The sequence below is a fragment of the Diabrotica undecimpunctata genome, chromosome 7, assembly GCF_040954645.1.
Source record: "Diabrotica undecimpunctata isolate CICGRU chromosome 7, icDiaUnde3, whole genome shotgun sequence".
NCBI lineage: Eukaryota > Metazoa > Arthropoda > Insecta > Coleoptera > Chrysomelidae > Diabrotica > Diabrotica undecimpunctata.
In genome coordinates, this window is record NC_092809.1 from 13,118,308 (window position 1) to 13,224,697 (window position 106,390).

Genomic DNA, 106,390 nt, shown 5'->3' on the forward strand with positions numbered 1-106,390 from the left:
CTTTTATTTGGTCAGGGTTGTTTAGGATATCTCATACTTCACTTTTGAGTTTGTATTGTAATCTTCTGGCGAAATGTTGATGGCATTCAGCGAGAATATGTTTGATTGTCAAATATGATTGGCAGCTTTAACAGGAGGGACGGATGCTAGAGGACATTAGGTAGCCGTGTGTGAGTTTTGAATGTCCTATCCGAAGTCGTCTTATCACAATGAGATCTCGTCTTGAGAGGGCTGAGTAGTCAAATGTAGGCTGACTGGTTATTGACGGTTGTATTTCGTGTAAGATCGAACGGTTAGAGTTAACTTAACCTTTCTCTTCAATTTGGTAATTTCAGAATTAATGTAGACCAAATAGTCTACGCACAATAACGTTATAGATACAATTTTTTCCGAATAAACAATTTCAATTTTGCAATAACTATTAAGTTACTCTTCTTGAAATTTTTAAAGCTGCATATTTGTGATATTGTCCTTATTTACACGCGAATTCGCTTAGAAAAGTTATTAATAATTTTCAAAAAATCGAGTCTTGAAGCTATTTTTGCAATAATTTAGCAACAAATTAACAAAATTACTTTACAAACTCTCCTTTTAAAGAATGTTCTGTTTTTTTAGTAAAATTGTGTCACTTTTCCATATAATTTACCTGTCTTCATCTTTAGAATTTAAAATCAAATAGCGATCGTACATTGTTTTTCTTATAAGTAAAAAAATAATGTTTATTCTTTTGCATATTTTGTTTATTACATAATATTGTTATCACCAAATTTATCAAATGCAGTTGTTAGATACCTGGATCAACGAGTGTCATAGGAAAATCGTTAGTTCTGTGGTCTGAGACAAGAATCGGGATCTTAATGCACCATAAATATGAACACAACATGAAAAACAGATTATATTATTGACACAATTCTTAAAGTTTCCCACTCGTCAGATCAATATATTTATAAACACCAGATCTCACAAAACCAATAAGAAAAACAAATAGATAATATTACAAAAAACCGTTCAGAGGTTTCCTTATTTCAATTTGTTTTCATTTTTTAGCGTTCTCATAAACATTGCATCTATTGTTGATCTGAAGTACGTAACTCCAAATATACATAAATTCAAATATAATAATTTGATTAAATGCTGTGTTCCATATTTATTATTTCACACCTGTAGTAAGGACTGGCCTGTTTTTCTTGTAGAGGGGGTCCGCCGTATTTGATGTATTCCAACGTGTGTATGGCCGCAAACTATCTGAGACGACTTTCTCTTACCTTTACCTCGCTTAGTAGGATTATTGCAATCTGTTCTTTCCATTGTAGATCGCACTATTCTAAATTACGGGAATTAATTTGGAAAACTTTCGCGAAATCGATCGATTGCTACTTACGATTATTAACTTTCTGTAGGAAATGTGAGGATAATTCAAAAAGTGCGCTTACTTGACAGTTCTTTGTGGTAGGTAATGCAATCATGAACAGCTGATGAAGTGTAAAAAAAGTTTTCAAAATAATGAAGCACATTTGGATTTTTTTGGCGGTGGTGTTTGCGGTTTACCAATCAGGTATGTTGACATTTTTTTGAATGAATAAAAAAAATTCGGATAAAAACGCTAGGTATAAAAATAAGTAAAAATATATTTAACATGTAGTAAATATACGTTAAATACTATAATTTAGTATTTTTTCTTGTATTATTACCATATTTTTAAAAGAACTTAGATAGAAGTCAGAACTTTTTGTGTATAATGGTATATTATTTAAATAATTTAAAAATGTATCCAAAAGGATTACAAATCCTCCCAGCGTTTTCGTTTTTAAATATCAAAATTCACCATAATTTTCATGTAAGATAAGGGTTTCTACATTTCTTTACGTAGCTAGTTTCAACTACTTTTAATGTAAGTATTTTTTACATATTTTGTAATTTAACAGTCAAAATTTTACCTTATGTTTCTTTTCATTTCAAAGTGGAAATATACTTTCAGGTTTTTTCACTGATGATGGTCCGACCATACTGAAAACATTTTGAAGATTTATAATGCTTCTGGATAAATTTTTAAATTATTTTAGGCTAGTTTTGCTTTTTGAATCTTCACTTAAATATTTATCTTTTCGGTCTTTATCATTCTGTTAATTTCTTTTGAGTCTGTGATGATTGATGTGCCTTTTAGCCTCACCTTCAATAAACATGCGCTATTCATTTGTTCTACACAACCAAGGCATACGTTTATCTATAATTATTAATAAATATATCTACAGATATCTACAGATCGTAGGTCTCTCACATTTGCCTTCATGATTATCAATTTAGAACTATTGGAGAAATTTTTACTTGTTCTTGTCATGTTTTCTGTATATTGGCGGTTTTCGTCTGTTACGCTCATTCTCTCTGTTCTGAACCCTTATTAAATTTGTTCTTTATTGTCTCTATGTAGATTCCTATCCATATTTTATTATTATCCAGATTTAGCCATACGGCTCACACTGCCTCTAAGGGGAAAGTTAACTCAACCCAGATACCTACGGTATCAAAAGGATTGAGCTCTGGTGGGACTCTTTCCATGTTATCGAGCCCTAGGTGACGGAGCATCTGCCAAAAATTTTCTTACGCATCTAGATGTTGAGAGCAGTACTGCTTTTTGCATTGTCTTATAGAAATGTTCATTAAGACCCAGCTATTTTATGTTCTCTAAGATGCTCTTCGGAATAACTCCTCCAGTAAAGAGAAAAACAGGTATCGTCTGAGTACTTTCCATTGTCTCCTTATTTGTATTTCTAGATCTCTGTACTTAACGATTTTTTCGTTGTATTTTGCCGATTATTTTTGTTATGTATCGCCACATCTATTAATGTTGTCTATCTAGTAAATTTGTTAACTAGTATGAGATCCGGTCTATTATGTGCCACTGGTTGCTCTGTGCAGCATTTTTTTTGTAGCTTTATCAAAAATGCTGCACACGCTCTATAAAGTATCATAAACAATTGGTCTTAAAATTAACATCTCAAAGACAAAATTTATGACCAACCTTGTAGTCAGCGGTAAAATTCTGATTGAGAGCCATAGCATCGATCAAGTAATAGCTTACAAATATCTAGGGCATGAGATTCGCTTAGGCCGAGATAATCAGACAACTGAAATACAAAGAAGGATAGGTCTCACACGGGCTGCCTTTGGTAGATTGAATAACATTTTCAAGTCTGTTATCCCAGTTTGTTTAAAAAGAAAGGTTTTTAACCAGTGCGTTTTACCGGTTCTTACATATGGTGCAGAAACACTGACTCTGACAAAAAGAACAATAGATAAAATAAGAGTTACACAACGCGCTATGGAAAGATCAATATTAGGTATTACCATCAGAGATAAGTACCAAACCTAGAAATAAGAAGAAGAACAGGAGTCACAGATGCAGTTGAAAATATAGCCATGGCTAAATGGGCTTGGGCCGGACATGTTGCCAGATTAACGGATGATAGATGGACCAGAAAGATTCTGGAATGGCGACCAAGGCAAGAGGCATATCGAAGCAGAGGACGACCGCCGACTAGATGGACGGATGATATCAAACGCATCACCACAAACTGGATGCAAGAAGCACGAGATAGAAATAGGTGGAAAATTTTACGGGAGGCCTACGTTCAGCAGTGGACAAATATAGGCTAATTGATGATGGTTGCTCTGTGAGTACAGTGTGGTCCCAGTAAAGTTTATAGTTGTCGTTTTCAAGCATTCTGTCAGGGACGTATTGATAATAAGGGAGATGGTAGGTTTGCAGAAGTTCCAGGTTTCTAGCTAGGTCTTGGTGAAGAATCTTTACTACTGATTCATGGCATTCTGTGTAATCAGTTCCGACAAACGCCTGGCACCCCCCGTTAGATGTTGGATGGTTTCTTGGGCTTAACATTCATATCGGCATCTGTCGTTTTGGACCTGAGGGTCTTTGATAATAACTTTGGAATAACCTGATCCTGAATGGCAAGTAGGTATCCCTTAGTCTCGAAAAACATCTTTCCTGATATCAACCAATAGTTCGACGGTGTATTGTCGATATATTCTTGGCTGATCTCATTTAGATGTTGCCCATGTAGAGGTTTACTCATCCAGGTGCGCATTTTTTCTTGCTTAGTAAGGTGGATTATGCGCATTTCTTGTTCCCTCAGTTTGAGCGGTGTTGTGCCATCTACAGCGTAAATTGCGCGATGTAAAGTAGATGCCTCAGCCTGCGCCTATATGAGAAGTGTTCTTACTGTACGCTGAAGTCTTTCTATATCCGATACTGACCACTTAATAATACCAAATTAGAAGCTAAGTAGCTTAATGCCTTAAACAGATTTTTACTATTAAGATATGACCGATTTAGCTGTCTTACTCTTCGCACAAACTCAGAAGTTAGTTCGGTTTTCATTTGTTTATGGTCAATTTTCCGCGCTTGCTTTACTCCGAGATATTTGTATATATCATTTTCACTCATTGTCTCAATGTTTTGGTCCTCTTGCATATCGAAACCTTTGGATTGAACCTTTCCTCTGACTATATTTAGAACATGGCACTTTTCATATTTCCAATGTTTCCAAATTTTTTATCATCTGATACAGGTGGTTCTGACTGAAAGCTATTAATTTCAAATCATTCATATACAACAGATGATTATGCTTCGCCACTACAGTATTTTAATTTTTGATGCTAAAACCTGAGTCAGTTGAGTTCAGTAACTGGGATAGGGGTTCATCGTTACACATAACCACAGCGGACTCAAGGTGTCCCCTTGGAAAAGTCCCCGGTTATTTGGTATAATTGTAGTTTCGATATTGTTTTTACCAGATATTTGTTGGTGAAATTTACTCTTCAACTGCGTCAGTTTATGTTTTAGAAAGGTCGCTATATCATCATTAACTTTATATATTTTCAAAATATCTATAAACCATTCATGCGGCACTGAATCAAAGGCCTTTTTGTAGTCAACGAAGGCAGTAAAACGGCTCATTTTTTATTACTATACTATTAGTATACTGTATTACTATTCTTATTATAATATAAAGTATGTATTACTATTTTTTAGTACTAGAGCCTAGAGCCTTATAATAATGACTACGAACATCTTAAACTAAAACCATTGCCCTTGCACCGTCCATCGCTGTTAAAACCATTATATTACATTACAATTAAATTAAAAATAAAACACTTTTACACTATTTTTACACTTATTTTGACACTTAATAGGTGTGGTTTTTAAAATGATCACGACAATAACTGCATTTCTTGGTATTTATCAGACGTAAATTTCTGAAAAAAAAATAAAAATTCATGTTGTTTATATGAAATGTCATAATAAATGTCAAAATAATGTACTTAAATTAATAACAAGATTTTTTTTAAATCTGTTTATGCCACATAAATTCCTTAACTAAGTCGTTATAGAGGTGATATATACAATGGATCGAATTTTTGAATCTGAGTGTAAATAAAATAGAATTTAAGTAATTGTTAAATAAAAATGACAATTAATTTTTTTCACTATGACGTTTTATGAGCGAATTGGGACGACCAAGACTAGAGTTTCGAATCGGTGATATATTTCTATGTACCATGATATATGAAAACCCCAATACAAGCAATTTTTTCACTAATATATTATTGTTTGTGATATATTACCTAATTTTCGGTTGTTGGTTTGTCTACAGTCCAGTTTCACATAATTCCAGATTAGAAATTCCGATATTTATAATTGGAATGACTGGTTAAAGTACCTATTGTTACTACTGCTAGAACCAAGCTGAAATTTATTACGATCTGAGTATGTAATCTGAGGGTCAGTTATCTGTAATAAAATTTCTTAGTGTAGGAATTTTGATAGATGCCGTTCTTGCTATTTCGGTGCACTTGTTAATCTCTATGGTTTTATTATGATTTTATTCTAGCGTTATTCCTAAATATTGATAATTATTTACTCGTTCCAGATATACGTATACCCAAGAAAAATAAAGCCAATATATGCTCACAGTTCAGATTAATGGCCTGTTGAGCCATTTTCTGAAAATTTTACTCAAAATTGTACATCAACAAATTTACAGAGAATAAGAAAGAAACCTGAGCGACAATCAATTTGGATTTCGTATGGGGCTTGGTACAAGGGAGGCATTATTTGGCCTCCAGATATTACTACAAAAATGCCTATTTTACTGCCCTGAAAAGACGTGTTTCTCTGTTTTATAGACTACGAAAAAGCGTTTGATCGAGTAAAACACACAGAACTCATAGAAACCCTAACACAACATGTATAGACCATAACATATTTTTTAATAAGTAGCACTTCATAAGATCAAATGGCGTCGATCAAAATAGACAGTCGTCTGACAGCAGAATTGCCAATAAAAAGAGGAGTTCGTCAGGGCTGTGTACTTTCTCCACTGTTATTCAATATATATTCCGAAAAGATCTTTCAAAATGCCCTCGAAAATATTGAAGAAGGAATAAAAATCAACGGAGAATACGTAAACAACTTAAGATACGCAGACGACACCGTCATTATTGCGGACAGTGCTGAGGGTTTACAACGACTTTTGAATGTCATAACCAGAGAGGGAGATAGCTTGGAACTAAATATAAACACAAATAAAATAAAAGTAATGACTGTTACACGTGCACCAAATGTCGAATGTGTATTTGTATCTATAACAAACATATAGAACCAGTACAAAGATTCATGTATCTTGGTTGCTGGATAACAAACGATCTAGACCACGAGAATATAGAATATGCTAGGTCCGCATTTCAACAAATGAAAAATTCCTAATAAACTCTACGTTATCGTTGGATATCCGATACCAATTTGAAAAACTTTTATTTACTCCATATTGCTATACGGAGTGGAAACATGGACTCTCGGAATTACAAGTATGAGGCGTATAGAAGCCTTTGAGATGTGGGTTTTTCGAAGGATGCTGAAGATCTCTTGGACAGAGCACGTGATCAACAACGAGGTGCTAAGAAGAATGGGTACTGAGAGAGAACTCCTAAATATTGTAAAAAACAGAAAAACGAGTTATCTAGGACATATTTACAGAGGAGAAAAATACAAATTCCTACGACTTATAATGGAAGGGAAAGTGGAAGGAAGAAGACGTCCAGGAATAAGAAAATGCTCCTGGTTGAAGAATGTAAGAGACTGGACAGGCATGGACACACATTCGATACTAAGAACAGCTCAAGATAGAGAGCAATTTGCTGTAGTTATAGCCAACCTTCAGTAACGGAGAAGGAACCTTAAGAAGAAGATAATATGTATAACCTAACTTCAAACAGCGATTTCGAATATATACCGACGAAACATAAATTGTCTTACGGAAAACCCAGAACCTCAGAGAAGGTCCAAATATCATCAGATAGTGGCGTAAATAGACTTTTGCCTAGGCAAAAACACAGTCCCGGCTCAAATGGCATACACAGGAAAATCCTACAGACCAATATTATTATTGAAGACCCCAGGAAAGATCAGGATATTTTGAGTTTATATTGTTATATGAAATATTTGCTACATAAAAATTTCGGAAGATCAAAGAACTATTTTTCAAATGGGCGCTGGGTAATCACAACAAGCACATGGACTTTTTAGCAAAACATGTAACGAAAAAACAAAAAAAAGTAGAGACTATCAGACATACAAATTCTCGGCGTCAGTTTACAATGAAATATTTTTTAACAGTTGGAGAATCGAGTTTTAAAGTTTGCAAACCATTTTTTTTAACACCCTTGATATTAGTGACATTTGGGTACGAACTGTCATGGCCAAACTTGAAAAAAATTAATTTGGAATAGGAAGTCCAGACAATAGAGGCAAATTTACTATTAAAGATTCCAAAGTAGAAAGAAATAGAAAATTTATAACACTACACTCGCAAGGACTGAAAACGTCAATACCTACAAGTTGATATCCAGTCTTGATCTCAAATATATAGATTGCACATTGACTGGACCAAAGATAAAAAATTTCTATTGCCTCTTGCAGACAGTATAGATATGTTTTTAAACATGACTTTAACATAGGATTCTTTTTATCTAAAAAAGATCAATGTGACAAATTTTTATTGGCAGATAGTAACAAAGCAGAAGAATTAGAGACAGAAAAAAGAAAACATCAAGAAAATAAAGAAGCTGTACGAAAATTAAAAGAAAACGACAAGCAGCATGCAAAAGAGGACAAATCATTCAACGTGACTTCTTACGATTTACAGATTTTAGTAACCCCCTACAAAGATGTCAGTATTTTTTATTATAAATTAAAATATAGCGCTTACAATTTAACCCTATTTGACATAGGTAATAATAAAGGTCATTGTTACATCTGGCATGAAACAATTGCAAATCGGGGAGCGAACGAAGTTGTACTGGATTATATATAAAACACAAAATTCAAGATGGAGTTAATACCCTTTGTATTCTACACAGACAATTGCGCCAGACAAAATCGAAATCGTTTTGTTTATGCAATGTATGTATATGCTGCGGAAAAATATAAAGTTTCTATAATCCACCGTTTTTTAGAAAATGGGCATACCCAAAATAAAGCAGACAGTGCACACGCTTTAATAGAGCGACAAAAAAAGGTGTAAAGTCGTATATACTCCTGACCAATGGATTATGCTTATTAAGATGCCAAAGGTCACTGGAGAACCTCATAACGTAATAGAAGTTAACCAAGATATTGTTTATGATTTGAAAAAGTTAGTAACAAATGAGATAGAAATTGGAAGACTGATGAAATCGGAAAGTGCGTTAGATGGAATGACGTACCTAAGGGAAATAGAAATCTCTAGTGAAGAAACTCTGAAAATAAAAATAAAATATGACTTTATTTATTTATATGACTTTAAAGAAGCTTTTAATATGTACACCTAAAAATTTAGTCAAATCCTATAAAAACTTAATTCCCATTAAAAAAAATATGATCACTTGCAATACCTATGCAAGCACGGAGTTCCTGAAATTTATCACAACTTTTATAAAAATCTTCCCTATTAAACACTTATCCAAGAAGATGTAGATGGTGAAGGAAACTGATTACATATAATATCTTTACATTGTAATGTACACATTTCTTTTCCAGAAATTTTTTTTGTGTTTTTAAACAATAGTTTTTTTTACCTTGAAATCGAAGTAATGAATAACCATTGTCAAATTTATCTTTGTCTTCTTTTGTGTATCTTTAGATACGATGTTAGTGACTTCAGAAATAGCAAGCAGGTGCATCGTATCTTCACATACGATATTAAGTAATTTAAAAAAGAGAAACTGTTATATTGTATCTCTTGATAAGATATTAGCTACTTCAAAATAAGTAAATACTTACATAGTATGTTTTTTTTAAGTTAAAATTTACAAATATTTAAGTATTTTTTCAATTTCATAATTAATATACGTATAGCGACGAATCTTCTTTTAGCTCTAGCCAAAATTTACGTTTAAATCGATAAAAACTTTTTTATCAATGAAAAAACAAAAAAACTTTGAATTCGTTTTCTGAAAAGTTGTGATTATAGAGTTACGATGTTCTTATTTGCGAGCGTCGAATTGTGTCAATATCCCTCAGTTAAAATTATAATCATCTAAATACAAAACTACCAATAAATTTTGTGACATATTTTATACGATATTATTTGTTTATCGTCGTTTTCTATTGAAGATATACTTGATTAGATTTTGGGTTTTTTCATCTCATAGAATTAGCAACGAGCTATAATTGAATTTGGAAATTTCTCAATTTACGTTTCAGCACTTATAGAAAAATTTAAAAGGTATTTTCCGATTATAAAACCATAATAATATATAACTAACTATATAATTCGTAAATAAAAATGACCTGTTACATTAAATAGATAAATATAAAACCGCTAATGAAAAATTCCAACACTTGTGACAGTTTAAGTATGTACGTGCCTGTATTAATGTCTGCATATATTTAGGGATATCCGTGTCCGGGATGATTATAATAGATTTGAAATAATTGCATGTTACATTTTATGTATTTTAAGTGTTAGTCATATACGAATATAATTATATCTAACTAAATTTCATACGCTTCATTAGTATCGTTGAGAGTATTTTGAAATAAAATATTTGGTATAAGGAGCGTTTTTCTAGCTGGGTCGGTTTGCCTATTGGTCAAAGAAGAAGAGGAAGACCCAGGACAAGATTCCTAGATAACATAGATCAAGATATGAGAAATATGGAAATACGTGCTTGGCGGAGGAAGGCGATGGATAGGGACGACTGGAAAAAAATGCTTGGGGAGGCTAGGACCCACACAGGGTTGTAAAGCCAAAATGATGATGATGATGATATTTGGTATAAAAGAGTTAACAAATGTTACCAAAGTGAAAAAAAGGGCCGCACTAAGGAAAATTATACAGGGTGAGTTTTTAGTGCTACATCGGTCGATAATTCCATTGTGGTTCAAGATACCCAAAAAACTTATTTAAAAAAAATGTAGGCAATAATATTCTCCATACTTGGAAAATATGTGTAATTCTACAGGGTGATTAATAACTATGTGGTATAGCAAACATACAATTTTTTAAATGGGACACCCTATATATTTTTTCGTGTTTATATTCCTCTCATAATTCTTGTTCTTATAATATTGCGCTTTGTATTACTACACAGAGTATTTAACAAGTTATGACCATTTTTATTTCGAAATCCCTATGAGATCAACACCATGTATATAAAGAAGTAACGCATAAACAATAATTTATTTTATAAGTATAATAAAGTAAACAATATATTGTAGTTTTTAAATTAAGTTTAATTGAAATTATTGACTAAAATTTGTATACAGGGTGAACTACAAAACGAAATTACGATTTTCTCAATTTTTTAAAAGGCTCACCCTGTATTAAGTAACTAAAAAATTATATAAACCATAATAATATGTAATGAATGTAACAATTAATGTAATATTAAGGAAATAAGTCTAAAGGATATGTTCAAAATGTCCACCTTTAACGTCAATACAAGTTTGTAACCGATATTCAAATGACCGAGCCACATTTCTTAACATTTGTAAATCAATTTTACTAAAATCTTCGATTATTCTATTTTTCATATCATCTGGCTTCTGGTATACAAAGTCTTTTATATAGCCCCACATGAAAAAATCAATTTTGAAGAATTCCAGTGATCGCAGTGGCCAAACAGTTGGTCCTCTTCTGCCTATCTACCTCTCAGGAAAGTTTTGACATTTATGTGACATTCGACGCAGGACGTGAAATTTCACGTTCTGCGTCGAATGACACGTCCTACGTCGACGTTCTCTTAGGCACTCTACGGAAAAGAGGAAGAAGAATGTTCGAACGTTGACATGGCTTCTGTGTGTCACCAATGCTTTCATTTGACACCCCATACGTTAAGGCCAATAGCCACGAAGATACGTTTTAGCGCCCATTTGGCAACGCCGCCATCTTTGGTTTTTGTCTCCCCGTCTCCTCCCCGTTCCAACGAGCCCTCGTACGTCACGATCGGACCAATAGAAACGAAGATACCTAATAATGCCCTTTCGGCATGCTCCGATGCGCACGGCACATACTGCGTTCAACCCCATTTTTCATTCCCTTTCCAACGAGCCCTCGTACGTCATCCTACGTTAAGCCGTTTGGCACTTACGACCGAGGGTTGCGATTTTAAGGGTTGCGATTTAGGGGTTGCGCTCAAAGACCTGTAGCCTATCTACTGAAGTTTGATTGTCTGAATGTCATGTTGACGTGAAATTTCACGAGTGCTGATGTGAGGATCTTCAGTAGTAGATATCAGTACATCATATTCCTTTTCTTCACTTAGAACAGTTTTGGTTTTCTCATTTTTTTCATATACAACTGACCCAGTGCGAACAAAACGATGCATTAATTTTTCAAAAGCTCTTGCGTTTGGCTTCTTTCGTTCAGGATATCGCTCGTGATATATTCTGAATGCAAGCAATTTCTTGAACTTTCTGCTAATACCCAGATCAAATCTGTTAACTCTTCGTTTTTAGATTTTAGAGTATCATAAATACAATATTTTAAAAAATATATATAGGGTGATCCATTTAAACACATTGAGAAACTCGTAATTTTGTTTTATAGTCACCCTATATACAAATTTTTGTCAATGATTTCAATTAAACTTAATAAACCACAATATATTGTTTAGGTTTAGGTTCGCAGGTCATTACTTTTGTATTACCTACCTGAGTATAAATACGTACAAAAAATTTGACCAAAATAACTCCCCCCCTCCATTGAGTGGTAAGTTTACCTTACCTGTGTAGCCACCTGGACCGATAAAATTTTCTAATTCTAATATCATTTTGTGTAAAAAATTTAATAAGACACCTTAAACTTATACAACTTCATTAATTTGTGTATTATCGAGCTACCTTTTTACAATAATTATTTTTTAACACAAATTAGCATTAAGCACATTTTTAAGGACTTTACAACTTGTGTTATGCGATATCTTTACACGCTAGTTACCATCTACGTTAAAAGAATAAATTATTTCTATAAATTCCGGCTTCCTGTTACACAAAAATTGCTTTTATTATAATCCTTGTATATTGGTTATTACTCATAATATTGTATACATAAAAATAAAATTTAAAAGCAATTAATGTTTTTAATTAAAATCAAAAATACCTTTTTTGTGATAATTATATCAACAAAGAACTCTCGAGGCGGAAGCTGAGAACTGTAGTAATTAAAAAATAATCAGATTAATAAATTCATATAGGTGGCACACATTTTTTCTTCACTTGAGTTAATGATTTGTTACTTCATCTCTTTTATGACAAGCAATTCATCAAGTATCATTACGGAATAAGTGTAATAAAGTGTGGGCTTTTTAGAATTGTTAAGTAATTATAAGTGTTACAAAGATGAGTAAGATTTATAAAAGTTTGTTTGTAATTGAATAGGACTTGTGTACCCGGATATAGATTCAGTATTCTGTCTACCATTCTCAAGACATACAGAAGGGACGACAGTGACAAGTATAGAGGCATAGTTGTGGCAAATTCAGTCGGTAGAATATACGGAAAAGTGATTAAAGGTAGAATAAAAATTAATACAAAGTTATAGAAGCCGAAGAATAGGCCGTGCAGGTAAGTCAACTATTACCATTTATTCTGCCTTACACAGATTATTGAAAAGAAAATTGTCGTTAACCAGGAAGTACATTTACTGTATGTTGACTTGAGAAGAGACTAAGCGCGAACATTTCTGACTGCGGAATTGTGATTGGAGGGTGGAGCGGACGATATTTTCTTTATGAAAGGTCTCTATGTCGAAGGTAATCGGATGCCGTCATTCCTTTGAGACAATTTGACATTTTTTCAATTTCTATGGCTTCTCAGATAATTCTTGGTTTATAGAAGCGGATAGGGCTATAGTTCTGGAGTTTTTAAAATCAATATTGTGACCTGTATGAAGATGGTGTTGACCTATATCTGAAATTGAATCGGAATTGCTAACGGAATGGAATGTTTATAAATCCTTTTTTGGATTGTACAATTTGTTTGAAAAAAAAAAGAATATCTGTTGGTACCGAAGACCATCTAGCCTTCATCGACCTAGAAAAGGCGTATGATACAGTTTCAAGACTTTAATTTTGGCAAGCTTTACAACAACTCGGCATTAGTCCATATCTTTTAGGAATAATCACAGAAGTATACAGGGATAACACTACTTACCTAAAAATTGGAAATAGACTATCAGAGCCAATAAAAATAACTAAAGGACTAAGACAAGGATGCAGTATGTCACTCTTACTGTTTAATTTATATATTGAGGCAGCCCTCCAACATTGGAAAAACCACTGTCAGGGAATGGGAATCCCCATAGGAAATGACGTACTGTTCTCCCTGAACTTTACGGATGACCAAGTCGTCCTAGCTCAAGATTCTTATGATCTAGAATTTATGATAAAGCGTCTATACAGAGAATATGTAAAATGGGGGTTACAAAGTCAGCATGAAGAAAACGGAATATTTAGTTATCAATTCAGATGCAAGTTTTGAAGTGTTGATAGAGAAGGACGTGGAAATCAAACAAGTGGAAAAATTTAAATATTTGGGTGCATTCATTGATAAGAACGGCTTGGGAGAAACCGAAATTAAACATCGAATTAATCAGGGACGTAAAATTGTAGGATGTCTGAACTCCTTATGGTGGGATGGCAACATTTCCAAAAGGAACAAAAACAGAATAGGGCAAACCATGGTTGAATCAGTTCCTTGTTATGAGTCTGAAGTAAGGACAATTAATGCAGACCTGAAGAGAAGATTGTTCGCAGTTGAAATGGATTATTTGAGAAGAAGAGCTAGAACATTAAGGCTGAAAAGGAAGACCAACGAACCTATAAAAAATAACATGAATGCTACAGAAACGGTCATTGACAGAATAGAAAGAAAAGGTTTAAAATGGTTTGGACACCTACTGAGAATGCCTGACGAACGTTGGCCCCAAAAATTTCACAGATGACATGGAAGCCCCCTAAAAGAAGAAAAAGAGGTTAACCTCCACCTTCATGGAATGAAGGAATTAGAAGAGCGATGGAATCGAGAGGTTTGGAGGAGGAGCATGCCTTGGACCGGGAGGATTGGCGGAGGAGAGCGGAAGTTTTTTTTGGGTAGTAAATATTGTCTTTATTCCTCTTGATTTGAGAATTTTGTTGATTTTGTCAGTGACACCTTTGATGTAAAGAAGAAAAGAGCTTTAAAGAGCTCGGCGGGTCTACTTGACAAGGCGTACAATCTACTACAAAGGTAACAATCTTCTACAAAGGCGTATTGATCTGGAGACAAGGGTATTAATGACTGAATTCATTTGTGAAGGTGGATGACGGGAGTTGGCATGCAAGTAACGATTGGTACGGGTGGGTTTTGGATAAACAGAGTGATGAAAACCTTAAGATTGTTTTTTTTACGATAACGTCGAGAAACGGTAGAGATTAATCAGTTTCCACCTCCATCGTGAACTGGATGCTAGGATGTATTCAATTCAGATGGGTTTGAAAGATCACCAAAGCATCCCTGCAATGGGGCCGAATGACGAATCTATCGTCAACATATCGTAGCCAACGTGTGGATTTGAGCATTGATGTGGATAGTGCTCGTGTCTCGAAATCTTCAATAAAGATATTGGCAATTACTAAAGACAGTGGGAAGCCCATTGGGGCACCATTTATTTGTCTGTGGAATTGATTAAGGAAGATGAAATAAGTGTTGGACATACAATGTTTAATGAAAGATAAGTGGTCTCGCTGGATATTGTATTTAGTTTTAAAAATGTTAAGAGTTTCGTATTTAGCAATTTTTGTAAAGAGTAAAATGATATCGAAATGAAATATCTGACTGTGAGATATGATATTGTTTAAGAAGTTCGATAAAATGAAAAGAATTTTTGACGAATAATGAAGCATTTTTTTCGAGAGGTTGTACAGTTTTGCCGCGCCAACCCCCGCGCTAATCACCACTCCAATCTTCACCCAAACCACTTCACCATCGATGGTTTAAATGACCCGTCCGCTGTTCCAATAGCAGTAGTGCATTGATAAGTGATCAGTGTAGTAGTGTCTGGGGGCTCGCCGGGGCCAATAGACTTTTGAAGCCCTTAAGAAGACATCAGAGAGGATATCGAAAGCTCTGCGCAGTGATAAGCCTCTGTGATAACCCTTTATAATATTTCTTGATACATTGTATTATTTTATTGTAAAATGAACAGAAAAAAAGTTATAAGGCTGAAAAAAAAATTTGTTCAAAGATTTTTAGTTATTTTTGTTTATAACTTTTATTTTCAATTTTACGATAAAAGTAATCAAAATAAAGTAAAAAATTTAATTTTCTACAAATAATGTTTTATAAAATTTTCTGTAGGGTTGCTAATTTACGTGGACAACGGTGGCGATCCCACAAACTTGAACTTAAGTATAAACCCCCCACACATCAAAAAAATAAAATTGCGTCCTCTTAAAAATGTAATCTTAATCTCAATTTCACTTTTCAATCGACTATTACGGATATAATGCCAATAATATATTTTTATTTTATAAAAATAAATACTGACAAGACGCAATAATTATGCTCAAGCAACTAACAAAAGCATACCAAATTTATTTTTTTCATGTACTGTCTCCACTAATAATTGACGTTAGTGATCATAACATCAAACTTTCAAACTCGATACTGAATTTGGGTATTACATTAGGAATTCTAATTTTAATATTCTCTAATATTTTTAATTGTGAAACATGATAAACGGTCAGTTTTTTCAACACTAACCTTAATATAAAAATGGAATGAATACTTTTCTATACAAGATCGTTGCCTCTACCACTCCTTACAAAAAGTTATTTTGTATTTAGATTACGTTGAAAGATAAATGTGTCGGTTATCATGAGACTGGTGATGTAGAAAACTGTTGAATTTAAAATTTTTTATTATTAAAAACAGGTACTATAAACTTGTCGATTACTGCTTTATTGATCTATTTCTTTAATCAGTTAGGTATTAGAAATTCTAATTTTATTGTCATAAAAATTTAGCTGCTGTGTATTTTAAAATCTAATGTAAGGCTATTCCCGTTCAGACAAAATTATTTTATATCATGTGTATGGTATTATTAAATAATATCAGTGCTAATTTGGAACTTTGTCTGTCTTCCATCTTGGATAGTTTTTGTTCTGTTACTTATATTAAGTTTTTTACAATACTGTTCTTTGAACATTTGTACCCTCTAGATGATTGATTGGAGGTTACACAAAGAACGGTACTAGGCTCGGGCTTCAGTCTGGTAGAGGTATCTTGGTCGGGGTTCTTGTTACAGCTCAAATATCACGGATCAATTAAAGAAATACTTACAACACAAAGATAAGAAGTTAGAAGAGAAGATAAGAGATAAGAGAAGAAAAGTTATTTGGGCACCACCCTATTTTTAGAGGAACAGGGAAACCTTAAGGCACATAGAAAAGGATGACGAGAAAGGTAAGGTACAGCTAGAGAACTCACGCGAGAATAAAGTAAACCGTGAGAGAAAAGGTATCGGAATTATGCGGTACACTCCTAATATTTCGACACATATACTCAAAATATACGATCAAACAAATAATAATATAATTCAATAAAAAATGCCTGGAAGAGAAACACAAAAATATAAATTCAAATTATATAAAAAAATATAAAAGAAATAAAAAGCAAATAGTTCTTTAAAAAAATTATATTTAGGTATATTTGAAAGTAAATGTACTTTACCAAATTTTATTGAACAGTTAAATGGCATGATTATTGCGTAACTGATTATTAATTACAAACAAAAAATATCTCTTTGAAAAATAGCTATAAATAATTTAGTATCCTCAAGAATTAGAAAAAGGCAAGGAACATTATAATTATATCTACGTCAATATTTGGCAAGCAAGTGAACTTTATGCCTTGAGGATACCTAAACATGAAGTTACTAGGTTTTTGATCGTGATCACTTCAAATCTAAGAATAGAATTTATCAGAAATATAATCTACATATAAAATAAATTGTACGTTATTTATACGTATATATTATCCTGTATTTTTATACTCAGTCAAACTAAACCTCCATAAATAAGAAGGTACACTGAACTGGAGTCATAAATCAACTCCTAAAGATTTCGTTATCACAGTTTAGTCAATAAAACTTATACTCACGAAACAGGTGTATTCAGTTAATGGTATTACGCCCTCAATAAGGCACTTGACTTCGTTCCGTACAACAGGTAGTTGGGATGACACGCCCACAATAAATTGCGGTCTTCCTAACGTAATCCCTTAGATTGTCTTAGGCCGACGAAAAGAGGCAGCTAGACCGGAGTAGTACAGGTAGTTGAGATAAAATGAAGATGACTGATGATCGAGGTGAACGAACGTAGCGGTGAATGTTTGAATAGTGTACACGTATTAACGGTGTAAACTATGAACGGTGTAGAATATGAACGGTGTAGAATATGAATCGGTGTAAAATCTGAACGGTGTAGAATCTGAACGTCGTAGAATCTGAACGGCAAACAGAAGTGACTTCAATTGGAAGACGTCTGTTTGACAAAAGAGAAAATAATTAATATAAGACACACTGTGTAAAGATAAATAAGGGTGAATTGAAAATCCACCTACCGCCGATTGTCGAAGATAAGACCGCTTGCCACAGGAACCAACTTGGAAATGAACATCGGATTGTGAACTTAGAAGGGCTTAGACAAGCGAAGGTTGAAAATAGGGAGGGGATATTGGCTGAAGGATGCCACGCGAAATTGACATTAAATAGCCGGGCTACTGGGGTTCATTTTCATAGCTTTTACCAATGGAAAGTAAACTTTCTACGAAAAACAACTCTTCTGTTTTTCTGAGAAGGTAGCTCGGAGATTTCACAATAGGTCATTTTTCCTTTGTTATTAGGAAAGATTTTTATGTACCAAAACAAGATAAAAAGAAGAAGGAGCATTTGGCGAAGTTATTTCTTTGTTAAAAAAAAGGCGTAACGAATCGCTCGGTAGTGTCGGTTATTTGAGGAAGATATGCAGGCATGGGCGGCGTGAAAATAATTTACTAAAGGGAATAATTTAAAGAAATTATGAACATGCTTCACATTTTATATAATATCTTTTACAAAACTGACTTCTGTTTTTTCTAACTTAAAACTGAACGTTCATAAATTAAGCTATTTATCTCACTTCCAACTTACTATGCTGCATATCTTGTGTAGAATAAACTGATGATGTGTATAAATTAATTCACGGAACGTCTTCAATAAAAGGATGAAGTAGCTGATATCCTCTTTTAATTCTCCAATATTTGACCGAGAACCCTCCACTATCATAGTGAACTACATATTTGAAAGATTGTATATTTGCTATGCCACGTAATTATTAATTACCCTGTAGAATTCCACATTCCATTCCACATATTTTGAAGAATATAATTGCCTACATTTTTTCCTTTGGATATTATATACCATAATGGAATTATCGACCGAAGCCGCACTAAAAACTCACCCTGTATAGATTATATTCACAAAGTTTCAAAAGTTAAGCATTATCCCTCGTATTTACGATTTTTACACTTACATAAATCCGTATCCTTATCACATGTTTAATAGGCCTTGTTCATATAAAATACACCATTTTTGGTTTTTATATTATTTAAATACCCATTTAATTGATCTGGTTTTGCCAAGGTGTAAACATTTGAACAATTTAATCTGGTAAAATTTGCGAAAACGTGATTTATAATAAATCATAGCCTATTTCGTTTTTATCAGTATCTTTAAGTGCGATCTATGTCCATTTTCTGTTAGGTTTCTTTTTGTAAAATGTTTTTCATAAGTTTTTCTCCTCTTGTATTTCTTGTGTCGAATCCGAAATTTCCAATCTTATTTTCAGTATCTTCAAGCTTTCTTCCAATTTTATCGTTAAAATTTCTTTTTTTTTTAAGGTCTTCGTAAAACGTATTAATTTCATCATCAGGTGCTTTTTAAGTTAGAGCGCAAACCTGCACAATCTTTCTTCTGGTTCGTGAATTTAGTTTTAATATCCTGTATGTAACTAGATCTAAAATTATATTTATTTAAAAATTTGAACTTTTTTCGAACAAATGTAGCCTCTAAGAACATAAAAGAAATCCATGACCTCATAAACAATTCGCTTTTAACAAAAAAAAATAAATAATGTTCAATTACGTATTCTATTAATTTTAATGAGTTTAAATGTGAAGACCACACGGAAGAAAGGCGAAATGTCAATTTTTGATTATTTTTTGTTCAGAGCAGCAATATGTAGGTTTTTAGTAGTAGTTTTATGTGAGTCGTTCAAACATGGGAAAAAGACGAATCCTCATAGCTTAAAACACGTTATAAAATTCTTCGTACAGGGAAGAAAGGCGAATGGTCCTCGCGTAAATCCGAGAAAGGTGGAATGTCAGTGCTTGTCGGGACGTCGGGGGAGTACACGCCGCATTTTGTTTACTAAAAACGTTTAGTTTTCGATTAGCCTTCATTAAATAAAGTGCGTGTTATTGTGTTCTAAAATGACGGATAGTGAAAGAGATGATACGTGTCGCGAAAAAAACACTAGAAAAAGGAAAATTACAGGTCGAATAAATGAAGTAATGAAGCGGTTAAGACAACAGAGCCATGAAACAGGTGACGATTGTCAATGTAAGAGACTTAAGTGTTTCAAAACAGTAGATCAACAAAATCGATCAAACATTATAAACAATTTTAACCGTATGGGGCGTGATGAACAAAATATTTACTTGGCAGGCCTAATAACGTTAATGCCCGTAAAGCAAAGAAGAGCCCGAGATGAAGCTACATCAAGATTGCATGATGCAACGTATTCTTTTAGAGTTAGAATAACGACTGACGATAAAACTACTGACGTCCCAGTTTGTTTTAAAGCTTTTCTAAGCCTTCATGGCATTGGTCGGAAGAGGCTTGAAAATATTCAAAAAAGTTTAAAAGCTACTGGTAGTGCACCAATTGACAAACTCGGAAAAAATCCAAAAAAACACGCATTAACAAAACAACAGCTAGATGAAGTTATTGAACACATAAAGCGTTTTAAAGGAAGAGAAAGCCATTATAGTAAAAATAAAACTAAGAAAATGTACCTTCCGGATGACTTAAATATTAAGAAAATGTACACTATGTACAAATCCGATAAGGGCGCTCCTTTGTCTTACGAAACATATCGACAAATCTTTAATAAGCATTTTAACATTAGCTTCGGCTATCCGCGGAGTGATACGTGTAGTGCTTGCGATCATTTCTTGGCTGAACTTAAGGTCCTTCACAATAAACAGAATGAAACAATTGATGCCTCTGAAAAACAAAAGATAGAAGTTGAGATAAAACGAATAACTTTGTCAAATAACCTACACAAATCCAAAGCCGAAGCATTTTATGAAATAAAGAGAAGGGCAAGGAAAGCAGCAATGCAGAATGTTAACTGTGAAGCAGTATCTATGGATTTTGAAAAAAATTTATCCACTCCAAATATTCCGACCAACGACGTCTACTATAAGAGACAACTGACGCTTCACTCCTTTGATATTCATGTATTGTCAACAGGAAATGCTACATTTTATTGTTTTCCAGAAACCATAGGAGGCAAAGGTTCAAACGAAGTAGTGTCATTTCTGCACCATTTTATCTTTGTTCAGCTTGATCTGTCATTTCGTCATCTCCACATATTCTGTGATTCATGTGGCGGCCAAAATAAAAACTTCACTGTTTTCCGTTATCTTCACTATGTAGTTAATACTGCAAAAAGGTTGGACTCAATCAAAGTAACCTTCCCAATACGAGGTCATTCTTACATGGAGTGCGATCGAGATATGGGTGTGATAAACCAAAAAATTATGGCTGAACTTCCTGAGGATTGGTACACGGAAATTAGATCATGTCGAGTAAAACCAAATCCGTTCGATGTCGTAGAGGTCGATCAATCACTTATAAGAAACTGGTTACTATTCTTGGACAAAATTTACGTAACTAAACCAACATATAAATCAAGACCAATCAGAGAACTCGAAATATTGAAAGATCATCCACGCCTTTTCAAACACCGAGATTCCTATAATGGACAATGGGAGACGTCAATTATACGCAAACCATTTACAAATTCCGATGAGGTGCAACTACCCGAGAGCCAGTTTATTTTGCCACCAAAATTATATACAGGTGAGTTTGTTTTAAAAATTCCCTTCCTTTTCTCTTTTTTCATAGAGATGTTTTTTAGAGCTAAGGAAAATTTCTAAGGAAAAATTTAACGATCTGGTCCACTTGAGTCAGTTTTGCACATCTGAAAGGGCTAGATCGTTCTATAGAGGCTTACCTTACAACAAAAACAACAAAAACGTAAACAAAATGAGGAGAAAATAATAAAAGCTAGACAAATGAAGATCAGAAAAAAAATTGTTGTCATATATTTCGCTTTTTTCCCGTGTTTGTAGTGACTTGTGTTTACATAAAGCAATGTTCCTAAGTTTTGTGTTTTATTTTAAATTCCGTTGATTAAATAATACGTTACAAAATAAGTATGAAGACTACTTAAATAAAGAAGTACGCAAAATATTTAATTGTATGATGATGTTTAGGGTTTGAAAGTTAAAAATTCAATTTTCTCGAATTAACCTCTTTGTGACATTTCGCCTTTCTTCCGTGTGGTCTTCATGTAGTTCGATTTATAAAGAAATTTAAACGACCATTAGGAATAAATTTAATTAAAAGAGAGTTGAATAAAAAATTTAAATTTTACAAGTATTATACATATGACGAAATTTTATGTATATAATAAACATATTAATTTTATTCTTTAATTAGTAGATGCAGCAGATGTACAAAATTGTTTGTTAATTTTACCTTCAACCGCATCGAATCCTACAAGTTAAAGTTGAAGTTGAGAAAGAAATAGTTTAAAAATAGATTAAGTAAATATGCATAAGGGAGATTATACAAATTTTGAAAACATAAGGCTGAAGATTAGGTTTTACATTTTTTTTGAGAAATCAATAAAAAGCAGATAATTAATTGTCCTTCGCTGTTAGGCAGGATCAATGGGATTATTAAATAATCAATTTTACTAATACTTATTTATGAAATGATAAATTGATTGATAAATAGAACGTTCCAATTGTTATCAACTATAACACATGAATATAACAGTATTCAGAAAAGTATTTCAGGATTAAGCAAAATAATATTAATTCTGATATGAGCAAAATCTATGCAGGTTTATCAAAGGGAAGTGTATTAGGATCAGTCTCATACGAGTATTTCATGTATATGATTGACCTGTCGATCCTGTCATGTACATATATTATTGACCTGTCTATGACCTGTCTGGTGACCTGATTATGTTTGCAAATTAAGCAACATCTTTCTTCTTTTTTTATTTTGATTTTATCTTTGTTTCAGACCAACTACTAAGTAAAACAGAAAAACAAAGGTATGATGGATGGTTCAATAACTTAGCGCATCCCGAATGGGGGTCTGTAGGTAAGTTGTTTGTAAAAACAATTTGTATACACACACACACACACACACACTCGCTCACAAACACACACATATATACATATATATATATATATATATATATATATATATATATATATATATATATATATATATATATATATATATATATATATACATAACGAGCTGTAATGCCACTGATGCTGATGATGATGATATATATATATATATATATATATATATATATATATATATATATATATATATATATATATATATATATATATATATATATATATATGTATATATATCATCATCATCAGCATCAGTGGCATTACAGCTCGTTATGAGCAAAAGCCTTCTTCAGAACAATCTTCCATTCGCCCCTGTCTCTGGCAACTCTTCTCCATGCTTTAACTCCGATGGATTTTAGATCATCCTCTAGAGGATATATATATATATATATATATATATATATATATATATATATATATATATATATCCATCTTATTGATTGTAACGAACGTGCTCAAAGATATTTTAAATTTTAACATGCATTTTATTAAATGTACAGTGTTATCAACAATAATATTATTTTAGTATTAATTTTATTTATGTGTATAATCTTTCAATTTCTGTAAGTATTGTAAATCCAAGTGTACGTCAGTGTTTTGAAATGTTTGTTTTTTACAGTTACTCCCGATGAAGCCATCAAATAAATGGCGAAATATTGAGATTTAGAAAAAACAAAGATTTTTATTTAATAGACCACATACCCGATATTTCCAACATATTTATATATATATATATATATATATATATATATATATATATATATATATATATATATACGATTCATGTTTTTTAAGTAAGTACCGTTTTGCGATTCCGCCGCCGGAGCGCTACGGTCGGCGTTCCGCGCATGAGCGCTGGTTACCTACATCTCTTGTCTACGCACTGACACCATTACAGTCTGATTCTTCATTGTATACTTGTTTACTCCAGTGTTTAAGATGCCTCCAACAATCGTGAGTCACGCTGATTGTGAAGTACGGGCTGTTATACGATTTCTTAGTGCTAAAGGCGTAAAACCGATCAATATTCATCGTGAGATCGTTGAAGTTTACGGACAAAACATTATGAGTGATGGAATGGTAAGGAAATGGGTGAGAGCATTTAAAGATGGCCGCACAAATGTGCATGATGAAGAACGGAGTGGGCGTCCTTCGGTCGTTAATGAAAATTTGGTGCAGAAAGTGGACGAAAAGGTGAGAGAAAACAGACGCTTTACAATTTCATCATTGTCCGACTGCTTTCCTCAGTATTCTCGTAGTGTTTTGTATCGCATTGTTACCGAGAACTTGAATTACCGGAAATTATGTTCACGTTGGGTTCCAAAAATGTTGACGGATTTGCACAAAACCCAACGTTTAGGCAGTGCATTGACTTTCCTTGAGCGGTACCACAGTGAAGGTGAAGATTTTTTAGACCAAATTGTTACTGGTGACGAAACGTGGGTGGCCTACGTCACACCAGAATTGAACAACAATCCATGGAATGGCGACATTCATCATCACCCAAAAGAGTGAAGTTTAAGCAAACAATTTCTGCCCGGAAAATCATGTGAACAGTTTTTTGGGACAGAAAAGGAGTATTGCTAGTGGAGTTTCTGCCTCGTAATGAGACAATCAATGCAGCGTCTTATTGTGAGACATTGAAAAATCTGCGTCGTGCAATCCAGAACAAAAGACGTGGCAAGTTGAGTAAGGGTATCGTTTTGCTGCATGACAATGGCAGTCCACATGTGGCTAATCAGACCAAAGATCTCATCAAATCATTTAAATGGGAAACTCCAGATCATCCTCCATACAGCCCTGATCTGGCGCCCAGAGACTACCATTTGTTCCAGCACTTGAAGAAACACCTGGGCGGTCAGCGTCTTCAAGACGATAACGAAGTCAAAACATTTGTGATGCAGTGGTTAACAAGTCAGGCGGCAGAATTTTATCAGGAGGGTATTCAAAAACTGGTGCCACGTTATGACAAGTGCCTCAATATTCACGGAAATTATGTAGAAAAGTAAATTAAGGTACAGGCTTTCATGTAAAAATAAAATTATTGCCATATCTTTGCACGTCTTTTTATTGTAATAAAAAATAAGTAAAATTACTATTTGTTATACCAAAAATATTTAATAGTTAACATTATAAAATTACTTTAATTTAATAAAATATCAAATATCAAACATTTATTCAATTAAAAATTAATTCGTAAAATATTTATATTTAAGAAAAAAATGTGATTTGTAAAGTAAATATGACTTTAGTTTGAAAAAAAAAACATTATTATCATTTTAAAACTACAAAATATTCTATAAAAGATTCAGACGATGACGTAGAGTTTTATCAAATGTTTTAGAAAAGTTTTTCTAATTTTTTTTCCTTCTCGGAAAAATCGTTTGAAAATTTTTGGAAAAAAATCATGGTATAACTTACAGAAAATCGAAAGGATTCTATAAATTAGATTTTACCTCAAAAAATTACGAAAATTTTCATTTACGGAAATTTTTTTGGAAAATTTTGAGGAAAACTCTACTTGACGCTTCTCAGAATAGTAACAGAAGTGAGCATACAAATTTTCAAATCAATCGGTATAAAAATATCATAATAAAATCAGTTTGAAAATTGTTACCGAGACCTAAAATGCGCAGGCAAGTGGTACATTTGACCCCGTTTTATGGCTCTCTGTACCAACCCAGCTGTGCGCCCTTTTGGATTTAGAGTTTTTAGGGGCTAAATAATGAGCCATGAAAATGGCGGACATATTACTTATCGTTAATTTTTCCCCAAAAATTTCAATTTCACCCCTGTCCGCCACCCCTTATGTATCCACTCTCGCGTCCGCCCTTTGGGATTTCGTCTGGTTATACCAAGATCTTACTCTGGGCAAATTTTCAGCCATATTATCGATCGTTAATTTTTCTGAAAAAAATTACAACTTTATCCCTGTATAGCCACCCCCTGTACCACGAGGGGCGTCCGCCTGTAAGGCAAAGTCTTAACCCAGTTACAATGAATATATTCCAATAGAGAAATGTCATATTACTGATCAGTTCAAAATTTCGGCTCTATCTCTTGGACTATAAGGAAGCGATAAGTGGTTTGACAGCATAATAACTGCTTTTGTAGTCTAGTTTTCACAGTGATTCTAGGCAACCTATTTGGGTAGAGTTTTGAATGAATTCAGAATCCAGCAGCCCGCTGAAGTATTGGATTTTTATAATATAATTATTTGACAACCTTTTGTTGGTCAACCGCCTAGAGCGGAGTTGAGCCGAAATACATTGATTTCGTATGTTCCGTTTTAAATTCGTTCAATCTGTATATATATATATATATATATATATATATATATATATATATATATATATATATATATATATATATATGTTCGGAAAGATTTCCGCGGTTAGTACAATTAAACCTAGAGCTAAGATTAATACTATTATAAAAATTAATATTAAACTCACCAGTCGAGGGCCGAGCTTTTGACATCCTCTCTGATGTCTTCTTCAGGGCTTCCGAGGTCTCAGTCTCCCGAGCCCCCAGACACTAATACACTCACTAGTCACTTCTAGTTCACTCACTAGTTCACTAGTTATATTAATATTTTTAATATCTGGTCACGTATTCATGTACAAACAAGCAGTTATAGCCCTTTGCGATAATACAGTTGTACGCGTTCTCAATAGAATTTGTTATTCATTTGGATTCAAAAGTCTGAACGGTATTTTAAACTTATAATATTATATTTCCTAAATGCAATGAAAATACACAGTAATAATTATACTGACACAATATACAAAAAGTAGTGGGAACTGGAAATTAACAACAGTTTCTTCTTCTTCTTCGCATTGTTTTTGGGTTTCGATTGTATAATCATTTATCCAGTACATGTAAGGTTATGCTCGTCTTGCTCTAGGCAATGCACAATCAGGGAAAAATTTCTCAATGCTGCAACACTAAAAAACTTTTTTTTTCACAATTAACGTTAATCTTCAATAATTCCACTGAACAAACACTGTAAAGAGCTTTGTTTTTACAGACTTTAACTAAAAAATTACTTTTTTAAGGATGCTTAAGATAATTTGAAATAAACTTAATATTCTTTGCACAAACTAGTTCGGTGACATGGCCGCCATGGTATCCTCATGACGGCCAAGCCACAGTATATTGCTTAATAAGCAATACTGTGGCCAAGCCTCGAATCCTAACAACATTTTAAAATTGGAATTTTATTTGACGTTTCGATCAATCGATCGGCCAAGAGACTCAGATGGGCAGGGCATGTGATACGCAGTAACGACAATCGCCTTGTGAACATAAACAATGTGTTCTGGGAAAGGTCAGATGGAAGAAGGTCTGTAGGGCAGCCTAGAAAAAGGTGGAAAGATGCAGTCAAAGAAGATCTAGAGAAAATGGAAGTGCGACAATGGGAATTACTGGCACAGGGCCGACAAACATGAAAGGCAATAGTAAACGCGGCAAAGACTCACGAAGAGTTGTAGCGCCATTGATGATGATGATGATGTTTCGAAGTAGAGACGCTAGTTTTCAAACTAGTTTCCCAACAGATATATTCGTGAACATACATTTCTTTACTCTGCATAATCAGGATTATTTCAAAGATGTGCTGGTAGAGTGTCCTAACAATTAATACTCGATATATTTTATACAGTTAAGTATTTTTCTAATCGTTTCCTTTTAAATTTGGCTTTTGTTAGAACAGGTATGGTAAATTAATATACGCAACTCGACAGACAACTTTTTTAAGAGTATTTAAGGTAAAATCCAATATTTAGAAATAGATAAGGCGAAAAGCTTGGGTTCATTTGGAAAATTCGGAATTGTTTTAAACAAAAAATTAATTCTGAACAAAATAGGTCTCTTGTAATTTTTCTATAAACTTGATCGTTTTCAAGTTATAAATAATTTAAAACTGAGAAAAACGCAAAATTTCGATTACCAAGGCTCGAAAACATTAGTAAAAAACATTGTTTTTTAATTCACCAAGAACCTAAATTCAAGTTCAAATCTTGTTCATTCAAGTTCATTCATCATTTCCCGATAAGTATTTTGGGCCTATTTTATTTTATATATATATACACATCGGTTTAGAACGTCTTTCGACGTTGTCCGATACCTAAACACCATCTCTTCCTATCTTCGCAGTCGTTTGTTGTTAAATTTCTTTCGCTCATGGACTTGTTTACGCCGTGTTGCCATTCTAATCTGGGTCTTCCTCTTTTCCGTCGACCTATCGGTTGCCATTCTATTACTTTTTTGGGGAGTCTTGATGCTGGCATCCGTTGAACATGCCCATACCACCTTAATTGTTTCTTCTCTATATCTTGAGTTATATTTCCTTCTATTCCCATACGTTGTTTTATTACATCATTTCTGATTCGGTCTCGTCTGGAAATACCTAAAGATCTTCTCATTGCAACCATCTCTACTGCTTCTATTCGCTTTTTGTTCTTTTCACTAATTCTCCATGTTTCAGCGCCATAAAGAAGAGTAGTTTTAATCATGGTCTCATATATATTAAATTTCCTTCCTTTCGTTATCTCTTTACTCCACAGTATACCATTGAGACATCCTAAGACTTTCTTTGCTTGAGTGATTCGTTTATCTATTTCCCGTGTATCAGTTCCTGTATTGTCAAAGGCAACACCCAAGTAGTCATAGCTCTGACAGCAGGAAATATGTTGTCCGTTTTCGAGGTCTATGTTATCTGACTCGTTTCCAATACAAAGATATTTGGTTTTTGTTGTATTGACATTCATTCCCCAGTCGTGATATTCTTCTATCAGTTTTCTTAGCATGTACTGCATGTCTTCCCTGTCGGTCGCTAGCACTACCTGGTCATCAGCAAACTGGAGTGTATATATACATTCATTGCTAAGCTCTATACCCATCCTATGTACCTTTCTTTTCCATCTTTCCAATGCCGCTGCAACATATATCTTGAATAAGGTTGGTGAGATACAGCATCCCTGTCGCAAGCCTTTTGTAACCAGGAATTCTTCCGTTAGATATTTTCCTCTTTTTATCTGTGCCTTTGAGTCTCTATATAGTTCTTGTACAGCATTTATCAATGTGTGGTTGATGTTCGATCTTTTCAACGTTGTCCACAGTTTTGTTAAGGGGATGTTGTCATATGCTTTTTGCAGGTCTACAAAAGTAATATGAGTTTCTAGATTCTTAGCCGATCTTTTTTCTATTATTTGTTTAAGACAAAATACGTTATCGGTGCACGATCTTCCTGCACGGAACCCGCTTTGTTCTTCCTCTTCATTGTGCTTATATTCTTCCTCGATCATATTTCTCAAAATTCGTCCATACAGTCTGCTCAGGGTGCTGGTTACCGATATGCCTGTATAATTATTACAATTCCTTTTGTCCCCCTTTTTGTGTATTGAGGACATGTATGCCGTTCTCCATTGTTCTGGTACTGGGTGTCCATTTAGACACTGATTGATCACATAAGTTAATATTTCAAATAGTTTATGAGTTCCATTCTTAAGCATTTCAGCATAGATTCCCTCAGGTCCAGCGGATTTACCATTCTTTAGGGTCATTACAGCCTTCCTTACTGTTTCGATGTCTACCCGCGCTTCCTCTCCTTGTATATGTACTGACTGTGTTGGGGAGTTCGCTAGGTATTCTTGTCTTGTCTCTGTCAGCAAGCTTTCATAGTGATCTTTCCATTGTCTTGGTTTTATGGTGTGTATGTGTGCTTTGTCTTTTCCTGTATTTTTTACTAATTGTATAAAATTCCATACCTCTGTACATTGCTTCCCTCCGATGTATGTATTGATTTCTTGACATTTCTGATCCCATGTTTTATTCTTTTCTTGTTTTATCATTTTTCGTAGTTGTCTATCGGCTTCTTTGTAAGCTTGATGGTCTTCAGTATTTTTTGTATTTAGCCATTTTAGATGCTGTTCTTTTTTCTGTTTTACCATATATTCGATTTCTTCGTTCCACCATATTTTGTTACTAATTTTGTTTTGCTGTGTCCCGAGTGTCTCCTTAGAGGCCTGGTGTAAACTAGCAATAATATTCTCGTAAATATCTGAAAATGTTTGTCTCTCTATTTCTCGTAGTTTTTCATCCAGTCGTCGTTGGTATAGCTGTTTAGTACTATCATTTATAAAACTATTGAAGTTGTACTTCGGAGTATCTACTGTCTGCAAGTCTTGCTTGTCTTCTAGGTTTTGGTCTCCGTGTATTATCTTAAGTGGGAACAAAATTTTCGCTCTTACTAAGTAGTGATCGGATCCACATGTTATTCCTCGGAGAACTCTTACATCATTCCACTGCAATACAGATTTTTGTTTACTAATAATATAATCGATGACTGATTTTAGATTGCGTGTTTGTTGAATCCAGGTATATCTATGTATGTCCTTATGTTTGTAGAATCCATTGCTAATTTTTAACTCATAGCTCTCACATAAGTGTATAAGTCTACCGCCATTATCATTAGTTGCCATTTCTCCAAAAGGTCCTACTACTCTATTGTTTTTCTGATATCCCGTTCTACTATTGAAGTCCCCAAGCATAATTATTTCTCTGTTTTTTCCTATGTTGTTAAGTATATCCTTATTTATTTTAAAATATTGTTTTTTAATCGTTAATGAATGGCATATGACAGAACGGGCGTTCGAGCTTCGGCGTGTGTAAGAGAGAGAGAGAGGGAGACAAGAGCTAGGGCACACATTTTTGCTGGTTTAAATTCTCATTGTACAAATGAGCGCCCGTCCTGCCATACGTACTTCATTATTGATTAAAAACAATGATTTAATAGTTATTTATGCACCAAAGGTGTTATTAAGATCATTACGCCCGGAGAGCAATATGATCCAGCCAGAGGGTCTTTGGTCCAAAGGATGGATGTTGCACGATATCCGGTAACACTAGTGGTACATACAACATAATGCATATATATTTTGTAGGTGCATTAAATTAAAAGTAAAAATGTCGAATATTTCTCCCAACGAACCCGAGCTTTTCGCCTTTTCTAAAAGAAATATCTTTTAATTTCTATAAATATATAGACCTAAAAATGGATTTTTTTTTATTCCTAATTATATTTATGTAATTTGAATTCATAATGCGAAAGATATGTAAATATAGGACATCCGGTAAAAAAGAACATGTGTCTGTGAAGTACTTACTGTAATGATGCAAATGTCAATAAAAACGCTATAAGTATCGTAATGTCATGAACGGTAACTACTTTAATGCAGTTATCGATTAAAATCGAAGATAATAAATACTAAGGTTGTGAAATATTACTGTTTGACTAAGTATATAATTGTGACATAGGCCGGTTATGTAGTTTTAATGTGTATTAGAGTAAAAATTATCATACATGTATAAGTTTGTTACTATATACATAATATGTATGTTCAGTAGATTTTCCTTTGAATTTCTAATAATTACTCTAAAATGACTAATAAAACTCATTTAAACTACATTTGTATTCATATTTCTAAGAATTGAAACAACTTGCCGGTCTGTAACTGTGATTCCATGGATGGGATGCATGGCAGCATGGCACAGGGGGAATAGTAGATATTGCCTAAGCAATCCCACAGATTGCTGAAAAACTCTGTACGATCATAGCCATAGATAAATAATATAGTATATATTATAGCTTTGGCACAAGAAACAAAATACCTTGGGGTATATTTTGACCATATAAAGCTACTATGTCCCTGGGCAGATGTAGAAGAATGCGCGGCAAGAATTGGAGACTTAACCCCAAAATGACTCTGTGGTTATACACAAGGGTTATTAGACCCATGATAACCTATGGCTCGGTAACGCGGTGGACAAAGACGCAGCAAGTGGGAGCAATAAGGCTGCTAGGTAATACACAAAGGCTAGCATGCTTTTGTATTACGGGGGCCATAAAAACAACTCCTACTGCATCGTTGGAAGTCCTGTTGAATCTACCACCACTTCATATCTTTATACAAGGCGAAGCCAGATCAATGATGCACAGATTAATCTATAATTAGCGACATATAATCAAGATGCATGGTACTGACAACAGAAAGCTAATCGAGGAGCTAAAAGCCGATATTGTGATGGGGAAACCTATCGATGCAACAGCTACGAGATATAGCTTTAACAATAAGTTCACAATTAAGATACCAGGCAAGGAAGACTGGAATAAAGGTGTACCCATACAAGCTGCTGCTACCTGGTACACGGATGGCTCAAAAATATCGGAGGGTGTGGGAGCCGGCATAGTAAGGACAAATCAAGGGATACATTTCCCGGTAAGTCTATCTAAGGATGTAACAGTTTTCCAGACGGAAATAACTGCAATCCATCACTGCGTGGAAGAAATAGAAAGGCAGGAAAGAACGTTCTGTTTAGTTGCCATCTTCACAGATACTCAGGCAGTGCTTAAGGCACTCAATTCTGTAGAGACCGTAGCAAAGTTAAGGTAGCCTGGGTACCGGAGCACGAGGGTCATAAGGGCAATGAAAAAGCAGATGAAATGATAAGACTCATCAATGCCATTCATTGGACCGAAACCCTTCTGCGGCGTTCCAAAATCAGTAACAAGAACGGCTACAAGGAAGTGGGTAGCTCACAAATCTCTGGAATGGTGGAGGAATTCACCAGGACAAAGAAAGGCGAAACAGTTCATTACAGAACATTTGCCAAAATTTACGGCAGACCAAATAAGCAAAGACAGGAAACAGTCAAAGCCATAGTAGGTCTTCTAACAGGGCACTATAAGCTGAATAGGCACTTGAAGCTGATGGGATTATCAGATGATGACCTGTGCAGATTTTGTCACCTTGAAGAAAAAACAGCAGAGCACATTTTATGTCAGTGTGACAGTCTGGCAAATGTGCGGTTTAGAGAGTAAGTGCTACTTTCCTCTCTCCAAGTAATTCTGTTGCTGCGTTAATTATGTTATTTTTGAGTTTTTCCCAGCTTTACTCGATCGTTTTCTAATATTTCATTCGAAGCAATCTTCTCTAATATTCTTTTCTGTATAAGTATTCCGGGGATTTAGTCCTTCCTCTGATTTTTGTTTGTGTTGGCGCCGCTCTCCCGACTCACGGGAATAAATTAGACAAAAGAGATAAAGACGGCATAGAAAAGGACTCTTTTGACTTCACAAATAAAAATGTTTGAGCATCAAAAGCAAAATACGAATTTACAAAACCTGTGTGAGATCTATGATTAATGATGTTCTACGCCACAGAAACACGAGCAGAAACAACTACTAAAAAGAACGACAACTGGCAAAAAACTTAGAAATGAAGTGAGGAGCGGCGATCTCAGGACCCCGTGTAACATCTCTCTCTTTTTCTCTCTCCAATGGCGCTACATCCGAAATCGAGCCTTATTGTCTTCCAAACTATGCCTCCACACGCCGATCTTCTCCAGGTTCTCACATCTAGCAAATTTTGCGCGTCCGCTGCCACTTTATCCTTCCACCTTTTCCGTGGCCCTTCTTTTTGTTTTGAGCCCTGAATTTTATTATCTAGGACTCTTTTCGGCAATCTTTCGATCTCCATTCTCACTACATAACAAGCCCATTGAAGCCTCTCAGAAGTTTATCGAATTCTGAGATTGGTGCCTTTTAGAACAGTTGGTAGAGTTCACGGCTGTACCTGGATCTCCATATTCCGTTTTTGTTAATATGTCCAACTATCTTCCTTGGGACTTTTCGTTCGAAGAGTTCCAGCTTTCGTTTTGTGTCTTCTATCATCAACTATGTCTCGCATCCATAACATACTTTTGGTCTGATAATAGTTTTGTAGACCCTGATTTTCGATCTCCAGTGTGTGTTTTTGGAGTGGAACACATGGACGAGTGAAAAGTAAGTTTTGTTTCCCTTTACTATTCTTCTTTGAATTTCTAGTTCTTCTGTTCCATACGTGTTTAATGTAACTCCCAGGTATGTGAAACTTTCTACAGTTTCAATATTGTCCTCAACTTAACACTAGTGAAGTGAAGTTGCCGAGCACATGACATTTTCATTGGTCATTTAGGTCAATTGGTCGATAAACCCGGTAAATAAAAAAGAGATGCAGGGACTGCTTTGGGTCGGTATTCTGTCGTACTGGAGGAATGGGCTGGTCTTGAAACGACCAGTCTATCTTGTAATATATGTCTATGGTTTAAACACAGTAGAAACATAACCTTAAAATGTGACATAGCTCTTTGCGTCAACAAAACCTTGTGAATTGTTTTGTACATAAAGATGGCAATCAAAAATGTAACATAACACCTATATTCACTAAAAATATACACTGTATGTGTGACAAGGCGCCTTTATCATCAAAAAAATTCTTTAAGACATCATTAATCTAGGATTTATTGTTTTTGGGAGGTTAGATCTAATTAGGAAACTCCAAAAATTCCAAAAAGTCATTTTTTCAAGAAATGTGACATGACACCTTTATCCACCTTTATCCACTCATGTCTTATAACTTATCGTAATATGTCGCTGTATTCATTGTAATAATTAATAGTACATTTTGTATATCATGTAGGATTAAGTTAAATATTTAAAATATGTTTGTACATGTTTAAGCAGTTGTCGATATCGTTTCGAACTGGCCTAATATTGTTAGGATCCGTGATAGGATGATGAAAATTTAGAACAAACGTAATAAGTCTACGAAGAATAACCTTGGCTGCCTTGGGCACTTAAGTGCTTAGTGGTTGGTATGCTAGCAATTGGGGTCAGTTGGTGGATAATTTTCGCTGTTTTTTAAATCCTATTATGTCTAATTTTGACATTGATAAATATGCGTAAGCAACTACTTTAATGTTTACGGTAGAGTTTTAAATGTAACTAAGTTTTAATTGGTGCCATGTACAAATCAGGAATTACGGTAAAGAACACGTTGAATCTCTAAAACGTGTCTTTTGTAAAATTAGTTTCGGTAATAGTTAACTTAACTAGTACTAGTATGTGCTTGGTTTGTCAATTGTACTATTTAAGAAAAGTTATTTAACATAATATAAAAACTTTCTGTTAAAAATAATTCACAGCAAAAAATATTCATCTAAATTTTGATTCATACGTTTGTATGTTTGTACAAAACAGGAGAAAACAAGAGACACAGGACTTAATAAGAATTAAAGGAAACCATGAACAATATGGACAACAATGTAAAAGCAAATTACATAGAGAACGAATTGGTAGAACAAATTATCTTACTATGAAATTAACATCTGGTATTTTATTTCTATCGTTAGGCCAGTAGGTAGGTTCAACCGTGGATATGTTTTTGAGATTGTTTTTAAGATTGCTGAGAAATAAGTCTAGATCTCCAGTGTGTATGTTAAGCGTTGTAGTCTGCGCCTGCCAAAAATCTTTTTCCAAGAGATCTGAAGAACTGTGTGAATTGTTGTTTGTTTATATTATGTCGTGGTGGGTAGTAGGTGGCAGTTATTTTTAATGACCCTTCCCAATCTTCAACTGATATACTGGTAGCTTGCAAATAGTCTTTAGTGGTTTTTCTATGCTAGTGATTATTAATTGATTTTGTTGGCGAAATAAATTCTCACCTTTGCTAGGGTCAAACCAGAATATTTTTCATAAAATTCAAATGAAATTCTTCTTAATGAAACTTCAAAAAATGCTGGCTTATTGCCTACTATTTGTAAATAATACAAAAAATAAAAATGAAAAGATTACTGGAAGTTTGACAGTTGCAGAACTGGATAATAGTTTTAAAACCATTATTAAATATGACCAAAGTTAATTTTTTTGAGGAAATAAAATGTCTTACCAACAACTCAGCAGTTAAGTCTAATTTAAATTATTTATGTCCGTTCTTGGACTCTGAGAAACTGTTGAGAGTTGATAGTAGACTTCAGAACTCAAATATTTCGTTTAATAAAAAACATCCTTTAATAGTTTCCAAAAACAATCATATCACTGGTCTTTTAATTTGGAGAGAGCACTTGAGACTTTTACATGCAGGTCAGAAACAAGTTTTAAGTTCATTAAATCAAAATTTTTGGATTTTTAGTGCTGCTAAAGAGATTAAAAAGATTTTGCATAAATGTGTTACCTGCTTCAAATTTAAGGCCAAGTGTAGTGAACAGCTAATTTGATCTCTCCCAGAGCAAAGGGTGCGTTCAGCGAGGGTTTTTTAGAATGTTGGTATAGACTTCTGTGGTCCATTCCAAATTAAAGTCATGAATTAGAAATTCTGTATCGACAAAAGCAAATATAGCATTGTTTGTTTGCTTTTCTGTGAAGGCAATTCATATGAAGTTACTCTCTGATCTAACAACAGACTTTTGTAGTTTCACTAAAAAGGTTCATTTCTAGAAGAGGTAAACCATCCAAAATCTTTTGTAACAATGGTGCTACCTTCAAGGGAGCAAACAATCAAATACAAAAGCTTCTAAAAGACAATGTCAAGTTAAAAAACTTTTGCCTTGACAAAATTGAATTTTACTTCATCCCGAGTTATTCTCCAGTATTTGGGGGTCTATGGGAGACTGAGATAAAGAATGCAAAAGATTATATCAAAAGGGTAATGGACCTAGACTAGCTGACCCCAGGTCACTTCCTAATAGGTGCCCTGAAGTTTCCCTGAAACTAATTTAACAGAGATTCCTCAAAATAGATTGAAATGTTGGAGGTTGTGTGTTCAAATGAAGCAGCATTTTTGGTAAAAGTGGTACCAAGATTATTTATCGCAACTTCAAAACAGACCTAAATGGAGAAAGTCGTTGCCAAATTTACAAGAAGGTATGCTTATACTTGTAAAGGAGGACAACGTTGCTTCTTTTAGATGGCCTATAGCAAGAACTATAAAAACTATCCCTGGTAAAGAGGGAAAAGTAAAAGTGATGGAAGTAAAAACTAAAAATGGAACATTCTTACGCTCTGTCACAAAAATTGCTGTTCTACCCATTAACAATGAACAAATTTATTCAAAAATAAAAAAGGGGGAAAGAGTGGAGTAGCTAGTTTTGGTATCAACACCAAGGCCCTCCAGAATTTTGGCGAAATAAATGCTCAACACAATATACATGTTTTCTGTGACACAAGGTGTCCTATGTTTGACTTTAAGTTCCAACACATGAGTATTGTTAAAAAACAAAAGGTTCATTATAAAATGTCGGGCAGAAAGGATAGTTCCTTGTCAGTCCAATAAAAAATTGTACTTGTTATAGTAAAAAACATATTAAGTTACATAAAAATATAAGTGGCTCTTCCCTTTGGGAATCCAATCAGTTTAGTGTAAGTTGTGTTCGTAAAATAAAGGTTTTATTGTGAAAAGTTGTCTAAATTATTCCTAGCGTTCTCACCAGCGAAGATTCTTTAATGTTGTAAAAATCCAACATTAAAAATGATATAAACTTTTAAAGAAAAACTTGATTTGTCTACAAGCATTGGTAACAAGTTTGGTGGAAAATATATTACCCTACTATAATCAAGCGAAACCCTCTGTAATGGGCAGGACATGTAGCCTGGTTGCGAAATCGAACATGATAAAAAGGATTTTGTTAACAGCGTAACCGATTAGAATATGAGAACGGGGCAGACCAAAGCTGACGTGGATAGACGTAATGGCTCAGAAAGCTTAAGAAGGTCGAGGCCCTTTATGGGCTGTAACACGGTGATAATGATGATATGACATCATTGCACTGTGATGAATGATTGAACATGATTAACAAAAGCTAAGATGATTTAACAGTAGCTATTTTTTGTAAAGTATAATACTTCCCTTAATCCTTTTTGTGATGTTCTGTGTCATTGAGTGAATTAGAATGACAGATGATTAGAAATAGAGGTTAAGAGGTATAGGTTATGGTACTGAAGCACATGGTAGAAAAATGCAATTTCTAAGTAGTATGTATTGATATTGAGTATTAAATAAAGCTAAAGAACAGAGTTTGGGAGTTTTAATCTACAATACATTTTTCTGAAAAAAAAAAATATACAAATCAAATAAGTGTTACTTAATTTCGTGTAACACGGTATCTTTTATGATATTTATTGTAAATACCATTTAATTTAAAAATACGATCTCCAGTTCCCATCAATGTGAAGGCACCTTTTGTTTCTGCACGTGTTCTCATGTAAATAAATAATTATTCATAATATCGGTTTATTGAATCAGTTCGAAAAAGAGCGCTAACTTAATTGACCAACCTGCTAATATTGTTAATTACATACAATTTTATTGTTAACTAAAAACATTATATTTATATTAGGTAACTAGTTTTATATATAATACTTATATTATCCAATTCGCGACCTTCGTTTTATGTTCGACACCGATACGATACTTTTATAATTACCTGTTCTATTTTTTTTCTCTGTTTGGGTTAAATTTTGATTTACATTTGCTTGGGCGATTATCGGGAATGCATGATGTTATCTCTTTGATTTATCGTTTATTCAGAAAAATATATTCGCGTTAATTCAATATTAATCATCACGTAGTTCCGTCTCCTTAAAATAATTAATTATATGTATACGCTTACATAGCACAAACCATTAGTATATTATACATTATACTTAAATGTTTAGCAGAAACTAAAGTTTTTATACAACCAAAAAAATACTACATTAAAGAAACATTTTATGTATGATAAAAATACCTACAGCGTGAATGTTATAGAAGAAAATTGTGGCCTTATTTCAGAAAATTATAAAAAAACTTTGGGACCCGTCAACTTTTACATTCAAATGTGCGCGACATAAATTTAAATGTAGGGGAGACCGGGGTTGGTTGGGCACAGGGGTTGGTTGGTACATTTCTAATATTTCGGCATCCGTTCGGGTAAAACCGTTGTTGCTGTTATTTTTCGGGAGGTGTTGGTTGGAATACGCGCCACGCGCCAGTTGACGACAGTTATCGTTGGTGTGTGGGCGTCGTTTTGTGAGTTTTACTTGGTGCACGTGGTTTTGTCAGCCGTAAGTAAATATTTATGTAGTTGAAACATTTGTTTTATTAGTTTTATTGCTTTGCCGATAACAACAGCTTATATACATTAAGAAACTTTGCACTTTTGTCAATACTTACCAAATATAAAACATTGATCATTAATGCTTTAACATGTAGTTTTGGCATTTTTAACCTAAAAAAGTGCATTGGGGATGGTTGGTTCAGATTGCGAGGGGTTGGTTGGTACGGTGTACCAATCAACCCCGGCGAGCTACCTTTACGCTTTTTTTTGTTACACTTCTAGCTGGCTTTTTTTCTTCTTTTTTTGGTGCCTATTCGTTTCGAATACTGGCAATCATTCTGGCTATAGTTATTTTATTAACTGATGCTTTAAATATATTAGTTGTTGTTGTGGAGAACCATTTCCTCAGGTTTTTTAACTATAACATTCTTCTCCCAGTTTTTCTTTTTTTAGGAAACCTTTATTATAATGCGTATCTTTAAAAGAAAATCAGAAAAAGGCAAAACACCCCCAGATATTATGCTAAGAGCTGCTAGAGCCGTAAAATTGTGAGGGAAATCTCTAAGGTCTGCTGCTGGTGACTTTAAAATTCATTTTAACACGTTAAGAAGATATTGCCGCAAATTTACGATAGAGGAACTGCAAGCAGAAAGGAAAAAACAATTGTTGGATACTCTCAAAATAGACAGGTAGGTTTTGTAAAAAATAGTATCCTTGAAAGTCTGCTTACTAATAAAATATTTGGTTTTAGATTTTTACCGAGATTCAAGAGTCGCCGATTACATAAAAAAATCTGCAGATATTTATTATGATCTTACGCCCAAAGAAGTGAGAAGATTAACTTTTTTATACGCAACTTCTTTAAGCTTATCGGTTCCAAATAGCTGGAAAACGAATGAGATGGCAGGCCCCGATTGTTTTACATCGTTCTTACAGAGAAATGCTGAATTGGCTATAAAGACGCCTGAAGCCACCAGTTTGTCTAGAGCGACAAGTTTCAACAAAACAAATGTGGAAAGATTTTTCGGCAATCTAGAAATTGTCCTTAGAAGATTTACTTTTAGTCCTGTGGACATCTGGAACATGGACGAAACAGGGATTACTACAATTCAGAGACCTGATCGTATTGTGGCTAGACGTGGTGTTAAACAAGTGGGAAGAGTTGCTTCAGCAAAACGCGGCACGCTTGTTACTCTAGCGTGTGCTGTTTCTGCTACTGGAAATACTGTGCCACCTTTTTTCATATTTCCTCTAGTAAATTTTAAACCCCATTTTCTCACAGATGCCTCGGCTGGAAGTGCTAATCCGTCAGGCTGGATGAAAGAAGTTTATTTTATACAATATATCCAGCATTTTATTAAATACTGCAAAGCATCTAAAGAAAACCCTCTCCTACTTTTGATAGACAACCACGATTCGCATTTGTCTCCTTAGGCACTAAACATCTGCAAAGATTACGACATAACAGTATTATCCTTTCCACCTCACTGCAGCCATAAGCTCCGACCACTGGATCGCAGTGTGTATGGACCATTAAAAAAGTATGTCAATAGTGCGTGTGACTGTTGGATGACTAATCATCCTGTTGCAACGATGACCATTTATGACATATCCAGTATAGTTCGTACTGCACTACCATTAGCGACAACTCCAAACAATATTACAGCTGGATTTCAGGTTTCCGGAATTTATCCATTTAATAGAGATATTTTTCCGGACAGTGAATTTATGGCTGCTTATGTCACAAATAGACCAGATCGTGAACAAGATTTGCAAGCTATCGAGCAATCCCGAATCCCGTCTTGGAGGTTGAAACAAATCAACCGGAACTTGATCAAATTACACCCATCGAAGTGACTTTAATCCGTGTCGACAACCCATTGCCAGACCAACAAACTAATTCTAACGAAGACACGCAGCAAGCTGGACCAAGCAGAATTAAAGAAAGTCAGACGCCTGCCAAAAAAGATCCAAATATTTTCTTACCTAAAAATTCTCAGTGCCCCAAGCTCCCTAATAAAGAAGCAACATGTAATTTTACAGATCTCGAAAATTTGAAACCGTTTCCAAAAGCCGCAGAAAGAAAAAGGCAACATAGTCGCAAAAAAAGAAAATCTGAAATTTTGACAGATACTTCTATTAAAGATGCCTTAGAAGAAGAGAAAAAGAAAAAAGAAAATAAAACGAAATCAATTAAAAAACAGGTGTTTGGCAAAAATAAAAAGAACACGAAAAAACAAGCAAAAATTAAAGACGATTCAAGTAGTGAAGAGGACACCTTCTGCTTGATTTGCGTTGAACCCTGGTCAAATAGTTTGCCTGACGAGAAATGGATTCAGTGCAATCAATGCAAATTGTGGGCACATGAAACATGCGCAGATGCGGGCTTGTTCTACGTGTGTCACAATTGCAATTCGGATGGATCTGATTAGATTATTCGTTTCTTTTTTTAAGAATAGACATGGATTTTTTTATAATATTAACTTTTTGTAGGCTGATTTGTATATAAAAATAATAAAAATATTAATCTCCTAGTTTCTGTCTTGACCAACCAACCCCAAGGTGTGTACCAACTAACCCCGAATAAGGGGTTGCTTGGTACACTTGCATCCTTAAAGAAAAAATTTAATTCTGGAATTAGTCCGAACATTGCGTAATTTGAAATTTATGTAAATAAGACAATACTAATCAGGAAATTAAACATATTTTGTGAGCCCCGGTCTCCCCTACAGGGTGATTCACGAAGTCTAGTATAGTGTATAATCTTTTTTTTTAATTAAACACCCTGTATATTTTTGTGTAGGGTCTAAAGGGTTAAGTTGTGTATTTGTTTTGTAACCTCGGAAACCTTTTTTGGATGGTGCTAGAAAGGTCACCAATGGAGACACTGCGGACGGCAGCCAGATGGTTGGTGGAGAGCGAGTCGTGGGTTCGAAACTAGCTTTTGGAACCAGGAATGGGTCCAACGGACGAAATAAGTAAAGATACGATAGGAGATATTAGAAAAAGATACAGAAATAAACAAAAAGATCGATGGGTAAAATTACCAAAGATAAGATAAGATAGGAAACAGGGCGCCACTTAATTTTTTGGGGTTTAAGGAGAAAATTAAGAAACCTTAGAAAAGAAAAGAGATAAGGAAAGATATTTAGGTTCAGAGATCAAACCCAAGAAAAGATATCACAGTTAATTACTCAATAAATTTGGTCAACACTCTACATAAACAAATAATAAATATATATTAGGTATTATACTTACTTACCCACGAAACTTGAATCAGCCTGATCTTTCTACTGGTCAAAGGTATAGTTATATTTAAAGGTAAAAAGCAAATATATCAGGGAACTTTGTTAGGAGTCGACAAATAAAATACATACATAAAACAATAACAATATATTAAACAACAACAAAATTATGACGCTGCTGAATGCAACACAAGTAATAAAAATACACAAACAACTATGAAATGGTGGTAGGTATACATATAAAAAATAGCAGAAATATAATTAGAAAATACCTTTACAAAGATATAAGTATAACACAATCATGCACAAATAAAGTTTTGGCGTATCTCGAGATATTACAGCAAAAAATTGAATAAAAAATTATAACAAACACCAAAGATAACAAAAATTAATAAAATCTAAATTTACAAAAATACAAAAAAGGTTACTGACGTGAAAACATAAAAATTTAACCAAACCGCACTTGGTTAAGTCGATTATTTGATTCGTAACAAAATACTGACTGTTCTTTAAATTGACTGCAAAATTCAGTAGCTACTCTCAACTACATTTGAAGACATGTTTGATCGTTAGATACGTCCAGATAATGGAAGATGATATGATGCCATACCATGTTACTTGCCCAGATACGTGGTATGGCAATGCCCACCGATAAGTGACTTGGTTCCTCTAAAATTTTACCAAATTACCCAAGAAAAGGTGAGGGTATCTTCCCCTCAAAAATCATAGGCCAGTTGTATGTATTTCTGAGAAGGTAAAAAGTTCTGATTAACATTGAACATAACGGTATACTTCTTACCTACAAACGTGATGAAACATCAAATCTCCTAGATTAGGTTTTTCCCGAAAAACATTACAACGTTCGATGGGCGTTCGATGACAATTACCGCATTTATGAAAAAGAGGATTAGTTAAGGATTCGCCAGACCGGCGTCTTTAAATAAATACTTAGGTAGATTCTTCAGTCATATTCCGGTAGTTTTCCAATAAAAATTTCTGATCGTAAACACGACCATCAGCGTATCATCCACATGGGTAAAAGGAATTAAAATTAATTTAATATATTAATTAAAAAAATGTTACAGTTTCATTTGCAAAAAGCTTTCGATATAGTTGACCATGACATACTTATTTTAGTGCTTGAACGATATGGGATAGCTGGAATGGCTTCAGTTTGGTTGAGGGAGTATTTGAGTAGCAGAATACAAAAAGTGCTATGTAACAATGTGCTAAGCGCAGTAGAAGATATTGTGTATGGAGTTCCTTAAGGGTCTGTATTGGGACCAACACTTTTCCTGATTTATATAAATTCAAATCATGAATGTGTTGCTTGTGTGAGTCCATTTCAAAAGTAAAAGAAATAATAAATTAGACTTACTCACAATCAATTTAATTTAACTATCAGACGACCGGTTTCGCTTTCTACAATATGCAAAGCATCTTCAGGTCACGATACAAAGTTAATTAAATGCTGAAAATAATAAACCCATATTAGGGTGTTGTCTAATAAAGGTAAAACAAAGATAGGTGATATAAATTATATAAATTACAGTAATTATGCCAATATTACATGTCTGTGGTTTTTAAAATGAATAAAATGTTTAAGCAGACAAGGTAAGACCCACAAATTGGTGAAATAGTCTATTAAACTGTAATGAATTAATAAATAAACAGATAAATAAAACATTACTTACATGCCGGTACTCTATTAATTGATGGTTGAAAGAACATGGTTCAAACTATCTTGTATTGTTGATTGGAGAACTCGAGTCAACTATTGTAATTGTTTAACAGTAAACGGGGAAGTTCTTGAGGAGACAGATTTTATCCAATGAAGTAGAGATAGGTAAATGTAATTGTTACATGTTGTTAAAAACAAACATAAAAATCTCAATAAATAACACACATTTCATAAATATATCTCCAGAATAAATATAAATAACTTTAAGAACTTAATGGTATAGAACATTACTTTCATCAAACAAACAATTACATTTACCTATCTCTATTTCATTGGATAAAATCTGTCTCCTCAAGAACTTCCCCGTTTACTGTTAAACAATTACTCGAATAGTTGACTCGAGTTCTCCAATCAACAATACAAGATAGTTTGAACCATGTTCTTTCAACCATCAATTAATAGAGTACCGGCATGTAAGTAATGTTTTATTTATCTGTTTATTTATTAATTCATTACAGTTTAATAGACTATTTCACCAATTTGTGGGTCTTACCTTGTCTGCTTAAACATTTTATTCATTTTAAAAACCACAGACATGTAATATTGGCATAATTACTGTAATTTATATAATTTATATCACCTATCTTTGTTTTACCTTTATTAGACAACACCCTAATATGGGTTTATTATTTTCAGCATTTAATTAACTTTGTATCGTGACCTGAAGATGCTTTGCATATTGTAGAAAGCGAAACCGGTCGTCTGATAGTTAAAATTAAATTGATTGTGAGTAAGTCTAATTTATTATTTCTTTTACCTTTCATATAAATTCAATATATAATTTACTACTTCAGTCCATGTTGTATCCAGTTGTATGTTGATGACACTGGTCTTCTGTATGCCAATAAAGATCCCAGAATATTAGAAACTGATGTAGAAAAGGACTTGCTTGGATGAGTTGCTTAAGTATCACAAACTCTCACTTAATATGAATATGTGCAGTTATATGATAATTTCAAATGTAGATGCACATAGGGAGATACAGTTGAACTTTGGAAAGTCCAAATTTAATAAAAAAGAGATAATCAAATATCTTGGATTGTAAATTGTATATAGATAAACGACTTACTTGAAAACAACACATATTACAGTTATGTCATAAAATAGCTCCAGCAGTCAGTGTTCAATGACAAATTAATCCCTTAATTTGTAATCTGACATTATTCTTAACTTCTTAGCCTTTTATAGTTTCACCGTGTTTAATTGAGACATTGTGAAACATATCGAGTAATATTTTAATTCAGAGTCCATTCAACTTGCACACCTACACTTAATAAATTGTCAAATAATTTATTGTCTAACTGAACTTCCTGAGTGTTGCAATAACGGCCTAGATTGAATTGTATTGTAAACTCATACTTCAAAGTTTGTTAGTATGATAGAAGCATTAATCTCTGTGCTGAGGTATATATTATGTGTGAAATTATAAATTGGGGATTTGACCTCATTTGAGCGCAGTCTATTATAGATAGTTACCTAACCCTACTGTACCGGGGAGCTAGATTCGCATCACCAGACGACCGTAGATGCGCCTCACAATATGTGGAGAAGTTCAGACAAACTTTCGATGAATGGCACCAATTATACGGGTTTGACGAACCGCCAGGAATCAGTCGACTTAAATCAAGGAAAAGGTTTATGAGAAATGTCAGCGTCGAACCACCCGAACTGTTCCCCCTACATCCAGAACGACGTAATGGAATGAACCTGGACTGGAGAACCTGGCGGGCACTCAATCGCATACGCACAGGTGCTGCCCCTGTAAAACAGAACCTCATTAAATGGGGCATCAAGACAGACAGCGACGCACTTTGTGAATGTGGGGAAATACAGAACGTGGAGCACCTGAGAGTATGCAGACTTTGCCCATCACAGTGCACCTTTGATGATTTATGGCTCGCAAATACAAAGGGTGTAGACGTAGCCCGATATTGGGCAGAAAAACTGTAGTCGGATCCAGACACGAAAAAGTAAGTAGTTAACTAACCAACAATTAGAGTGTAATTATTAGTAGCTGTCAATAAAACTATAATTTTTACTCCACGACTTCAACATTTTATTGTATTACCATCGTCGATCGAGAAGAATCGGACAAAGGGGCATTAGAAAATAATTCGATCCTGATATTTACATCGAATCTGTCCAGTCGGCATGCTAGGAAGAATTGAGAAATTTATCAGTCTCTCTCATCGTAAAATCGTGTATTATTCTCTAATAAACTCATATATGTATTATTTAATCATCATATTGAGTAATACCAATCACAAACAGCTTCATCCTCTTACGGTATTATAGAATAGGGCTATTAAATATGTTTTTCAACTGTCACGCCTTCATCCAACAAGATTTGTACTGTCCAAGAAGAATACTCAATATTAAATCAATGTATAATATGCAAGTTTATGTATTAATTCATAAATGTAAGCTTTCTCAAGTACTTACAAATAATATTGCCTTAACACTGACTAAATATGTACATGACTACCATACTAGGCAAAGGGGTAGTTTTCATACAGAAAGAATGTGAACTTCTGGTGCACAAAGAAGCATAACTCAAATGGTCTGATTTTATATAATAAGCTGTCCAGTAGTATGAAGAAAAGTCAACTAGAAAAATTTTAATTTGAACTAAAACAATTACTTTTTGATAACTACTTTAAGATCAATCAGATTTGAATCGTTTTAATGTCTTATTGTATATTTTGAATTAATGGAAAAAATCCTTTCTTACTAACATAGATTAACTAATCAAATTTTGAAACTAAAAATATGTGATTTAAACTTTGCAGAAGCATTGTTAATTGAGTACTTATAAAACCAACGTAGTTACGGTTCTTGATTTATTAACGTGTATTTAAATTAAACCTATGTATTCTGAAATTAATAAACTGGAAAGTAAAAAATCGAATGTCGCTGGCGATACTTTAATAGTTTAGGCAAATGTTCATCTAACTTTTGTACTCCACTATGCCCAACAAATTATCTGACTTGTCAAAACCTTTCTACGTGTCAAAAGCGCCGAGAGAACTTTTGATTTGCGATATTCTCATCAAAACAGCGCTGAAATATCTGAGATATTATTCATATTTATATGAAATGGTTTAAGTTCATAAAATGGACTGTCCCTAGGATTTAAGATTTTTCCGGTTTTAATACAATAGGTTATTGTCAATAATCTTGTTACGTCAATGCGCAAAGTTGTATAGCCTGTCACAACGTAATTTATTTAAAATAAATATAAAATAGAGTGTAAAGAAACAAAAAAACATAAATACGGGCTAAATTTTTGCAAATAACAACATGGCGTGATTCAAGCGTCGCAAATCGGTAGATATACCTACAAAAAAAAAAACAATAAAACTTTATTATATTTAAAACTGGTCTAGATTTTAACAATCTCCAATTAAATTTATTATTCTGGCTAGTTTACATATTTTTATCATAACAATATTATAATTAGCCACAAATCGTATTACCTAGAATTTTTTTGACTAGAACATCTTAATTTTCTGTAAAAATAATTATGATATTTACTGTTTCCTGTTATTCATATTAAAATCTTGTCTGTGGGATTTTCGGATATGAGTTAAGTGTGATTTAGGGTGTGGTCAGACCAGATCTTTGCAGCCGCGGGCTCATGTCTGGCTTCTTCGGATTCTTAAGGTGGCATTAAACGAAAATGTTAAATTATATAAGCGCGGACAAGATTTTTAATAAAAGTGGTACAGTAGGCGGTACTGTAGACTAGTGCAAAGCTTCATAATATGTTTAAAATTGAATAAAGTAATTTTATTATTTATTTATGATTTTTATAGATTTCCAAATAAATGAAGTTTTTCGCTTCACGCTTTTACGACACACACTTTTAAAGAGCTTAAATCAAAACTTACATCGGCTCCAGTGTTAGCATGCCCCAATTTTTCAAAAATATTTACCTGTGAACAGATGCGCCAAACTGTGGATTTGGAGTTGCAATTTTGCATTAACGCAGAAGTATGACGAGCAAGATAAAGTGATCGCATATGCTAATCGAACTCTCACTCCGCATCGGCTGAGACAAGATACTCCACAACCGAAAAATAATGTATATCCATCGTACACGGAATAAATGAGGCCATACATAGAAGGTTACAATTTTAAGGTCATCTCAGACCAGTCTTTGAAATGGCTAAAGAACCTCAAAAACCCCTTGGGTTGATTAGACATTTGGAGTTTAGAACTAAAACAGTACGACTTTGAGTTAATATACAGAAAGGGAGTCCTCTACAAGGTAGCAGATGATTTATCGCGGCAACCACAAGGTAACCGTGGCGAAGAACCAGAGCATCAGCACTAGAATCGTGCAAACGGTACAGAGGAAACCCAGACAGATTTCCTGATTTAAAAATATTAGTAAACACACTGTATAAACATATTTGGAGTAGTCGAAGTTTAACAGACCTAGAATTTAATAATCCATGGAAATTAAGCGTATCAGGGTATAAAAGTAAAGAACTTTTGGAGGCGAATCACGACTCGACTACAGCAGGCCACTTAAGAATTGCGAAGACCATATGCCGAATAGCGAAAAAACAAGTACAAGAAATCGTAAAGCATAACAACAGACGCGAAAGCAGAAAATTCTATAAATGCATAAAAGAAAGCACACAGTCATTTAGACCAAAACTAACGATATGCAAAGACAAGGACGGAGAACTACTAACAGAGAAGCAAAAAATTATAATGAGATGGAAACAATATTTCGAAGAAAATCTAAATGCAGACAACGAAAATGAGCAGAACGAGACAATATATTATACGGCGGAGCTGCACATCGAAAATCCGAGTTATGAAGAAGTAGTTCAGATAATAAATAAACTAAAAAACAATAAAGCACCAGGAACGGACGGAATTTCGGTAGAATTATTAAAACATGGAGGATCCGAACTCTGGGAAAGAATCCATTACCTAATAACATTAATATGGACGAAGGAGCAAATGCCAGAGGAATGGACAGTTGGCCTCATACATCCAATATAAAAAAAGGAGATAAGAGGGAATGCCAGAATTATAGGCCAATTACATTGCTAAATGTAATATACAAAATTCTTTCTGGTATAATCTACAATAGATTATTAGAATACTCCGAAAATATAATTGGTCATATATATAATTATCAAAATGGATTCAGACCAAATAGAGCCACTACAGATAACATATTCATACTAAGAACGATACAAGAAAAAGCTTATGAATAGGACATATACTGGAATAGTGTATGTCGTACTGTCAGAGACAGAATGCTGGAAGACCTTTGTAATCTAGGTATACCTAAGAAATACATCAGCCTCATAAAAATGACGTTGCAGGGTTCAAAAGCCGCAGTCAGAGTAGATGGAGAACTGACTCCCCTGTTTAACATCAACATGGGAGTAAGACAGGGAGATGCCCTATCAAGCATGCTATTCAACCTAGTTCTTGAGGCAGTCATAAGAAAAATCAATATAACCGGCCATATAAACACCAAACCAGTACAAATTACTGCATATGCAGACGATGTAGACATTAGTAGGAATACGCCACGACTAATGGAAGTGTTCAAACAAATTGAGCCTGAAGCAAGAAAAAGAGGTCTCAAAATAAACGAAGCAAAAACGAAGTATATGGCAGTCAAAAGAATAACTGACAATGAAAATAATATCACAGTAGACAACTATACTATCGAACGAGTGGATGCCTTTACATATCTCGGCACAGAAATCAATCAGAACTCCGTAAGTAGCGAAATTAATGCACGTATTTCCAGTGGGAATCGTACATACTATGCTAATAAAAGATTGATGACATCGAAATTATTAGACAAAAGAACCAAAATGACTATCTACAGAACACTGATTAGACCCGTAGTAACCTATGGATGTGAAACTTGGGTAATGACGAAAAAAGATGAAGCCCAACTCAGGACATTCGAGAGAAAAATACTGAGGAAAGTATATGGCCCGGTACAAGAGGAAGATGGCACATGGAGAATCAGGAGAAACGACGAGGTTAATGAGTTAAATGAAGGTTATGACATTGTAAGATTTGTGAAAAGTCAAAGACTGTCATGGCTGGGACATGTGCAAAGACAAAACGATGCAAAAACAACAAAGAAAATGTTACAATGGAAGCCCATAGGAAGGCGAAAAAAAGGAAGGCCCAGAACGAGATGGTTGGATGACGTGAAAGACGACCTGAAAACAATGAACATAAGACAATGGAGAAGAAGGGCACAAGAGAGATCTGAATGGAAGGACATAGCCAGACAGGCAAAGACCCATCCAGGGTTATGATGCCAAAATAAGAAGAAGAATATGCCGAATAGCGCTAAAATACTACTGGCCTAAAATGTTTAAACAAATTTCAGACTATTTTAAAGCCTGTACGCTTGTCAGGGAGTATAGAAAAATTAATGCCTATTCTACGCTTCGGTTTTACATTACAATTGCCGGAAAGACATAAGAATGCTTTCATCAAGAAAGCCTCCTTTGTAAAAAATGTAAAAATACTAATAGAAAAGACCTTCAACATAATCAAGCGCGGAAGAGAGGACTGGGAGAAGAATGCAACACCTACCAACCGGATTATGCCATGTGTTAGAATACAATCAATCAAGCCAGAGGGTTTCAACCAACCAAGACAAGTCGCGGCAAGACTTAAGAGAATAAGGGCGATCTGCGGCTGCTGCTCCGGCTCCGATTCACGTTTCAGGTGAGGAAAAATATCCTCCCCACCTTCGACTACTGCGGCGTTGGAAGACGAAGTATTCTATTTCTTTCTTAAGCCCACCACTCACGTTCCAACGGCGCAGTACGATTTTGTCGAATGCAATTGCAGTACAATAATGTTGAAAATCGGATGGGAACACACACTTACCGATTTTGCAGTATAAGTTTTTAAATAAACTTAAGTGGTGGTGCAAAGATTAGTTGCTAAAAAGATATACATACTGTCACGTACATTTATTAGAAGAATTGCGATTATATCCAGATAATGTTAATTTCCTTTTGTAACATGTTCGAAAATTATTAATTCTCTTTTTTACCAACTCTTCATTAGTATCTGCATTCACTTTTTGAAATTTAGGAGGATTTTGTTTTCTAGCGGTTTTATCATGATATGATGTCGATTTTATTTTCCAAAGACACTCTTGTTCTTTATAAATGTCAAAGAAATCTCTTAAAAACTTCTAGCTCTGCCATTTTCGAAATTTACCAGCAAATAATTTTTTTACAGTCGTACGATTTCGTCGCTATCACAATATACACGATCAAATTAGTCGAATGGTGCAAATACACGTTCAAATTACGTATGTATGTATAACGTATCTGTGATGTCAGCCATATGCTAAATAATTAAATATATGCTGTTTGACAAACATGACATTAAAAAAATCTATTCTATTTAGAAAACGCCTATATCTGCACTTCTGAAATAAAGATTCCAATCATTATTCCTGCGAATAATAAGGGACGTGATTTTTCGGAGATGAGAACCGTCGGTTACTTACTATTAACGAAGAATGTCCAACAAATTTAATTTTCAGTTCTAGATAGATTCAGTAACTATAGTAGAAGTCACACTTAGAATGCAGTGTTGGTCTTAAGCCGCGTTTACACGATGACAATTGGCGAGACAATTGTCATTGGACAATTGTCATTGGACAATTGTCATCACGTGGTTGCGGATTGTCGGAGGCCAGTCCAGTTCAATGAGAAGATGTTTATACGGGGCCAACTATTGCCATGGCAGTAGACAGTTAAAACATGACCGACTGCTCGTCATCTGTTGTGCCCGGTGAGAGAACTGGCAAAAAACAAGACAGAACTACTGGCCTACACCGTTCACACGGCGCCAATTGTCACGACAATTGAGATTTCGAGTGGTGGGGGGCACACTGGGCGCAGCTTATTGTCCTCAGTCTACTCCCGGAGACAACTGAATTTTGGACCAATTGTGAGGGCAGTTGGCAAGGCAATTGGTCTGAAGTGTTTAGACGAAGACAATAATTTCATGCCAGTCAGTTGTCTTCTGACAATTATCTTGCCAATTGTCGTCATGTAAACGCGGCTTTACGGCGCGCAGCGATGCCGCTCATGTCGACACAGTGGTAGGTGTGTGGTGGTTGGCGATAGACTGAGAAATCAGGACCGTACGCACTTCGTTTCAAAAATCTTTACTTATTAATTTAACTGAGTTAAATAAGAGAATAAACAAAATTTTATTCAAAAACAAAAAACATTTTTTTAAAACAAAAAAAAATAATTTTACAAAAAATGCCTGTAATAAAAAAATATCTAATATTTCGTAAATACTTATATACATATATACAAAAAATGCAAGTAGTTTACCGTATACAACAGGATAAGTATATATACATAAAATACATAAAAACATCATCACTGAAATGTACTGTACGTACAGTACTATAAAAACAAATGAGCAATAAATCTGAGATATTTCTGGTTAATTAATACTAATCGCAATGCATATTTAAATCGTCCTCATCCTCTGAATCATCTCATATATTAATTATGACCGGTTCAATATCTTCCTGCAAATTGTCCACCGCAAACAGTTTTTCTTATACTTTCTTGACGTAGTTCACATAATTATGCCACTGCTCTTTAGATACGCGTTGGTAAGTTTCTTTTATCAACAGTTTTACCATTTTTTCTTTAAAATCGACGTTGTTTAAAGCCACATATCTTTCCACTTGACTCCACACCATCTCAATCGGGTTCAGCTCGCAATAGTAAGGCGGAAGTCTCAAAATATTAACGCCATATTTTTCCGCAATTGTTTCAATTTTGTACTTGCCGTACTCGTCTCTAAATACGGCCACAGTATAAAACCATTCTTTATATAGATCTCCGTCTATTTCATCGTGGTAATCAGCGGTTCCCTTCTTAGCCAAAAAAGTTAATTGGGCACTTGCCATAAAACCAGTTTCGCTTCCAGCATGAAGAAGAACAAACCGAGGACCTCTTAGGGTTGGAGCTTTCAGTCGAGTAGAGAACCCTTTTATGAAGGCATCTCGTGGATTCTTGATCGTTGTGTCCCTCCATTCATTCTTTACTGAAGCACCGACGTTAGACCAAGACTCAACGGTATAAACAAGGTTTACATTATCGTTCTTCCTCAATATTTTTATTTGTATGAGGTACTTGTGTCTCCAGGATATGATATCTTTTCTTTACATCATTATCGAATCTCGGCCTCTTTTACCGTATTCAAAACGCATATCATTTAGTAGCCTACGAAATGTGGTTTTTGAAAAAGCTGGTGAAGAAGTGCAAAAACAAGTGAACATGGCAAACAGAGCAGCAGGATGTCTCAACAACACAATCTGGAGAAACAAAATACCTCACAACGAAAACGAAAACCAGGATATATACATAAATCAACAATAAGACCGATAATGACGTACACAGCGGAAACAAAAGCCGATACGGCGAAAACACAAAGACTACTGGAAACAACAGAAATGAAAGTCTTACGAAAAATAACAAACCAAACTCTAAGAGGCAGAGTAAGAAGTGAGGAAATACGAGCGAGATGTGGTATAGAGGAAATAAACGCGAGGACCAAAAGAAGAAAAGTGGAATGGAATCAACACATCGAAAGAATGACAGAAAATAGAGTCTACCCTGTTTGAAAATCACGGCAGATACTGGCAACGGCTCCATGATGTAGGTACTTTCATCCGCTTGCAAAAATTAAATAAAACTGAGCTTTCACAGTTTTTGCCAACAAGTTTTTGGTCTAATGGCCAGTACCCAAATCGACAAAGAGACATGTTTGCTTTGCATGAACAATGATCTTTATTTCCCAAAGAATGTCTATACAATAGAAGCTATTGAAAATTGATAAATATAGATATATTTATACATCGATGATTGAATCATGCTTTAGTTGAAACAATAATGAATACAACCGTAGACAATTGTTGTGTGCGGGTATATTTCAGTGCTTTGATTCTTAAATCCGGTCCTGATGCGCCGCTCGGGGCAAACCGGCAACGTGGTCGGCCGTTTTCCCGTAAGAAATACATTGCCTATCTTATCTGCACTGCATTCTAACTGGGGTTTCGACTATAGGACTATTAATTTCTCTTCCTGAAGATACGTTAAGAGTATAACAACAATTTACTGTTTTCTCTTATTTAAAGGTGTACTGAAATATTGAGTACCTAGTGTTTTTAGTCAGTCACTCAATAACTACACGGTATAAGCCAAGGAAACAATTTATTAAATAGTTTATTACTCTACCACACCCAACAAAAAAAACACCATTGTATGATTTGATAATATTAGGATCGTATACTTTTCCCTGTGAAATTTTGTTAAAATTGTTTTTTTTTTTCAGATAGTCACCTCATACGAAGAACTCCCGCTGCATACTCAGATGGTGTTTATATGCTATCGGGCCAAGACCGCCCCAGTCCCCGCAAACTCAGCCGACTATTCATGAAAGGTCTCGATGGTCTAGGGTCTATGAAAAATAGGACAGCTCTCTTAGCTTTCTTTGGACAGTTGGTTACCTCTGAAATAGTCATGGCTAGCGAAAGCGGATGTCCGATCGAGATGCATCATATTGAAATCGAAAAATGCGATGAAATGTACGATCAAGATTGCAGTGGGACCAAATACATTCCGTTTCATAGAGCTAGTTACGATATGAAGACTGGACAGAGTCCAAATAGTCCCAGAGAACAGGTAATATTTATAATATATTATTTTTGCAGCAATGAAATATTTCAATTAAACCATCAAAATAAACGTATTTTCAACTGAAATTGTGGTAAAAATAAAAAATAGTGAACAATACTCGTATGTATAATGATGTTTATATATTTTTTGATTTGTAGCTAAATCAAGTTACTAGCTGGATAGACGGAAGTTTTATTTACAGCACAAGTGAGCCTTGGGTGAACGCTATGCGGTCTTTCGAAAATGGTTCTTTTCTTACTGATTCTACTGGAAAAATGCCCGTACACAATCACATGAGAGTTCCTTTATTTAATTATCCAGTGCCACATATGATGAAGACATTAAGTACTGAAAGGTTATTTTGTAAGTTGGATATTTTTTGTAATATATTAAGTACGGAAATATATGATCGACGGCTAACTGTAAGAGTACAGTTACTAATAATTTTCTTGGTAATGAGACAATGAAAAATAATTGTAAACTTCAGTTATAAATGCAAAACGCTTACAAAGTGGATAAAAAATTTTAATAAGTTTTTATAAATCAGATCAGGGAAATAAGGTTTTTTTTGTGGCACCGCACCAGCCATGCAAAAGACAGTTGTTTAGAGTAATATGGACCTATATGTTTCCTGCAGTCAATTCTTTCGACTTAATTAGTTATTAACAAATTAAGAGCAAAAAACGGTAAATTTTTGTTTGTTCGTCTATCAGCAAAAAGTGAAGCATTTGAAACAAATTTAAGATCGATTTAAGTCGATTTTAAAATTCGACCGGGTTCTAGAACTGTTTCAAAAAGATGGGCGCACCATATATAAGATTAAGATTACAAATTCAAATAAGTTAGTAGAAAATATACATACAGTCTGTCCCAAACCCTTCTTTCAGTGCGTCACTAATTTTGACGTCATATAGGATTTTAAGAATGTCGAGAATTATTGCATGACATTTTAGTTAAATTTGACAGTTGCAGGATCGTAATCTCTCTTTTTCCAATTGAAAATAATTTAATAATTTTAATATTAGTCTTTGTTCTTTCTCGATATATCTCGGCATATTTAAAATATTTTTATGACAATAAATGCAAAATTAAATTTTCGCTGTAAAATGTCTGATAATACTAACCTGGAATGGCAATTATCATTTTATCAGTTGACATTGTGAAAGTACTGTCACGATCGAGACAATCTGCGTCAAATTATATTTATGCGCATCAGTGATTGGATATCTATTTAGCGTATTCTAAACTCCAACCAATTATACATCCGTAAGTAGAATTAGATTTACGATAAATAATTTTCTAAGTTCTATGTTCTAATCACAGACTTACGTTTTTTTCACTTCTAGCTTAATGTGTTAGAGAGAATTCGACCAACTATGACGCACTGAAAGAAGGGTTTGGGACGAACTATATGTACACGCCCTAGGTCGTCAGAAAATGCTGTGTAGCTCAAAAGCGGCTTTTCGAACTCATTGAAAATACACGGGGACCTTTCGAGCCTGGCTAGATGGTCTAGAAAGCATACTTGGCCTGTGCTTCTGAGATGTCGACGAAGACTCACATGGCTCATAATATTTATAAGTAACAATTCATTCAGCGTCTGTGAGAGTCCACGATTCAACTCCGTACAACAGTATAGGAAAGATATAACATCGTAGTAACCTGATTTTTATTCTTCTTCTTCTACGGCACTACAGCCCAAATTGAGCCTTGGCCTCCTTTATTTTTTGCCTCCACCTTTGCTTGTCTGTGGCTGATCTTCTCCATACACGGACTTCTAAAAGGGCTTGTGCGTTTACTGTGTCTTCACAGCGCTTTCTTGACTTTCCAACCGGTCTCTTTCCCTGCATTGTAGCCATTAAGTGCCCTTTTTGGTGGCCTATCCTCTCCCATTATTATCACATGTCCGGCTTATTGCAATCTTGTAGCTCAAGAGCGGCTTTTCGAACTCATTGAAAATACACGGGGACCTTTCGAGCCTGGCTAGATGGTCTAGAAAGCATACTTGGCCTGTGCTTCTGAGATGTCAACGAGGACTCACATGGCTCATAATATTTATAAGTAACAATTGCTTAATTATATATGTTTTTGTTATATATTCATAGTAGAACCACATTTTAGGCAAAATAAGCTTTATTTTCATAAAACAAAACGTAATATCATTAAATCAAAATTGTATCTAAATTACTAATTTAATTTTTTGTCAAGGAATGTATAACAAAAAAACAGCCAAGGCAAGAGAATTTTTGCAGCCATCACATGTAAATAAGGTGTTGGTTGCTTTCCTCTGTGCTACTTGCCTTCTTTCCTCTTCTACCATTTTTGCGTAACACATTGTACATCGTCTTCTGCCTGCACGACCAATATCGCAGAGTTTGTGACTATTTTCCCTAATGACTGGTGTGACAATAAAATCTCCTAATAGGTCCCGAATTACCCCTTCCTTGAATTTGATAATCGTCATGCTTTCATTGGCAATGCTTTGAAGCGCGATATAGGCATTTATAAGTACTCTGCCAATCAAGAGCTTCATCGATTATTTTCTGTACCATTTTATTGCTTTACGTAATGGAGAATTATAGCTTTTCATTTGATCTCATATATCAATGAAGCTTTTATATTTATTAAATTCGATGACATTCTTTGGCTTTACAACATCACCGCGTGCATTCTGCATTGTCACTATTTCGTCAGTAAATTTGGTACTAATCATCAGCATATCTCGCTTGTCGCTTCACTTCTGAACAACGATGCCCGAATTACTTTGTTCAGCTACACGTTCGCCTACTTTTAATTTTTTGGAAATGACGTTTTTGGGATTATATTTGCGGTTTGCACGTAGCGTACCAATCATATAAATTTTCGGTGTAGGAGTTCATGTGCAAGTGTGACAGAACTGTAGTAGTTATCAATCGCAAGTGTTCGTCTTCAGTCAAGCAGCCCATCCATAAGTTTCATCACTACATTTTTTGGTAGGGTGCTACCTTCAGCATTCTTTTCCACAATATATGTTAAAATCGTAGGTATAACCACCTTCCAGACAAAGTTTGAATAATTTTATCCCAAATTTGTGCTTCTTGTTGGCAATATACTGGTTGAATATTAGTCGCCTTTGAAATGGCACTAATGTTTCGTCAATGCACACGTTTTCCTTTGGAACGATGGAAGCCTTGAATTTATCCTTCAGTCTTCTAACCAATGGAACGATCTTCTGCAAACGGTCATCTGTTATAACTGAATTATCGTAAAATGCAGCGTTTTCCACATTAACTGGAAGCGATTCCTTGACATTACTTTTTTGATATTCTTATAAAGATCATTCTTTGACCAGTACGAATGAAAAGATGGAAAATGACATAATCCCATGTATATAGCTATACCCATTAATTGTTTTATTTCGGCGACATCAGTGTTGTGTCCGGCGGTAATACGTGTGCTTTTTTCTGATTTCTTTCCTGACACTGCAGGGCATAACGATTTGTTTCTTAGACGATTTGTTGTAGAAGTTTTCGTATAATTGTATATGAAAACCTGCAGAATTATAGTCTGTAAATGTAAATTTCTGTAAATTTTCGCTGTTGACCGGCCTCCAGACAATAGCTTCATTCATTGCATTGAATACTATTGGTTCTTCTACAATTTCCTAATCGGAGACTTCAGAATGTTCAGATTTTATAGCAGCATCAAAATGTTCTCCGAAATTCGTATATTCTTTTTATGTACTGGTGGACGCCGATACATCTTCTCCCAATGGTTTGGTATTTCCGGCCACACGTTTTCTTTTTTTATTCTGTTACGGAACACTCGATTCATTTTCACTGTCAGTAGAATCAGTTGGTTGGTACTCGTCCGAAAGATACGTGCCTCAAAACTCATCCGATTCTTCATCTGACAGAATTTCTTGCCAATATTTTTCAAGTTTTTGTTGCTCTTTCTCGTACCACTGCATTGTACCGCTCTAATCTAAGTTCTGACAAGAAAAGCGCAAGCCACGGCGACGGCGCCTTCGCTTGTTGCGAAGATTTGCCAACCCGTTATCAATAGGAATATAATGAAATGAAATTAATGAAATTTTAACCAAAATTCTCATTTTAGAATGTTAGATTTTGATTTGAAAGTTAAAGAAAGTAATAACATAATTTAAAAAAAATTGATCGATCAATAAAGACATTAAAATTTTCATTTTGGTGGCACTTAACCTGTTAAGTCAATAACTCTTATATTAATTGTGTTTATAGTGTTAGTGTAGAAGACTTTCAATAAATGAAAAAATAATTATTACATACCATTTAACAGGAGGCTGATTATTTAATTAAAACTAGTGCTGTGTTTTATTTTGAACATAATCGCCAATTCCATAAATAGCAATCAATTTAATTTCCGCTTTACTTTTTATAAATATAATAAAGTGCTCGTACCATATTACACGTAACATATTGTTTTACTGATTATTTTATTTTAGTATTAGGAGATGCTCGTACCAATCAGAATCCAGCCCTGTTGACAATAAGTGTACTATTTTTTCGATGGCACAATGTTGTTGCCTCAAGAATAAAGAAACACAATCCAGATTGGAGTGACGAAGACGTATTTCAGAAAGCACGAAGAATAGTTATAGCAACTCTGCAAGTATATTTTATGTTTTAGTTTACACGAGCCATTAAACAACTTCGATAAAATGTTCGCAAAAACCTCAGTCATTTATTACAATTCAGATCATTGGAACATTCCTGTTAATAGGGTGATTCATTTAGAGGTACTTTTTTCAACAAGAAAAAACGATGAAAAAAATAAATTTTATTTAAAAATATTTATTATCATACAAAAGAATCATTCTTTAATAATTTCCTTTAAATGTTGGCCATGACTACGATTAAGTTAGTTCATTCTGAAGTTCCAATTCTCGATGACTCGTTCCAGCATTTCGATTGGTATTTCACTAATGACTCGAGTAATATTGGCCTCCAATGCCTCAATCGTATCTGGTTGATTCATGTAGATTTTGGACTTAGGGTAGCCCCAAAAGAAAGAGTCTAGAGGTGAGATGTCACAGGATCTAGGCGGCCAATTCACTGGTCCAAAGCGTGAAATAATTTGTTCACCGAATCGTTCTCGCAGTAAAGCCATAATTTCACGGGCTGTATGGCAAGTGGCGCCATCTTGTTGGAACCGAATGTCGCCGAGATCACGAGCTTCAATTTCAGGTACCAAATAGTCCGTTATCATGGCACGATAACGGTCTCCATTCACAGTAACATTCTGGCCGGCCTCTGTTTTAAAGAAATATCTACCAACGATTCCACCAGCCCATAAACCACACCAAACAGTTGTTTTTTCAAGGTGTAATGGCAACTCTTGAACCTCCTTGGGTTGTTCATCACCCCAAATACGGGCATTTTATTTATTAACGTACCCATTAAGCCAAAAATGAGCCTCACCAAATTTTTCTCGAAAACAGTGGATCTTCCGAAAGCTTATCAAGAGCCCATCGACTGAAACGGTGACGACTCGGAAGGTCGGTCGGCTTCAACTCTTGCACTAATTGAATTTTGTATGCTTTTAAACCAAGATCCTTACGTAAAATACGCCAAGTTGTTGCATATGACAAGCCAAGCTGTTGAGAACGGCGACGAATCGATTCTTCATTATTTTCGAGTACACTATCCGTTACCGCCGCTATATTTTCTTCAGTACGTGCTAAATGTGGTCTATTTGGTCGCGTGTTATTCAATAATGAAAACTGGGTTTCAAACTTACTAATCGTAAAGCGAATTGTACGTTCGGTAGGCTGATTATGTGGACCATAATTTGCTCTAAGCGCACGAAACCATTCCTCGCAGAACTCCCATTTTCAAAATACAACTTAATAATTTCTAGACGCTGTGCCGGGCTAAGTCTTTCCGTCATGAAATGTCAAACAATACTAAACAAAAGCGAAATGTCAGTTTGACAGTATTCATGCACGATCTCCAGTCAAATCCCCACCAAAAAAAGTACCTCTAAATGAATCACTCTTGTTACAAAAAAGCGTGTTACAAAACAATTTTTTGGAGTAAAGATGTACTATATTGCAGATACTCAGTGTTCTTAAAACCTAAATATTATCACCAAAAAGACATAAATTATATTTTTCTGTAAATGTAATCAATTATTAATATTTTTAAACATATATTAAAAAATGGTTTAATATATAGGGTGTTCTATTAAAAAAACAACTTTTATTCATTTCTTTGTTTTGACTCACTCTGTATAAATTACAGACGTCTTTGATATACATCAGTTTTATCGTCGTAAACATTATTTTATCTAGTTTAGCCGTAATAAGAAAAAAAACAGAACTACTTTAAACCTTTTTTTCGCCACCTCAAAATCAAGGTCCAAGTCAACCCTTCACAAATATGATTCTGATTAGTGTTTCTCGTTTTATAATTTTTATTACTACTCACTCACTTGTAACAGTAGTTTCCACCTCTATATTTTACTGCTTAGTCCAGTCGTCAGAGATTTGACTTCTAAAAATCATACGAACAAGCTAAATTTGGCTGAAAATGTCTATTTTGGGACCATAAGAAATATGCAAAAAAATGTACCACTCCTACCTCCCGGCTTCATCCTTAAACTTCCCGTAGGGAAGGAAAAACGAAAAAAATCGATTTTACCAATAATCTGTACGACGTGGAAAAAATGTTTCAAATAAAAATTATTTCTGAGATAATTTTGAACAAAAATATATTTTAGCACTTTTTCCGTTTTGCACCTTCCTGGTCCTTGTTTTCCTTCTACTTTTCCTTGTAGAATTAATTGCAGCAACCCATATCTTTGCTGCTCCTCATCATGTGACCGAGGTATTCGATCCGATGGTCCGAACCATTGTCGCAGGTTATGCATCCATGAGTGTCGTCTTCTTCCCGGTCCCCTCCTACTGTCGATTCTTCCTTGGACTATTAACTGTAGCAGCCGGTACTTAGTATGCCTCATGACATGTCCGAAGTACTCAAGCTTCCGTTTCTTTACGGTGAAGATTATTTCTTTGCTTTTGCCTATTCTCTGCATTACTTCCACGTTAGTGATGTGGTCTGTCCAGGATATCCGAAGAATACGGCGATATATCCACAGCTCAAAGGATTCTAGTTTCTTCAGGGTGGCTTCCGTTGTGGTCCATGCCTCTGCTCCATAGAACAAGACCGGGAAGACATAACACTTGACCAGTCTTAATTTTAGTTCCATTGAGATTTTGCTTGTGAACCACTTTTTCATATTGTTAAACGCATTTCGCGCTTTTTCAATTCGTGATCTTATTTCTGTTGACTGGTCCCATTTTGTGTTGACTGTGGTTCCAAGGTATGTGTATGTCTCCACTTGTTCTATTTTTCGGTTGTTTAATGTCAATTGCATCGGAGGTTGTTGTGTTCTGCTGATGAGCATGCATTTAGTTTTGGTTGTATTGAGTTCTAAACCATATTCTTGACTTGCTGTGTGTATGCTTTGCATGAGTCTTTGAAGCTCGTTGCAGTCATTTGCGATAGTAACTGTGTCGTCAGCATATCTAATATTATTGATTACCTCTCCGTTTACTTTGATACCCTCCGAAACTTCTCCCAGTGCTTCTCTGAAGATTTGTTCAGAGTATATATTGAACAGGAGCGGCGAGAGGACGCATCCCTGTACCCAGTAACGTGGTCGGTATAGGATATCTTTAGGATTAGACGATAAAGCCACATTTCGAAAGCCTCAATTTTCTTGCAGGCATCGTCTGTGACGATCGGATAGCCAAGCGGGCTGGGCGGCTGGCTTCTCCTTCGCTTCAATGCGAGAGATGTCAGTTCAAATCCCCGGCCCGGTGAATAGAAAACAAAAAGGCTAACGCATTAGTTTAAAATTCTAAAATGGATCTGCGGCTTAGTCTAGAATATGCTGGTATCTGATCGGCCTATGGTGGAGCAGTACGGCAAGAGATAAGGGCTTGCGGCTAGGTGATACTCCTCCATAGATCCCTACCGGAAGGGCGTGGAACGCCTAAATACCGGGTATATATATATATCGTCTGTGAGAGTCCACGACTCAACTCCGTACAACAGTATAGGGAACATATAACATCGTAGTAACCTGATTTTTATTCTTCTTCTTCTACGGCACTACAGCCCAAATTGAGCCTTGGCCTCCTTTATTTTTTGCCTCCACCCTTGCTTCTCTGTGGCTGATCTTCTCCATACACGGACTCCTAAAATGGCTTGTGCGTCGCTGTTTACTGTGTCTTCATAGCGCTTTCTTAACTTTCCAACCGGTCTCTTTCCCTGCATTCTAGCATTAAGTGCTCTTTTTGGTAGCCTATCCTCTCCCATTATTATCACATGTCCGGCTTATTGCAATCTTTGCATTCTAATAAAGTCTGACAGTGGTGCTTCCTTATAAAATTGATAAAGCTCGTTGTTGTATCGACTTCTGAAGATTCCGTTTTCCGTCACAGGTCCTAGTATTCTCCTCAGCACTTTCCTTTCCTTTCGAATGTATCGAATTTGCTTTTGGATGTTTCTTTCAGGAACCATGCTGCACTGCCATAGCATGCTATTGGTTGAATTAAGGTGTTATAGATTCTCATCTTTGTATTTCGGTAGACATTTTTAGACCGAAATATATGGCAGAGGGCAAAATAAGCTCTGTTTGCCTGCGTTATTCTCTTCTGTATGTCTCCATCTTCTGATTCGTCGGCATATATTTCTACTCCCAGGTATGTAAACTTTCCAAAAACTTTCTCAGCGATCTCAATGAATGTTTATTTGAAATGCAGAATATTTAGTGGTTTCAATCAGAGAAAAATATCAAAGAATTTGCGTCCATGATATAAACAAACTTTAAAATGGTTTACATTTACTTCGGCCACGTAAAAAGAACAAAATACTATTTGGGTTTTAACTCGAAAACATTCTTCGTTATTTTAATACATATATGAGGGGATTTCAATTTAATACATATACGAGGGGATTTCAAAATATATATCAAGGAAAATGCAAATGCTACAATATCATATCAATATTTTGAAGCGCATTAACGCCCTTTTAGTAGAGTAGTTCTACATATTCATTTGAAAATCAAACGAACGAATACATAAAGACTCATACAGTGAAGTAAAAATCTAGTTAATACATAAAGAGTCCAAATGATAACTCTAGGAATGATTCAATTTAGCCCAGCCAAAAACTGACACTATTAAATAATATTTAAAGGGATAAAATCTGTAATAAAACCAGATCCAACATGATCAAAGATTTACATACCGACCATCTCATAAATGGAATAAAATCTAAACAGCTAAACCAACTGATAGGAGACATAATAAAACTGGTTCTAATTCCGGAACAGTTTATTAATATCACAAATATATCTGATACAAGTTCAAATCTAACTAGATAATCGAAGTTTTTATGACCTTATATCACAGTTTTGATTGTAAATGGTCTTTAGACCAAACAATGTTTTATCGAAGTTATTAAAGGCTCTGTGAAATCTCTGTTCCAACCGGAATATTTTTTTCAGAACGTTCTTGTTTACGAATACATACCAGCTTTTTTAGAAGAAAAGTTACCTCCATATAAAGGCTATAATCCTGACATTCATCCAGGCATAACACATGTATTTCAAAGTGCAGCTTTTAGGTTTGGTCATTCCCTTATTCCACCCGGACTATACCGGAGAGACTCCAAGTGCAATTTCAAGAAAACTCCTATGGGGGATATCGCTTTAAGGTTGTGTTCAACATGGTGGGACTCAAATGTAAGTATTTCCTTTATTTATTAATTTTTTTAGACTTTGTTTTATTATTACAAATTACGGTTCTCTAAAAACTTGTATTTTAAATAAATTTCTATTATTCAGGGTGGCCATTTTAAAAATATTCAATAAAACTGTATTAAATTCCTGAGACACGTCGATTTTTATTTAGATTTGGTCAAATTTTTATGATAGTTTTTCTATTTTCTACTGTTACTGAAAAAAAGAGGGATGGTAAGTGACTCCCATTTTTTTTCAAACGAAATATCTTGTGGTCGCTCGTTAAAAAGAACATTTTAAGAAATTCATCACATCTGCTTTCATAAAATATAAAAGAAAAGAGAATATGGGAAAAATAAAAAACAAGACATTCTTAAAAATAAGTTTTAATATAAAATATACCCAGGATGTACACCACTGACATGTTGGCAAGTTAAAAATTTGTCGACTGCATAAAAACTTAAATATTTTTTAAAGAAAGAAACTATTTTGTGGAAGAACAATATCAAAGTGTAGTTTTTTTCGTTCAGAAGAATGCGAAGATCACGTGCTCGATAAACCCGGTCCATGAGAAAGTGATGCAGTCACTGCTTTGCGTCAGGGGAGAACTGATTGCTCTGATGCTCTGTCACACTGGGAGAACGAGTCTGTATTGCAGCGCTTAGTCTATTTGTATTATATGTCTATGCTGTGCCCATATACCTATGTGCCTGTTGTGTTTGTTGTGTTCTGTATTGAAAAAGGTTTTCTTCTTTTCTTTACATTTTGTCTTCACATCCTCTCTAAACCATGGGATTTTCTTTTTTTGATATGTTAGTGTTCGTTACTTTCCTCTCTCCAAATGATTTTCTTTCTGCGTTAATTATGTTATTTTTGAGATTTTCCCAGCTTCACTCGATGTTATCGTTTTCTAATATTTCATACCCAGCAATATTCTCTCATATTCTTTTTTTGTAGTAAGTATTCCGTGGATTCCGTATTTAGTCCTTCGATTCTGATTTTTTTTTTGTGTTGGCGTCGCTCTCTTTGATGCGGAGTACCTATTTCATGATGATTCTTAATTTTACATAATACTAGGCTATGGTTACTACCTAAATCTGCTGAGTTGAGGCATCTTTCGTCAATTATTTTGGATAGATGTTTAATCTCTGTTGTTTATAACATAATCTATCACAGATCTTTGTCCACAGATGTTATTGAATGTATATTTGTGTTGGTCTTTGTGGTCAAAAAATGTGTTCTCGTTATGTTTTTGCGTGATTCCGAATATTACTTGATTCCCTATTCGAGCGCTAAAATCCTCCAGTATTATCATCTTCCTTATGACTTGTTGTAATTCATCATAAAACGTTCCGCTTGTTTTTTGAGGCTTGTTATTTCTGGGCCGTATACTCCGATGATGTTCAGGTCTTTCTTCTCAATTCTTATCTTTGATGTTACAGTCGTTTATAATATGTATTGACACTCTTTGATGTGATTTTGGTATCTGTGGTGTATTAGTAAAGCTACACCTTCTTTTTGCCTGTTTCATTTTGCTATTCCACTGTAGATTAGTATGTATTCATCTAATTTTGATTGTCTTTTTCTTCGCAAATCGTCGCAAATGTCTGTTTGTTTCTCTTTCAGCACTTGCGTTCTTTCTTGGTCTCTTGTGTTCAGCAATCTGATGTTCCATGTAGTAATTCTCATCTGGGTTTTGGATATTTTTCTCTTCTTCTTATTTCTTGCCGTGATCGTCTTCATATTATCAATTCGGCTCCAAGGCTGTACAATACAGTTCCTTTCCAACCACCCTCCACATTTTGTCCACATCTGGCCGTCTAATTTCTTAAAGGGCTGTTATGTATTTGGTACTTTTTTAGCTGTTGAATAGTTTTCTTAGCTGCATGTTCGTTGCTTTTTTCGTTTACTGTTATCCGTCCTGTTCCGAGGCTTATCGTCTTGCATCATAACGGGTTCGTTTTTTGTGGTGTCGGGTTGTTAATCTAACACCAGTCTTCTATTCATCGGAGAACCACAACTCCCTTTTTCGTCGGCCCTGACGTCACCATCCACTGGCGTTTATTACCCATTCTCCAGTGAGCTCGTTCAGATTCCCGGCATACACCAACTTGGAGGTGAAGATAGAAATTGATTATGAGTGACTAAATGATATTTTCTGGATACAGTATTATATATTGCAATTCACTACCCTTTTTTTTTCACCAATTTGCACAGATTTACTTCGTGGTATAAGATTTCATTTCAAAAAAGTATTACTTGTTTTTAGGACGTGTTGACGAACAACTCAGTTGAAGAACTTTTAATGGGTATGACCTCCCAGCTTGCAGAGCGAGAAGATTCTCTTCTTTGCTCAGATGTACGAGATAAATTATTTGGTCCCATGGAATTTTCTAGAAGAGACCTCGGGGCTATTAACATCATGCGAGGTAGAGACAACGGATTACCAGATTATAATACAGTAAGGGCAGCTTATGGGCTGCCTAAATTTAAAAACTGGACTGACATCAACCCCGAATTATTTGACGAGAGACCTGAAATACTGCGAATGCTTATATCTGCGTATGATAACGACATTAATAATATCGATGTATATGTTGGTGGTATGCTAGAAAGTTACGGAAAACCTGGAAAATTGTTCACGAAAGTAATTTTGGAACAGTTCATTCGGTTAAGAGATTCCGATAGATTCTGGTTTGAGAATGAGGAAAATGGGTGAGTAAGGTTTTGATTATTATCTACGTTTTTAAAATGTTTAAATAGACTGTATATATATATATATATATATATATATATATATATATATATATATATATATATATATATATTAAACGTGATTATTTCGACCAAAAAACAATTTATAAATATGTTGGAAATATCGGGTATGTGGTCTATTAAATAAAAAAATCTTTGTTTTTTTCTAAAGCTCAATATTTCGCCATTTATTTGATGGCTTCATCGGGAGTAAAGAAATTAAAAGATTATACACATAAATAAAATTAATACTAAAATAACATTATTGTTGATGACACTGTACATTTAATAAAATGCATGTTAAAATTTAAAAAATCTTTGAGCACGTTCGTTACAATCAATAAGATGGAACAAGTGAACACTTGTTGATGGAACACTTGTTCCATCTTATTGATTGTAACGAACGTGCTCAAAAGATTTTTTAAATTTTAACATGCATTTTATTAAATGTACAGTGTCATCAACAATAATGTTATTTTAGTATTAATTTTATTTATGTGTATAATCTTTTAATTTCTTTACTCCCGATGAAGCCATCAAATAAATGGTGAAATATTGAGCTTTAGAAAAAACAAAGATTTTTTTTATTTAATAGACCACATACCCGATATTTCCAACATAATTATATATATATATATATATATACAAGAAATACTGGATATTATTGACTATCGATATAAACAAACAACACAGTTATTAGGGCTGCAGTCAGAAGGTTTGGCCGGGATGTTACAGAAACACTCTTTTGACTTTTGGTCTAGCTTTCGGAATTGTTTTATTCCTTCTTCAAGACATAGTCGTTGAGATTATTTATATAAAGCTATGACACTCAACATTAATAAACACACATATAAAATATAACATATAAAATAATGAACAAAATACATTTTAAAATTTAGTTATGATAGTAAAAATTTTGTTTGTGACATCTTTTAATGGTGTGTTTTAACTGATCCGTAGAGAACAGAAACCTTTCAGGATAATCGTAGATCATGCTTTTTAAATGTACCCAAAAAAATAAGCCCATGGGTATAAGATCTGGAGATCGCACAGGCCACTGTGAATTGAACAGCCGTCTTGATGAAACCAAACATTCTCCAGATTTACATCAGGAAGATTAAGAATAGCGGGAAGAACATGATTCTGTAACAAATTGAGGTATAATCTTCTATTCAAGTTGCCCTCAATAAAAAATGGACCTATTATGTAGTCTTCTAAAGTGCCAGTCCAGACGTTAACTTTTTGAGGACGTTGAGTTCGGTAAACAACACTTCTGTGCTGGTTTTCCCGCACCCAATACCTCGTAATGGAATGTCTCCTTAATAACGAAACAGAAGATTCATCAGTGAATAAAATATTTTTAATAAAATTTGGTTCATCATTAGCCTTCATTATTAGAGTTTCACACAACTCCATTCTTCGAAAGTAGTCGTCTGGATAAAGCTGCTGCATTTTCGAATATTTAAAATTCTTGCAACCGTGCTTTTTCCATACTTTCGTTAAAGTAACATTGCTAACATTTAACTCATTAGTGTTGCTCGATTGTTGCACAAATTTGTGTATCCCGGATTTCTCTTTCACTTTCCTCAACTTTTTCTGGTGACACTTCTTGAGCGTGACATTTTTTCTGTAATTTTTGAGGCAATAATAATTCAAAAATTTTAAGATTATTATGAATTGACACTGTTGTCCAGAAATACCACCATAAAACCGTTTTTTACAAAAATAAATTGAAAATCTACGCTGTTATTGCTTTAAACAACAACTGTATAATGACAAATTATTGGCGACGGACCAACGGAGGTTCGTGGAAAGTCGACGGCGCGCAGTGTTGCCTGTAGTTCACTGTGATAGTGAAGGGTTCTCGGTCAAATGTTGGAGAATAAAAAAAGGATATAAGCTACTTCATCCTTTTATTGAAAAACAACATAGCCCAGTACTACATAATGTATTAAAGGAGGAGGAAAGAATTAATTTATGCTCTGAAAGTTCTACTTAATAGATACTTAGAGTTTTAAAAAAATCTTAACGTCATAGAACAATGACATATTGATAATCATGCTTAAAAGGGTAAAAATCCCACGGATCTTTAAAACGACCAGTCTTCTCTCTTACATGTACAAATTATTAGTAAAGATATGAAGATATGAAAGATATGAAGAGTCAAGATAAACTATTCCAGGCCAAAGGTAAGCAAAGAGATTATTACAACTTTCTGCTCTCTACGCAAAATACTCTTGGAGTTTAGGAAGGTTGAAAGCAGTGGAATCACATGTGTTGTCATTGGACACAGCTCACTCTTTTTGGAACCTGATAAGTCTCTCCGAAATTGATAATAGGCTTTCTTACACGCCTAGATTTTTTGTTGGGATAAAACATAGGTGTAGAGTATATATAAAAGATCTTTCAGGTCGTTGTGTGGAAAGGCGTACGAGGTCACTTTTAACAATGATTTTTGCTTTCATAAGTTAATAACATTTGAGTAGCACATACTGTGAGAAATAAAAATATTTTTTATTGATTTTTCTATATTCTAGGTTTAAAAAACTATTCGAAATACATAAAAATATGAAGTACAGTTATGCAAATATTATCTAGCTCATCTTTTAGTTACAGTTATAAAAATCAATAATAAAAGTTGTAACCGTAAAATCCATAAATCAAAACTAATTAACAAATGGTAACATTATGTTAATTCGATTTCTTCGTGTTAAACTGTTTCTCTGTGGGAATTTAATATGCAATAAAACAAACAAAAAGTACATAATGTGATAGCATGTCATATTTAGTTTATTGAGTTGGCATTGGTGAAGATATTAATTTGGTTTAGAATGTATTCTACAAAAAAAAAATAATTTACTGAAACACAAAGTATCTTTGAAATAATAGCAGAAAAATAGTACCGTAGAGTTGGGTCACTTGACTAAAATTTGGACATTAATTCAGTAATACCAGCCATACTGATAAATCTACCTCAAAACAAAAAATATGGTGTTATGCCACTTTTGGCAAAGAATAGAATCTATATAAAATCTTTTTGAAAAAACAAAAAAAAATAAAAACCGTGTTTCAAGTCACCCTGCCTGTTGGGTGACTTGAAAATGTAAGCAAAAATCAGTGTAAATGGCAAGTAAAGCTGTTCTATAGGTGACTTGACATCAAATTTAAGTTTTAAAAAAATCTGTTATTAATGTACAGGGTGAAATAAATTTTGAGACCACTTAATTCAAAACGTTTATTCTGACAAAATATAAAAACAACAAATTAACATATCGTGGGCATACTGCAAAAACTGACCAAGTCAAATATGATGCTTTCGAGATAATTGATGTTGAATATTTTGTAATTTTATTTGAGTTTATTTCTAAATCAATTTAAAAGGATATGTATTTTTTCTTTCCAGGTATTAAATGGTTGAAGTTAGTGATTCTAAGTATCTCTAAAGATTGTATTAATCTTTTTGTTTTTCGCAAAAAAAATTGACTTGGTCACTTTTTGATGTAGAAATTTTCTCATATTGACATCATGGCCACAAAATGATAATTATTGATCAATAATAAAACACAAAGAAAATACCTATGTCTAATTTTATTTATTTACAGTGTAAGGCTGAAGTTTCAAATAAAAACATTTACTTTATTTTTTAAATTGGAAAATGATAACAAAAATGTAAAAGTTTCTATACTAGAATTAATCTGACTCCGAATCGGACAAGTAGAACTAATCCAAATCCGAATCGGACAATACTGATGGCTCTGGAGCAACATCTTTTTTTCCACTCTCTGATGGTATTGACTGATACCAAGCATGGAATTCAGAGGGAATTGTTCCTGTCTTACATAATTTTAGAAGATCCTGCTTTTTAAGTTTAGAAATAGGAATTTCTTTAGAGTATAATAGTTGAATTTCTTTTATAGGATTTATAACTCGTTTAGTACGTCCAACTACATTGAACATAAAAAATTCTGGATCACTATAGTTGTACTTAAATAGTATATATTGCGGTTTATCTGCTTCATATCGCATACATTTAATTTTTAGCCAATTAACACGATTTCCGTTTTCATCAATGGTTCTATTTTTAAGAGTATTAGCAGCTAGGGTCTTTATGTCAAGAAAATCATTATACCTTAATTCCTGTACGTTATATGGATCACTTCTTTTGTTTCGGCCTCTTTTGGAGCGTGCCAGTCTAAAAATGTTTAACCAATCATGCATAGTGTATACTGGAACATTCTTTTTAGCATTTTCTATGGCGCTGTGCATGGAATCTACTTCCATATAAGAATGCCCAGATTCCAAAAAATTATGCTGTACAATATTTAAATTGCTGTTTTGTACGATAAATAGAAATAATGCTGCAATAAACTGATTTCTGTTTTGACCGCTACAGGTATCAGGGAACAAACTTATTTCGATAATATTTTGTGGCAAAGATTTTATAAACTTAAGCAGGCATGTACCTATTTCTGAACTGCCCCTTTGACCATTAATTTGAGTCCATGCGTAGCAGTGGGCTTTTTGACTAGCTGCTTCGTAAATTGTGAGATTGTACGCGCACAGCTTTCTACTGTAATACATTGGTGAGACATCTGAAGAAGGTATTTGCAGAACGCTTTGTAAATCAAACGTGACACTTAAAAAACTATTATCAGTCATTGCGCGCTCTTTGTCTGATTTTTTTGCTAAATTTGCTTCGTCTCGTCTTTTAATGTGATTCTGATATTTTTCTTCTAAATCTGCAGCTTTTGTCTTCAAGTAGTTCGTGCATGTTAGGCACTGATCCTTTTTAGGCTTAAAAAAGGACAAATTAAAGTTGGTACCAAAAATGCGACGGTAAGTTATTTGAGATGCGTATTCCTTTCCCGTTTTCTTGCAATCTTCCACATATAGTTCGTACATTTTTGCGATAGATAAATTAGAATCTAAATATTCTCGTTTAGTTGATGATCTACAGTAGTGAGATGCCATGGTTGGAAAACTTTGTACATGCGCTTTGATTGACGCTATAATATCAGGTTTGGTTTTATTAGCCGGTTCCTTTTTGCCACGTTTGTCGTTAGCTGCAAATATTCCTATATCATTTGCTCCAGAAAATGCCTTATCCACTGGCCCGTGGCTTATACACAAAGTGCGTAGAAAGAAATTCTTGCAAACTCGAATTTTTTTACCCTGGTTTAGGAAATGATAGTACCTACTTGCAGTTTTGAGAGCACCTGTTCCAGAACGAACTCTTCTACAAGTAGGTTCTTTGCTCGCAACACAACAGAGAATATAATCTTTTTGACGATTATAGTCTAATCTCCAAAATTCCGAGCATAACTGGTTTCTGAAATCATCATTAAAACTAAGAGAGCATTTGAATTTACAAGAGTTGCAATTAATCAATTTTGGTTTTTTTGCTGCAATGACTGTTCCTTTTGATTTGTAAGGCAAACTTGACATTCTATTTTTCTTTTTAATATTTCTTTTCCATCGGGAAGGGTTAGCTCTTCTCCAACGACATTCTTGTTTTGATAAGGGTACATCACTCTCAGTTGATTCAACATTTGATAAACCATCATCATCACTCGGAATATAGTTATCACTACTGCTGGTAGAAAAATCTGAACCACTATCAACGACCATTTTCTCAAACGTAGGTGACACAGGTATATTACTCACCTCAATAGAGCTATTATGTTCTTCACAATGTTTGGTATTCTCTTTTTCATTATCAGACGTGGTAGTTGAACATCCTTGCATTAGAGTAGTATTGAATGAACCTAATTAAAATATTAGTTTAGGATAAAAAGATCAGTTTTAAAATGTATATTTACCTTCCGTAGTGCTGGTTCCAGCTGACAAAATAGGAATGTGTTGTGATGTTGATTTAGAAGACCATAGTTCTGAAACCGTTACTTATTATTAGTCACCCTAATTTGATCTCATTATTAAATTTTATGTTTTAAAACAGCAAATTGATCAACAACAAAAATCTACATAGAATATTAACTTTGTATCAGCGGCATTTACTGTTGATGGTTAGGAAGTGGGGCGATAAATATTATTTTTTAAGGAAAACGTTTATCTGCTAAGAGCTAAGTAATAGATAATTTTATAATTTGTTGTCCTCATCATAACCTCAAAATTATTTTCAATAAATATTACAAAATTACAACACTCACCTGCGTTATTTTCATGTGAAGTACTAGCTTCGCCTTCATCTAAACACATTTGTACTAAAAACTTTCCCCTGGACGTCATAATGAAAGATAAACTTAATATTTCCTTTTCCAACACGTGATAATTCAACTGATAAACATACAACGTGTAGGTAAAACTAAAACATCAAAAAGTGACCAAGTCGTAATAGCCAATTGTCGCAGTTCAATGTTGATATGAAATGTGAATCACATTTCATGCAAAAGTGACCAAGTCAACATGATCATTTCTTCCAGTCTATTGATACGCATACCGAGACATAGATATTTGGATGTTATGTGTGTTGCGGCATCGTGCCTTTATATTTTGACTTGGGCACTTTTCCAGGTATTCGGTTACGTCTTTCGAGTGACTTGGATTGATAAACGAAAAATCGATAAAAATTGACTTGGTCAGTTTTTGCAGTATACCCACGATATTCTCAAAAAGTTTACATTGTATTAGACTTAAATCTTAGTTAAAAATATTTTTATTAATGTAGTTACCTAATATATTTGTTTATAAAACATTATCAGCTTCAACCAAATCTGTCAAAAATTTGAAACATTCTCGGCGAAAAAGTTGTGAAGCTGGAAGACGAACGGCTTCATTTCTTTTCACCATCGATTCGTCTAGTACGTCAGGATATAAAAATACTGTTTCTTTTTCACCCACATTTTTTCGTAAGAATTTGACTTGAAGGTGCTGTTCATCTATGACTTGGCAGATTTCTCCAACATATTTATTTTAAAAGCTGTTTCTCTGTATTAAAGTTCACGAGAATAAACTCTTATATGAAACTTATTTTGCTTTTGATTTCGCATTTGTAAATTATTATCCTCGGGCTCAGTATCGCTGAACTCTTCTTCGTCGGTCTCGTCTTCAAGTTCTATATCATCTACTTCACTTTCAGAAGAAAGTTCGTATTTATTAGACTTGCGTGACTTTGGATTTTTTTAACACTTCTCTTTTGATTAGGTAGTCGTACTTCCACCGTTGTCTCGTCTGGTTTTTGTGCTTGTAAATCTTCCACAAATGTTGCTTCTCCTGAAGCAACATTAATTTTCTTCCGTATGCCCGACATAGTTGGTTTACATATCTTGTTGTTTCAAACATATCCTTCAATACGTTGTCAATTTCCTTAACAGGCCTATCTTGAGAAGAGATTCATTTTAAAATAGCTTCTCTGTCGAGAGGAATAAACTCGGCTTTTATGTTTTCAGCATTTTTTGCCCCAGGTTCTACTAATGTTGCTTTCAGTAGACCTGGGAATCGATCTTTCCTTATAGGGTCAGGTTGTGTTTGCTTCCATTTAGTCAAAACAGATCTCCATTTACCCTTCAGTGGTCTAATATAGCAAACACCCAGCGGTTGCGTTTTTGGGCGGTAAAAGAACTAACTAATATTATTGTTTTGGCACTCCTGTATGACAGTGGTGGAAATATGGCTGGCTAAATAGTTACCGATTAACACCTTTGATCCTTCAAGTTTTTTAATATAAGGGAGCACAATAAATTTAAATAAGTGTTCGAATAAATGTAGATCAAACCATCCCGATTTGCTCCAAATGTAACAAGAGTTTTCAGGATCATTTTCTGTCCATGTAGACCATAGCTGATCTGCCTTATGTACAATATAAGGTGGCAACATAACTCCTGATCCACTAACGGAAAACAACACTCATTGAAGATTTTGTGTGGTCCAAACAAGTACCAACTATTACCCGGTCTGTTGTCGGTGAAAGATCCTAATCTTCGTCCTTGTCTGTTTAGATAATTTTGAACGAGATCTTTAATATTGTCTTTATCTAGGGAAATCCCCACTCCGCAGAAAATAAAACAGTGTCTTTTAAAAACACTTCCTCCTCATTTGTCAATGAAATGTAGACTCCCATAAGATTTTCATACTTTAATTTTTTAATTTTCAATATAATGTAAATTTTGATATACCGGTATTACCTGAAGCCTCCGCAAATGTCCATCTACCATTACGAATATTTGTTAAGGTTTCTTCTAAATCATCTTTACTAAAGTCGTGGTATTTTCTCTAAAATCTGTAACACAAAAAAAAATAAAAAACCGTTACTTACCCTCAAAAAATAAAATCAACAAAATTGAGGTTAAGAACCCCTTAAGAAGGTAATAAACTATTGTAAAAAAAATATTACATGTAATTTGCTGATAAGGACACCTGTTGATGACCTTAACTATACAGTGTGTAAAAGCCAAATGGAATAAATTCATTATTTAGGTTACTGTACATATTTATAAAAAATCCCGAAACACGTCAAATTTAAATTATAACTTGACATTCTTTAACGTGAAAATGCAAATCCTACCTTCAACCCCCTTAGAATGACAGGTACAATCCCCAATTTTTAAAATAGGAAGTATAGGCTTGTGATATATCGTTTGAAAGGTCTTTTCATTCTCCATTCAAAAATGTTGTCGCTTTCAAGTTTATTAAGATTAATTAAGATAAAATAAATTAAAATCATGTGGTTACCGAAATTCGCTAAAATATACTCAAAACTTATTTCCCGTTTAGGTCTTGATAATGAGAAAGTGAACAAGAACCATAGCAATGTGGTTTTTAGATGGTAACCATTAAAAAACTTTAAAGAATTTCCGTGGCAACGTTATTTTAACACGCATTAGTAAATTGTTTTATTTAACTTGTCAGTATTTTAATTTAAGTAAAAAGTTCGTTCAAGTCAATTCTGAAAAATGGTTAGATTAACGGAAATGCATAAAATAACAGTTTTACAAATGATTGGTTACGGAGATAACCCCCGAACATAACAGGAAGTAACTCGCCTATTTCATGAGAAATTTCGTAATTTACCGCCTATATCCCAAGGAACAATAAGTAAAATAGGGAAGCAGTTTCGCGAGTTTGGTCATGTAAGGCAGATAAAAAAAGCAGCTGCCAATGCACTGAGTGATGAACTCAAATTAGATGTGTTGCTTGAGTTTCAGGAAAATCCACATACATCGAGTAGACAGGCATCCACTACATTCAATGCTAGCCATACATCGATAGTAAACATATTAAAAGAAAATAAATTGCATCCCTATAAGATGATACCTACTCAGGAGCTCATGGAAGACGATTTTGATAGGAGAAGTTTTTTTGTGAGCAAATGATGGACATGTTGGATAACAATATTATCCAATTAGAAGACGTTATGTTTTCTGATGAGTGTACTTTTTCACTTAACGGTCATGCTAATCGGCAAAATTGCCGCTACTGGGCCATGGAAAATCCTCACTGGATGAGAGAAGAACACACTCAATACCCTCAAAAGGTTAATGTTTGGGCAGGGATTGTAGGAAACAATATCATTGGTCCCTTTTTCATTGAGGGCAACTTGAATGGCAACAATTATTTTACACTACTTTAAAATTATGACATTCCAACGTTGGCAAATTTATATCCTGATCCAGGAAACCCTCAAGTTCCAGCGAATACGATATGGTTTCAGCAGGATGGAGCACCACCACATTACTAACTTAATGTCCGGCAGTACCTCGATACAATATTTCCCAATCGGTGTATAGGGAGGCGAGGATCGATTGAATGGCCAACGCGATCACCTGATCTTACATTATTAGATTTCTTTTTATGGGGATATGTGAAGAGACATGTGTACAAAACTAAACCTTTTGATTTAAATGACTTAAAAGAACGAATAACGCTTGCGATTAGGTCGATCACGCCTGTTATGTTAAATAATGTTAGAAGACAGTTTTATTTGAGATTAGGATGTTGCCAAGACGATCGCGGTGAACATTTTGAACATCTACTTCATTAACATTTATAGTTCTTTTTCGTGTTCTACATTTTATTACGTTTTGCATTACATTTTAGTTTTTGATTGTATTGTAGCGAATTTCCGTAACCACATGATTTTAATTTATTTTATCTTAATTAATCTTAATAAACTTGAAAGCGACGACATTTTTGAATGGAGAATGAAAAGACCTTTCAAACGATATATCACAAGCCTATACTTCCTATTTTAAAAATTGGGGGTTGTACCTGTCATTCTATGGGAGTTGAAGGTATGGGTTGCATTTTCACGTTAAAGAATGTCAAGTTATAATTTAAATTTGACATGTTTCGGGATTTTTTATAAATATGTACAGTAACCTAAATAATGAATTTATTCCATTTGGCTTTTACACACTGTATAGCATATCAAAAATCGTGGTTTTCTTACCTTCTATTCAGTATTTTTTAGGAGGCAAACAAAACAATTATGTACAACTTTTTGCAAGTAAATATATCAGTTCATCATTGTAGAATACTTTAGAAATTATTTTGAAGTTTGAGCATTTACCTAAATGATGGCAACAGCATTTCCAAAAATAATTGATTGCTCTGTCAAGTCACCCCAACAATTTTAAGTCACCCTACGGTAAATGAAGGAAAACTAATAGAGGAAAGATGGAAGCTGTAATAGAACTAACAATTAGAACCAATTATAATGTGATTATATTTTTTGCCTAGGGATATTTTGCGACATAATCTTTTTTATAATCCACATTTCTACACATTCTATTGTTTGGTATGAATACCAAAATTTTGTATTAAATTGTGAATATATATTTTTTTGTTCTTGTTAGTAGATTAATAGATTAATAGTTAGTGTACTAGAGTCTTAAACATACGAAGTTGTCTTCTAATTTATAGTCGATTTTTAGCGTCTTCCGTACATCTAATGAAACCAAAATAAAAAAATATCTTATGATCTACTAATTTTTCCGCAGTGTTTTTACGAGGGAAGCACTTTTTAGTTTGCAAGTTCTAATACAGAGAGTCAGAGATGTCAACTACGACACATTGCATGTTTCATTAATTTCGAGAAGGCATTTGACAAAATAAACTGCCCGAGATCTTCACAGTCGGAAAAGGAGTTCGACAGGGTTGCATACTGTCACCAGCATTATTTAACATATGCTCTGAAACCCTGGACGAGTCATAAAATGGTACCTATTGCAGTAAATGACCAACTTATAAACAATATTAGATATACAGACGATACCGTATTGTTGTCAGATAGTGCGCAGCTGCTTCAAAGGTTGATGGATAATGTTGTAGACATGTTAAAAATATGGCCTACAACTAGATTGGAAGAAGACAAAATAATGATTATTAGTAAGAACACCAACATACATGCACAAATTACAATAAACGATGCACCATTAAAAAGAATGGAGAAAATATGCTATTTTAACTGCAATATTAAGGATACCTGGGATCATAGCTACGAAATAGATACTCGTATTGAAAAACCTAGAAGCTCTTTTAACGGTCTCAGCAAGATTCTCTGTAACTTATCTGTAGGTATTAATATACGCATAAGATCTTTAGATATTACGTCTTTAGTACCCCCTACGATGTAGAAAGCTTGAGTCTTACAGAATATGCCATAAAATGCTTAGAAGCATTTGAAATGTGGTGCTACCGACTTAAGGGTCTCCTATATATACCCCACACAACTAACATAACTATTCTCCAGACTATTCCAGAGGTTAAAAAAGACAAAGAAATTATTAACACCGTAAAGAACAGAAAATTGGCTTACTTCAGCCACGTTGTGAGTAAAAAAAATACCGACTTTTACAGTTAATTTTACAAGGCAAGATTGTGGGCCGGAAAGGCCCTGGACGTAGAAGTATATCCTAGTTGGCCAATCTTAGGCAATGAACTGATATAACGTCAACTGATCTAATTCGAGCTGGTGTGAATAGTACGAGATGGATCAATGTGGTCGCCAGCATCACTAGAAGATATAGGGACTTTTATAAGAAGTGTTTTTAAAGTTTTGGAATCTGACTGTATTCTTGTTTGGCACGTATCTATTTGTTTTTTCAATTCTTGTTATTCTAATAATCAATGTCTTACATACAATTCGGTTAATTTTTGTTTTTGAGTATAACACGATGATATTTAAGAACAAAATAATGTCTATAAATACAACATATTTCTTTAGTAGCTTTTCAAATTTTGTTGATGCCAATATTTAGATAATCACCAAAAACTTTGCTTTGTAGTGTCAACTTTGATATTGTTTTAGGCTATTTACTAAAAATGAAATAGAAGAAATTAGGAAGATATCTTTATACGATATAATTATTAACAGTACTAGTATTCATGAAAACGCCATACAAAAGAACGTTTTCTTCTGGATGGAAGGTGATCCCTGTCCCCAACCAATGCAGCTCAACACGTCCCAGATGGAGCCTTGTAAAGTGATCACAGGTTATGACTATTTTGAAGTAAGTATTATCAAATTATGTAGATATTTGCAATATTTTATGTTTTTTTGTATAATAATAAAGCAAAGGAAAGGTGATTTACACAACAAACATGTTATTAAATTGGTCAGTTAATACCTCAAAAAGTAACTTCAGGGAACTCTGCATCTCTGGGAATTTTGGATGCATATATTGGAAAATGGTAGTAAGTTAAATAACAATGAAAATTAGCTTAATAAATTATCAGAAGTACCACAAACTAATTGATTAACCACAGTACAATCAAATCAAATGCAACAGGAAATCAAAAGAACCGTATAAAGAAGTAAAAAAGAGTTAAATAAATTAGAAATAAAATAACGAGAGATTATGATAAAAAGAAAGAAACATATTGATATTTTTAAAACTAAAAAATCAACTTCTTACGACATATACGAGAGGTTTACTAAAAGTTTTGTACAGAGCCATCTACAGCTATTTACTAGGACGTTTTTATGGTAAAATTCGATTTATTTCACACATACAATGACATGTGATAATAAGAATAACCTTTTCACCGCTAGTACAACTATTCAGCTGTTTTACTCCTTTCTCTGTCACAATTTTCTTGGATTTCTGCACTGTTGCCGTACTATTCTCATCAATGTTATGTATCCTATGATGGATATCTAGAATAAACGGCATGTAAATTGTCGGAGAACTTGTTGACATTATGTGGATTCAATGATGTTAATCTTGATCTTGAGTCCAGCTATTTTATCCTTGATCCAATTCGTTGGATCTGGAATATTGTTTTTAATCGCCATATCATATGCTTCCTTTCGTGCTTGAATAGTTGTTAATCCGCAGCTCATTTTGCTACAAGTTTTAATGTAATCACATAAAGAAATTTCCTGTTCCTCTGAAAACACACATCGTACAGCATAATTGGGTTCCATTTGAATCATTATCTGGATTAGTTTTTTTAGGTCGATCATTATCTGGATTGGGCATAGTTTTTACAGGTCTGACAAAATTCTAATGTAAACGAATCCCATTTCTTGCAATTTTTCCTTCAATTCGTTGACGGACTTGGCAAGCTGTTTTCTCAAAGCTTTTTTCATTTCGCGCCACAAAGTCTCTATCGGGGACAAGTCGGGACTTTTAGAAACCCATTCCAGAAGTGGTATGCCATGGTCTTCAATCCATTTTAAACTATTTTTTGAGGTATGACAACCTGCGCCATCCTGTTGGAAGACAAAATCTTCCGCTGATATTAAACGGTGTTCCATAATCGGTAAAAGAGATTCGTCTAAAATATTCAAATATTTGTAACTAAATAATAAAATGTAACTTTCCCACACCTTTAGACGATATGCTGCCCCAGATCATGACAGATGCAGAAAATTTGACTTTTCTCTTCAGACAATCGGGATGGAAAGCTTCGTTTTTCCTGCGAATGACGCGACTCCTACTGTCTCCAACACACACTTCAAATCTGGACTCATCACTCCATTGTATTAAATCTCTAAATCTCATTGCGACTAAGTCCAATCTTTATGCTCTTTTGGCCATCTTAGTCTACTTTTCTTTTATTGTAATGTTAAAAGTGGCTTTTCCCTAGCGTAAAATATAATGAAATTTATTAAAAACAATTCGTACTAATTTTTTCAACCATAAAACTTACTTTGTAAGTATCAAATCCTAATTTGTGGGTCTCTCGGTGACATGTTGATCTATAATCGTGTCTTCCAACAACGTCACTCCATAAAACGCTTAACTCCATATAATTTGCTCGTCGATTTTTCACTGTAATGCATCTTAATGCATTTCGATATGTTTCGGTTATTTTACTTTTTCGTACATTTCTAGGTTTTGTGACGACCGAACCTGTAGTTTTGTATCTTCTGACTGTATTTCTTACACTATAGCGTGACATTGCAACATATTCGCGATTTTCGAATGGGATTTTCCAGAATTAAACAATCTAATAATGATTGAACAAATTTTCTCATCGATAACTTTACCTCGACACATTGTACAATCCACAAACGGCAAAAAGCTTTACAATACTACAAAATACATTTGACATTAACTGACAATATTATTGTTTTGATATCTTTTTTCCATAGCTGCCTCTGGATTTAACGTAATTATGAAAAAATCAACGTATGTTGACATATAAGTGAATGCATAGCATCGAGTTATCAGTAATAAACATTTTATTTATCTTAAACCAGGGATGGCCAACCCGCGGCACGCGTGCCACTCTGTGGCACGATTGAGTCCTATCAGTGGCACGCGTAGCGTTTTGGATTAAAACAATTTCAAAAAAATTAAAACTTGAAAAACAAAAAATAATAAGAAGAAACTTGGTAGGTTTACGGAAGTTACGATAGATGCGGCATCATTGCATCCTCTGGCGAGCGATATTGCTGCGATTGGTGCACGTGATCCTAGCTGTCGTAATGTGCAATAGGACTGCGTTACCCTTGCTTAGTTTATTTTAAATTGCCCCGTTGTATGTGCACATTTTGTCATCGCGCATTGTTTCTTTAAAATTTTAAAAGTATTTGTTCGATATGTCCACGAGTAAGCCTTCGACTTCAAAACGAAAATACGAAGATGATATTGCAATTCGCGATTTTCAACCTGCTTGGGAAGAACAATTTTTATTTACTAATCGTAATACTTCAAAGCCTGTTTGTTTGATATGTGGATTGTCTGTAGCAGTTCCGAAAAAATTTAACCTGGAACGACATTATAAACAACTGCATAAGGACTTCAGCAACAAATATCCTATTGGTTCACATTTGCGAGCCGACTTTATTGAAAAAAAAAAGAAAACCCTAGCCAGCCAACAGTCACTGTTTCAGAAGAGAAGTGATGAAATGGAAATTATGGTTAAAACATCATATGAACTTTCTCTGCTGTTAGCCCGGAAGAAAAAAGCCTACTCTGATGGAGAGGAGATAATTAAAAATAGTCTGGCAATATTTGCTAAAAATGTGGGAGATGTAAAGATCAAAAATATGGTCGATAATATTGCATTATCCCGAAATACAGTCATGCGCCGTATAGATGATATGGGCCAGGATGTTGTTTCCCAAATTATAAGTGGATTAAAATCCTGCAAATTCTTTTCTTTAGCGTTGGATGAAAGTTGTGACAACACAGAAAATGCGCAGTTAAGCATTTTTGTCCGTTATACCAATGATAATTTTGAAAATGCCGAAGAGCTTCTGGATTTGCGCCAACTAGTCACAACAACAGGAGAGGACATTTTTCAACAGCTTAAAAACGTAATCGAAGTCAACAAAGTTGAATGGTCAAAATTAGATAGTGTTTGTACAGATGGAGCTCCTTGCATGGTTGGTAGACTAAAGGGGTTTGTTACATTACTGGAAAACTATTTGGGAAGAAAAGTTTTTAAGTACCATTGTATTATTCACCAGGAAGCTCTTTGTGCCAAGGACCTAAATATGTCATCTGTTGTTGACCCTGTAACACGCTGCATTAACAAAATACGAGCTCGAGCATTGAATCGACGACAATTTCGAGAACTGTTCGCGGAAGAAACGGAGCAAGATGGAGAGTTACTTCTCCATTGCAGTGTGCGCTGGCTCTCCAAAGGAAATGCACTCGAAAGGTTTTGGAACTTGAAGGAGTGCGTCTTAAAATATTTGCAAGAAAACAATGAACTACCCAGTGAATGCTCGTTACTTAATGATAAAGATTGGCTTTGGGATTTAACTTTTCTCACTGATATTATGAGACATTTAAATTTATTAAATTTAAGATTACAGGGAAAAATTGTATTTTTCCTACTCTAGTTGGTCATATATCTTCTTTTGTGAATAAACTTATGCTTTTTTGTAACGATTTTGGAGAACAGAGATTGACACATTTCACATTAATGCAGGAATTAGCCAACAAGGTCAGTAGAACTCCAAATTATGACAAATTTAAAAACCTTATATCTATTTTGCTAGGTTCATTCAATACCCGGTTTGAAGATTTTCAAAAAGACAAAATGAATGTTGACCTTTTCATAAATCCTTTTTCTATTTCTCTGCAAGATATCAATTGTTACTCAGCTGAAATACAGATCGAAATTATTGATTTACAGAATCACACTATACTAAAAACCAAATATAGGGAAATTATTTCAACTGTTACTGATCCCAATTATATTGAATTTTGGAAATTTGTACCAGCAAACAATTTTCCTAATTTACACGAGTTAGCTCTAAGATATTGTTGTAGATTTGGTTCAACGTACGTTTGTGAGCAAATGTTCTCTATTATGAACATAATAAAATCAAAATATCGGTCACGATTAACTGACATGCATTTAAAAAATCTAATTCTGTTGGCTAGTTCCGAAATTAATCCCAATATAGATGAATTAATTAAAAAAATACAAGTTGAAATACCACATTAAATAAGTAACTGTTTAATAATTTGAATTTTAGATAATAAGAAAATATTTAAGTTTTTTTGTTTAACGTTTTTATTTTATTTTTATTAACAATAAAGTAAGTTTGTTGTTATGTTTTACTTATTACGTTATTTTTTAAACCTCCACTATCTTGACTAAACGGAAAAATGTGGAATTTACATAAGAAATACATATTGTACCGTATATTATTAATGTTAGTATGTCGAAAAATTTTAGTGGCACGCCAAATTTTTTTTGTTCTCATATTGGCACTCGACTTAAAAAGGTTGGCCACCCCTGTCTTAAACTTACATATAGATTTCAATTGTTTTTAGGGAAATGAGTTGGTGTACATCTATGCCTGTGTATTCCTCGGCTTTGTCCCCATCGTCTGCGCTGGCGCAGGATACGGAGTGGTGAAACTTCAGAACAGGAAACGAAGACGTCTAAAGATAAAACAAGAAGAGCTTCGAAATGGCGATGTGAAGTTACCGGTAGATACAATGATAGTAACGGAATGGTTACACGCCAACCACAAACGAGTGGTCAAAGTCAGATTCGGACCGGATGCGGCAATACACGTCTTGGAAAGAAAGGGAGAGAAGCTAAGAACGATTAACTTAAAAAATGTAGATAATATTGTTTTGGAGGAGTCGTTAAATGTTACTTCGAATAAAAAACCGATAGTTTTAATACACGTACCGAGGGATTATGATCTGGTTTTGGAGTTGGAGTCCGTAGCTTCGAAGAAAAAGTTTATGAACAAACTAGAGCTTTTTCTTAATTCCAATAAGAAAACTCTGTTTTGTACCCAGGTAAATGTAGTAAAATATTTAAATGAAATTTTGTTGTTTTATGACATTAAAATATTCTTCTTGGAACTTTCCTTCTAAAAGGCATAACAACCTGATGCTATAAATTTGTTGTTTTATGATGTTTATTGGGATATTCTTCAGGGACTTTTCTTTCATCTTAGCCAACATTAAAAAATTGGATTAACACTGAGCCCTAATACAATCTCGCTCTTAAATGAAACTTATTAATGTCTGCTGTACTTATGGTTAGTTCTGACAGTTGTTCACATTCACATGTGACTGCGCTGCGCCGCATTTTTCGCTACTAACGAATGCAGCGCTATCGCACTATACGTCACTCATTTTTCCGAATGCAACCTAATCTAAACTTACTCTTCTGAATAGCTCACATCTATGGATGTCTCGCGTTAATCTTATTTAGTAGGCCAAATACACATATCTTATTATAATTTCAATTTCAAAATCTTCAACTTTGTGTGTGTGTGTGTGTGTGTGTGTGTGTGTGTGTGTGTGTGTGTGTGTGTGTGTGTAGATAGTGGATGGCATTAGAACTTGTCTATTTGCCACAGAATATAATCTTCAACTTTAATATTATATATTCTTAATACTCTTAATTTATTTATAAATAGTTTTAATTTATTTTATTTATAGATAGTAAGAGAAGTGCTACTAGCGAAGGCAGAAACACGTCAAAGACGGGAAAAGAAGCTGGAACATTTCTTCCGCGAAGCTTACGCTTTAACCTTTGGCCTAAGACCTGGAGAAAGGCGGAGAAGATCTGATTCTAACATGGACGGAGAAGTGGTAACGGTGATGAGAACGTCTTTGACCAAAAGTGAATTTGCCAGTGCTCTTGGAATGAAAGCAGATGCCGTATTTGTTACCAAAATGTTTAATATAGTTGATAAAGATAAAGACGGCAGAATATCGTTTCAGGTGAGTTTTTTTCTATCTAATAAGAATCATTACATTTCTGGTATATGTAATACCTTCTCTCATCAATAGCTAAAAGTGATTCAAGCAACATTCCTCTTGGCGCTGCATCCATTGCTCTTCAGAGTGATAATTTGAGTACGCTTTAAAACAAATGTGGCAATAAATAGTCTATTTTTGATGAATATGAGAATGTGTTACGATCTTTCTCTTTGTTTAACATATTTTATTCTCACTGGATTCTTACAGCAATTTTATTTTTTTGTGTTGATTTTTTTTAATGTTTTCTCTATCATTCCAAATACTCTGTCGGCAGGAAAGATTGAGTGCCCTGTTACAGGAAAGACTGTTTTAATTTTTCGTATGCTTGTTGGAGCACAGCTATCCAGAAACTTGCAGCACATAGTTAAAATATTTATATTCTTATTTTGTCCAGCAACCATCATACACCAAACGAATGGAGTCATATCCTGAGAGATGAGCTGATTTCAACTCATTGAATACAATGGAAGCAACCTCGTTGAATGATTGCTTTGCTTCGTCTTCCGTTCAGGTATAAATTGAGACAGTACTGGGGTTCAGGGATTCATTTGACAATCCTTTAACTACTGAAAGGTTATAACAGTAAAACTGTCGTGAATAGTACGCACTTTGAGTTACTTTTGGCAAAACAGGTTCTTCTGACAATCAAAACTCAAAATAAAACATCCTTGTGGTTTTTCTCGCAGGTGTTGGAAGAAGGCTTGGGCCTATTTCTTGTGTAACTCCATTTTCATTTTTAGACACCTTTTTTCTTTCTCCGTTTTTTCCACTTGGATAAGGTATTGTAATTCTAGGCAAGTACTACATTCATCCATGCTAGGGTAAGAGAATCCAATGTTGAAATCTGAGCAAAATATTTTCCTGAAAAATCCCTGAGTAGCCTTACAACCGAAGTGGTTTACAACCGAATATTGGAAGATTGTGGTTTTACCCTTTATAAAACGGGGAATATATAATAACGGGAGTTTTCCCCCGTTAAAAGCTGGCACTGGTATCCAACTCGATGATGACAGGTGGGGTACAGAGGAAGACCTTTGGCTGAGTACCTGCATGAACATACAAGAGGAGGAATTAATTAAACTTTAGTTAATTCAATTAATAGTGTTGCTATTGTGAATTCATTTTGCTGCTTAGTGTATATATGGTAGATGAATAATTAGATGGCAACTGTAAGTCTAAAGCCCATGCAGAGACATCTCAGTCTCAGGGTCAGCAACTCAGAAACCCCAAATTGATGATGGACTTTTCAGTCCGGAAACGTTCTGTGATGTAGTTCAAAAGGGTTTTTTTAATTATATACCTTTTATAAAGGATTTTTAAATAAAACTTTTGTGATTTATGTCATACAGCTAACTACAAGAATTTTATTTTCCTTTTGAACTATCTGTTACTTAGAAAATCTTTATATTGTAGAAAATTGAATGCTTTACTTATACATAGAACGAATCTTGAAATATTAACCTAGCTTTTATAATTTCAGGAGTTTTTAGATACTGTGGTACTCTTCTCCAGAGGCGCCACAGAAGACAAGCTTCGTATTATTTTTGATATGTGTGACAACGACAGGAATGGAGTAATAGATAAAGAGGAGCTATCAGATATGTTAAGGTCACTAGTAGAGATAGCGAGAACTACAAGCTTGTCTGATGATCACGTCACGGAACTTATAGATGGAATGTTTCAAGTAAGAGGTTTAAATGTTTTAGGCACCGTGGTAATCTCATTATATTATATTTTTTAGGATGCTGGTCTGGAGTATAAATACTACCTTACATATAGTGATTTTAAAGTATTAATGCAAGAATACAAAGGCGATTTTATAGCGATAGGTCTTGATTGCAAAGGAGCAAAGCAAAATTTCTTAGATACTTCAACAAATGTAGCCAGAATGACCAGCTTCCATATAGAGCCCAGCTTAGAAGATAAGAAAAACTTTTTGAGGTTGAAGTGGGATACACTTGTTACTTTCTTGGAAGAAAATAGACAGAATATATTTTATTTATTTTTATTTTATGTAGTAACAATTTTGTTATTTGTTGAAAGATTTATACGTAAGTATTATTTGCCGACTTTATGTTAAAATTACTGTTTAGAGAATCTGCTTTAATCGTTTTACCTTTTATTTTTGTTATTTTTAGATTATTCCTTTATGACTGAACATACAGACTTAAGACACATAATGGGTGTTGGTATTGCAATTACAAGAGGTTCTGCGGCATCCCTTTCATTCTGTTATTGTATGCTGCTTCTAACTATGTCCAGGAATTTAATAACAAAATTAAAGGAGTTTGCCATCCAGCAGTATATCCCTCTAGATGCAAATATACAGTTTCATAAGATAGCAGCCTGTACTGCTTTGTTCTTTTCGATATTGCATACAATAGGGCATATTATTAATTTTTATCACGTTTCCACACAACCAGTTGAAAATTTGAAATGTCTAACCAGTGAAGTACGATTTCCCTCTGATTACAAACCAGGATTTACATTTTGGCTGTTTCAAACCATTACAGGTATTGTCAAAACACATACTTTTTATCTAGCATCATTATCTTCCACGCATGAAACTAAAGACAAACCAGATATCGCCTGTTATTAAGTAAAGACACATGTTGTTTTCATGGACGCTCTAGACTCCATACATCGAAAAGAGATAGGTACAAAAAAGACGCTAAATCTCTAATAAAAATCATTGTTTTTTCTAAGAAACTCAATATTTCGCTATTTATTTGATAGCTTCATCAGGAGCACACTGTAAGACAATTTAAATATTACAAAAAAAATTACGTAATAATTTTTTTATTTTTAAATTAATTAATTTAAAAAAACAAAGATTTTTATTAGAGACCACTGCACCTGATAATTCCTACATATTTATAAATTGTTTTTTGGTCGAAATAATCATTTTTAGTATACAATGTACGTTTAAGTGAGAGTAAGATGATTAGAGTATGTGCTAAGTCGTTTTTAGGGATCACAAATTTAAGCAAGGACCGCATACAAAAAATTGTAAGAAATTTTGTTATCACTGGGGAGCTACTTAGGTAACGTAGAGGTGGCAATGGAGTAGGTTCAAAAAATGATGAAAAAAGAAACTGCATAAAAAAATTTATAGAATCCATAACATGTACCGAGTCTCATTACTGTAGAAGCAAACGTGAGGGTCTACTTGCCATCTGACTTGAATTTTAAGAAACTTTTCGACCATTATCTTCGAAGAGTGCCTCGGGCAATGTATGTGAAGCTTAGTGATTTTCGAAAGTATGTGAATGTTAACTACAACTTCGCTTTTGAAACTCCGCTGACCGACTGTTGCTCCACTTGCTTGAGCACAAAGGAGCAGTTGAAAGTAGCAACTTCTTTAGCTGTTCGGCAAAAGTTAGCCAGGGAGCATCGTGTTCATATCGTAAAAGCAAAGGCTTTTTTCAAACTCCTTAAAAATCCAAAACCCAACACAACTTACTTTTCGTTCGACTGCCAAAAAACTTAGCACTGCCTGATCAAGTAGCATATTTCAGCCAGCAAATAAACTATAATAACATGTAAATAAAATTTATTTCAATACAATTTTGTGCTCAATTTTTACTATTGAAAAAACTCATTTTTTTGGAATTTTTATGTCGGTAATAATCGCTGCGTCGAAGAATTCAGGTTTGTATGACCATAACTGCTACTTGTGAACAAGAGTCCGCTACACTGTACGGCATCTTGTGGTTACGTCTGCTATAGATACGTCTGCACAAATAAATGTACTAATTATACATTCTATGATTTCTGATGAGAAAACGCAAATTAAACGAGTAGTTTTCGGGGGCCGCTGAGTACATTTAAATTTAAGGACATTCGGCGTTTAAACGATGAAATCACTCTTCCAAATAGTGGAATTTTACTATAAAAATATATTTTTCCATCGACCGTCCATTTATGATCAATTTTAACACTCTCAAAATCATTTATTAATGACCTCTATTAATGAATGATTTTCTATTAATAAAAGATTTCATCATAGGCAACACAACATACATTGCTTGCATAAATTAATTAAAAGTTAAACTAAGATATCTTTATTTCTGAAAAGTACGGTCGACGGAAAAGTTTTGTAACGAACTCGTGAATTAAAATGGCGATTAAAATATCTAAATTGTTATTCCCCCCTATTAATACACTTGTTGGTTAAATAACTATTAATATCGTATTAAAAGAATCGCATATTATATTATAATTAATTTTTCTTTATAGGTGTTACCGGGGTACTGTTATTCATCATAATGTGCATAATAATAGTATTCGCTCATCCAACAATAAGAAAAAAAGCATACAAATTCTTTTGGTTTACTCATAGCTTGTACATTGTATTCTACATATTATGTTTAATTCACGGCTTAGCCAGACTTACTGGAGCACCAAGATTTTGGCTATTTTTCCTTGTTCCTGGTATAATATTTACCCTTGATAAGGTAAGATTCAACTAATTACGTATTATTTCTTTTAATACTTCAATATTTTTTGTAGGTGGTGAGCTTAAGGACACGGTATATTCCACTGGATGTCTTAGAAACTGAATTATTACCCTCGGACGTGATCAAGATTAAATTCTACAGACCGCCCAATTTAAAATATCTTTCAGGGCAATGGGTGAGGTTGGCATGTACGGCATTCAACTATGAATTTCATTCCTTTACACTAACATCTGCACCTCATGAAAACTTTTTATCTTGTCATATTAAAGCTCAAGGTAAACAAAATTAATCTCCTAGAAATTTAGAAAAAAATGTTGTTTTTATCAGTAGCGCACCTAGAATTTTCTGGGGGGGGGGGGAGGGGGAGGTTGTTCACCGAATTTTTTTTTATGATGTTACCTCCATTTTTAGTCCTTAAAATGTGTGAGTAACAGTGTCGGAGGGGGGGTTTAACCCCCAAAACCCCTCTGGGTGTGCCACTGGTTTTTATGAATTAAATTGAATCCACATTAATGTTTAGGCCACTGTTAGATTTTTTTTAATTGATGGAAAAATATTTGAAAACTGTTAGAAAAATCTAAAATTAACATGATCATTATAATATTACAAATAGATCACAGTAGAGCAAAAGGTACCTTAGGATTTGCATTTGCAAAAATTATTACGCACCAGTTCTTGAATCTTCCTATATCTTGTTTGCAGCTTGTTACTTTCTCCTATGTAATTAGGTTATGTTAAGTTGTTAATCTACCTTAACATTAGTTACCTTCGAAATAGAAGAAGAAGCCCAAAAGTGGAAAGATAGAGACAGCCTACAGACACTTTTGCTATGGTTGTTTAGATGTAATTATTAGTTTGTCTTAAATAATATATACAGAAACTGGTCGTCTATTCTAACAAAAAGCCCACAGAGAAGAACAAACACTCTGTTTCTGCTGTATTCTTACTTCGTTCAAAGTTTCTTTCATTTAGTTCCTTTCCTCTTGTTTTTTTATGGGTATATTGGCCTTCCTTTACTCCTTTTTCTTAGAGCCTTATTTAAACAGGCACTTCACACAGTGTCTCTTTCCTCTAGCTGCTAGTCCAAAGCTAACAAGCTTGTGTTAGTGTCCAAAGATATTCGCGATTTATCTTTTTTTTTGTATCCAATTAACTACTTCTTTTGCTGCTTTTGTATAAGCATTTTTATATTGCCCAGCCTATTCTAAATTACTTAGCTGCCTCTCTAGAAACAATTAACATAACCACTAGTTAAACAACTTTTGGTCGACACCTAACCACGGAAAGTTATTTTCTTGTGTTTAATTCGCGCAGAATGTGGAGAGCTTTTAGTCGAATTTGTGTGCGAAATCAGTTTAAAAGTTTTTCTAAAAAAACTCAAAGAGTGGCCTTCAAGTTATGGAAAAATCGCTTGGTGTATAACATATTTTTTACGTCTGCATAATCCCTGATTAGTTAATTTCCATTGTCTGTAAAATAGTTTATTTTAGAGTGTTAGATTTTAATGCATGACAGAGATCTTTCCTTTAATGGATAGAACGAGTGAGGTTATAAGAAGATATGATGATAGTGAATAAGGTTCAAACGCGGCTTGTTTAAAGGCTCGGTCATACAGGACACGATCTTTCGCGGCGGACAGCGATATCTGACCGAGGCCGATGGGATACACAGTATTGCACAATTCACGTCACACAAAGGACAATCTGTTACAGGTCGCAGCGTTCCAGTTTTAATCGCTTTGCCATTAATTTAATTAATAAATTTAAAATTACAGTTATCGCGCGATCAGTTTGGTAAAAATGAGTGAACAAACAGAATTACTCATTAAAAAAATGCTTCAGTATGTGTATTTTTTGACGTTTCCCACGAATATTTAAAAATGTGAATTTAAGAGGGGGTACCGTAAACTGGGGTAACTTTGCTCCACTTTTAGGAGTTATTAAAGGAATTGCGAGGAAAAGTGCATAAACTTTCTACTAGTATTATGTTTTTTTTTAATAACTGATGAAGAAAGTATACAATGTAATTATTGTATGGTATTTTTTATTCTAAAAATAATTAATTACACATTTTTTTTTAATAAAAAGTGGAGCAAAGTTACCTATAGTGTGGGGTAACTTTGCTCCACCTCATAAAAGCATGAAATTTTGTATAGTAACATATAGTTGGAGCAAAGCTAATGGGTTGCTTATATTAACCTTGCTCCAAAAATATTATTTGTGCAAAAAAAAAACTAAAAAAGAAGGCAGCGTATTCGGCTGAGTACTTCCTCAACATTCAGGGGAAATATTCCGCATTTTCGAAACCCTTCCTCTAAATTAGATTTGATTTGTGGACCAAGCAAGTCCATCACCTTTGACAAAAATGGAGGAAAGTGTTGCTTCTGTATATTAGTGTTGCGGATGCCATCTTCAGTACTTTTCAAAACTGACAAAATTTTTCGTCAGGCTATTTTTAGGGGCCGAAAGAAAGCCACGTCTAGAGGTTGCGTCAAATGTGTACTGTTTGGAGGCAGACAAATTAAATGATTGTCGTTTTCACGACAGAGTTGAAGTGCATGTACTGTAATATGTGAAGAGAGGTTGTCGTATAGTAATACCTTTTTACCATTCAGCTTCCTAAACATAGGTACCAACTGGAATTCAAGCCAATCTGCAAAAATATTTGCATCCAACCATCCGGAACTGCTAGCGTTGTAACGGCATCCTTTTGGCCCATTCTCAGCCCAAGTAGTCCACATTTTAGCAGCCCGGTAATTAACATAGGATGGTAAAAGTTCACCTTTGCCGTTTCCACAGAATATAATGGACACAGAGGTCTTTGAAGCGTTTCTAATTAGTTCTGGATACTTGCAACCTCTCTTGACAATGACTTTCTTTTTGCCGGGATCAACAGTGAGATTAGTTTCATCACAATTCCATATATTTGTTGGAGCAACGCCGCCTAACTCGACTGCCAGATTTTCGAAAAAGCTTCTCAATATGTTTTTATCAACTCCTGCTCGTACACGTTTAATATTTTCTGCAAAACGTAGGGAAATTTCAGGATGTCTCACCATAATTTTTTTGATCAAATCCTCTCCAGGGAAGTTATCCTTGAAAATTTTGACATCTCTTCCACAACGGTTTAAATAATTTTTGATAATGTTTTTCAGTTCCCTTGCGTTTATACTCTCCCATATAAATCAGGCAATTGACAAATTGGTTTTCTTCGCCGGGAGTAAATACGTTTTGCCTCCCTGGCGTTTTGGAATGTTTCTCTTTCAGTTTATTTAAAATGGTCCTTCTTGGAATCTTATATTTTTCTTCTGCTCTTCTGTGTGAGATTTCACCTCTTCTTATTTCATTTAAACACTCTTGTAGGGTTTCTTGTCTATAGTCAGCATAGCGCCGTGATCCTAGTACTGTTTTAGGTGTTCTAGGCATATCTGTAACAAAAATATATATTAAACATAATATATATTTCGGGGTAACTTTGCGCCACTTTTTTGGAGCAAAGTTACCCCGAGTCACCTGATAATTTGTAAAATTAGGTTAGAAAAAGAAAAGTTTATCATTTGTTCATTTATAAGTCACAATTTAGTAAAAAAGTTGATAAACAGTATACACTTAACGCATACACAAATACTTACTTGTGAGATAATAGCACAACTTTCTACACACACCAAATTGTATACGTAGTTTTTACACCACCACCTTCTCGACTCGCTGTAGGCATGTAAATCTAAGAGCAAGTCGATGCTGCACATGGGGAGACTTTGTCAATAGGCAACCAGTAAAACGGCGACGCGCGTTTTGTGAAGGCGGTTTTTAATTCATAGGTAAATTAAAATGAAACTTTTTTTAGTAATGGAGCAAAGTTACCCTGGCAGGGGCAAAGTTACCCCTGTTTACGGTAGGGTTTATTTTCAATATTTTAAACATATTTTTAAGGTTTTTTTTTGAAAAATTGTTTAATTTAAATTTATTTATAACATTAGTACATTATAATACAACATTTTAAGAGAATTATCTAAAATTTTGGTACAAAAATATTAAAAATTAAAAAAAAAGATTTCGTTAGTTTCCCTAGGTCACAACGGATAAATGAAGGTAGTGCTTCGGAAGTGATATGTTTGGTTTAGCAGATAGCTCGTTCGGCGACGAGAGGGCATTTTAAAGTACCTCGGGAACTATCACCGGAAGTACGAAGAACAGATCCTGCACTAAGATCAGTCAGGTGGCGTCTTGAACTGAGATGTATTTTGAAGATTCCAGACCCCCTCTATAAAGAAGAAAAAATTTAAATGGCGGCGTCCTGGACTGATATGTCTTTTGAAGATTCCAGACCCCCCTCTATAAAGAAGAAAAAATTTTAAAAAAGTTTATTTGTATTTATTTATTAATTTCTAGGGCCTTGGACATGGAAACTAAGAAACTATTTCGATCCTTGTAACTACAACCCCGAAGATCAACCAAAGATTTTACTCGAAGGCCCGTTTGGAGGAGGGAATCAAGACTGGTATAAATTTGAAGTGGCTGTTATGGTCGGAGGTGGTATTGGAGTTACCCCGTACGCTTCTATTCTTAACGACCTAGTTTTTGGAACGTCTACCAACAGATACTCTGGCGTAGCTTGTAAAAAGGTATATATTTTCGCTAAGTATTTGTGACTTATAGAGCAATAACCAAGATTCCCATCAAAGGACAAAAGTAGTGTTAGGAAATGGAGCCGTAAAGAGTGGAGAATGCAGTGAAAATTACGCTATGAAGGAGATATATAATAAGGAGAAATAAAAAAAAAAGAATTGAGAGAAGCAATAAAAATTAATTCAAGAATTTCAAGATTAATTCAACTATAGTTGTCTAATTGTTTTATCGGTTTTAGGTATATTTTCTTTGGATATGTCCTTCTCATAAACACTTTGAATGGTTCATAGATGTATTAAGGGATGTAGAAAAGAAAGACGTTACCAATGTGCTTGAAATTCATATTTTCATTACACAATTTTTCCACAAGTTCGATCTAAGAACAACAATGTTGTACATATGTGAAAACCACTTCCAAAGACTTTCGAAAACGTCTATTTTTACGGGATTGAAAGCTGTTAATCATTTTGGGCGACCAGATATGACATCTTTCTTAAAATTCGTACAGAAACGTCATAGTTACGTAAGTATATTCGACCCTTTTATTTTAAAACAGAGTAAAATAAATATGTAATATTACATTGCAGATATACTTGTTTTAATTATTGATATGTAAATATTGTAAAGGTATAGTACAAATGGAATTTGGCCAGAATGTGCAGACGTTATTTAAGTTTTTAATCCCTGAGTCATATTACCGATAACAGCGATTAATGTAATATAAAGGTCCGAACTTACACTCACTCACTCAACTGTTACGAACGTAATTATTTGTATAAACAACGATTTACTAAGAGAGAATAATGTTTAGTCTGCTAATCACTTTACCCGAATTGGAAAGTTTGGAAGTCATAGTTATACCTCGTTTTTTATATTATCAGTTATCACTACAAACAGTTTGGAACAAGAAATAACGTTATTATAAACGAAATATTATATATTTGGATGAAACATGGTACGATAGGCATAAGACCGGAAAAAAGCTGAATAAACAACAATAAAAAATATTCAGTTGCATTACCATTCAATAAAGGTAAAAGAATTATTATTTTACACTGTGGTGGAGAAAACGGATGGATCAATGACTAACATCTGCCAAAAAATTGATAAAGATGCGTCATCAGACTACCACGATGATATGGGCACTGGTCTTTTTGAGTGTTGGTTTGAAAAACTATTCTCCCAAAATGCCCAAAAATAGCGTAATTGTCATGGACAGTCCTTCAGACCATTCCAGATTAATTGAAAAAATACCAAATTCTATTTGGAACAAATCCCAAATCAAAAAAATGCTTTTGTGTTGGTATATTTGTATTTTGAAGAGGCATATACGAAAAAGCAATTTCTAGAGGTTACTCACAGTGAGCAATTTCAAAAGAAATATGTTTTTGATGACTGTGCTCTCAATAATGGACATACCTTACTTAGACTACTTCCTTATTTTGGTTATTAAATCCAATATAATTGGCGCAATTAAAAATGATGTGTTAAGTTAATAATTTAATGCATACATACCTGTAAAATATATCTTTTATATGTGTTTATGTTATATGTAAATAACAACGAAAATAAATAATTATTATACATACATATGTACCAAAAGAATTTTTTTCGTACACCACTGACATTCCAGAAACAAGAGTCGTCCATTTTTATCAGCTAATTTGGACGCAAATATTTATTCATAGGTTAGTATATTACATCGTGTTGGAAATATGTCATTTGATGATAGCATCAAAGAATATAGACGCATAATTATTATATGATAAACTGTTGGTCAAAACTTGACAACAAATGTTCTGAATTTGATAAATACTTGCATATCTGTCTTGTACTTCTTATTCCATCATCTGCACACTTCCTGTCTCTTTGCTATCTAGGGCTAGTGTAGTGATTTGTTTAATAAAACAGAATGCCTTCATGCCACTAAAGTTTGATTTATGAAAAGTACAGATTATCAGATTATTAGACAGCTTGTTGATCTAAAAACTAATAAATCATGGAACTTATATTCCATTATCATAGCTTATGATGAAAATAAATAATACAGTCGTAGTATATTTTATTTTAATACTCATATGAACTATTAATCAGGTATTTCTGTTTTATATGAATACTCTTACAAATTATTAATTACATATTTCTGCTTTAGGTAAGCAAAATTGGTGTATTCAGCTGTGGGCCCAGACCTTTAACCAAAAGTGTAATGTCCGCTTGTGATGAAGTAAACATAGGAAGAAAATTACCATACTTTATTCATCATTTTGAAAACTTCGGATGAATCATTTATTTTAATTAATTGCATGTAAATATTGTGTATGTGTAATTGTTTTATTTATTCAATAAATTATTTTTTATTATTCATTTACTAAAAACCATCAGTATATAAAAAGGTATTGCTGTGTCAAAGACTTCATGTTTTTTGTTTTGTCTTAAAATTAATGAACCAATCTGAGAAAATACAAAAATACATATAAGAAAGGGGAAGAACTAGCAGTAACTAATTCCAGAAATGAAGCTTTGACAATTTTTTTAAATATAGATCAAATAATGAAAATATTTTGATTGTTAGATGACTAGGAAAACATACAGCAAGCATATAGATCACATACATCATAAATGCTACATCTTACCCAACACATCGAAGACAGCTACAAAAGACAACCGGTATTCAAGGAATTTTTTAGATCTCACTATTGCTTACAGTACCGCAAATCACAAGAGACTTCTCTAAAAACTGTACATCCTCACATTACAGTAAACTTACTTGTCTTTTCCACATCTTCTAGCAAAACAGAAGATTTTTCGTATCTCTCGATGGTAAGAATAGTAAATGGAAAACACAAAAGAATGATCTTGCTCAGGGCAGTGTAATAGCACCTAGATTAGCATAAGCTAGAACAAAGATCATAAGCTCAAATAGGATGCTGCCAATCAAATGTCTGAAGAATAACCTGTTTTGGAATGAACAATAAAATATATATAAGGGTAGGATAATGTATTATGTTCTATAAATGTGAATTAAATAAATATTATACAATAAAATCACAAATATTTATATTTCATTCAGCTAGGTCGGCAATCTGGAATATCTCCTTCATCTTTTGGTTCAATTTTCTTAATTTCTTCATACAGAGATTTTTCAAATTCAAGTAACTCCTTGGGCTTTTCATATACAATAATTAGAGTATTGAATTTATGTGTAAATGACACATTTGACTGATCTAAACTAATACCTAATCTTGCTAGGTCTGGTATAGGAAGCTTCTTAAAGTATTTTTTATTAGATGTTCTTACAACTAGGCACTGCTCATCTGGATCAATTGTAATTGAGTATACTTCTATAGGATAAGGTAAATTTCGAATTCTCCATTCTAAGATCTTTTTTGTGTTTCTCCTAGTTATACAAGGTTGTCCTGAACTTTCTTTAATACTGTATTCTTCTTTGTTAAGAAAAGTTGGATCAGGATCTCCTATTTCTATATCCCATGCTTCTTCATTAGCCAATTTACCTGAGAATTAAAATAGTAATTAATGATCTTATAATGTAGAACAGGCTTGTAGAGTATTTGCACACTATGATTTCATAAGAAACCTAAAACTATCAGAAATTGTAGTCCAGACAAACATAACACTAGTAAATTAACAGCAAAAAAAACCCTGACATCACATTATTTGGCTAAATTTTTGAATGAGAAACTGATCAAATATTATAAGGAAATATTTTTAAATTAAACATATTTTATACTAAGAATGTAAATTAAAATAATTACTATTTTAGTGGGAAATAGCCACAGTTGCAGTTTAAGATAAGTTTGTTAAGGTTTCAATTTCTACTTCGGAAATTGTTCTCAAAATACAAACATTAATAAATTGTTTATTAAAATTTTTATCTATATTGTACGATTTCCGAAGTGGAAATTGAAACGCCAATAAACTTATTTTAAACTTTAATTGTGGCTTAGTCCCATTAAAATCGTAATTACTTTAAAATGCCACAAGAAAATAGCTTCAGAACAATACATTAAAATATACACAAGCTTTGCTATTATTTATGGACATTTTGCTATTGGTTTTAAATTGGGTATCATATATACTTCTGAATGCAATATTCAAAAGAATCCTTTTAAGCAAAAATTTACTGCAAAATTAAAAATTATACCTAATCGTTTCCACGCTCGTCTAGTCAGAACACCCGTTTGTATATTATATTCCTCTACCATTACTTGTCCTTTATCTAATTCATAATGAACTTTCTTGAGATCTCTTTGTTTTATACATGTTTTTTTGGCCTTTTGTAATCGAATGAACCATTCGTTCATTTTGCAATTTTAAAAGTTTTATCAATAAGCTTTTTTGTTTTTAAATGTGACATATTTGGTTATATTTATTTCACAGCACACTCCCAACTAGCAGTGCCAGTCCCGTGTTAATGAGTAAACATACGATTCGCGCATCACCTAGTGCCAGGGTGCGTAACTATACATATACAAGCTCGTCAAATTACCTATATAGGAATAACAAAAAAAACCTTATGTATACAACAATTATTATGTATATATTTTTCACTATTTGGGTTTTCTTGTTATGTTGAGGTTATATTTATTTTCCACTATAAAAAATAAAAATATTTCGTTTTATTCTTGTCAATGCAAGGAAGAAGGTTGGAAGGCAGGAATGTTGTTCTATCTCTGTTTAGTTTATTTTTCTTTGGTATGCTGTTTTAGATGTCTTTTCTTCACAACGTGGTTTGTTTTGTTGAGTCTCACTTGTCTTTTTGCTCGATGGTGTCACCCCTGGCTGGATCACTGTGTTATGTCTCACTCTCACTAGCGGTTTGCGTCGGTGGATGTTGTTCTTATGGAGGAAGTAAATATTCAGGGTAATCGGATGTTTTAGGGTTTGAGCTAAAACGGTCTTTTTCAGAAATTATTAGTAAATTAATTAATTAATGATATAAATGAGTGAATTTACATATAGAATGTAATATAAAAATGTGAGTCGCGGTGACATAAAAGACAACGAACAACGTTATATAGTTACGCACCCTGGCACTAGGCAATGCGCCAATCGCCGTTTTACTCTTTATCACGGAACGGGTACTGCTAGGTGGGAGTTTGCTGTGATTTACTTGTCTTGTCTTCCTTGTCAAAATTCATACATAAAACCATAAAACGATTATGTCTGTGTTGTGTAGATTCTAACTCGATGGTGTTGTGTGATATGTACTTCTATACTTAAAAAGGAGTCAAGTATCTTATAAAATTAGTAAACATTGACTTATCTATTTAATTGTGTAAAAAATTATAATGTTATTACAATAGTACAGTAACTTTTATTTAACAGATTACTCTTACAAAATAATACCACAGCACACCCAATGTCAAACAAATTCTACACCGTCAATGACGTCATACACTTATAAATATGTAATTTTTAATGAAAAATGGCCTGTGACCGCATGAAAAACGTGATAGTTTTAACCTTGAATTTTGAATAATATGATTACGAATACGAATTGATCTTAAAATGATGTTAAAAAAAACTCGATATAATTGTTGTAAAATGCGTATACAATTTATCATGTAATAGTCAAGAGTTGCGTAAAGTTTACATCCCAGAACAAAATAACACCAAATAGAAGTAACTTTGCATGTATAAATTACTCTCGTAAGTACAAATTCGTTCAGTATTCTGTAAGATTTCAAAAATCAATAATGTCTAAACAAAAGTGTACAGAGTTGTTAATAGTAGTGGGAATTAGCGGAGTTACTTGTGGTGGTAAAACAACAACAGCTAAAAAATTAAGAGCTTTGTTACCAAAAGCTACAATTATTTCACAAGATGATTATTTTTTGAGTGAGAATGATCCTAGACACATTTGGATTCCGGAATTAAATCATGCTAATTGGGATGTTATAACTAGTTTGGATATGGAAAGGATGTACCGTGATATTTCCCTGCTTCTAAAGAATGATAGTTCTAGGAGAGTCATTCACAATTTCCAAAAAATAAGAAGACCAGTCCATGCTATTAATTATATCTGTGATATTTTAAAAACAGCTAAGCTTAAAGTTATAATAGTTGAAGGTTTTTGTATTTTTAATTACAAACCAATGCTGCAATTTTTTGATCTGAAGTATTACTTTACATTAACTAAAGAAGAGTCTTTTGAAAGAAGGGAGCTACGAACTTATGATCCACCAGATTGCCCTGGCTATTTTGACCTTTGTGCCTGGCCTGAGCATCTTAATCAATTAGAAGAAGTAAGAAAAACAGTGGATGGTATTAATTTTTGTAGTGGTAAAGAAGATGTTTTAGAAGATATACTTAGGGATATTTTCTTTTTATATAACAGCATTTAAAGTATTTGATTGTATTCCATGTACTTATTTTCTTAGAAAATTGTTTTTGTTGCTAGCTTTTTTTGATATAAAAGATAATTTGTATTAAATTAATAAAAAATGTAAAAATTCCTTATGACAATTTTGGCCAAGCTTTTGTTTATTGTTATAAATATACTTATTTTTGTTAAAGTTTATTTTATTTTAAATAGGGAGGGAATTATTCAACAAAAGTCTCACTGTATTCTTTGTTTCATCTTATATGTTTTTGTTGATAGATTGTATGAATTATCAATGTGAATTACTCTGAATGAACTCAGAATATGAGTGGCTGTCATGCTGATAATTCAAAAGATTCTTTAAGTTTTTTGTTATTAAAATGTTAGCCCATACCAGATCTATTTTTTGATAATGCATAGAAAAATATTTTTTTCATCAAAAATCGACATAACAGAGCATGTAGTCAGTCATCTCATATACAGCTCCTTACAAAGTTTTTTATGTGCATAAAATTCAGAAAACATTGTTCTGATTTTACTGTTAGAGAAAGAAATATGTATATTTATTTACCAAAAGACGACCAAAGAAAGTCTTTCAGCCAAGGAGACTATAATAATATATATAATGATATAATTAAAAAAGTAGTGGTAATTACATTATTGTTAGACTATCTAGTTACAATGATGAAAGGAAACTACTGTTATTACATGAGTTATCGCAATAATTTTAAAGCTTTCAAAAATAATATGAAAACATTTTGGGTTAAGAAAGAAAAGATAGTAAACTGATAGCAAAAAATCTGTTAAATCTTGCCTAAAGTAAATTACTTCTAATTCCATTTTCAATTTTTCTTTACACAACATGAAATAAAAAGTATGGCATTTAAAATATTAGAAAATAAATTTCAGAATGTTTCATGTTTCGAATATGCTTCTTTATTAAACAATTCTGCTACTTGTATATGACCTAAAAAAAGCCTCTCTTTTAGTTTGGTTGAAGTTATGTCACATATTGTTTGACAAATATTTCTCGTATCCTGTTTTTCCTTTCTGTTAATATTATACTTAGTCTTTTTTCATTTAAATACAATCCTGATATCTGAACTCTAATTGGTTATAAAAAATATTGTTATGAGTCGCAACACTCTATGACCCTGGCGTAAGAGTAATTCTAGAAGCTGAATTAACCACTTTGTCAGCAGAGTTCTCAAACTTCTTTATCTGCATTTTTCTGGAATCTCGTGTTAAAGGGCTGATTTAGCATTCCTACTTCGCTGGTACTCTAAAACAGATGTTCATGTACCTATATGCTGATTAAAATTGTAATAATAAATGTAAAATGGGAATTAATTAAAACCTTTAAAGTTATTGATAGTAAATTTGTTTACAAGGTCATTTAAAGAGAAATATGATCACTGTTCGAAACATAAAATGTACATGTATATACAACACAAAAAAATACATTTGTAAATCAAGAAGGTATGTAGTAAAATATTTCTATTTATAGAATATAGGACATTATTTATTAATAGATGGATGTAAACAAACCACAGGTAAGTCCTGTGTTTAAGATTTATTTTTATAACTAAGTATAAAATATATTAACTAGAATTGTTGAGTGGCCGAGCTTGTGGGACATTTAGAAAATTACATTCTCAGTACTTTATTACAGTTATAATGTTCCAGCCATTCATAATTTATTATATTCTCTGATAACAACTCATCCTCCAGATTCTACTTGAACTCTGTCAATGTAACTGATGTTCCTGCATTAGAATAAAAGTATTCTAATAATCCTGCATTAAAATAATAGCGTAAAAATAGAACTTTGTCAGAAACTATTGCTTTAATTTAAGATAATAGGGACAATTTTGTATATGAGAGATGCAAAATGTTTTGTTCATCATCATCTATTATAGTGTCTTATAAGTAGAGGAAAGTCTCTTAATGTTGGGTACCTTTATTTTAAATGTTCTCAAAGTTTTATGGTTTTAGTAAAAGCCTTTAACTGTTCAGAAAGATAACAGCAGATTCCTTAACGTTTAATTCCTTTTGATCCAAAAAACCTAAAAAAATATCCATGCCCAACAAATATATTGTTACAATCTGTTTAAAAAAAAACGGGTGTGGCAATCCAGTGGGACTGCCGGTAGAAGTTACACTTCTATACACGCATTCGCCGTTACAAATTTATTTGGGAGTCAATCTGCACAATCATTACATATGTAATGCTATAGGTAAGACATAGCATAAGACACATAGAAAGAGAAACAGAATTAATAACAACTTACTAACAATTAATAAACAACATTTGACCTGTAATAGGAGTATAGTAAATGAAGGATTGAATCAATATTTTGATGAAATGTATATTTTTATTTTCATATATTATGTATGAAAGGAGTTGAATGAAAAAATTTTTTTACACATACTCTGCAGTAAAATTCATTGTTTATTTTGTTATAAAAAAAAAACAATACACTGCAACATAATTCAATATAATAATACAATACAAGTTAAAATGCAATATTCATAAGTTTTTAAAAAGGACAATAATATATTGTTCTGAAGCTAATTTCTTGTGGCATTTTAAATTAATTACTATTTAAATGGGAATAAGCCACAATTAAAGGTTAAAATACGTTTATTAACGTTTCAATTTCCACTTCGGAAATCGTTCTCAAAATACAAACATTAGTAAATTAAACAAATTTTGTTTTTTGTTACTTAGTGAAAAATTCTTCTAATAATTTAATTTTATCTGACTCATCTATATCGACAATTCAGACATACATTATACATTTTAAAGTAGACGACTTTAAAATGATATTGCCAATATTGTTGAGTTGCGTTCCTGGGACGACTTTACTTATAAGATAGTTCATTCGATTACATGAAATCAACTTTAACTTGAGAATATCCGTCAGAAAAGATCATAACATCTAATTCGTCTTTAAAATACAAATACATGCCATGATGACAATAAAAATTCTCCTGTTAGTGATTCCATAGTAAATTATGAGGGAAAACCCAGGAAAAAACCTCATAATACTATCCCGACATGGTAAGTATTTGATCGTGCATTTAGTTTACCTTCAGTAAACATCAAATTCCGATTTTATATGTTTGTTATTTAAAAAAACATAAATGATGGATTCTCTATATGTTACTGGCTTACCAATACTGGTATTTTCCTTTTAATAACGTCCTCTTTCAATATGGCTAACCAGATCCTACTACATTCTGCCGAGGAATTCGCGACACAATTGGTCTCATTTAGCATAATTAGAGCCGCTTCTTTGATTTTTCTCTTTTTATCATGCGTTTCTTTTAGGACTATATTTGAATCATTCCATTGAACCCTATGTTCATTAGTGCTTCTGTTAATTCATCCAATGCAATTTGACACATTTTCCGAAGTAACTGTTTCAGTTAAACATTTTTTTTTAGAAACATTTACCATTTTCAGTAAATTTATTGCTCTATTGATCTTGCAAAATAGTACTAGCTACTGTCTGATAATTTACTAGCCACATGTAAACCGTTCTAGCATGCGCCAAGCCAGGACAGTAACTCAGGCTAGAATACCGAAATATCTAGCTTGGTATCTTAGCTTAAAAAACTAGCCCTTTATATTTATAGGTATCATATATAAGTAGGTATTTATAGTTTTTAAATTCTGTTTATTAATTTAATTCTTATTCAATTACTATATGCTTTAATATTTCATGAAGTTTACTTCCTTGAATCGTTGATTGTCAATCAATGCTTGAATTAAATAAAATAAACCTTTCAGTCTGATTAATACAAACATTGTATATTTGATGAAATTTATCTGAAACCAAGTACTAATTGTAAAAAATAAAAAAAGGACATTGTCTTACGATAAGTAATAATCAAAAGGTTTGTTTATATATTTATTTATATCTTATAATATCAATAATTTAAATCAACATATCTATAAGTTGGTTTGAGTTATTTTAATATATGTAAAATTATATATGTTATATATTTGTTCTATAACATATTTATTATGTTTTATTTGTTATCTATATAAAAGTATTACCAGGTATTTAATATTTTTTTTACTTCACATAGGCGTATATGACCAATCATTCTTAAACAATCAGATAACAGACCAGATGACAGAAAAAGGAGACAATCTCCCCATATTGACCGCAGAAGTTTTATGCACTATAAAATATATAACATGCAATAAACCTCCCCTAGAAGAGTGTAGTAGCAAAACACTTTAAAAACCTCTACAAAACAGCAGTTAACAAATTAACGTACTTCTTCAATGGCAGATATGAAACAGGAGCGCTCCCAGGGGACTGGCTAACTTCCCCATAAATAGTCCCCCCTGAAAGAAATAAGGCAAAAAAATGTAAGGACCCTAAAACGATAAGCCCGATGAGTAACGCTGCAAAAATCGTTATGCGGATTCAGTCGTCAGAGATTTGCCCCTAAAAATCTTACGAACAAGCTGAGTTTTGCCGAGAATATTAATTTTGGGGCCCCAAAAAAGATGCAAAAAAGTTTACCACTTTTACCCAAGGGTTTCCCTCTAAAACCCCATTCTTATGGGGGTAAAAACGCAAAAATTGATTTACCACGAATCTGTACGCAGTAGAGAAAAATGTTTCAAATAAACAATGTAGTTGAGATAATTTTTAACAAAAATGTTTATTAGCACTTTTTGCGTAGAATGAATCGTTATCTCAGAAACAATAATTGAAGCGACCGGCGATTTTGAAAATCAGTTCCATGTTTTTTAAAGGGCAGTTTTAAACGTTTTAGATTTTTTATAATGTGAAAGTTAAAATTCAGCGTTTTTTAAGCATATTTTAAATGCCGTACATTTGTTGCCAAAACTCAAAACTAAAATTTCATGCTATAGGTTTTGAAAATTAAATTCTAGTTGTAGAAATTCCATAGTGGTCGGTCAATGAAAAACGGATACACTGTATTGGTCCGATGAGAATCATAAAAAATGGCAAAAATAGTGCCGCGTTTATTTATTTAACAACTTTATAAAAACTGAGTTCATTTGCGGCA

At 33.7% G+C, this 106,390-nt stretch overlaps 4 protein-coding genes across 4 annotated transcripts; 2 read left to right on the plus strand and 2 right to left on the minus strand.

Moving 5' to 3' along the window:
• The first annotated feature begins 1,222 nt into the window (after positions 1 to 1,222).
• On the plus strand, positions 1,223 to 97,353 carry Duox (dual oxidase). The gene is made up of 18 exons (XM_072536739.1): positions 1,223 to 1,555; positions 22,962 to 23,042; positions 54,380 to 54,729; positions 54,882 to 55,086; positions 59,186 to 59,352; positions 64,258 to 64,494; positions 66,761 to 67,206; positions 79,511 to 79,712; positions 84,447 to 84,926; positions 85,578 to 85,862; positions 87,382 to 87,585; positions 87,643 to 87,952; positions 88,040 to 88,414; positions 90,141 to 90,358; positions 90,414 to 90,636; positions 94,753 to 94,985; positions 95,228 to 95,512; positions 97,142 to 97,353. The coding sequence occupies exons 1-18, from the start codon at positions 1,504 to 1,506 to the stop codon at positions 97,268 to 97,270; spliced, it is 4,482 nt and encodes a 1,493-aa protein (XP_072392840.1). The 5' UTR covers positions 1,223 to 1,503; the 3' UTR covers positions 97,271 to 97,353.
• On the minus strand, positions 70,518 to 73,855 carry LOC140446180 (uncharacterized). Its single transcript, XM_072538716.1, has 3 exons — positions 73,413 to 73,855; positions 73,065 to 73,133; positions 70,518 to 73,010 (listed from the first exon to the last, which is right to left on the minus strand). The coding sequence occupies exons 1-3, from the start codon at positions 73,489 to 73,491 to the stop codon at positions 70,966 to 70,968; spliced, it is 2,193 nt and encodes a 730-aa protein (XP_072394817.1). The 5' UTR covers positions 73,492 to 73,855; the 3' UTR covers positions 70,518 to 70,965.
• Positions 97,354 to 97,972: 619 nt separating the features above from the next.
• On the minus strand, positions 97,973 to 99,386 carry LOC140444982 (protein DPCD). Its single transcript, XM_072536740.1, has 2 exons — positions 99,152 to 99,386; positions 97,973 to 98,501 (listed from the first exon to the last, which is right to left on the minus strand). Exons 1-2 carry the CDS (start codon positions 99,309 to 99,311, stop codon positions 98,056 to 98,058), a joined length of 606 nt encoding a protein of 201 aa, XP_072392841.1. The 5' UTR covers positions 99,312 to 99,386; the 3' UTR covers positions 97,973 to 98,055.
• Positions 99,387 to 100,465: 1,079 nt separating this feature from the next.
• LOC140446181 (nicotinamide riboside kinase 1-like) lies at positions 100,466 to 101,525 on the plus strand. Its single transcript, XM_072538717.1, has one exon. It carries the CDS (start codon positions 100,707 to 100,709, stop codon positions 101,352 to 101,354), a length of 648 nt encoding a protein of 215 aa, XP_072394818.1. The 5' UTR covers positions 100,466 to 100,706; the 3' UTR covers positions 101,355 to 101,525.
• Positions 101,526 to 106,390: the final 4,865 nt, after the last annotated feature.

Excerpts from the sequence above, each read along its gene's own strand:
- Duox (XM_072536739.1), top strand. The coding sequence starts at position 1,504 with ATGAAGCACATTTGGATTTTTTTGGCGGTGGTGTTTGCGGTTTACCAA. Across the intron at positions 85,863-87,381 it reads ACGGCAGAATATCGTTTCAG|GAGTTTTTAGATACTGTGGT; the intron begins GTGAGTTTTTTT and ends TTATAATTTCAG. Across the intron at positions 88,415-90,140 it reads GCTGTTTCAAACCATTACAG|GTGTTACCGGGGTACTGTTA; the intron begins GTATTGTCAAAA and ends TTTTCTTTATAG.
- LOC140446180 (XM_072538716.1), bottom strand. The coding sequence starts at position 73,491 with ATGACGTCCAGGGGAAAGTTTTTAGTACAAATGTGTTTAGATGAAGGC. Across the intron at positions 73,134-73,412 it reads TTCACATGAAAATAACGCAG|AACTATGGTCTTCTAAATCA; the intron begins GTGAGTGTTGTA and ends TAACGGTTTCAG. Across the intron at positions 73,011-73,064 it reads TGGAACCAGCACTACGGAAG|GTTCATTCAATACTACTCTA; the intron begins GTAAATATACAT and ends TATTTTAATTAG.
- LOC140444982 (XM_072536740.1), bottom strand. The coding sequence starts at position 99,311 with ATGAACGAATGGTTCATTCGATTACAAAAGGCCAAAAAAACATGTATA. Across the intron at positions 98,502-99,151 it reads ACGAGCGTGGAAACGATTAG|GTAAATTGGCTAATGAAGAA; the intron begins GTATAATTTTTA and ends TTTAATTCTCAG.
- LOC140446181 (XM_072538717.1), top strand. The coding sequence starts at position 100,707 with ATGTCTAAACAAAAGTGTACAGAGTTGTTAATAGTAGTGGGAATTAGC.